The sequence below is a fragment of the Strigops habroptila genome, chromosome 2, assembly GCF_004027225.2.
Source record: "Strigops habroptila isolate Jane chromosome 2, bStrHab1.2.pri, whole genome shotgun sequence".
NCBI classification, from domain to species: domain Eukaryota; kingdom Metazoa; phylum Chordata; class Aves; order Psittaciformes; family Psittacidae; genus Strigops; species Strigops habroptila.
The window spans coordinates 3165849-3308110 of record NC_044278.2 but is presented as its reverse complement, the minus strand read 5'-3'; the positions used below and the strand labels follow the sequence as shown (position 1 = coordinate 3308110).

The following is a 142262-nucleotide window of genomic DNA, read 5'->3' as shown; positions in this document are numbered from 1 at the left end:
CAGCATCCCTAAAGTGTTATCAACACTGTGTGGCCAGCTCACAAATTCCTCTTCTCCTCCACTGAGACCAAGCAGACACCAGTTCCCTGAGCAGCAATGGCTAGCCGCCCCTTGAGCATGGGTCTGGTTTTGTGTCTCCTTCTCCAGCCATGCTGTTCACCACTCAAGGTAGAAACTTTAACCCAGGACCACCGGAAAGGGGCAGTTCAGGGTCTAAAACAGGCATAGCACAAAATTCCCATGCTTCATGCACACAACTTCCCCCAGGGAATGTTTTCAGTGGCAGGGGGGTTGGAACTAGATGATCTTAAGGTCCTTTCCAACCCTTACGATTCTATGATTCTATGATTCTATGTTTCAAGTAGGGCTTCCATCCTAGCTCACTCTGGGTAACACTTAACTAAAGTGGCAGTAACTACATGTCCAGCTTGCCAAAGCTACCAAGAGACCCATGGCAAAGATCCATGGCCTGGGTTCCTGCCTGGAAACCTAGACTCCAAGATGCAACTGCCCCATGTCACCATCCACTTGTACCTCACACACCTGCACAACACTTGGAGCTAGGAAAAGGTGCAGAGCACTGGTGGGCTAAGCCTCACCAGTCCCATGGACAAGCATCGTCTGTATCACTTCTTCCATCCCACCTTCCTACAGCAGGAGTTTTTTCAAAAGGATGCAGCATCTTCTTTTTCATACCTTGAAGAAGCAGAACTTTTGCTTCCCTTCTGATCAGCCTAGGCCTGTAAACCATTCCTCTGTGCTATTTCTTATTAGGGCTTCAGAATCACGTGTCCTTCAAAATACAGGAGAGGGAGAGGACCAACAGTTCTCACTGTTTAACATATGTGTGCATTTGTTGAGACAGCTGCTTTGGTGCCCGCCGGTAGTGGTGCAGTTTTTCATCTCTAGATAAGACATCACGCTCGCATTTGCCTCAGGTGCTCTGTCACAGATGTTCTTCTCTAGCACAGATGCTTTGAGAGGAAGGAGATTCACAGCTACTTCTACAGTTGCCCTCTTGAAATGCCTCTTCTCACTTGTCGACATCCCACCTAACCCTGGCACCATCTGTGGCTCTTCAGAGCTGCAGTTTGGTGGTTTTCCTAAAGCTGACCCAGTTTTCCTGAGGTGATGTTCCCAGCATTAAGAGGTAACATTTGATATTCAGAGACATATATATCCAACCTCTTTTCCCTAGAACACACCCTAGGCAAGCTGTCCCTGTGGTACAGGGATGCCAAGGAAGAACAGTAAGGATGAGCCTGATAAGGGGGAGTACTTTGGCAGCAATAACCAGGGACATATTTGCTGTTCTCAGCAGCATGAAACGAGGCAGCCCATGTGTGGCCTGAATTCCTAGGCAAGGTGAGAGGTCTGATACATGAATAGGGTGGGGACACCATTTATTTCCACCGTTTTTCCCTTATTAAACAGACCTTCCTTTGGAACACCTTGGATTCCCAGCAACTCCTCCAACACTCAGCATTTAACTTCCCCTACAGGGGCTAAAGGCTCCTACAAGTCACTTGCTGTGCAGACATTTCCTTCCTGTCAGTGCTTTTTAAAAGAAAAAGATGTTACTTGGTTCCTCTTCTGCAGTGGCTAGCTTCTGGCTAAGCTTGTCCCTTTTTTAAATGGCTAAAAGAAAAACAGAGTCTATAGAAATTGTAAGATCAGCACAAGGGTGTTGGAGGTTTTGCTGGTTGAGTTTTGGGCTTGAGATACAGGCACTTCCCTTGCAATAGGAGCCACATCCTCATTCTGCCATTCGTTCGCACTGGTTCTGGCTACTGAAATCACATTGAAACCAACTAAAATCGAAGTTTTGGCTACTGCAGTGACCGGTGTGCCTGCAGCACTCAGGCTTTGCAGTCACCCTAGTGTTGTGCAGCCTGTTGGCTGTACAGCCATTCATACAGTCCGGTGTTGTACAGCCATTCCCAGAGACACAGCTCCCTCAGGTGGTTCGTTTAACAGCTGTAAAATCTCCAGGAAAGCAGAAATGGAATAAAACATCGATGCCAGCACAAACCAATACCTACAAGTACTCCCTTCTCAGACAAAAGGGGAATTCAGGACCCTGTCCCAGCAGGAATATGGACAGAAGCATCACAGCAGCATCCCAAGCCTACAGACTGCCCTCCCAGGTTTCACCATCTGCCTAGTGCTGAGGGCAGGGAGAGCCACCGAGGGATGGGGCACACCATCAGTGTGAGACAAGAGGTCAGAAGAGCAGAGCAAGGCAAGCCCCCAGCCCCCTGGCACAGAGCAGGGAGCTTAGTGAGCTTCTGCCTAGCAGGACCCTCCAGTGAATCTGGCAGTAAACGCAGGCGGCTCTGGGGCACCCAGCCAAATGGAGAAGGGACTGAAGCAGGCTTTGGGAAGAGCCCATCATAGAAGCAAGTGCGGTACACGCATGTTTTGTGGGAGAAAAGCTGGAAAGCCAGGCACCCTTGTGTAGGAACTCTTTGGCAAACAAGCATCCCTTTACTTCATTCCCATTCTTCACAGAAAATGTCACCTTGCCTCTATCAGAGGAAGAGGGGTTGGTCTGACGCCAGCTGCTAACAGCAGCAGTCCCAGACTGTCCCAGCAGGCATCACACTTCAGCATGAGGCTCTTCAAGCACTAGTTGTCCTAATGCACCAGCCTTACAGCCTGTCCCCGTTTCACTGCTGTTCAGCCAGGGAGCTGTAAGCGCAGGAATGCAGTTCTGGGATACCTGCAGACAGTTTTGTTCCGGAGCTGTTCCCTCCAGTTGCCAGCAGTGCCTGTGCCATGCGTATCTCTACTCACACCCCTCTCCCTTTGCCCCCTGCTCACTCACCTGCCCCATGCCACCCCAGAGGGCTGAAAATGAAAGTGAGTATTTGTGTGGGAGGCCAGGCAGCAACCCAAAATGCTTGCCTGCTATTGTTATGTAGGTAGAGAAAGCACACGGGAAATGCAACCGCTGAGAACGACCGCACAGACAGTGCCTCTGTTGTGAGGTTATCTCTTCCCGTTATCTCAAAAACTACATTTCAGGGGCACCAAAGGCAGAAACTGTCTAACAATATCACCCAAAATAAAGGCACACGAGGCACCGGAAGCATGTTGAGATCAGTGCTGCTGATAGCCAGGTGGGCAGAACCAAACGTTGTCTTAGTCATTTCTTTGCCCTCTCCTTCTCTCTGCACGTACTTCGATTGAACCAGCAACTTACAGCAGCGATACACGTGCCGAGGGAGGGAGAGCAGGGCCTGCCAGCACCACAGGCTCTGAGCAGATGGGGCTCAATGCGTGCCCAGCAAGACTTGGAGAAAGGGGACTCACCATCAGTTGTCCACCTCCCATGGCAGGAGACAGCAAAGAGGTGTATCCCTCTTCCACACTTTCGGAGACAGGGATCATTCCAAACTGCTGACAACAGCAAAGCAACCTGGAGCGGGTCTTCCCAGGGCAGGCATGATGAAGAGGAACTATGCTCTGAAGCCACAGGGGCACCTTGGTGGTTATACTGCCCTAAGGCTGACATGTGTATAGGTGGAGTGCTGAGGTGACATTCAAAGAGGGAAAATAAGCCACCCAGAATGGGCGTTTCATAGGAAGGAAAGCCGGAATAGAAGGTAACACTGCAGCAGTGCAGCCTGGAGAAGTGTCACAGGAGGTGAGAACAGGGCAGCTGGTGCTGGGATTAAAAAAGAGCGGGGAGCAGGAGGCCCAGCAAGGCATCCAGCGCATGCCCCCTGCCCAGAGGGTAAATTGCAGCTCAGATAAATGCTTTCCAAGAAAGAGAAGCCCCATCTCAGGACTGTGAGCATAAGATATACAACTCAAATCCTGATTCTTGGTTGTCCAGCTCATTTTAGGCAGCTGTTTCTGTGCCTGCCCATCCTGCTGTAGCTGCCCTGTTGTCCAGTGTGCTACATGCACAGAGCCTGGCCTATCTCCTGGCCAGCTCAGCTAGTCCCTGCTCTCCTCCTCTACCTCAAACCCCAGCTGGGAAGCCCTGGGCAGTAGCTGGCAGATGCCCATACTGATCCTGACGTGAGGTAGCTCCTCATGCTCCTGCTCCTCTCTCCCCACAGCTCCCCTTTGCATCAGAAGCTCAAGGGGAGCAGCAGCCATGTCACGCTGCTCTGCCATGGGCTTTGGGAAGGCTCATTCACCCAGGTCCCTGCTGTTCTTGGGGAGAGAGCAGCTCCCCTTGCCAAGGAAGAAAACTTGAGGTGATGATGCCCTGTCTGTCAGAATGAAAAAGGGAGCTGGGAGGCAACACAGTCCCAGCTGGGGTTTATCTCCTCATCAGAGCCTGAAGATTTTTTGCAGAATAAGGATGAAACTGGTGTTTTCCTCATAGCACCATTTTGTCAAGCATCTCAATAAAGGCATTTGAACTAGCCAATGTTTCCTGCTTGTCCTTTTACAGGCTGAGTGTTTTATTTTAGAAATTAAATGATCTATCTTGCTCCAGCACTGCCTGTGCCAGGAGCAAGAGAGCCTCCCTCTGGACTGCCTAAGATCTGGCTGAGATACAAGCAGGCCTCATCTACTAGAAAGGCCAAGTTTGGACAGCAAATGCTGCTGATGTCACATGGATTAAGACTGAGATGGAAGATTTGTATCTTATATACAACCAACCATTGCTCTTTCGGGTGCACAACTGGCGAGTGCTGCAGGACCACAGCACGACTACAGACCTGCTTGGACCGCTGGACTTCATTTGCCTCCCATTCCCTCAGTGCTGGCTGTGCAGAACATCACAAAGCGAAACTGAGCCCTGCTAGCATTCGGGCAACATCAACTGCATCTCCTCAGTCAGAGAGGACAAGGCAGCATCCTTACAGAGCACAGCTCAGCATGTCAGCCCTGCCATCTCATCCCCTTTAATAAGAATGGGGAAAAACACTTCACCTTATATGACTCACTGGTAGATGCGTCTATGAAAGAAGAAGCAAGAAAGGTTACAATGAGTATCACTAGAGCCCATCGCTTCCTGTTGTTTTGTAGGTCTCACTGTCAGCTCATTTTCCAGAACTAAAACATCCTCTACAGCATAAAAACCTGAGATGTGAATGCTCCATGACACACATTCAGAAGAATTGTTGATTTTTCAAGCAGGCACCAAGTAGAACTCGGGACTGTACAAGTATCGTCCATTGCAGAGCATCGTGAACAAACACGAGACATTGCAAAAATAATGGTGACTATTGTTGATTGGTTTTTTGATAAAAACAGGTGTCAATCAAAAATAAGCATTGCTCTGATAAGACTCCCATTCTGCAGGGTACTCTGTGCTTTTAGTATTTGCTTGTTTGCCTGATGGAGGACTCTGTTTTGGTGTAAATCCACACAACAGGGCTAAATTAATCTCTCTTTACTTAGCTTTGAGCCTCTTAGCACATAAGAGAGAAACATCTAGCTGAAAAGAGACTAATACCCCAGAGGAGAACTCACTGAGTTGGCTGCGGCTGAGAGTGTTTCTCTCAGCCCATGGTTACAGCAGCCAGTTGGAGGGCAGTTAAAACACATACCTCCACACTTCACTCATGCCCACTGTTGTGGCCTCTGGCCTGCCCTGAAATCAGGGTGCCTGCTGGCAGTCCCACTCCGCAGGAAGGGGATCTGAGAGCAGCTCTTGGGTGTGTTCAGCCCTCACGTACCTTAAGCTGAGACAACAGAGGTTTCCTCAGTTCACATGGTGGTCTCAAGCCCAGTCTTGAGCACAGGTTTGGACCCACTTTGTGACCAACAGTATAAAAGCTTCTTGCCTCCCGTTGCTATCCTGGGCTCATCCTTAGCTTCGGGCTGCAGTTCCTTGCCAGAAGAGCAACACCTCTGTGCTGGGCTGGAGTCACCGTGACACCACCTCATGCAGGCACTGGTGCTCCGCTGCAAGGAGCTGCGGCAAGAGTCACTCACCAGCGCCAGCCCCAGGCTGGTGGGAAGCCCAGAAAGGTGTCTCAGAGGCTTGACAGAAGCTCACCAATCCTCAGCCATGGGGAAGGAGCATCTCCAAAGCATTCCTGCAGCTCTGCTAAGCCCAGGGCACAGAGAGCACTAAACAGTGTCAGGACATCACAGAAGGAGCCCACCCTCCTCTTCAGGTCCCAGTAACACCCCCTCTCTCCCAGGAAGGACCAGTTTTCCTGTACCCATGTAACCACAGAGAAGTCCCAGCTCATCTGCTTGCTCAGGAGAGGGCAGTGATAAAGCTCCGGCCACACAGGACAGCCAGAGCGTGCTGCCACAGCAGGCAGGTGGGCACAGTAGCTGTGCTCACCCATGTTGGCCTGAGCCCATCAGCTGGGCATCAGTGTGAAACCTCCTGCATCCCTATTTCCATGGCTAAGGGACCAACATGTTCTTCTTGCCTCCTTCGTACCAAAGTGAGACCCAGATACTGAAGCACCAGCACAGGTGTGAACTGAGATCCTCTCCACTCTTATCTTTATTAATTCTCTACAGGAATATAGCATATGTTACAGGATAAACCATGAAGGGTTTACCAGATGCAACTTTCAATAGCAAAAGCCCTAAAACAAGCTGCAGAAAGCCAAGGTGATGCTCCCAGGGCTGTGTCTGCCACGGGAGTTCAAGTGACTGAGTTCTGGCGGCGGCGGAGACCTTATCCCTGACAAGTTACTTCTCTACCCTTGTGCCAGGAGATAAAAACAGTCACATTCCTGGGAAGAAACAAAGGATGGCTGGTTTATCTCCCCTGGCACGTGTAGGATAGTCAGGCCTGAAAGAGGTACTACATGTTCTGCCTAATGCAACATGCTGGATGGATGTCTTGTGCTGTGTGGCTCCTGCAGCTCCCTCCTTCTCCACTTGTGCTTCCTCTTACACCAGATGGGCCAGTGCACCCATTCAGACATTGCTCTCTTGTCTTCTCAGCTGCCCAAAGAGACAGTTATGACCATCTCCAAGGACCAGAAGAGCAAGGAGTGTTTGTCCAGCACATGGAGGGTGATGCAGGTGCAGTTATTGCAGTCCAACCTCTTTTTCTCTTTGGGAGGGAGATCTCTCAGCAGTTCTCTATCATCACCTGGTTATACATGAGGTGCTTACCAGCAAAGGGACCTGGTCCCTCACCATCAGCAGGAGGCCCTACAGTGGAAAGCCATGCCAATTCAGACAATGCCACTAGTGATCAGACTGCTTGGCAGTTTGTAACACTTGTTTCATAAGCCGATGATTACCAGGCTTCTTCTATGACAAAATAAATGTCTGGATAGCCAAACGGACCTATCCTGAGAAAAAGGTTTCATTTTATTTGTTAGCAAGGAGTCCCAGAAAACTGAGCTGAAACATTCCTTGGAGAGGCCATGCAGGATGTTCCCCAGGCCCTCAGCAGGATGAGGATACCTAATCTGCCATTTGAAACCCCCAGTGCTGGAGATCCTCTCCCAGAAATCTATTTCAGTGCTTCATTTGGAACAAAAATACCCCAAACCAAACAAAAAAACACACCTGACTTAACTCTTCCTTGCTGCAATTTAAGACATGGTAGAGAAAGTGAAAAGTTTACTGCTTTCTCACTTGCATTTTTCCCCACACAGATGTCCTTCAAGGCTCTCACATCTCCATTCAGTATTTTCTTCTCTGTGTTTGATGACACCAATTCTATCAACTTCAGACAAGCATTCAATTACATACGATTTTTTTTTAATCCAGGCAGTCGTGCATTTGATACTGAAGCCGTGGGACTGTCCTAATGTGTGGCAGGAGAAACAAAAGATATGTGACAAAACCCAGTAAGATCCTTAGGCCCGTATTGTCTCAGTAGAGCTTTAGCTTCTTCTTGGTATAATCCATCCAAAAGGCACGAAGATAACAAGGTGCGGTAAAAACAAGTGAACAGAAAGACACAGGTTTCAAGGCTCAATGCTCCATACCCTAACATGGAGACACTTGAAGAAAAATGGCCACAGGGATGAATGCCCATCACCTTGAATCTCCTCCGCTGGGTCTCTTCATCTCCATTTGATGCTCTCTCTAATTTTCTGCAACAAAAGCTGCCGTTTCATAGCTGAGCGTTACGCAAGGCTGGGCGGGAGGGATTCCTGACTATTGGAAGCTTTCTTGTCCCAGTGCACCGTGGAGCAGAGAGACCACTGTCCCTCCTGGGGCAGACGGTCAAGGTCTCTCTCTGGGGTGGTTCGGAGTCCGCTGCTGCGTGCGGGGCCGGGGCCGTGGGGGCAGTGCTCGCTGCTGTACCTGGGGCTGTGGCAGCGGCCGCTGCTGCACACGCTGCTGCCTCGGGGTGGGATTGTACGGCGGCTCCCGCACCATCACCTCACTGTCCATGGGGCAAGCCTGCATCACATGCTCCTCATCTGCAACGACACGAGCATCCCGCAGTCAGGCACAGACTGAGCAGAAGTGGAACAGACAGCAAAAAGTGTTGGGCCCAAGCAAGAAAAAGCCGATGCTGATCTTACCTGTAAGACCACTGTCACTCTCAGGTGTTCCTGCTACTCCAGTCAACAACCAAAATCACCTCTGCTTGCACATCCCAGGCAAACCCAAAAGGTTTTTGGCTGCCTGGCTGAGGTCAATGCACCCAGGGGCATTTGGGGCAGCTCTCCCCTCTCTGTGCTGGGGAAACCACCAGTCACCAGCGGACAGCCCCAGCCTAAGCTGTTCTGAACTGTGGTGGAAACAGGACACTGAAAGCAAAGTGAGATGCAACCACAGGAAGCAATATCAAAGCACTCTGCCCTGCCACTATCAGTGCTGAAAGCCAGAGGCCCATTTTGACAGCATTGATTTCCCCAGGTGTAGAAGTAAATATATGCCAGCTGACTCTTGATCACTTCCTCATCACTTCTGTAATGTCAGTCAGCTTAGTTTAGGGGTTGAGTCACTTGGGACACTGAAATGGCCTTAAGAACACACAAAGAAGCTAGTCAGTCTATTATATTAGTTCTCATTTTCCCAGACTTCTCTTTTTCTTCATTCTTCCTGAATTCAGACCTGAGCATTGAGGGTATGCTATCAATGCACAGTTGAGGGAGTAACGTATCCCATTCAAATAAGAAGAGCTATAATGTAGAATAACATTCAGATGGCAATGCTTACACCATCATTGTGCTCATGAGCTATGGCAAGCCTTCTGAGATGACATCCTGTGGTTGCAATGTGGTGAGCTCTCCCAGTGACTGGGGAAAGCTCTTGCCTATTCTTCATCATCATAACTTTGGGGGAAGCAGGAGAGTAATGGCAAGATATCCACACTCAGGTTTAGTGAGGTTGCACTCCCCTCAGCCACAGGACTGGTCATGCTCACCCTCCTTGTCAGCCTGACCATGGGCACCTTTGAGACAGCAGCTGAGTTTTCTTTCAGGCATTGCTCTCTATCTTGACAAAGATAGAGATGCCTGTTGTGGTGTACAAAGGAGCTTTTACTCCCATTTTGTAACTCAAGAACTGACTCACACAGACAGTAGCTGTTGTTTGAGACCACACAGGAAGCCTGACACAGTGTGTGGGGGCAGGACTGGGAAACAAGCCTTTAAACAAGCCCTGCCAGGACCACCTCCCTCCTGCTTTAGCTTCGCCACCTAGAATCGGGCCAGATGACTCTTCTTGAGTGGCAGCTTAGTGTCTGTCCTCTGTCCACCCAAACTAACAGCAATGCCCAGGTTGTAAATTCAAGGCAACCTCTCTGTTAAGACCAAGAGCCCACTGCCAGAGAACACTGGCAGAGTATTTCCCATGGTCTTAAGGAGCCATGAATTTTGGGCCACATTTGAAATATCTGCCCACCCTGAAAACCTCAGCTCTTTAAAGTGCTCTGGGTTGGGCCTCCAGTGTTGACAGGCCTCCAAGGACATTGTTCTGTAGAGAGGACAAGTTGTGTGAGATGCCTAAGGAAACTCGCAGAAAAGCTGAGCTCTTCTTGCCCGTTTTCACTGTCTGCAGTGTTTCCAAAAGTGACTAATGATTTCAAGGATCCTAATTTTACACCATATAAATTTAATGTCATAAATCTGCTGATGGGATACCTAATTGTATATTTTAGCCCCACAGATGCTCATGACTGGTGGCCTTGGCCAAGCTTTAGAGGAGCAATTCTTTCACCACGAATGAAAAAAGGGCTTGACAAGAAGAAGTCTTGTTCAAAGCAATGTATCAGAAACCAAGACTGGCAATGCCAGCTGATCTGCTGAGATTCACCATATGCCAAAACCAGGTTGTTGCTCATGCCAAAGTAGAAAGCATGCTCCTGCCCACAGGGCTCACTGTCAGCAGGAAGCTCTAAGAGTTTAGGTGGATGGTTAGCAACATAAAACATAAGTGTTTAAGTCTTAAACACTTACCATCATCTTCCAGCCTTTCCGCTTTCTTCCTCCTGATACAATAAATAAGCAAAATCATGAAGATGACAAAGAAGACTACACCTCCTGCTATGCTTAAGATGAGATAAAGGTCCAGCTGGCCTAGTTAAGGGAGTGAAAGAAGATGTTAGAGAGAAAGAAATAACTTGCACAACGTCTGCCTAGAATTCTGTATATACTTCCATCAACTGTAAAGGCAGCCCCAGTGAGAGAGCCCATCGTTTTGCCAGAGAAACTCTGTACACAACATAAAGTTGCTGGTCCTCACTGAGGAGAATTTTGATTGCTCCCTGATGGATCTAAGTTCTGTAGAAAATTGAAACCATTCGTGTGTGCCAGCTCATCTGATTTAAATTACCACAAATGCCCTGTTCCTGCTGGCAATGGATACTTCTAAGGACAATGAGCATGCAGGCAGTGCACAGCATCTAACAAAACTAGACTTTCAAAGTACTTCCTACTGAGCTGGAAACACTGAGACTAGCTCGCTTCAGAGTATTTTGGTACTTTCTCTTCAATTTGGCAAATTTTAAAAAATAGTGAAAAGGAAAAGAACGTAACCAAATATCCCAGTCTCAAAACAAGAGTTCAGTTTGCCCAGTGAGCAAGAATTTATATGACAGTTCCTTATTGTTGCTAGTGAGGTTTGCTGGATGCTGGACTTCCTTCACCATTTCCTGCTTGGGCTGTTCTTCTGGCATCCAGTGATCGTGCTCGTGCGCGGGTCCTGTAGAATGAACTCAGCAGAAGCACATCTTCCTTGGGGGACAAAGTTCCAAAGGAGACGACACCACTGGTACCACTCTTAACATTCACTGGGCGTGCACATAGAGGGCAGAGAATGATGGCACAAACAATTTAAGGAAGAAGTTCTTCCCTGTGAGGGTGGTGAGGCACTGGAACAGGTTGCCCAAAGAAGTGGTTAAATGCTCTATCCCTGGCAGTGTTCAAGGCCAGGTTGGACAGAGCCTTGGGTGACATGGTCTAGGATGAGGCATCCCCACCCATGGCAGGGGGGTTGGAACTAGATGATCCTGAAGGTCCTTTCCGACCCAAACCATTCAATGAATCTATGATTCTATGATTCTATGCCTACAATATAAAGGCCACCATCAGGCTGGGCTGCCCCAGTGGAAAAAAAGAGACAAGTACCATCAATAATGTGGTTCTTTTCACCTTTCTTAGCTGCCAGGGTTACACTGAGGTGTATTTTGCCATTTCCATGCCTGTTTCTTCCAGCTGACTCGAAGTTGAGCCCTGGCAGATTCACACATGGTTAATGCTCAACTGAGCCAACTAGTACAGCCAACTGAGCTAAAGTCCATCTGAAATATGTCTTGCCTGCTAAAGGTCAAAATTCAAGGTGATAGGCCTCGAATGTAGATCCAGATGTTCATGGAGGGCAGCAGGGGTGGAAAGAGGTTAAGTTGCAAGCTGAGGGATTTGCAATCTACTATGGAGCTGGCAGAATCCTGCCACCACACAGAACGGTTTGAGGGATTTTTAGTTTGAGTAGGAAGGGCAGTGCCACAAGTCTTCCTGTGGGTTTTTTTGGTGTCTGAGAAACGCTACATTTGTATTTTGAAGATCAGTGTGGCAAACCTTTTATTTCTCTGTTAACGATGTGAGAAAAAACAAGCTGTCCCACCCAACTCACCCTGGGAAGGAAGAGCTTTTCTCAAGGGTGAGAAGAAGTGAAATCAAGTATCTAGCTGATGGCTAATGTCTGGCTATACCAGCAATGCAGGCAGGCCCATGCTTGCCTGTCTTGCACCCTGGGATGGCCAGCTTCAGGCAGCATTTCCTAATCAAGACAACACGTTTGGGCTAGTTTACCCAGTAGACCACCTCCGGTGGAAACAGCGTTGCAGGGCGCTCCGAGGGCCTCTCAGCCACCCACAAGGCTCTTGACTCCAGAAAAACCTCTCTCCCTCTTCCAGTGGCCCCCGAGCCTCTCAGAGGATGAGGAAAAGCACCATTAGCCACAGGAGAAGAGGAGGAGCATGGCCCACCTCACATCCCACTGCCCCTAACTTGGGCTTCCTGCTGTTAAAGCAGGGATGCCATAAGGGTAGCAGTGAGGTAGGCAACAGCAGGGTGGAGAAGGTGGAAATGCAACAGGGCCGGGGAATGCCAAGCAGGAAGCACGACTCACATCCCTGCTGCCACAGCAGCATCAGCTCCCAGTAACTGCAGCAGTGTTCAACTTGCACTACTGGGTACCGGGAACCATTGATGCTCCTGACACCTGGACCAGTCCTATGGATACACATAACTGGGTCACGCTTTGTGAGTCCACTTTAGCAGATTCTGGCAAAAATAGAGTTTTTACCTGAGCAGTTAATTACTTTTTCAACCATTTTTTCGCTGACTTGGTTCTTAACAACACATCTGAACGCCCCAGAATACCGCGTGTGCAATTCCAACCTTGTTGCATTTTTTTGTATCTTTTTGCTTTTATCTTGAGTCACTTCTATTAGGAATGTTTCATTTTTAGTCTTCTGCTTCACTTCACACTTGACAGATACAGTTTTGTTCATGCATTCAGCACTGAGGATTGGTTGAGGGACAGGCTCTGAAAAAGAGAAGGGACAGGAACGTCTGAGATGGTTTCTCCTTTTGAAAACCTCTGTTATTAAGCAGAACAGAGTATTAGCCTCCAATAAGCAGCGAGTAACACCAGCTAATAAGACCAGAGAAGAATATAGAGCAAATTAGACCACTACTAGAGAAGTAACATGGTCATAATAAAGAAAATACAGTATATTAGCCTACATATTTTAGCCTGGCAAAGCAGAGCTGTGCCACCGTGGCTGGACTACTTTCAGGCTGATCATGGCCCACAGCCAGCCAGGCAGGTGGGCAAAGGGAGGAAGCTCTGTTTTCAGGGGAGGCAGTGGATGGGAGGGACTCAGAGCCACAGCCCCCTCCAACTCCAATATCCCAAAGTTTTGATGCAAATGAAGTTGGCTCTAATCTGCCTGTGGCCATCAGGAGAGGCTTCTTTTAAGGCAAGACTAAAAGCTACTTGTGATGCTTTATGTACTACCAACAGCACCCAGCTAGCACAACAGCAATGACATGAAAACCCATCAAAACAGAATAGAAAACACAAAAGAGACACTTCGTAGCTCTCAATGAGGCTATGACAGAGAGAACTGATTTCTGTCTCTTTTTACATCCCGCAAACAGATAGCTACATTTTGGTTCCAGTTTCTCTATCACTGGTGGCACTGAAAGAGCCAGAAAAGCAAACTGGCAGGGACATCAGATGGGAAAAAAATTAATTTCTACCTTTCAGACCAGGTAAACAAATCCGTGCCAAGGCCACCTCTAGTTACAGGCAGTATAAGTTATAGAGATCATAAATTTTTAAAGCAAATAAGGGCTATTAGGTTTGTATTGAAGTATAATCTGGCTGACAAATGGCTCTAGCACCCAACAGTTACTGGAAGATTTTACTTCTAAAGCTGCATGTTGGACGTAATACAACCTCTCTGCTGCACAGCAGATTAAAATGGTGAAATGATGCAGCACATAGCTGGGTTGCAACCTTCACCTGAAATTGAACCCAGGACACCCCAATGACAGCTCAGTGGCTTAAAGCATGAGTAAATAGCATGAGGCCCTGATGACTTCCTGAATCTGTAGGTCATTTGCAATAGTAATTCCCAAAGCAGTGAGACACCCTCTTTGCTCAGCAGTTCGTTAGCCACAGAGCCTCCCACTGTACAGAAACCCTGCTAAAACTATTCCAGATGTCGTTGCTGCCTTATCAAGGCATCACTTCCAGAGTACCAGCTGGTGCCCACAAACTCCAGAGATTGGCAGAGGTGCGCATGCTGGCTGAAGAAGGACAGAGCAAAATAATTCCATTGCTAGGAAAGAAAAACATGCTGCCCCACAGTTTAGAGGTCTGGAAAGGTGGCAGCATCCATAAAGGAGCAGAATAGCCATCCCGCCTTCCCTACTCATCCCAAAAGCTTTGGACTGCTACCATTCTATCACTCAGGACAAGATACAACACAGGATTAGAGGACTGTAGGATGCCTTCATGCTTGGAACCCACATAGCTGAAATCCCCAGGCGGGTGCTTAAATGTTCTTCAAACAGCACAATCTTTGTATCTGTGGTGTGATGTTATGCAAGGATAGGGTGCAGGATTCTTCTGTCTCTGCAAATTCAACTCCTGTTGTGCTGTATCTCAGAAAAAGTGACTGCTGGCTATTTTTTATGTTAAAGCAAAAATGCAGTGGGATTGCATTGCCTAAATACCGGCATTTAGTGCCACCTGGGTTCCTGAGCTCTTCTCAGGAACTGGCAGAGGCAGTGCAAGGTTCTCACCTTTCTGGAGCACTGGCTAGACACCAAAAGCCATAACTCAGTACCCATCAAATAGCACCAGAAGTGGTTGCTGTGCTCCCACAAGAGGTTTCTGGAAGCAGGGTGCTGCTGGGAGCACAGTCCCACTTGCATGGTGCTACCCCAGCTCAGACCCCATCGACACACCACCTGAGATGCTGCAGTGGGGTTGTCCACGCTCACCCTGATGTGCTCATGGTTGCTTGCTTGGGCACATGTGAAAACATGGTGGCCAACAAAAAGGGGAGCCAGAAAGAAGCAGAGGACCAGAGAGCATCAACAGGAGCAAGGGAAGGAGGAAGAGATCCAGGTTGCTGTCAGTGACTGGAGGAAAGAGGTGAATCTCACAGAAGTCCCTGCCCCTAAAAAAGCAGAAAGGGGGGCAATGAGCAGGAAAGGGTGTAGGAGAGAGTGGGAATACCAAGTCTTATTCAGCTATGATGGGATTTGTATGGGAAGAGCAAAAACTCACCCTGAACGATGAACATTGTATGTTCTTCTGCCTTCAGTTTTCCGTCCTGCTCATAGACAGTCACTGTGTACTGTCCACTGTCCTCTTTCACCACCTGCTCTATGTGCAGAGTCCCATTTAGGAAGATCTTACACCTGCACTGCTCCTTGTTCACGTAGTACTTAACTTTCCTGTCCTTTAGCTGAAGCAACCTTTTTCTGTCTTTCACCCATGTTACATCATATACACTCCCAGCAGCAGCGATGCTGAGAAGAGCCGACTCATTCACCGCCACGTAAAACCAGTTGGTGACAGAGCCTGTAAAGGGAAGCACAATCAGCCTGTCAATGTGTCTCCAGCAGCATCCACTCTCATGCTCAGTAGCCATAGTGATGACCCAAAAGGTCTTCATTTGCTACCCAGCCCCCACACACACACCCTGAGTTGCCTAAGCCTCTCTGCATCACTGATGCTGTCTTCTTCCCCTGGTCCAAAGCACCTCTTGATCATTCATTAGATAAATGTCAGTGCCCAATTTAATTCTGAGAGCCAAGGAAGCTAAGAGTCCAGCTTTCAAAAGCTGGCTTTATACTCTGGCTGACTTATTTGAAATGATTTTGGATGCCAAAATTCATGGCTGCCCGTAAACTTAACGCCAAACTTAACCCTTCCTGAAAATAAGGTCATTTTGGTTTTGCAGATGGCACAGGCTAGTACCCAGAGCGTCCATCACTGCAAACATTACTGTGGACAGCAAGAACACAAACTAGTAGTGGCCATGGACAGTAGGATCAGTTCAGCAATGACAGTGATGGTAATAATAATAATAATCATAGCCCACATCAGACAGTGAGTGAGTGTAAGGCACAGAACCGGAGGCAGACCCAGTGCTGCCAGCTTGCAGTGCCCCCTCCTCACCTACCCTGGGCACTCTGCCCCACTGGAATATATCCACTTGATTTTTCTAGCACAGGATCACAATGTGGCAAGTAAGGCAGGTAGAAACAGACAGCTAACCCTATCCTAGAACTGATCAGGGACTGGGGACATTAGGGGAGAAGTAAAGGCCAAAAAAATCTTTTCTCTCTGCAGATGTTCTTTGATGACAAGTCCCTTCTCCAACACAGGTAAGAGTAGGTGCTTCCCAAAAGTGCAACTGGGCAGCACGTGGCGTGTGGCCGCTGAAGGGCATACTCAGGAAAGCCAAGGGTTTCAAAGCCTGCCCTCTCCCCTCCAGGCTCCTTCTCACCCTTTGCAAGGCCCATCTCCGGTGAACCAGCGCTTTTGGAGTGCAAAGTTTGCTGGGAGGGCACCTCAAGGTACTGTCTCCATGCCTCCTTTGCAGGACGATGTAAAGGAGTGCTCACAAGTGCCAGGTGGGATAAACTCACTGACAACCGAATGGGCATTCAGAGCCACGGCTTATTTCATTTGTCATTTTCTTATGTTCATTCCTCTTCAATGTATAGGATAAAGCCAATTGGCAAGAGGGGATTTCCCTTCACATCACCAAATAGAGTTGATTCTGCTTGAATTTTATATATTTATTTCAAGTACTTTTTTCCCCATGTAGAAAAACTATATTTATGCATATTTTCATTACAGTCCTTCATTCCTAGTATCTAGGACAATGCTAAACTATATCACAGAGAGGAAACTAAAACCCAGTTGCCATTTCATGAAATCAACAGTACTAGAGATAATCAAAGAACTAAAATAGTGCACCTCTGCAACAAGAACATTAATACTGAAGTGCTTCCAGCAACTGACCCCTATCTAAGGAGGGGCTGCTATTTCACAATGGCATTTCTCACAAGGTATTTGACATATCTAATGAAAAGTTCTGAAATCAAGCTATCAACCAGCCTTGGAAACAGCTACCCTCCACACAGATGTCACTGCAGATTATACCTAAATGTCTGAATTCCGATACTCGTTTCTGCTCAGCCATGTACTGGTATTTAGAGCTAGTAATAGGACTTCTTTGAATAACAGATACTATCGTTTATTCTTTCTGGAAGCAAAGAAAAAAGTTTTCAAGGATAATTTAATGGCATCTCTATGGATAGACCACCTGGACATATCTCTGCATGTTTATCTGATCTCCATAGTCTTGCTAATAGAAAGCTGATTATTCCACATGTATGATACTAGAAATCTCTTTAGCTAAAGTAACAGCATTACTGCTAATGCCAGCTGAAATGTGCTCCAAGGAGCAGAAAGACTCAACTGGAAGCTCACTTGCAGTCACAAGAAAGAGTTAAAAGGAAAAGCTCCCATAGTAACCTTAGAGAACTAAAGAAGTCTTTGAAAAGAGTTTTCCATTCAAGGGAATAATCATTATTTCTGCTGGGGAAGATGTTTCATATATCACATACAAAACAAACAAACAAAAATCCTTATTTATCTATTAATTTTGTTCTGGAGGAAAAGAGCATTAAACAGCCATACATGCAATCTGTACTGGAAAGAACAGAGAAAACCAACATCCGTGTATGATTGTATTGTCTCCATCTCTTCTAACTTTCTCTAATCTATGAGTTAACACCTTAATTAGGTTTTTAGATTAATACTTTAAAAAATGAGAGCAATAATGTGCAAAATATAAAAGAAGTATGTATTTGCTTGCTGTTTTCACATCTTAGACTTCTTCAACTCCACTGAAGACACTGAGATATATCACGTTCTGTTAATATTTATGGAAGAATATAATTTGCACTTTAAAAAGATTCACTCATCTTTGATAAGAAAAGGAAATTACACGCAATAATGCACAGTGAACTGGATCTCTAATGTAGTACAAGCTACCTCGAGGGCAGAGAGAAAACTACATGATGACATTTCTCATTGTACATGTGTCAAGTTAAGACTCATTAACTCAAAACCAAAACTGTTTACAGCTTATTATAACTGGAATAGGAAACTCAGATCCTGCCCTCCCACAGCTGAAAATTAAATCAAATAATAACCCAGAGGTCTTCACTCACTGGGAAAGTGGAACTGGTTTCCTATCAATCACCAACATCCCACCAAGTTGTAAAAGGTTTAAAATGCAAGTTTAACAATGCCAGCCTGAAAGTGCAAAAAAAGAGTAAGAAAAACTCACATTTTACACTGGGAAACAAAAGCAGCAAGCACTTGACTAGGAAAATCCTCCTAAAGTTCATTTTCAGGGTCAAAAAAAATCCAGTGTCGCCTTGTCAAATGGTAGCTCCTGGCAGGTGGAAGGATTTTCTGCTGTGAGCAGGCAGTGGTGGGACGTACCAGCACAGCCCTCGTGCCCTCCTCCCCTCCTCCCGCTCTCACCCCAGCACTTCTCGTTTCTAGCACAGGCACAAAAACCAGGGGCAGAAGCACCTCTCAACTCGGTGTTTTATCAGGATGGGGACAACGTGCAGTGACAAAGAAAATGCACACTAAAATGCAGGAACACCCCTGAAACCCATCTACCCAGCTGGAGGCCCTCATTCTCTTCAGCGTTTACCCAAATTGCTCAACTCCAGCACCCGCATCCATCCTAGTGAGATGGATGCATTTTTGGGGTAGGGATGAAGGGAATCCTTCTGCTCTCCCACAGCCTCAGCAGCAGCAAGTGGACAGCAAGCCCAGGACCCCCAGTGGGGAGCAGGTAGCCAACGGCTGTTGGACAATGTGTAGAAAGGAGATACACTTCCCTTGGAAACCATTAGGGCTGGCTTCACATCAATGTCTGATCTAGGAGAGGCTGGCTGGTGCCACACAAAGGTGCCCTGCAGGCACAATCTGAGCAAGCTGAGAAAGCAGGGGATGAAAACACTGCCTTGTGTCTGGGCAGAAACCAGCCCTGAAGCTGGCTGGTGTGGGAATGATGGTGATGAAAGAAGCTGGGAGGAGGCATGGGAATTAGCCCTAAAAACACGTGAGAAGCTTATAATATCTTTATTCCTGATTCCAATATCAAACAGATGGGGTGGTGAGGATTTGGAATCGTAGCATCCCAGCACAATCCCTCTGCTACAGTGGCCACTGAAATCTTCCAGCATTTTATTGCTAATGTAGACCAAGAAACACAACAGATATAAAAGCTGTGTCGCAGGAGCTGTACAATGTTAGATGAATCTTTTTCCTTCATTCATGTCATTCTTCTTCCTTGAAGTTATAGGAAGATCTGGTAAGGCACCTCCCCTTCTCTGGCTTTATCATCTTTTAACTGGTACTAACGCTGGTAAAAACTACCCCTTTTGGCACAAAAGGAGAAAAAGTTTCCTGAGGTGAAACATGCTATGGTCACAGTATTGGTTCCTCTGCACAGCACAGGAAAACCTAGCTTTTCTTCCTTCTTTTTGTAATTGTTTCCTTACAAAGAACACGCAAGAGAGGCACACACAAAAGGAGAGAGGAAGCAGCAGCAGCAAGACGACATTTCTGCGTCCGACCTCTCTCTGTGGAGAAGAGTGAGCCGAGGGCAGGGGCTGCTGTGCCCAGGCATCTCCCCAGCCAAGCACACTGTGCCAGCAGTGCTACCCCCAGGGGGCTGTGGTGACCTATTTCCCCAGCCACACTGGCAAGGACATGCAAGGTGTGCACACTTGGACACATCAGCTTCCAGCCCCAGCCTCAGCACCAACAGGGATTTGGGCAAAGGCAGCAACCCCGATTTATCCTGCTGGGCCCATGAAGCAGCATGGAGAGGGAGGCCCCTGACACACTGAAACCACTGCCCACACTGTGCTCATCCTTGTCCTGGTTATTTCTCAAGGCAAAATCCCTCAAAGCCACTGTCTGCTTCAAGCATATCTCTGCTGTTTGTCAGACTGCCAACACGCAGGGGCAGGGACTATAGTCCTGCTCCATACACACACTGAGCCTGCTCGGTGCCATCCTGCTCACCGGATGCTGCAGAGCTGCAGGCAGAAATGGGGATTGGTACAAATGAAGTACAAATGGAAAGACGAGTGTGTGTGGGTAGGTGAGAGAGTGTCAAAGATTGATAGCAGCAGAACAAGGCTTAAAAAGGATGCCCTGTACTCATAAGGCCACTACTTCCAGTTAACCAAGTCTGCCATGCAGAGATGCCCACGCTTTTGTAAAAGCACAGCTGAAATGACTCAGACTGGAAGCCTCTATGCTGCAGCTGGCCAGTTACAGCACATCAACGTGGCATCCATTTTTCGTCTTAGAGCAACAGGTAGACAGGAAAAGAAACCACTCCTAAAGGACATAAGAACTCTGTTCAAAAAGGAGTTTGCTGTGAAACAGTGAGGAGGCCCTCGAGAGAGGTGGTGAGGACACAGCAGTTGACCTCCCCTGTCCACTGTTCATCACAAACGTCATCCCAACACTATGTACTTGGGGGTGTGTGCACAAAATCAACTTGCTTAGAGATTTTGTGTAACAAAAGCACAGCCGAGCCAACAAAGGGGCACACCACCCACCTGCAGCAAGGATTCCCTGTGAGATCCTGGTGTGTACATGGTCCATCCCACTGAGCAGCCCCTTTCCCAACCAGAGTCAGAAACCTCCTGCACCATCACACCCAGGTGGACAAGGAGAAAGCAGCCCGTGCCTCTAACCTCAGCCTTCCTGCCAGATGAGAAGTGGGGAAATAATCTTGCAGCCTTACCCTCCCTCTCTTGACAAGCAAGACAATGTTGCGTTGCAGTCTTGACAGGGCTTCGGCCCCCAGTTTAGAAGGAAGGGTTTTTCTGCATGTTACTAGGAGGAAGCACTGGAAGTCCCTGTACTGATGTCTCCAGTTTCCTACAAGTAAGGCATTAAGGAGTGGGTATCTGAAGGTGCCTCTGGGAAGCACAGCAGCTTTGGGCTACTGCTGCACAGGAACTCTGGAGGCCAGCATGTACCTTCCATGATGTGGCATGGGACACATGTCCTGAAAACAGCTACAGCAGAGAGCACTGGTAAAGCCCCACACTGACCGGCAATGCCCCTCAAAGACATAGCAAGAGCTATTGCTGGTAGCGGTGTCTTGCCACAGCCCAAACACTGACCCCCAGCTGGGCAGGATGAGGTGAGATCTGCCAGGCCTGCAGATAACTATGCCCTCACGCTCTCCTGCTTGCTGCAGACACCCTCTCTCATACCCATTATGCAGGAAGTAACACTGCTGGGCTAAACACAAGCCAGCTAGAAAAACAGGGCACCAATAGAAAAGTAAGTGTCTCCCAGTATGGTGGTGCTGGACCTGTCTTCAGTTAGGCCTGTGATGCTTAAGGCTCTTTGATTTAGTCTAAGGATGCTTGGCCTCTGTTTAGCCCATCACATTGCTAGACATCTCCATCTTACGACAGACAGCAGAGCAGAAGAATGAGTGCAGCTGTGACAATGGGCTGTTTCTTTGCAGTCACTGCTATCTCTGTGGTATTGTTTCCACTGCAAAAGCCACAAAGTGCTGTATTCATATGCATTTGCTTTTGTTGCTTGCTCTCTTTTACTCTTCCGTTCATTGTGATACACTAAGCGGTTTTCTCACAGGGAATGTAAGTATCAAACTTACGTTTACATGTAAAGGTGGCAGACTCCCACACACCTGAAGGCAACATCTCAAGAGACAATATATAGATGTTCCCAGCTCTAAGTCTTCAACTTAATGATGAGCCAATAAACATTCATGCCTGAGGCTGATTAAAATAAATAAATTTTTAAAAATATATATAATTTTATTAGATCTACTAAGGTAGAAGTGTACTTGTACTCTTTCTTGTGAAGGAGGAGTACAAGTACACTTAGCATGTTCTCAGGAACATGCTAAGTCAGTGTGCAATGAGACAGAGTGGATTTGTAGTCCATCTGCTAACTTGCAGCATCTCGTCTGGTATGAAGCTTAGATCATATTAAATGGTATTTGCGTGTAATACTCTTCCCTGAAAGAAGTCAGACACCCTGCACTCACCACCACCCGAGACCCTCACCATGAAAAATGGCAAGAGCATTGCAAATTCATCTCTCTCAACTTCTCACAATGACAGGCCCAGTTTGTGAGGAGAAGAGTGAATGTGATCTTGATTGAAACACCAGATGGGCAACACCATGTGGAGGCGAAACTTTGGCTAAGGCTAACCTTATTCTTGGGAGCTCTCCTCAGTCTGCACCCTAGCCTGGGCTCCATCTGGGTTGCCCTGGATGGTAGCTGAGGGTTTCGTGCTGGCACATTCCCTTCCCCTTTACTGTAGCTTTTTGGAGGACAAGGGGAATTGCGGGCAGTGACTGGAGTGGGGAAGAAGCAAAGTCAGTGCTGGCAGTGGGAGCTGCCCCTGCACTGTGAAATGCCAAGGAACTGCTGGCTTCCACACACAGTTTCAGCCATTTGGCTGATGAAAGCCACATACCACCTCCTCTTCACTTCTGCCTTACGCAAAGCCAAGAAAGGAAGAAACTCAGCTTGAATGAAGCACTACAAATACGAAGACCAAGAACTCAAAAAGAAAGCTTTGGCCCAGGGTTTAGCGGGGATGCTGACTTGGTGGCTTGGAGCCTGTTACATGCAAACTGAAAGCACTGCTTTGCCTGTATGCAATGGAAATATTCCAAAAATAGCGAGACACCCTGTCAGCACTGCCATGGCTTCTGCAGAAACTTTTTTATCCTTCTCTAAAAAAAGGTAAATGGAAGCTTTCAAACTGGGACTCATGCAGAATAGCCCTCAGCTGATAATTCGAAGAGAAATGGTTCCCACTTGATGTCTATAATACCACATCATCAGCCTCGGGTGTTCTCTCTCTCCGACCTGTTTTCTTCTTTTCCACTTGTAAGCATGTGTCACCAGCCAAAACTCACAAAAAAACACCCAGTTTAAGGTTTCAGTCTGGTCTGAAGGAATGTAACCTCCTCTGACAATCTGTGGTTCAAAACAACTGAGGCTACAGCGGCTGTCAGCATCCCATCAGACAGTTATTCTTGTAGATGGTGCATTCCAGTCTTGCTTGTCTGACATTGATTTCCATCATCTATAATGATCCTAGATCTAGGATGTAACTTTCAGCATCTTATTCTAGTAATTTCAGTGACATTGCTACTACTGAATAACATGCTGCAGTCCAAGCGAAAGTTAGCTGGCATGATGCAATTAAGCTGTCTTACACAAGAAGCCAGACGGATGAACAGAACAGCCTCTTCCAGTCCTAGCAATGATAAATACACAGAGACCTGTATTAACTACAATATGACCCTTCATTACCACAGAGGGGCTGGACTATCTACCCCAGGAAGATAACAGCTTCTCTTTGAAATATGTCCAAGAAAGACAACTTGCTACTACCATCTAAGAAATGTTTTGGTCAAGATCTGACACTCTCCAGAAATCACCAGCTTCAGAAATGCACTAATAACTCACATCTTGTACAATGTTTTATCTATTATACTATTATAACACCAGAGAGGAGTGAGGGACAATCCAAAACGGGCAGGTGGGAGGATGAGAACTTATTGAAGAGACTGAGTACAAACAACTGGGTAATACATTTCAGTATTAAAGGCATTTACTCCTAGGAGGGGCCCTGAATGGCCTTTATACTGTTCCCATACCTAAAGGAAGGTCTTAACTTCAACTGCAAGCCATCAACACAACTCTCTTGATACCCTGCAAAGTCACTGTAGTGATTTGTCCTACCAGTGCAGCCCTGGGCTGCATGTAGGCAGCCATAAAATGTCCCTTCTCCTAGAAGAGCTTGGATAAGCATCTCTGAAGTGTCACTGTGGATCCCAAAATTGCAGTCATCTGTGACTGTAATTTATTTATTAGATAGTGGATCTATGATAGCAAACAAAAGCCCATTATGTTGCACTGTCCATACACATAAGGAGGTTTGGCCCTTATCACCAGGAAATTAGGAGATAAACTTCTCAGAAACACCTGAGTGACCTGTAAGCACAGACTTGCTGCTGCACACTGAAGCAAGAAAAACCATTCTGGTGTCTGTCACATAACCTATACAGATGCTCTTTGCACGAGGTACACCTGGGGCCGTGAGGTCCAGTGCAGCATACAAGCCTTTTTGCTGCTCAGTGTGGATCCCAACTTAGCAGCTCAGTTTCCCTTGCTTCTTCTCTGGTCCCACAAGTTTCCTGTTCCCTGTGAACCTGTTTTGGCCTCTCTGATGTCTGTCTGTTCCTACATACGGCTATTTCAATACATCGACTCATCCAGCAAGCCGTGAGGACAGCATGTGGGGCAGAAAACAGGAGCTGAGACCCGTTCCATGGCAAGACAGTGAGGTTTTGGCCAGTTGGTGTGGCAGGACACCCTGCTATGCCTGGCAGGCCTGAGCAAGCACACATGGCACACTGGTACCAGACCCTGGTCTGGCCAGACCTGGCACACACACTTCTCCTCAGTGTGACCCAGCCACACATAAGGGCTGACAAGCAGCAGCAGACCCAGGTGGGCAGCTGGTCGGTATACAGGGACAGCAGGGCAGCAGGACAGGATCACCCCATCCCGACCATGCTGGGATCTGCTGCCAACATGCACAGAAAGCGCCAAGCGGCTGCAGCAAGGAGCTAAGCAATTATTAGCAAAGGGTGCGCCTTAGCACAGCAGGGGAAAGTACAGGCACAAAGCTGCCCGTGTTTCTAAACATTTACAGCCCATGGCTCCTCTTGTCAGCTGGGAAAGGTAATGGCTGATGTGCTGTGTCATTGCATTTCTGAGAATTTCTGGGGTTTAAGAGCTCAGTAAGGCAGGCAAGGCATGTTTTTTGTGATGCACCCGAGCACCGGGGAGTGGAGGCAAGCTGTGGCTTTTCACAGTATTTCCACCAAAGTAATACATCTACTAGCTCCCTCCGTCACACTCCGGAGAGTCAGAAGGAAACCAGCACCTCACAAGCCAGCAAGGTTAACAAGAGAGATGCTGTCCACCATAGCAGCTTAGGTAAACTTCCTCCCTCGCATCCTGGGCAGTCAGACATCCTGTGGCAGCCGGACCATAGCGCTCACATGCAAGACCTCTGCATGCAGCACCCCACGGGGCTTCCCAGCTCTCAGCCACACCAACACGCAGGTATGAGGTGCTGCTGTGTATCAGCAAGGCTTAAACCAGTTTTACAGGAGTCCTACGTGTTCACCGCAGTATTGCAGGTGGGGAAATGAGGCAGAGGAGGGGGAAATGACTTGCTAAGGTCAGCCGGACAGTCCAAAGAAAGACAACAAATGAAACCAGATGCTCCTGTGACCCAAACCCCAGGCTCCCACCTACCTGCCTACAAAGCACCATTTAAAAGCACCTTCCATTCAGACCCTCTATTGCCAAAAGCAAGGTCTCAGTGGTCAGGTACAGGATGGTGTCACCATTCTTTTCAGCCACCCTTTTTGTTTCCGTCATGGAAGAGTGGGCTTTTTGTTCACACTGTTTCTCTCATGTCCCCTACATACACCACTTTCAGTGGCTGCTTTGCAGTGCAGCCTCGATGGAAAGTTACTGTGCCCACACAGGCAAGATGCACTGGGTTGGAACTACAGCTGTAGTGCTTATTTGTGTTATCTTGGAAGTTCTTTTAAGCTCTGCAGCATCTGTAATTCAGTACAAACACGGGCACCTACTTTCCTTTCTCACTGAGGCTGTTTAACCATTGGGGTTTTTTCAAGAATAGATGATATCAAATTCACGGCAGTGTTGACTCCTACAGATCTTCTCTCCAGTGAAGAAGGGCCTCTCCTTCTACAACTGATTCTCCAGAGAAAGCTATCAACAGGCTTTTGCATTTTCCAAGTGACAAAGCTTTAAACTCTCAACAAAAGATAAGGAAACGAAACTCCTATCAGAAACTGAATCACCCGAAGAAAAAGAACCCCAAACCCTCCACAGCTGGGCAGGAATATGTACAAACCGAAGCTTAAGTTGCACAGCTTTTCACCATGGGCTCCTATGGCAGCAACAGAAATCCTGGCCCAGATTGTGCACAGCAAGGAAAGGGAACAGGCATGTTCTTACCTGTATTCGGGGTACCTAAAAAGCTGGCTGGGGTCCTGCCTTCCTACCAGGCTTCTCCCATCTCATTTGGCAAAACCTATATCAGAAAGTGAAGTCAGGAGAAAAATCCTGAAAGCTGGTTAGAGCTAGAGAAGGAGTGGGGGGCAGAATAAAAAAAGAAAAGGTATTTCCCTTTCACTGCTATGGGAATATTTGTGTTTACTCCCTTCTTGGGCTTACCAAAACTAGCACAGCACATTCCCTGCAAATGCCTCATGAGAAAGACAGAGACGATTAAGGAATCCCCAGTTTCCCAGGCTAAGCATCATCAGAGAGGCTTGGGGAGCTGTAATCTACCGCCTGGAGAGAAGCACATTTGTCTGGAGAGCACAATTCATGCCAAACATCAGGGAGATTGGGAGCAAGGAAGCAGCAGTGACTACTGCTTTCTGAAGGGCAACACTTTATATTGCCTAAAGAGTTGGCAGGATGATGGAGGACAGACCTTGCTTGAGACCCCTGCAGCTTCCCCACTCACGTGAGGGAAGAAACAGCATCTGTGACTGCCGTTATTCACCATCGCTTCTGTACCCTCAGTCATTCAGCCCCGTGCCCTTTCTTCCTCTTGGACCTCCCACAGTGGTGCCTCTGCTCTCTGCATCCTCCTCCTGCTCTCAGTCCTGTCACGGTTTGTCCTGTGACAACAGAGGCACCCACCCAGCAGGCAGCTCCTGCTCCAGGCTCCGTGTCGCACCTCGGGAAAGCCTTCACCCACCCCAGCTTCTGTATCCTGCTGGAGGTGAATGGAGATGGACAGGCAGTTGACTGTGCCATGCATACATGTGACATCCCTGCCGTCCCAAATCCCCTAACTATAGGTTTGTCTGTGTTTCAGAGGAGAAATCTCTGAGGCCCATTGCTCTGAAAGCTTTCCCAGGAATGCAACATAAACTCTTAATGCCCTTTGCTTCAAGTTATGCATTCAAAGTCACTATTGCAATCTTCTCACAGAGACAAAAGCATCATCATATCTTTTTCTTTCCTTTTTATTTTTTGTTTGAAGATTTCTTATTATGTGACTTTTAGTATCAAAAAAATCTTTTAAAACTGCTTCGCTGCTTAGCTTTGGGAAAATATGTTTTGCCCTCAAAAAGGAACTTGTATAAACCAAAGCTGAGACAGCAATGCTGGCAAAAGGATAGCCACTGAACAGTATTTCTTTATCCATTTGCATATGATACAGGAGCAGATAATCATTCTCTTTAAGGTACTGCATTTCCAATTCCAAAAGATTTGCAGAAAATTGCCTCCAAGTAATCCTTGCTCTGCAATACATTAGCTTCTATAGCGTTAGTCAATACTAAAGCTATCAGTAGTTGTCATCAATTTAGGTGAGTTTTAAAAACCCTGCATAGAATTCAGGTTCCAAGTTTTGCTTTTTCCCCTCATTTCTCATGTTAACTATAAAATACACAGCTTATCCTATATCCATCCAGTATTTTATCATGTATATTGGCTAAATGTGACATGGAATATGCTAACCAGAAAAATAAGTCAATTAAAAATAAGAGGACATTAGCCACCCATATTACCTCTACAGATGGGAACCTGTCCTTACCGTCAGCGTTCGGCACAGCAACACGATGAGCAGGTTAGCGATGTCTCCCCATGCACCAGGACCAGTCCTTGTCCCCAGATGTCCATAAAATATTGGGGATGGGCCAAGGATTCCCATCTCCCAGGAGGCAGACTCACTCATCCACACAACACCCACCCCTCCAGCCCCCAGGGACCACACAAAGAGCAAAGGAAAAACCACAAATCACTCCACTCACTGCCTGCAGCCCCGCGGCCAGCTCCAGGTGGGGTATCAGGCATCCCTGCTGACAGCCCAGCGAGCCCAAACCCAGCTCCCTCAGCGAAGAATAGACATAGTGCTGGCCAATGGCCCCTTCTCTGAGCAAAGCTTGAAGACAATGGAAGATGCAGGCCGAAGAAGATGGCAACGTTAGCTCCTGGGGCAGGAACCAATGTGCCAGGCACACATCTGTAGGTGTGTTGAGAGGTGAGGGGCACAGTTAGGTACCTAAACTTGCAAGCATAATGAATGATTTGATGAAGTCAGGCTGAGAGAGTTGGGGCTGTTCAGCCTGGAGAAGAGAAGGCTGCGTGGTGACCTCAGAGCAGCCTTCCAGTATCTGAAGGGGGTCTACAAGGATGCTGGGGAGGGACTCTTCCTTAGGGACTGTAGTGGTAGGACAAGGGGTAATGGGTTCAAACTTAAACAGGGGAAGTTTAGATTAGATATAAGGAAGAAGTTCTTTACAGTGAGGGTGGTGAAGCACTGGAATGGGTTGCCCAGGGAGGTTGTGGATGCTCCATCCCTGATGGTGTTCCAGGCCAGGTTGGACAGAGCCTTGAACCACATGGTTTAAGGCAAGGTGTCCCTGCCCATGGCAGGGGGGTTGGAACTAGATGACCTTAAGGTCCTTTCCAACCCTTACGATTCTATGATTCTATGATTCTAAGTCAGGCCCTTCACGCCCTCATGGCTGACGGGAGGGTGGGGGAACCCCAGGGACAAGGAGCTGTTGGGGCTGAAATCCCACTTCCTGGCTGAAGTGAGAAATTCCTTCATGAAGATGCCCATGATGCTATCAGCATGCATGGGCAGAACTGCTCCGGGCTCTTCACGTGATACCTGAATGCAATTGCTGTCCAGCTTCTGAGGGGTTTACCCATATTTGAACACTTTAGGAGAGATGTCTCTGCGTCCCGCCTCCCCCACACCCCATCTGCCTTATCATTCAACATCCTTTGCTCTCTGGTCAGTCTGCTTTGATACAGGCAGTTTCTTTAGTCCCTATCAACAGTGGATGGCTGTGTGATTCAGCCACATCTCTTGCTGGTGATCAAGATGGCTCGAAGTGAGAGTCTCTCAGTCCCAGAGCTGGCCGAGAGCTCCACTTCAGCCCATCAGCCAGCCTGGAGCCACAAAACTGGTGTCCAAGGGAGGCCAGCCAGAAAGACCCCACATTTCCCAGCGGTCCTGCATAGCCCAAAGCACTCTCTTAACTGATCATACCAAAGTTAAATTAATCTTAATATAACTAACACAATGCCTGCCTCCGTTCGCTTGCTGGAAAAAAACAAATATTTAGAAGGGCTTCACCTAAGGACCTTCTAGGTTCTCGGTAAAGCCTCTGCTGCTGTCTCCAGCCACATCCCCTGCCTAAGAGATGAGTCACATCATACATACTTTTGCAGAAAGGAAACACAGTGCTCATTGTGAACAAAACTGATGCAGGATGCAGTCACTGATTGTCAAAGGTCACAGGGTCTCCACTGGGCAATGATGGTGTTTCCCAGCCTGTTTTACACCAGAGGAGAAGAGAGGAGCATTGCATATGCTCAGGAGGGACGTCACCATCACCAGCCTTGTACAGGCAGGGTTTGATTGCACCCCAGCCCTATGCAGCCTGGACAAAGGCACAAACAGTACCCAAATGCTAATCCAAGCCTCTGCGATGACACATCACCAGATTCTGCTTCCATCTCAGACAGACATGGGTGATGCTGCTCTTCTTGCCCACTTCTGTTACTGGTTCTGCGTGTTTACCTATGGAAGTCTATAGGGCACTTCACTCCTCCCTGCCTGGAGGTAGGACTCCAAGGGCTACATACACAGCACCAGGACACCAGGCACAGCAGCCTGGTGTCAAGGTTGGAAAGCAGAGCACAAACTGCTTCATTACTAGGATGCGGAGCTTTACTGACATGAGAATTTTGTGGGGATAAGTTCGTCCTCAATGCTAAAAAAATCTAAAGGGGTCATTTCCCTTTCCCTGCTTGCTGTTATACACCGCGTCTTTTTTCTGCTTTTGCTTTCACCTATATCTTATGTCAAATAAGATCATCCTCTGTCTCTTTTTATATTCACAAACTTCATGAATTTCATGATGAAAACACTATGAATTACATTTTGTGTCATTTGTTGCTTAGCATGTGCCACATGCAGAGGGAAATATTTCTCTTCCCACCACAAAACACTGACATGGATACAAATCTAAACATCCATTCCGCACAGTACTATAAACCACTGGTGGTTTTTTTCAGCTGGTAAGAAACCATATCCCAAAACATCCTCATTTCCCACAGAGCGGAGCTCCCCTTGTCCTGCCAGCACTCTGATCAGAGGGATGCTCTCTGCCCTCCTCCCAGCCTTCCCAGCCAGGACCAGTGGCCAGAGAGGACAGCATGCCTGTCAGCTCTCTGTGCAACCAGCACCCCACAGGAGGCCACAGGCCCCTGGAGGCATCCTGGCACCAAGGTCTTCCTCGGCAACCCAGCAAAGGTAGGGCTGGCATGGCACAGCATCACCAGGGCCACCAGCAGTCCCGAAAAGGCAGTACAGACATCTGTTTCTGGTCAAACTCCTGACAGCACTGCGTATGTCCATACCCATTATTCTGCCAGATACTTTCAGCTGGAAGTATCCTCACTATTGCCTTGGGCAATGCAGCACCATCGTCAGGCTGGAAAACAACTGCAAATTCAGGCAGGGGGTTCCTTGGGGTGCTGGGTTCACGGACACAATCACCCATGTACAGTCCCACCACTGTTCCAGGGCTAACCCTGTACTGGTAAAGTCAAGGGATTGATATGATCACAAACCTCCAGGACACTGTTTTTATGCACCATCTGGGCCCACTTTTCCAAGGGTGAGCATGAGAAAGCTACCCCTCCTTTCAAAAGGAGCTTCAAAAGGAGCTATGCAGTCAAGCATCCTCTCTCACAGCTAAGGTGTCTTAGGTGTCACAAATACAGGTGGATAAAGATGGGTAAAACAAGACCATCTCCCTGCATCCCTTCCCCGCACCTCATAGTTTGGGCAAGGCACCAGAGCAGGGTTTGGTGAGCTGCTGGTGCACACGGATGTGCAGGCACATTAGCACACACAGTCCATCAGGGACTAGTTGCATGCTGCTGTCCTACGGCCTCTCCTTGTGATCTCCTTGTGACAAATGTCCTTGTGATCTCTGTTCCCCACACTACCCAAGTCAGCAGTAACTTGTTACCACCTTTCCTTCAGCTGGCTGGGTGAAAATTTGGAAACCAGCCTGTACTTTCAGCGAAACCCAGAAAGAAACAATTATTAAATAACAGAACTTAAACATTTCCAAAAGAAGTTAGAAAACAGATGTTTTTATTAGGAACAAAACCATAATGGGGAAAAGAAAACCACCACGAAAGAACAATAGCTGGACATGAACACATACAGTTAAATGAAGAGCCCAGGCTGCGCTTCTCGCCTCACAGTAAGAGAAACCTTTGCCCTGCTGCTGAACAGCATCTTCAGCAGGGAAGGACAGAAAACCAGCCATGTCCTCATAGACATATGCCTCATAAAGCCATCTTGAGCCTCAGATTCCTGTCTCAATAGTAAAAATCCTTCCTGGACTGGGGTTACACCAATGGTGGTGTAGTGGTGGTGCTAACAGGGCACCCCAGCCCTCCCAGGGATGACAGAAGCAAGGCAGCCCTAGGACAAGCTGAAGCCAGGGTGCACCAGCCCAGCAGGACAAGGGTGGCCCAACTCTGCCACCCTCAGCACCCAAAACGCTGCTGGCATCTACTCCAGTGCAGCCCAGAGAACCGTTCACCTTTCAAAGCATGTACTGGAGTCGACTGTCCCCTGCCTGCCTCGGGCAGAAAGTGCAGAAGAGAAGCAAAGCTGACTGTGTCCTCCCATTTTGGTGGCAGCAGCCCCTGTTCACCCCACATCACTCACTGCCACTGCGCTGCCTACGGGCAGTTGCCACCCCAAGCACTTGGCGTCACATTTTTGACATTTTGTCACAGCCTTTGAGAAATGGTTGTACTGAAAGGAGATAGCACAGCACCACGAGGAAAAGAGTTATTATCTCCCTCTTACCATGGAAAATCTGATTCCTATGGCAGCCTTTAAAAGCAGAGAGGCTGAATCACCACCAACACAGCACACGAGATCCAAACATCTTCTAAACAGAGTCACAAGACAAGGAAACAACAAGAAAAACCACCTATGGCTGGGCGTCATGGGTGCAGAGCTTTGCCATGTACACAGACATGCAGACTTCAGGTGAGCATGCAGCAGTCCCACCAGCTCCCCAGCCTGGGAGGGAAGCGGCTTCAGCTTGGTTTTGACTTTGCTGGGGTACTCGCAGACCTCGTTGGGTGGCATTTACAAGGCATACCTCAAATCTGTTTCCAAGGGATTCATGGCACAATGTAAAAGAACAACAAAATGACAAGGGAAGAGAGGATTGCAAGACACACCTCCCCACCCCTTTCGGCCTCAACCTGTGCCATCTCTGCTTCTACTCTACCATGCCTTTCTAGCCCACATGGCTAGGGTAACACTAACATGTCCCACTTCCAGCTACCAAAATGCACTCATACAGTAAATACCTTGCTCTGGCAGCACATCTGCAGCACCCCCTGTGTCCCGAGAGCCCTGCAGCCCTGGGCAGCTTTGCCAGGGACTCAGCTATCTGCTGCCTGGGACCAAGTCTTTGCCCTCTCCTCACCTCATCCTTCTTTCCTGAAGGTCTACCCCAGCTGCTCTATTTGCGAACCTCCCCTGAGCAGAACAGGACATGCGTAGCAGCAAGACTTACCTAAGAGAGTCTATAAATTGCTGCTGTCTGTCCAAGTAACACAGCACTGAAAAAGCCTAAATGTACAGGCAGATGGCCAGCTTCATCAGCTTGCAGTAGCTAAACCACTACACTAAAGGCACTAATGCTTGCACTGATGAACGATCTCAGCGTTATAATCAATGTTTCTGCCAAAATTACGCACCCCAGGCACCCTCCTGCTGCAAGCAAGCAAGCTAGTGATGGAGCTGTTTTAACTCACTCACAACCCGAGCAGTGAGGTTCTGCCAAAAGCCATTACAGGGCACCAAAAGGCAAGCAAGCCAACATCACCGCCTAGGGTCTGCACACAGCAGCCGCTGCCACCACCACCACTCCTGGTCCCACACAGCAAGTGGTGAGGACCAAATCACAAAGGGGCTGGAGCTCGGAGGAGTGATTCAGATAGACACCCAGCACAGCAGATACCTAGCTGAGACCTCCATTGAGCTTTTTTCTGCAGGGCCTGTCAAAAATGCCTTGAAATCTCTGGAGAAGAGGCTTTCTCAGGAAACCTCTGGCAAGTTCTTGTTTCTGTCTGGGACTGGCAGGCCACCCCAATCTGCCTGCCATGCCTGCCCCTTGCAGGAACTGCTGGCTGTAAGAGACATGGCAAGGCATGGGGTGGCAGGGAGCAGAGGAGCTGCCTGTCTCATTTCAGGCTCCACAGTTTAGCTGCAGGTCTATTAACAGGCAAAGCATCAACAAGCTGCCCCGTTCTGTTTGTTAGAGAACCTGTCAGCCCACAGCAATGCGGCCTTGAAGCCAAGCATCTGCTTTTCCTTGTGTATATATTTATTTTTTTAAATGAGGTTAGCAGGCCTGAGACCTCATGTCTTTCCCCTGCTGAAATTTCCTGGACCAATTCTTACACACAGTGGGACTATGGGATGCAAAGGATGCGTGTTGTAGGCTTCAAGGCCGGGTATAACAGCAAGCATGCCAGATCAGTCATCAGCTGGACCCGGGAAACAGTCTGAGGGATTTTCCTGGCTTTCCACATCAACTATGACCTTCGGGTCTGGCATTTTCTCAGCCTCTATCTCCACTGCCAAGTTTTCTTCCGCCGGTGGCTGCGGCTCAACGTCTTGACCAGTCTGGGCAGCATCTGGAAAAGCAGGGAGAGGAGGTTTAAATGCCTGCGTTATGCTCACCCTTGTGGAAACCCTTCCCCTTGCCCCTGGTGCTGCTGGCTGCCTAACCCGCTCAGTCCCCTCTACCCAGGTGTCTGCAAGCCAAATTTCAGTCTTCTTTGTAACTACTCATTTAGTGAGCTGTCCATTATAGCTTTAGACACTTTGGTGTCCCAAATATATCAAAATCCTAAAGGCAAATCTACTCAGTTACATCTGAGTAATTAAAGGTGGGTAACAGCATACATTTAATATATTCTCACCTGAACACTTTAAATACACACCTCTGCTTTTTACTTATTGGTAGAAAATTTAAATGTGAGATACTTTGTCAGTCAAACTGACGATGTGTAAATTTTTCCTTAAAAAAAAAGTTCTACACTTTAAGCATATTAATATTAAACAATGACCTGAATGATTCACTTCTTTTTTTCTTTCTTGCACTATATTCATCAGTAGCATTTAATATTTTGAAAGCAGAGCAAAGCAGCATCCAAAGTTAGACAAAAAGCATAGCTGAGCTGCTGAGAGGCTGCGCTTGGTACAGTGAAGGACACCAGAACTGGAGACAGCAGTACTGAGACCATGCTATGACCTCCAGTTCACAATGTCTCTGCTAGGCCTACTTCAGGTGGTGATAGTGCATTTCTGGGTAAGGTGTTGCCAGCGTGCACATTTGTGAAACAAAATTGAGGGAAACATAATGCAAAAAGTGGAGTATTAACATCAGTCACTCACAGAACAGGAGATTTCTGAAAGGTTTTTACCACTGCACTCTCTTGACCATACATGTGCTAAAGCCATGGGATTTTAACTTTGATTTCTTTGGAGGATATAAAATATGATTGCGTTCCCACTTTAGTCCCAAAGTAAGGAACCTCATGAGGTTCAACAAGGCCAAGTGCAAGGTCCTGCACCTGGGTCAGAGCAATCCCAAGCACAAATACAGGCTAGGAGGAGAATGGTTGAGAGCAGCCTGAGCAGAAGGGCTTGGGGGTGTTCGTTGATTAAAAGCTCAACATGAGCTGCTTCAGTGTGCACTTGCAGCCCAGAAACCAACCATGTCCTGGGCTGCTTCAAGAGGAGCACGACCAGCAGGTCAAGGTGATTTTCCCCCTCTATGCCGATCTTGTGAAATCCCACCTGAAGTCCTGCATTCAGCTCTGGGGCCCTCAAGACAAGAACATGGACCTGTTGGTGTGAGTCCACGGGAGGGCCATGAAGATGATATGAGGGCTGAAGCACCTCCCTTTTGGAGACAAGCTGAGAGAGCTGAGGTTGTTCAGCCTGGAGAAAAGACTCAGGAGAGACTTTACAACAGCCTTCCAGTACCTAAAGGGGGCCTACAAGACAGCTGGAGAGGGGCTTTTTGCAAGGGCATGTAGTGACAGAACAACGGGGAATGGCTTTAACTGAAAGAGGGGAGATTTAGATTAGATATTAGGAAGAAATTCTTCCCTGTGAGGGTGCTGAGGCGCTGGCACAGGGTGCCCAGAGAAGCTGTGGCTGCCGCATCCCTGGCAGTGTTCAAGGCCAGGTTGGACACAGGGGCTTGGAGCAACCTGCTCTAGTGGAAGGTGTCCCTGCCTGTGGCAGGGAGTTGGAACTGGATGTGCTTTAAGGTCCCTTCCAATCCAGTCCATTCTGTGATTCTATGAAATACACAAGCCTCCAACTTTGATGGGATTTAGCTGTGTTTACAGCTCAGCATATTGGTGGATACTTTCCTGAAGATGACTGCTTACAAAAACAGTGCTGAGTCTTATAAAATATTACTGATGAGAAGGAAAGGGGTGGGGGGGAGGGTGTGATAAAATTGCAGGAAACGTGCTAAGTTTTAGGGGGGGTGCTGTTTTTGAGATGTGTGTTTTAGCACATGAGATCCTGGAACAGACAGTCTGCAGGCTGCCAGCAAACCCTGTGTGCGATGCTTATGAGATGGCTGCCATTACATCTCATGGATGGGTGAGGGCAAGAGTCACTCCCGTGCAGAAGCCAAGCACGAGTAACGTGCTGATAAATGGCCTGCTGCAACTCCTGTTGTCTGGACAAAACATAGCACCTTCCAAGCACGTACTCACCAAGTGAGTCCCAGGCCCTTCACTACAGTCAGCTCCTCCCCTATCAGCCACACACATGCCTTTTGCCCTTCGCCCTTCACAAGCTATCTGTCCAACTTAACTCAAGTCACTGGACCCACCAGGCTTTGGAGGACAGTCGATTTGGGCAGCTTGAGCCTCGACATGGTCTCCACTGGGGGGACTCTTCAAACTTTCACTGGAGACCATAGACATTGTTAGTCCATCATCCTTCTCCTCATCTGTAAAACCAAACCCAGAGACTTGAAACAAAGAGGTCCCCCATATCCCAGCAGCCTCAGCATACCCATTGCGAGGCCAGACCACCAACACATGCTTGCATCTCCTCCTCATGCAGCACTGGCTCCATTCCCAGAGCAGACAGGTGCCGTGTACAGTGGGCCAATGGCAACCTGTGAGAGACCAGCTTGGGCATGCTGGCAGGATCACAGCTTGAGGTGACCCCACTGGGCACAGGCAGATTGCAGTCAAGGACTGGTGCTGACAAAGGACCACCATCAGAAGCCTTCAGGTCATTTCAGGATTAGATCTGAATGAGGCTCAGTTTTCTTGCCCATAGAAGAGGTTTTGTTGTTTCTTTCTTTCCAGGAGCACATGATGGCAAGCATGAGGTGAAAAAAAGGAAAAGCAAGGCTTAATTCCAGACCCTGCTGGTCACAACAGTTGCCCATCAGCAAGCAGCTTTCTGCTCCACCAGGACAAGGGAGGACTGGCTAGAAGACAAGTAGTAACCCAGCTGAGACCAGTTTATGCTGAAGCTATTTTAACCTCAGTCTACACAGACACAGTCCCCTGTGAGACTTATCCCAGGGGGAAGCAGCATTCTCCACTCACCTGAAGGCACTGGGATGAACTTGTGTTTCCTCTTCATGCAGCAACATATGACTGAGGACACGAGCACCACCAGGATAACTGCGCCCCCTGCACACCCTGCAAGGATGTAGATGAACCACGGGTACTGCAGCAGGTCTCCTGCAAGAAGAACATGGCATTGTTAGTAACCAGGGTGGACAAGCCACTTCCTCCAAACGGGAGAAACCCTGCAGCCAGATTAGAGCATGTGGACATTACTGTTGCTTTGGTTTGGATGCGGGGAGCTGATCCTGTGAACTGTGGGACACCGTGACTCATGTCACATTATTTAATGATAATATGGGATTGTTTGTTAAGAGAAGAAACTTGCTTGACTAAGCTACGTGCATTTGTTTCTGCCTACTCTGACCAGTAACATCTAAGATAATTCATAAGTTTTAAACAAATTTAACAAGAAAGGTGGTGGTTTGAAAGATACTACATTTCAACAAGGCTTATGAAAACTGGCAGCTGAGAAAAGGAGGGATACCTAAGCTAGCATCTCCTGCTGAAAGAAAAGCTGCAGAGTCTACCCTCAGAGCTTGTGCTAGGGCCCAGAGAATCCACTTATGACAACCATGTAAGGACTACACCAACCTCAAAGCAAGTCTGATCAGAAATCACTTCCTCAGGTACCAGAGACTTCAGCCACCCAAGCCAGAGCTGCAGCAAACCAGCTTCACTGCTGTCTGGGGAAGGATTTCTCTTTATTCCCCTTCCCAACCGAGATCATTCGAAACGCCTAGCAGGAGGTGAAGGCTACAGATGGCTGAGCAGAAGGCCACACACAAGTCAGTGGTAATTACTGCCCAGCTCAGAGTCCCTTGCTCAGGGTTGCTTTGACAGGTCAGGCTTGCATATACGTTGCTGCTGAGCAAGGAAGCTGGTAGATGGCATCACAGACTTGCAGAAGAGAGACTCATCCAGACTGCCTCCTTCCCTGAGACAATTTATTCCAACCTGGGGCAGTCAGAAGGAAAACTCTTCTTCCCACATGAAAAAAATAAAAACCACCCCAACTCAACAACAGCTCAACTATCACCATAATGCAGATTCCTTAAAACTTCTTAGGTGAGCCTACACAATTCATTTTTGAATCATTTGGCTTCTTTTTGGCTGCACACACGCCTGCACAGCACCGCGCTGCAGAAACAAACAGGCTCACATGGAGCTTGTTTTTGAGACCCCATATGCACAAATTGCTGCATATCCCCAGAGGCTGGGAAGTGTTTCAAATGTTCCTGGACATACTACACACTTATAGTCCACACAATCACCAGAACAGTAAAAACAAGGGTACACAGCTCCTCCTGTGTGTGAAATCACACATACTCAGTATTTTCGGAGTGCTTGTTCCAGTCTCTTTAGGAACAGTTACCAAGTTCAAAAAAATATATACTCAAAATTATTTCTCATTCAGCAAATGAGAAATAATTTCCCTAATAATTCCATTTCCTTTTTGATAAAAGTTTAGAGAATATTGTCAGAAGTATAAATATATGTTGGGTGTTTTTTTTCTGAATATTTTTTCCTAAAAATCTACCATTTGTTAAAAAGGTCTTTTTGAGATAAAATATTGTGTTAAAAATCTATAATAAACAAGTAATAAAGAAGTAATGAATAAAGTATAAATAAAGTAGATATAAATATAGATAAATAAAGAAGTAATGAATCAATAAAAGCCTTTTATGTATGTTGACTTGTTAACTTCTGAAACCTCTGCTTTAGATCCTGTATGATCAGAGTCCTTTGGTGCCTGGTCAGTTTTTACAGTATTTCTGCCAAATTGTTTTATGCTAACTATTATTCAAAATAAATTTCAGCAGCCAAGAGGTTGCCTAAATAACTGGTTTTACATACATTTTATACCTACAGTGGAAAACTATATTCAGCCCTTTGCCTGGAGCAAATAATATCCAACAAAAATAATGAGTTAATCTTTAACTGAACTTGTTTCTCTTTTCAAGTCACTTTACTAGTATTCAGAATTGCTTTAGTTCACTTTTTACAAATGCGGTTGCATCTACTGACTGAAAACTAGAATCTCTGCTACATTCTTGCTCTCAGACCCTTCCAAATCTGTGTTCATGCACATGTCCATCCCAACAGACCTATCACTGATTTCCCCTGTGGGCTTTTCAAAAGCAAATGGGGAACTGATATCACACTCAGGGGACTGGGCAGCCACCCAGAATAAACAGTGGTAACTACCAGCGCTCGCATGTTTTATCACAGGGCTTGACTGAACAGCTCGTGGATGTTCACATCCTCATTCCCCAGTGCCGCAGACCACTTGGGTCTGCCCACACTGAACAACCTCTGACTGATTTAACCAGACAAAACGAAGATCATTTTCCACAATCACAAGTGCCAAAGCTGCACAGACTGGCCAGCGGTGCCAACGTGATCAGGCTTGAGGAGTCCGCGGCATTTCCACTGAATGCCAGTACACATGAAACGGGGTTTATGTCAGTAATTTTGCTTTCACACCAACTGTATGCCAACCATAGGCAAAAAAAAAAAGACAGTATCTGCTATGGAGCTGGAATGCCTCCATTTCTAAAATGCTAAGTGCTATTGCACAGTACAATTTCTTTAGTGGCAAAGGTGAATAAATTAATTACATCTGAATCAGTCAAAACCTTATAGATAAATAATTATGCCATTTTGATGTAGTTTTGTTGATCATCTTCACTGCCAGAGAGGAGAAAAACCTTCACTACTGGAGTGCACACCCAAGGTTATCTAATAATTTTGTTTGTTCGTTTGTTTGTTTGAATAAATGTGAGCTTACAACACATGTATCATGCAGTTCTGGCAGTTTTGATCAGTCCTAGGATCTTGATTTTCTGTCCCATTAAATCATGGCCTCATTCCAGCAGAGTACTCAGCATATACGGATAGCTTGCCAATGGATGAAGTCATAGCCTTATCACAGAACTACATATCTGAGCAGGGACATGGAGAGAAAATCCCCTACATTTCATAGCTAAGTGAATTGTGCCTTTACCACACCTCTGATGGTGTAGGGCTGATGGAGAGACATTTGTATAGACTGGTAAATCTTTGTGCAGCTGGCCTAAATAAGGAGAAAAGAGACAAGGCAAAAAACCTCCACTGAGTCCAGCAGCAACAGTGCTGAACTAGTGGAGTTGTTTTTACAGGGATGTTGCAGAAACTGGAAAGCTGTCTGGGTAATGGATGAATGTCAAGTAGAAAGCAGCTCATGTTTCTAAACTGGCACAGAGGAATGGTGCATAGGAGGGTGCAAGGTTTCCATCACTGGGAAGCAGGAAAACAGATGGCGATCCGTCCTTGCTGTAGGGTTGGGTAAAAGGACCTCCTGTACAAACTCATCCTTTCTGTGGTTGTAGGCTGTGTCAGTCCAAGACACAGGAGGGAGGAGGAAGTCAAGGGGGCATTTCCTAAAAGGGAGGATGTGGCAAGTCTGGAAGGCAGCTGCCAGATGACAGAAGAGTTCGGTATTATTCTGACAGCAACAACTCCTTAGTTTTCTGCTGCAAGAGACCGAAAGGGGGGGGTTCTGGAGACACCATTACTCACCATAGCTGCAAGAGAGAAAAACAGGCCTGGTCCTGGTGACGCTGTTCCCGTGGTAAACCTCACATACAAACTCCCCGGGCACGGTTTTGTCCAGGCGAACCTTCTTCCCGCCATCCTTAATGCAAGCCTCAGGGGCACTCAGCGCGGTGCCATTCAGCAGCCACTGAAAGCTGGTGCTCTCGTTGCTGTTCACGTCACAGGACAACTCTCCAGTCCCATTAGGAAAGCACCGGATACCAATGGCTGGCTCTGGTCACACACAGCACAGGGCAATGGGAACAGGAAGGAAAAAAGGAGGTGAGGAGCCAACTCAGCAGTGAACATGAGCTGGACAGGAGCTTCCCTTACTGGCAGTCTTACTACCACTGCATTTACTGGTAGCCAGGGAGCACAGAAGTAAGTAACCAGACTCCTAAGTGCCTGCCCCCAGCCCTGAAATGCTTAGCAGTGCCCACCCAACCCTGCTGGTGACTCCTGGTACCTATTTTGGGGATGCCACGAAAATCTGGCATCTCTTCATTTTCCTTACTGAAACTGAAAACATGATATATAAAAGCCCCTGATCTGAGAGGACGGTGGAAACACCCAAAGCATCTGCCAGCCAGAGGCTTCCTCTGTAACCAGCAGGTATCTAGCTTCAGAGGAGACTCAGCCCTCTCGTCCTCCAGAGGTTTGTACTTTTGCTGTCACAGTGCTGCTGCTTCCATTTTAGAGAGCAACTGGTACAAATCATGTCCAACATAGGCACCAGACACCTGCAGTTAGATAGGATGACCCGCACTAGAACAATCTGAAATGAAGTTATGAATCATCGATCTTATTACATTTTCCTGAATTTCTCTCTTTCACTCTACTACAAAGAGCCAACCTATTTCCTAAATTTGCCACTTTGCAAATACAGACTAGACAGAGAAATAGTACGGTTTTATGACAGTAACAGTAACATTGAGAATGTCGATGTAAACATCCATGTAAACAAGCTCAGAAATCACTTTGTTGAACTAGGACATTATGTTCAGCTAAAATTCACTGTCCTCAGAACTACCTTTGCTGTGCAATCGTTTCCTTGACTTAGGTGTGGCAACAGATCAGAAGGAGGAGACAAAAGTTCCCAAAGCAAATTCACTGAAATGGAGGTTAAATCCAGGACGCTTCTGCAGTCTTTGCCTACTTCCAGCCTAAGCCCCTGCTCTTCATGCCAAGGAGTCACATCTTTGACCTACTCTCCACAGCAGTTCCGCCTGTTTGCGCCCAAAAGGTTTAAAGATTCATTTATCTTCACAGAGATCACTTTGCTCAGACATTTTCATTACAATTTCATACACTTCAATTTCCCTTAGAAGCTTTTTTAAGTGAAAGCCCTGCAAAAGGAATGGTGGAGATGAGGACCAGAGCAACGGTCGCTGGCTTTCTGGAGCGCTATTCAGCAGGGGGCAAACCCATTTAAGCCTTCTCCATATTAACACAAGCAATGAGCTGGATCTGGTACAGAAGTGATTCTGTCTTCTCACCCCACAGATGGATGAGCAAGCACACAAAGGGGAGCAGCAATTCCGAGGCCGTGGGGAGGACAGCAGGGAGACTGGCATGGCAAGGTACCTATAGCTGGTCTCTGAACAGATCCAGAAGATACTGACCTCCAAGCTGCTCAGGGGTGCCTAAAAATCAGAAAGTCATACCCGGATTTGTTTAGTGCCTGTCCTCAGCTGCATGAAGCATGGGAATAACCCAATACGCCTCAACCAGACCCACACAAGAGCAGTTCAGTTTACAGAGCCAAGCCAGGTAGAGTTACCTCCTTAGGGAAGTGTGTGCACAGGCAGTAAAAATGCTGTTGGGTCAGTGAGAACTTTTGTGAGAGCCATCAGGAAGAGTACTCTGGAAATGGACTGACATCTCCAGCTACAGGTCTACATACTGTAGGCTCAACTTTGCAAATAATTCATGCTACTGGAAAACCAGCACATCGCCCAACTGACCGGCTACTTCAAGCCTCAAAAGACAGGAGAGACTGACAACGCAGATGCAACAAGCATCCCCTAGTTTACGCTCACCATTACTGCTCCCTGAGGTGTCAGAAGCTTACAAAGCTGTTCTAGAGGCACCTATAGCTCCTGCAAGCTGAAGCGGTCTCTTAGGAGGAATTTCAAGGCACCAGCTTCCAACCAGGCTCACAAGTTCAAAAGCTATTTGTTGCTAAGTAGGCTACTTACCAAATACTTGCAGCGTAAAAACTCTGGTAGTGTTGTGAAAAACAAACTCATATTTTCCTTCGTCCTCTTTCTCCACAGTCTTCAGCACTAGGGAGCCATTCTGCAAGTTCAGGCACCTGCGGGCAGAAGTGCCGCACTCGGCCAACAAAGTATCGCTCGAGACAGTTGTCAAGCATTTCATGTCCCTCTTGCTCATACTGGAGAGGTTCTGCAGGCTCTGAATTCCCACAGAGAAGACCGCTGAGCCGCCGCTGAGCACACCGGTCCAGGTGACAGAGCCTAAAGGAGAGACGCAGAGTGCGAGCAGCAAACTTGCTGTGTCCATCCATTCCCTCTCAGCCGCCTTCCAGGCAGCCAAATGCACAGGTGAGACGTAAGAAGCACAGACCCACCCCTAGTGACAGGCTGTAATTGAAGATGAGAGGAGTGGGAAGCCTTCCATAAAGGCCAACTTTCCCCCCTGTGGCACGGGAGTGGTGTGCACACCATGCACACAGGGTGACAAAAGGCTGAGCACTTCATCTTTTCTCTCCTCAAATTTGACACGACCCTCTCGCACCCCACCCTCAGAGCTGAGAGACTGTGCAGACAGACACTCCGGGCATCGATGCCATGGATCTTGTACAGAGGATAGCAAAACCAACTGCTGCCTGCACAGCTACTTTTACACAAAGAGTAAGGTGGCAGCTTTAACTTTAACAAGTCTCACAGTACTCCTGCATGCTCTGAAGTTGCTGTACACAAATCAGAGGTGGGTAAATTGGCAGGGCAGCAGCAGCTCAGGGACTAACCCAAGGTCACACCAAGCGTTAGGAGCGGGACCACATCGTCCCGAGCCCCTCCAGCCAGCGTTCTGCTTACAAGGACCTTACATTCTCCTCTGAAATGCTTTGACAGACGCAGTACACTGAGAAAGTACTCTACTGTTAATTATCATTCGTTTACTAAAAAACCCAATCTATCTTACTTTGGTCTGACTGCCCCTTTCATGCATTAGCAGTTACGCTATTTGACGTCTCCCCAAACCTGGTAGAGTCGTTAAAAGATCTTGGAGCAAAATTAAGGTATCTGCCAGTCTAGGCAATCTGTGCCAACTTCATAAAGAAAAATCCCACTTACCATGAGTAACAGTTATTATCACCAGCAAGCACTGCAGAGTAAAAGGAGAGCTGAAATCCATTTTAAAGAGCTCCTTGCACCATATGCTGAGAAGACGATCTGGCTACAGAGCTCAGTGAATATAGCATTCAGGAAATGATGTCAGAAGCAAGAGAAGGGAAAAAAAAAAAGAAAAAAGAAACTCCATAGTGGACAGATTGAATAATGTTTCAAAATAGAGCTGCAAGGTTTTGGGTGACTGAACTCAGGCTGAACCAACGTGAGCCACAATGTGCTCTGCAAAGTCCTGTACCTTGGTGCTAGCTGCAAGTGTGAGAATAGGACTGAGAGGCAAGGAGAGGCAAAAATATCTCCTGGTCAGCTCACCCCGTTTAGGAAGATGCCAACACCCAGAGGAGGCAAAGGCGAAACACTTACTTCTTTAATCCTTTTGCAGCATCCCCACCCAGGGAGAAAAATCAGTCCAGTCAGATACAGCATTGCACGTGCAGACCAGCTGAAATACCAATGATCACTCACAGAGTCTTACCAGCAGCACAGGTGGGAGAAGGCTTTCCCTCTGTACGCAAATGTACATTTGCCAGCCTGAAATTTGCTGGGCTCTTCTAGTGACTGAGTAGTACCTGCCATGCAGGAAAGGGCTCCATACAGCCACCCCAGGCAAAGAATAAAAGTTATGGGAAGTTGCATTGCAAAACTGGACAGAATGCACCCAAAAGCCACCCTGGCTCTGTTTGGAGTACAGATCCTAGAGATGAGACCAAAACGCCAGTCTTTAAGAACCACAGTGAACCAGTTATCTGCAGGGCCATACAGGGCCAGATACTTCGTTCGCATTCGTTGAGAAGGCTTAAAGCACGCTGGCATTTTGCACTGAGTGCCAAGGTGGATTACACAAGCAACACACTAGAAACCATCTCACTCGCTGGAGGAAGTAAACTGCCATAGCATTAGAGCCAACATCTGGATTTTTTTAGATGCACTTAGCAGATGTGCTAGGGAACAACTGTTCAGGATGCAGCTGGCAATCTTACACTTTTGTGCTGTTTGTCTGGACAGAGACATAAAAACAGCCCATTAAGGAAGCTCCATACTGTGGAATTACAAGTATAAACATTTCTGAGAAATGGTTAAACCCCTTGTGTTGTGGTCCACACTATTTTTCAAACAACTTGGCTCTGCTTGATAATTCCACATTTCAGCCACTCGTTTGGCCCCTCTGACTTCTAAGCAATGACAATTACACCTCATCTCCCACACCCAGTGTCCAAAACTTACAGGTTTGTTCAAGGCTACCACAGTATCAGCCTGTCTTTACCATACGTGCATAGGAGAGGTCTAAATTGATCTAAGATGTGCCAGAAATAGCCTCTCTGAGAAAAGCAGTGAAGCGAGTCTTCAGACGCAGCAGCGTAGAGGAAGGGGTAGAGAGAAAAGTATTTAGAGTAAGAAACACTTTCATTTCCTTCTGTGCTGCTGAAATGACATGAAGAAAACCTCTCTCAAATACCACTGCAAGACTGGGGGCTAACCACCTGCCTTGGATGTGCCCATCCAACTTCATTTCACCTTCATGCGTGAAGGGCAAGCTGGTAGAGCTTAGGGTTGCAGCGCTGTGGTGGAGGCACAAGACAGAACAGACAGCATGTGCAGGGTCGCTTCAAAATAGCACCCCAACATGCTCAGAATCACAGAAAAACAACAAAATGCAAAAGGGGTCTGCATACAGCCACATCCAGCAAAAGTTCGCTTCTCCTCCAGCCAATGACAGCAGCATCACAGAGCTCATTTACAGATTTGCAGTAAAACCTAAGGAAAATACGGCCTTCCCACTGTAGCTCTGTTGTTCCAGAAGTGACTGCATGACTGTGACATTGCGGTGTCCTGTATTTAGTCTCCCTCCCAGTGACTCCAGGGCAAATGAGAACATTTATGAGTTCAATATTTCTTGACTGCAAGTGCCCCATACATCACACGGTATGTGAAGTCCCATTAGGTTCTTTCTGTCCCTCACATCCTCACTAGCTAAGAAAAAAAAATCACAGCCAGGATGAAGATGACAGCACATGCGCAGCCTGTCTTGTCATCCATCAGCAGCCTCCCCTTAAGAGCAACCCTCCCAGATTACATGTATAATGAATTTCTTTGATGGGATTAGACACTAATTTCTAACACTGGTTAATGAATACTCACAACACCCTTTGCTAGCTAGAAAATTCACTTCCCCCTTTTATATAAAGACACAAAGTTTTGTGTGATTGTTGCAGATAGATAGAAAACACCTTGTGAGGCTTAACAGAAACTACAAGTAGAAGGCGGGAGAAATAAGAAAGGCTTGGTTGAGGGAGGTGATCCTGCCCCTCTACTCTGCTCTCATGAGACCCCACCTGCAGTACTGCATTCAGCTCTGGAGCCCCCAAGACAAGAGGGATGTGTTGCTGCTCGAGTGGGTCCAGAGGAGGGCCACAAAGCTAGAGCACTTCTCTATGGATACATGCTGAGAGAGTTGGGGTTGTTCAGCCTGAAGAAGAGACTTCATAGCAGCCTTCTAGTACCTAAAGGGGGGCTACAAGAAATCTGGAAAGGGACTTTTTACAAGGGCATAGAGCGACAGGACAAGGGGAATGGCTTTAAACTGACAGAGGGGAGATTTAGATTAGATATTAGGAAGAAATTCTTCCCTGTGTGGGTGGTCAGACACTGGAACAAGTTGCCCAGAGAAGCTGTGGCTGCCCCTGGCAGTGTTCAAGACCAGGTTGGACACAGGGGCTTTGAGTGACCTGGTCTAGTGGAAGGTGTCCCTGCCCACGGCAGGGGGTTGGAACTGGATGAGCTTTAAGGTCCCTTCCAATCTAATCCATTCTATGATTCTATAAGAACTTGCAGTTGGAAGTGAACTAAAATCTTTTTACTTGGTGAGTTGTAAGCTCACGGGACTATTTTGTTCATTTAGCCTCCAACGGCATCACAAAAGGAGATTCCTTACATGAGGCATTGACAGAACACAGGAGATTGGAAAACCTGAGCTAGCAAGTAAAGCAGGAAGTAAGCGGTGAAGTATTACAGAGAAATCTGTACACACTAACTCCGCACGTCTTCCTTTAAATAGGCTGGTGTTAGCAGCGCACCTATTTTTACTGTCGTTAATGCATGTTGGTGTTAACTGGGGAAATACACAGGCCCGGCTTCCCATGGAGGGAGGCGGCAGAGCCAGATGCTAGAAACTCAGTGTGTGGAAACAGAAAATGAGCCCACAGCTCCAGCGATGCACAGAGCCGGCTCTGCAGGCTGCTGAGGGCTCCCTGCCCCAGCGCCGGCTCCCGGCCACAGCACGGCCATGGCTACACACAGGCTGCCAGGGCAGGTACAACCTGGGTTCTGCACCACTGGGAGGAGGGAGAAGCTTGCAGCCACGTTAACTTACCTGTCCAATCCACGCCTGCAGATATTCATGCATGAGACTGTTTTTAATTGATCATGCTTTGAAGGGCTCTTAGGAGGATTTAGCTGTGCAGCCACCAAGCAGGAATGGGGGTCAAGCCTTAAAGATGCTTCTGTGTGGGGGCAGCAAGACCCCAGAGGCTGATGAATATGCAGAGACTGATAGAGATATATGTTCATAAGAATTCTTTGCTAAATGAAACTAGCCAGAGAGCTATTCTTAAACTCTGAACACTTTCTTGATCAAAGAAACAGCAGTAACAAGCAAAAAATACAAAAGTTAAACATAAAAATGTGTACACTTACATGGTGATAAAGAGACTGTCATGCACTTTTTTTCTCTAACAGCAAAGCTGGGAAATTACAGTTACTTTACAGCTCACTTAGGAATCAGACACACATAATCAGAGTACTCCTGTAAATCATCTTCAAAGCAAGTGACTTTTGGACAAAATAGGCTGTACTGGCATAGTAAGAAGAGTGACCAGGACTTCTGGTCATAGATAAAGGCCCTCTTGTGCCAGGGACTCTACAGCCCCACAGAGATCTGTAAAATGGCAATAAACATGCAGACTCCCAGCTACAGACAACCAGGACGTGGACATAAATAGATTTCCCAGGCAGCCCCGAAGTACAGGTCTGCCAAATACTGTATGCTCTGCACGAGACCTGCTCCACTGGCCCTTGTCCCACACGCTGTCCTGCAGCACTTGCAGTCCATACGTTTGTGATACAGCACCTCAGCACTGTTGCTTGGGACCCCACACACCAGGAAGAGCCTGTCAGCCTGGATGTCCAGCCAGCTGCAGGTAGCTTACATGGCCCTAGAGGGGCAGAAAAAAGAAGAAGCTGCATTGCAGCTGTGGATAGACATAATTTTACCAACAGCAATCCATTCTCCAAGCTAACCCACACTCTAAGTACACGTGCCACTCACCTCAATGGATGCACATGGCACTGTCTACCAGCCTGTCTGACAAAGGGGAGGCTCTTCCTCACCACAAGGACTAGAGTAGAGAGATCTCATGTCAAGTCTTAGGTAAGCAGAAAGGCCAGACACAGGTCATGGATGTTTCGCTCTACCTCCTGAAATCTCCCATTTGCCACCATTTCCACAGAAAGCTGCACATGGGGCATTTCTCCTGACCAGCTCTCACATGGATGCTGAATAAGGCAAATCAGGAAGAGAGAAGGAAACTAGATTTTCGTTCTCATTCCCCCTATCTCTGCCTTAAGAGATAACCTGCAGGTGATCCCCCTTTCAGCTCAACCCATCCAACTTCCATGGGGCTGGTTTTCTTCCCCGAGACACCTCATAGCCACTAACCAACCGCACAACGTGAGATTTAATCAGGCCACTGTGAGGGAAGAAGAGAGTGAAGGAGACACATTGCCACACTGTTTTTCCAGATTCCAGTACAAAGAGACCACACAAAAGACTGTTCTAACTCGGATTAAAAGTTCACCTCAGCCATTAGCCTTTCTCCAAACACAGCTGATGTCAGAGCCTCAACGAGAGATGCTATCTCTGTGACAAGGACATTTAAAGTAACCCACAAATTATAAAAAGCATGTTGCAGAAACACGCTGAGATCAGGAAGTGCTGCAGAAAGGCTCTGGGCCCAATTACAGACAAGGTACCCACGGTTTCTCCAGCCTGTAGCACCTCCGGGGACGGAACAATCCAACACTTGCAGGAGTCAGGGCCAGGATTTCTGGAGCTCCTGGGATGCCTCTGTGGGATCTCCTGTGACAGGGCCCATGGGCATGCTCTCTCTTCTTCAGACCATCCATGGATATTTAAAGCTTTCTCTTGCCAAGAGGTGGAAGGAACATCTGAGATCTTTCAAACATGGATGAGGACACGGATGAGTTGTGTTGGGGGCTTAGCAACGGGGCTGATACAAGGAAAACCTGTGCGGATACCCGCTCTGATGCAGACAAGCAGAACCCGGGAGACCTGCCAGATCAGGTATGCTGTGCCTCAGACACCTCTCTGTTGAGACACACACCTCTGGTCCTTGCCTCATGCTTCCTGCCCCAGCCCTTGCTTTTGCTGTGTGATGCTGAAGTTATCTAGGACCAGATGCTGCTGTTCCCAGTACCAGCTGCTGTTCACAGTACTACAGCTCCGGGGCTCCCAACACAACACTGTTGAAGCAAGTCCAGAGGACAAGAACGTAGGGATCCCAGCCGCCCAGGGCAAGCATACCAAACACACACATTTCTGTGACACAGCTCTCCTAGTTTGGCCCATGATGACAAGAGAAAAAGAAGAGTCCATATAAGGAATAACTGCTAGAAACCACGCAACTTATATTTAGCACCACTGCATGCAGGGTGAAATGCTTTGCATTTGCTTTGGGGAAAAAAACCCCAAACTGCCTTATTACTACAGAGCTATTCAGATGTATGGGTCCAATCACGCTGCTACGTGAACAGGGCTTAACTGAAGGACCACATCGAGGACGGCAAGCACAATGCCTACAGCCTATAGGCTTTGGCCAGGAAAATCTGTTTGTGTGAGTGGACAACACAAGGAGAAGCCAAGTTAAGATCCAACCAGCCACAGGTTGGTGCAGGTCAACCATGCTTTTTTGCTTTCATCTCTAATGAATGTCTCAAACAAATTTGAGCCCCAATCAGTTTCACCTCAGAGGCTGCTACCATGTACCTGGGCCACCAGTGCCCCCAGCTCAATGTCCTTGGCCTAGCCTGCCAAAAATGAGACACAGACAGCCAAAAATTGTCTCTGTCAGAGATTTTCAGCTCCTTCCAACCAGGATTTTTCTGCAGCCACCCACCCACCCACTCCTCAAGCACCAAACCATCTTGTTCATCTTGTCATCTCTCCTTGCTTTGCCTTTGGTGAGGGAAAATCAGCTTGGCAAAATCCCAGCTTGAAAGATGAACTTGAGAAAACTCACTAATGTTGCCAGCTTCAAAACTAATCATATAAGCATTATTTAAAAAGGCAAAGACATTTCATAGGTTGAAGTTTCCTGAAGGATTCGCTTAATGTCTTAGCCTTACACCTTCTGTGGTCTGCTGTGACTACGAGAAGGTTAATGCTAGGCTGATTTAGGAAAATCTTTCGACACAGTACAGCATGGAGACAAAAGCCACCAAAACAGCTTTACAACCACAAGATCGCAGGTGGTTATGACAGGGATTCCCCCCTCCTTGTCACACTTTAGCAGCAGGGACAACCTAATGTGGCAATCAAAAGACTTCACAAAGCAGCAAAAAACACGTTTCTTTTTGCTGAAGCTTTGCTACCAGAAACAAGAAACTGCAACTGCTGGTTCCTGCAGCAAATTAGAGCATTCAAGAGCTTTAAGAAGCTTCTTTTAAGGAGCACAGACATACTCTTTGATCAGGAAGAAAAAAAACCCAGCTCATCTAACTTTGTATTGCTTACTAGAAGTGCTTAGCAAACACAGATGAAGGTATTCAGAAAAACAGTTGTCTTGTCAGCAGACTGAAATTCATTGTACAGGGACCATAACTCCACTGAAAAAAAAAATGAGAGGTCCACAAATTGAAAGAGGCTGAAAAGCAGTGTTTTATGGCATCAAAAATGGAACCACGGCTTCGACATGCCAGCTAGAACTTAAAAGGCAGGTTGAAAAGTCCTTGGTCACAACACTTTAACGAGTAGCCCTGGCTGAGGCCAAGGCAGCAAATCAATATGGCTTTTTCAGACTAAACGCCTGCATAGCCTGAAAATCTGAAATAAGCTTTTCTTCTATGCGTTTGGCAATGCCAGAATGCTGATAAGTGTTTCTCCCACACTCAGAGCGAGCAGATGTGGTCTCCTGGTCTGAAGGGTCTGTTCATGGCAGGAAGGATGGGGTCAGGTCTGCATGGGGGCAGAGTACAACAGCATAATGCCCGGCCCGCTGCTGATGGAGCAGTCCCTGTGCAGGTCCAAACCACGCTGTGGCAAAGCAATTCAGCTCCATGGAAATAAACCCAAAGTACTGTCAGACCTAAGCCTTCTGAAACTGAGGAAGGACAGGGTGAGACCAACTGGAAATTTAAGAATATATAGGGATTTCTACATTACATTTTCCAGTCCTCTGCAGCAGCACTTCTGGTCACTTGCAAGCATGGTCTGTTATTGCAGTGGAGGCACATACCCCATAAAGCAAATTTCTAACAATGCCGACAATAACCTTAAAGTACTCCCCTGGTCACCGAGAGGTGTACAGAACAAGTTGATACTTACCCCTGGTTCTTTCCTCTAGAGCCCTTCTTCATAAACATTTCTTTTTGTTTCCTTGGAGACTGAAACTGGTGTATTCACCAGAGGTTTGGAGCTAGAGGTCCCTCTGGGAGGAGGTCATGAAAAAAAGGCAACAGGCTGGAATGACTAGGTTTTGCAGCCATATATGTGTTCAGAACTTGAGTATTCCTGCCCAAAAACACTTTTTCTGGGTCAATCTTAATCTCTTCGGCCTTCACCTTATGTGTATTAAAGCAATAGGTATAGCATCTGGCTATTTTAGTCTCTGCACAGATCTTTGGTATACCTTTAAGGCTTTGATTCATTTTTTCTGCTTTTCCTAGTGTTTGAGAGTGGTATGGAGCATGCGACTGTTGCTCTATTCCTGTTTCTTAGTTGTAGGCCCAACCGTATCTTGGATAGTTTTTGTTCAGTGATCTGGTATCTTCCTGCCCTCTCCTGACAAAAAATATCCTAAACACCCTACCTTTTCTTTACAGAATTCTAATTTGGTTGGGGAGATTCAATGGCTGTTTATCAAGCCAAAGCAACCAGCACTACTTGTGTCTTCAGTACAATTTCCTCCATTGCTATTAGCACATCATCCACACACTGCATTAATGCAGAGTTATTGGTGAACTCTAGCCCTCTAAATCTGCCACTAGGATTTTTAAAAGGGAAGTGGAAGATCCTGCAAATGCTTGAGGAAATCTAGTTCATATTTACTGTTTCCCTTCCCAAGTAAAGGCAAAAATATACTGAGATTCTGGATGTACCATTATACTGAAGCAGGCTTAGCACAAATTAATTACTGTAAAACATTTTGTGTTATCCAGTATAATGATTATAATTATAATAATGTTAAAGGACCAGAAACTAGTGGATGCAGTACAGTTACCCATTCATTGCTCCTAAGTGTTGGACAAACCTATAAACTGGTTTTCCACTTGAGCATAGTTTAGGTTTTTAGCCAGCAAGACAGGAGTACCTTTCACTACACCTTGTCCCATTTCCAAATTAAAGGAGTTATGCACAACTATAGAAATTCAACTCACCACCACCTCACCTCTTTCTGGTTGGTCCCAGGGCACTCCCCATGACAGATAGAAATAGATGAAGTCAGCTAGTCCATGGATCAGAAGATCCCAAAGAGGTACCAGAATCGACCAGTAGATGAGAGGGTCTCATCTGGGCTACAAGTTCTGTTGTAAAAGTGATTTGGGATGTTTGTCAACCAAGGAAGAAAGGGGCGGGGATAGAACTACAAAGGTTTATTTCATGATCATAAGACCCCTCCTCCATGGAGAAGGAAGGTATCCAAAGGAATTTTCAAGGAGTTTATATACAACTTGAAATGAAAGGCTAAGCATAATCATCTAGTAACACACAGACACACATTTGCCCTCTCCCATCATGTTCAGGACCTTTGAAGTACTCTCGGACATCTGGTATTGTGCTGCCTCTGCCACCTGGCCATTAATACAGGATATTCTGATGTTCCCCTTTGATTGCCAAACAAGTTATTGTGCATTACTCTTCTCCTTTAGGCAACCTCTAAAGTTTCTTCTCACAACTGTTATCTGGCACACTAAGCTCAGCACCTACTCCTTTAATCACAGAAACCAGCAAAAGCATCTACCCCCAGACAGACAGAGCAAGCATATCTACACAGGCCAGCGTGCAAGACCACCTGGACATCAAGCAAGAAAGAGCAATGCTCCCTGCCAAACCAAGACATAGCTTTGCTGTCCCACACCACATACCCTTGTGGGCAGCTCCAGTTGCAGGGCTGGTGTTCAGCTGCAAGAGAAAGGACACAACTGAAACCCTGAGGAGACCTGCATGCTTCTTGTTAATTGCTCTTAAAAGCATGAAGAAGTCAGTTGCAAACCCAGAACATAGAACATTTTAGTGATAAACATGTAAGATTAGCATTTTAGAGTAATGACACACATGGAAAGTTGAGGACTTTCAACCACTAAAATTAACAACCCCTCTTTCCTTCGGAGATGTGGTTTCCATTTACTTACACCAGTTGTATCCTCTTACCTGAATGACAGACACCTGTAAGCTCTCCTTTCCTAATCCAAGCCACCTGGTTAGTGGCAGCACACATCTACTGTTCCCACAGCTCAGCATTTTGTGAATTGAAACAAATCTGAAGTAGTAGTCAAGGATTTTGCAATATTTACTTACTTTTCGCCTTGTAAGCAGGAAGAAACTCACAACCCCTTCTGGATACTCCTTTTCCATGACACCCTCCAGTTTGCAACTTTGAATAGCCATTCTCAAATCCATGCAAACTTTCTCAGTTGTCAGACACTTGTACTCATCAGCTCTTAATTTTTCATCGCAGTACAAGATTACTTATCTCCAGAAGTGTCATTCATCATAATCATATTATGATGTTTCTCAGTCAAAGCCTACGCTCACTGAATTCTCATAGATCAACAGCAAAAATAGCTTTTTTTCCCCCCCTATAAATACCCAATAACAATTTAAAGAGCTCTCTCACCTTGAAGACTCATAAGCTTACACCATAGACTGGAAGGTAAACCTGGATTTTGCCTTCAGACAGACAATTTCTGTGATAAGCCTCAGTGTGAGCTAGCAGGTGATCCCCTTCAATAAAACACATTTCCTTTTTGAGCAAAGTAGGAGGAGCAAGAGCTATGAAGACAGGGAGTTATTACCCCAACTACTTTGAAATTCAACAAGAATATTGTGGTCAGTTTTGAAAACCAAAAGAAGGATGGGACAGATTGTAGACTCCACAGCAAAACAAGAATGACCCTGCGAGAACAAGATGAGGAAGGGGCTGGGTTTGGGTTTTTTCCCAGATGAAGAAGGACCATCAGGAAGTGGGACTGTAATCACAGCCATCTGTTTGCTCTAAAGAGACACCAACAATGTGTCTTGCCCACAGCAGGGTTAGAATACAAAGCCATAGATTTCAGCAACAGAAAGAACATGTATTAAGATATAGTCAAACAGCCAAACAGGCTACATCAACAACCCCAGTTCATAATGACATCGAGGAACACCTTTTTAGTAATAACACTGCCCTTTTATTCAACATTCTGTAAGAAAAGATGCTCCATGAAACATACAAGCATCATCTTATAACCAAGATAAAGCCATCTTAAAATTACTAACACACCATTTAAGATAAAATTTAGCACAGGCATTGCAGAAAATATGTCTAATTACCAAGGCTGTTCATTAATGGCAATTATATATATGGCTATACCCATATGCTAGCAATGTTCTGTTTTCTTTCCTTTTCTTTTTTCCTTCTAAAACAACAGTTCTGAAATTAAACTGCTGCATGTTCCCATCCCCTAATATAGTTTGAACTAACTTCCACCTAAGCAGTACACTCCTTTCAACAAACAACAGAAGTAAAATCATGCTTAAATCTACCAAGTTAAACTGGGTTTATTCACATCGTATGTGTTAGATGAAGGGTGAAGCAAATTACCCATGTCCACTGAGCTGTTAAGGTGATTGCCCCATTCCCCTGTCTATTCAGTCACATGTATGGACCACCCAAGGGGAGGTGGGGACTAAGGCCAGAGCCCTCATCCGGCCTCCAGAAATCCATGAGGTCCTTCTCTTTACACAGTGACACCTCTTAGTGGAAGCAAAGAGAAGTGGGGGGTGAACTCTCTTCAAGGTTAACTACAATGTCTGCTTTCCAAGGGGTTCCTCATGGGTTCTCCTAGAAGACCTTCAGCAGAGAGAAGAGAAGGGCATCAGCTCTGGAAAACAAACTGATCCACAGAGAGGATTCTCTTCAGGATTCCAGCCAATCCTTCAAAGTGAACAAAGAATCAGATTTATGTGAGGAACAGTAGAATTGCAATATTATCTCAAAGCCAACCAAGAGAGAAGTGCGGAGTTCAAATTTCAAGTCAAGTACTGTGGACATCTTACCTGGCAAATCTAATGGGAAGAATTGCATATTGTATCTCCAGACTTGTCTTCTGGGAGTCCCCTTGTGTTCTTTATCAAAGCATACTGAGAGGACATGTCTCCTTCACTGCATTTCCAGGACTCTGGGGATCCTGAAGGCACATCATCTGAAGAAGTATGACTGCATAATATTGTGTACTGTCTTGGAAGACTGCAGCAATTGAATTCTTCAGGGGCACAGCCATCAGACATTGGGAGAATGGGGTGATCAAAACCTGGTGGAAGGCAGTTCTCGTCCTGGAGGACGGCAGTGCTCAAACTCTGAACGGGTGATGTTCTCAACGTTTGTGGCAACACTCATTTCATTAACTAAAGCGGGAGGCTTTACAGCTTGCATACCTTTGAGCCTGGCAGCTTGGGACCTTCTCCATCTGGAAGGAAAAGAGGCAGTTGAATAGAAATCTCATCAATGCCATTGACTAGACAAAATTATGGTACAGACACAGGAAAAACATGCAGCCAGAAGTTGACAAATGCTGTGCAAAGCAGTCAAAGCATATAGAATCACAGAATGTGCAAAAGGACCTCCTCTACTTCCCATCGCCTGGGATGGAGGGAGAGAGGCCCGGTCAGCCCCTCACCAAAGCAGCTGGTGAAATAGAGGCAGCTGATCAGCTGCTTGCAGACACTGGGGCACCCTTAGCCCCAGTCACCCTCTGTCCTTGCATACACACACAGCTGGTTTACCCACGGCCAGGTCTTCAAGAGGTATATGGAAACGGGGGAGATGACAGACCCCTGGGTGAGTGCTGGCCTGCAGAACAGCACCAATGGACGTGAGTGCTCCCAGCAACACCTCTGTATCAGCCACCCCTTCCTGCCTCCCGGCTGCACAAAGCAGGATGCCTGTGGTCGCAGCAGGGCTCAAGTGCAGCACAAACTGCCCACAGACCTGCAGGACCCCCTTCAGCCCCCACCACCCTCCTGGGCAGAGGGGCACAGCCCCAGCAGATGCTGGCTCTGCTCACAGCTCCAGAGCTCAGGCCTTTCACACAGCCCCCAGGGAAAGATGTGGGTCTAAGTGTGAAGGACATGGTGGCACCCACAAGGGCAGCCTGGGCGGCCTCTTGTAGGAAGTGGCACAAGAGGGAATGCTTCTACCTGGACAGCCAAGCGCTTTGGGGCACCAGGGCATCACTGCCCACTCTTTCTCCTCTATGTTCAGCTGGTGGGAGCAGGGCTTCAGGCCAACAGCTCACTCCTGCCTGTGCTGGCATCTGCCAGGAACACTGGGCAGAGCCACCCAAGCATTTTGGGTAGAGCTGACTGCAGCTCTGCATGCCCGGAGGTACGAAAGGGCCTGAGCTTTAGCTCCACTGGCAGTGCCCTCCCTGTGTACAGTACAGGCGAGCACAGACCAAACCCACTGCCCTAAGCCTGAGCACAGCAGCCCTGTGTGGGCAGTAGCACTTCCCCTGCCCCAGCCTGAACCTTGCTTCCCATTCACTGAACAACTCAATGGGAAACTCTGTTAAAGCTCTTCTTTATTGCAGGAATTTCTTCCTAATGTCTAATCTAAATCTACTCTCTTTCAGTTAATTAATGCTTTTATAGAAACTGAAATTATAAGCAAACTTCCCTTTATGTTACACAAAAATGCTGTATTGTTCCTAACATCGCAGCCATCTCTAAAGTGGAAAAGACTAAATTATTATTCTCCCTCCATCCAATTCCAGCTATTAAGAAAGAGCTCCCTCTTGTGAAGCACTTCATGCTTGCATTTGCAAACACGGTACCGGGGAACCTTGGAAAAATTGCTTAATTCACTCATCACTTTAAGAGGCCCTTTGACCTGTAGCATGAAAGCAAATACATTTTGAATTGGTGGAATATAGATATAAGGTCATGGCAAGGGGGTGGAACTAGATGATCTTTAAGATCCTTTCCAACCCAAACCATTCTGTGATTCTACAATATTTTACTCTCTCTCAGGTTTTGCTTTGTTTACTTGCTTTTGCTTCTGATTATCTTGGAATTTGGAGACAGAAAAATAGGTCAGCTTGTCAGCTGTTGCTGGGTTAGCCTCTGTTGCTTCTCAGCAAATCTTTCTTCCTTTGCTTAGCGGGGTTTGCACCAGCTAGTCCCTGCACAAGACTTTAATAATTTTCTCAAAGGAAAACCCCCCCACATTTAACTGAAAACAAACTCAGAGTGTGGGAAACAACAAAGAGGGAGTTCAGATGGCAGTTCCTGCGCTGACTTACGCCTGCCTTCCTTTAGACCCTTCTTAAGCTATGTCCCACCTCCAGATGACAGGACCTCTCAGTAGACGACACAAACAAGGAAAAGGGCTGCTGGGACCTCCTAAGGCCTTGCCACAAGTCCAGCCTGCAGACAGACAGGACCAGCTCTGACACACACAGCCTTGGCAGCAGGCAGGGCTGAAAGTCCTCACATCAATGTCAAAAAGCCTCAAGCAGCCAGTCCCTGCTGAGCCACGTGCTGCCACCGGCACCGACCACAGCGTAAAGCTGCAGCCTGCTCATCTTAACCAAACGCACAGGAGAAGCTGCACTGCCAAATACTCCCTGAAATGCAGAGAGCTGGATCTACATGTGACTAGCTATTTAAATAGGGTTTCTGTATTTTGAAAGTGTTGAATAGGATATCTTATCTGACCTTTCTTTGTGCTTCTGAAAATGCCATATCAGCGCAATCAAGACAGCAGTAATTACAACTCCTAGTGATACTATGAGAATATAGAACAGTACATGAACAGCATCTCTTCTGAACGTCTCCTTTTCTTCTACAAGGAAAATTCAGTTATAAGAAAACACTTACTGTGCCTTTATGCTGCTATACTATGTTAGCTTCATTGATCTTTATTTTTATAACATCCTCTAAGTACACTATTGTCAGAAGCTGACTTCTAAAGTTAAAGGTTGCCTCCTTCATTTTCTCTAAGGATTTTACAACCAAAGGGCCTCTTTTCACTACGCATATACGGATCCTGCAACACATGACACTTGGACAGACCTCAGCCAACAGCCTGGCTCCCTGGCTGCTCTTTCTGCCTCACACCACCAACTGAGACACGTGTAAGGTGTGACAAGAATAGGTAGTGAGATATGCTCACACATTTTAGTATCACTGTGTGATACTCAGGTACTCTTGTAAGCCTCTCCGTATCACAGAAAAATCCAAAGGGTACATCAGCCTGGCGTTCCAGGGTAGCAGTGCTCACACCACTTCATTGGGAAGCTATGATTTCACCACCTAGAGCTGTGCTGGCCATGAACAAAAGAGCTGTTGGAATTAAAAGAAGAGGCAAGCAGGAAATGTGAATTATTTAACAAAATTGTTTTTCTCTCTCAAATGTGGCCCTTGGACAGCAAAAAGGCTAACTTTAGCCCAACACAAAAAGACACCATTTGCAAGGCCACCTACTGAACATACATCATCACACATGTATTGCACACTCAGACTTACTGTTCGGTTTCAGGTTAAAAGTTTCCTGATGCAAATTCATGCCATTCTGATCAAACACTTCTGCCACATACTCTCCCTCATCCTCCCATTGTGTGGGGCAATGGCTCAAGCTGCCGTTGGGGAACACACGGGCTCTGTCGCAGTAGATGACAGAGACATTTGCTTCCTGTCTTATCTTGGCCACTCGCAGGTTGTCTTTCCTCCACGTGACATCGATGTACCTGGCTGACTGCAGGCAGTTCAGATCAGAAGTAACACAGTCACCTACAAGCCCTCTGACAACAGGCCCTGTTGAAAGACAGCATGTGTATTTACTTAAGGGATGTACAGGATATAACATATATTTGCTCTTCGAAATCTCTTACTACCTTGGAAGCATTTCCATACAGGCTTACAAGTTATCTACTGGGAACCTGCACACAGCCAGAGTTTACTTTTAAGAAGGCAGATTCCTAATTAAGTCCCTGAACAGTTCCCTGAGAACCATGAGAAGGTCCATTTCTTTGTCATGCTGAGGAAGCATTTTACTTGGATTTGATTTAGGAAGGGAGAATCCTCCTGGGAGGCCACACAACATAGCAAGAATGTATTATGAATCAGCATCTATCATATATATTAATGCCTAGGGACACATGTAGAATATTGTCTTTGACGCTATCCAAAACCCAAACAGAATGTTTTAACAGTTTCCCTACAAAACTGGATCCTGGTATTTGCAACAGCTGCTGTGCAAGAAGCAGAAACAAATCCTATGTCTTTTGTCATAAGTTGAATTTGGCATGTCCAAGTTAGAAAATTACTGTAGTCTGAATGAAAATAACTCCCATACAAACGATAATTGCTTGCTTCTAAAAAGCTAACTGCTTCTGGGCAAAGACTGTTTTGTCATGACAAGCAAAGATTCTACCAACATTGAAACCACCTGCCATAACACAGTTCAGTCTCCTAGTTATTTCAAAGTAAGATAGCATGCATCTCAAACAGCCTAAAACCTCCCGTTTGTCCATTCTAATGGACAAGAAGGAAAAAAATTCTTCATTTCCTACCTGACAGACGTGCACTAACTAAAAGGTGCAAAAAATGAGTGCCTCAAATAGCAGTGTCATCAGAGCCTGGTTTCCATTCCATTCCATTCTTGTATTGCTCTGGCTCAAGTCAGAGATGGCATGTTCAAGTCACTGAAGCACAACAGATGAAATTGCCTTCAGCATTCAGAGCTATGGGAAAGGCAAGGCAGCCAGGCAGCCAGAGTGCTTTGTTGGGTACTGACAATATCAAGGGAGCACTGCAAGGAGAAAACTCATTCTCATCCTCTACTCCAGGCTACGAAATAAAGGAACTAGAGTGACAGGCAACAGGGGGTTCTTCAGAAGAGAGAGCAAATACTTATTTCTGTGGGTGCTCTGGCAGCCCTGAAACCAAAAGCAGAGGGTGGTGTTGAGAGTGAAGAAAGCAGGAAAGCAGAACAATGCATAAATCTGACTAATCTTCTGTGCCATGGTACTCCTGGAGAACTGTAACATCTCTAGGGCCACAATGCTCAGAACAGGGAGGAGAGTCCTCATCAGCACTGTGCGTCAGACTTCCTGAAGGCTAAGTCCAGCTTTCAGTAAACCTTGCTGGACTGGTTTGACTTCAGTGGCTATGTTAACACAGATTCCAAAATAAAGATCTAATTTTCCTAGCTGGTAAATTCAAGCACTGGATGAAGAGACAGAAAAAACAAGATTTGAAACTGAGTCTAAAATTAGCACCCAATAACTCAAAAAGGAAGCTCAATAAGACCTCAGCACATTTAGGAGCTTAAATGGTTGGGTATAAAAGTCGAACTGTACCATCTTGTTTTTAGACTTGTAGCACAACTGTAGATGCTAATTGCATGTGTAACAAACCTTTAATCAAAAGTATAACATGCAAGTGTTCTCATCTAGATTATCACATGACCTCAAAGAGAAAGGCAGAAGCTGCCAACTGTGAATACATAATCTATACATCATAATATAATCAAGTAAGTGTCTGATCCAGGCAGCCCAACAGAAAAAGACAAAGACTTTAAAGTAAGAATTTACACCCACCATGCAGACGTAGCTGAAATTTCCTTTGGTAGAGACAATGCTGACAGCTGTTGCACACCATGGCTGTGTACTGCCCTGCATCCTCTTTCTCAATCACGTGGAGCCCCAATGTCCCATTAGCAAAGACACAAATGTGCTGGCCATGCCCAGTGTTGCCATGCATCCAGTGCTGCAAGGATGCATTTCCCTTGTGCCAGCTGATCCGAAAAGGCTGCTCCAATTGGGGATAGTCGAGGTCAAATATAACACAGTCACACACTCTCCCATGTATCGTAACACCACTGTGATCTGAAAGCACAGTGAACACAGAAAAAAGTTGTTACCAAACAGTTCAACTTAATTACAGCCACCAGGCTGAAACTCCGGCCACGACACCAGTTTGAGAACATCACCTGGGAGCTGCGATTTAAGAGTGAAAATCGGGATTCACTTCCGAATCCAGCTACTGAAATGTATGGTCTCAAACTAATCACTAAGCCCGGGCTTGTCCAAGTGCCATAGATTACACGGAGGCGGTTTTGTACTAGTCTTCCTCCTGAGCAGTTTCATAAAGCTTAAGTGAGAAATCTCTTTAAACTCCTGTATGAGATTTTTGATGAGATAAAGGCACAAATGTCACAACCTGTCAAAAAGTATTCCTGGCAGCTAATGAATGAGCCATTTGTATTCTTTGTAAATACACAGCCACAACTCACAACTCATACTCAATTAATAACATCTAATAAGCCAACTCTGTCAAATTATATTTGTTTTATTAGTATTACCTTGCTAGAGTTTATTACAGCACTCACTCAAACACTAAGAGGAAGCTGTAAGCTTAATTAATATTCCATTTTTAATAGCTTGGCTTTTTCATATTCCAGATATACTGCTGTAATTCCATTAGCTGAGGTCTTTTATTTCCCAGTGGAATTAATTTCAAGCAGAAGCTACTCAACAGCAGCAAGTGCAGCAAGCTGAAACACTTTAGGAACATGATTTGGTTTCAGCCCAAAACTCAAATGTAGTGCTGGCCCTGCAGCTAATAAACCTCTAAGAACACAACCCCACCAAACCAAATTTTCCATCCCAGTTTAGCATATGAGTATGCTACTACTAGAGAATTACTAAGCATTCATAGTATGCTACTACTAGGGAATTATTAAGCATTAAACAAATTTTCTTACCTTCAAGAATAACAAGGACATACAATATGCAGCCTGGAAGGTGAAAATAGGTAACATTTCAGAAGTGCCCTTTTTTTGCTTTTATGCACACACTTCTTTATGGGCTTGTTCAGCAGGAAACCTTTAAAATCCACTTAGGTCCCTAGTGAATGATATGGCTTAAAGTAAGAAGGTGAGGAGAAATATTACAGCTTGGACCCAAACTCAGCAAGTACAGGGTCATAGGAGAGCATGCATCCAAGAGCCTGAAAATGAAACTAACATCAGCTGACTCACACTGACTATCCAAAATAACTGCTTGCTGTGGTTTGTACTTATATAGAAACGAGAGAGATACCTCAAAGGTGACCATCTGAAAGACCTCAGCCTCACTAAAAACATGTGCTGCCATACAGTCAACAAGTCAAGCACTCATGTGCAGACTTCACCAGAGAGCCTCTATAACCTTCATTGGTACCTTCACTGGGTATGTGTTTGACCACAAAATACAGCTTTGTGGGTCATTTTTACTGCCTTGTTTCAGCAAATACGGAGACTATGAAAACAACAGCACTCTGAAACTAACCAACCTATGATTACACATTCTAAAGAAAAGAGAGGAAAAACTGCAAACTAGCTTCCTTCACCACAAAAGCGTTCAAATTAATAGCAAGAAACAAGCACAAAATCCAGGAAACAAGCCTAAAGCACGCACAGTCCTGCAGCAACTCAAAGATCTAAATGAATAGGGTGATTTAATGAAGCTAGATTCATAGCCAGATGTCTGTCAGTGCAGAACATCAAACAGCATTCCGCATCAAAAGATCTCTGAAGGAGAGCAGCCACACCATGAGTTACCACCTTCTGCTGTAACAAAGGTGGACAGAGCACTGCCTCAGATGCGCCCTCTCCAGTATCAATCCTTGCACGGTGGTCTGCAGCTAGGCTGATTAAATGAGCTCCACAAGCAGTGCAGACCCCAAAGACATCATCCATTCGATCTACTGCATATCCACCAGTGATGGCACAGGCCCTCTTCCTGCCTGCCATGCTAAACCGGTGATGGTCCTTGCCATGCAGAAAAAGGGCAGCATGTTTAGTAGGTAGTCAGGAAGTGGCTGAGTCTTTACAAAGCCCAAAACAGCAGCAAGGCTTGCTGAATAGTGGTACTTCATGTTTTAGCTATAGCTTTATCCTGGGTTCAAAGTGGAAAGATGTTGACTTGCACCACATCAATATAGCTCAGTTTCTGGATAACCATTACCTCTGGGCAGATAAAGCATGTGCATGCAACTTCAGGAACAGTTTCACTTAGAACTCATCAGCCAATCGGTTCCAGTTGAAATGAAGCTACAATGGGACTAGAGGCTACTCACTGTTACTTTGCATAACACGATTAACCTGATAAAGCTGATAAAATACATATTTAATCAAATAACCACATCGATATAGCTCAATTTCCAGATCAACCATCACCTAAAATGAAGTAATTCAACACCATCAACTGCCTGAGGGAAAACATGGGGAAAGACTGACCCCTTCAGTACACAAACATCTTACTCCGCAAGTATCTGAGAGCAGAATCTAGCTTTCTTAGCACACCCTAGGACATTTAACTGCAAAAAATGAACAAAGCAGAGTTAAAGCTGTACAAACAACAAGCTGCAAGTTCCCTCTGGCGAAAAACAAGCTTTCAAATATAGATACTAAGCACCTCATTTGTGGTTCTCCTACCACTTCACCTCACCCATGTACACATTTCGCATTCTGCTATGATTCCCAAAGCTGGCAAGTGTAGTAGGTAGTACTGTTTACAGATACAGAAAACTCAAGAGAAAGATGTTTACTAGAATATTACGTTCAGACATTTGCAAGTAAGTAACTATTAAAAAACATCTTTAAAACTGCGATATAAATAACGTGAGTTACACTCTGAAGGTAAGTATATGGAAGTACCACAGCTACAACCACGTGAATGCATGTTGCACGTACCACCTTTGGGCAAAGTAGTCAGGCCACAGGTAAGCTTGACTTGGAAGGGTCTCACAGAGGAAGCATGATTCCGTGCTTGCCTTTCTTACAGGCAGTCCCAACTAGGATTCACATACCTGTGTGAAGCTCTGCGTGAATTCATCAGCTCCTAAGGCTCCCGAGGCAGCTGGCCAACTGACTGGTGCATGCTCGCTAACACAGGCTATGTTTTATGTACTTATGTACACACCCAATAAAATCTGTCAGTTTAAGGGGTGACTGGCTTTATCTGAGTTGTCGATTACTTAACTACCCATTACCTAGATTTATTGCTTTGGCTACACTCTTAAAAACCAAGGGCTGAAAACTGGAGAAAGACTGAAAAGCGGCTGGAAAACTGCAGTGAGGAGTCTTTCAAGAGGTGCTGAATTTTATCACATCTTCAGAAGACACATATGATATAAACAGTTTGCTAGTTAAACAGTCTAAATCTTTTAACTTCCCTGTGCAGCCTGTTTACTCATACCACAGGAAAGGGAGAATGCCTTTCGCAAGATGGTGGCAGGCAGATGCTTCTCTGTGCTGACAGGGTGGTGCCAAGGACTCGTCAACCCTTTAAGCTCAAAGAGTCAACCCTTTGAGCCACTGTTTCATGGCTGTGGCCAGTTCTGTGCTTCTAGAATTGAAGGACAAGGAGTAACTGATGACCCCTCTGACCCCTGCATCTGGGAATAACAGAGAATTTTCAAGTTGCTGTTACAAAGGACTCCTCAAGAGCCGTTAGCCACACAACCTGGTTGTGTGTTTGCAATAGCTCTGATGGCCATTTTAGTCCCAGTTAGGTGTTCTTGAGTTTCCTGGCAGAAAGCTCTTCTTTCTGCATCCATCTTTAAAGGCTGCTCACAAACTTGATTCAATGCAAGAAGCTCAAAGCAGCAGTTACTAATGAGACACAACATGAATACCATGAGCTGGAATCCTCCCTGAGTACTGGCACATATTGTAGTCTGCAGAATCCTTGAAGCACAATGAAGTTGCCCTGAACTACTAGAAAATGGAAGATGATAGAGTGATGCTGCTAAACTGCTTGGCAGTTTGCTTGTTTTTCCCATAAGCACATGCCTAGATTGGGGCAGTTGCATTTTAGCATTGATAACAGCAACTGCTTGCTTCCCAGGTTTTCAATCAATCTGGTGTTAGTTTGCCTTCTTTCATTTTTTTTCCCCCCTGAAATGTAATGGAGACATGGAGACAACCAGAACCTGACTAGACATGGTCCTGGTCAGCCTGCTCTGGCTGACCCTGCTTGAGCAGGGGGTTGGACTAGACAATCTCCAGAAGTGCCTTCCAACTTCAACCACTTTATGATTCTGTAATTCCCATATCAGAAACTATTTTGTGGAGGGGAGGAAGTGTTTTAATACCTCACATCCAAACCAAGGGCTGTCAGTACCCTCCTGGAAAGCACTGCACTTAACTGTGCAGTGTAAACAAGCAATCTTATCTAGGCTACAGAGAACTGTGTTGATGGAGCTGAAATACTTGGAACAGAGTCTCCTGTCAAATGGGCTTGAAGAACAGTAAGACAGCAAACTGCTCTTGCCGTTTATTTCTCTTTTAGCAGCTGTGCAGCATGTCAGTGCTCTACATACGAGTGATTCATCTATCACTCTGCACCAAAAGCTCTTTCAGTGCAAGTGAAAATGGTTGATCAATACAGAAGTTTAAGAAACAATCTTCAGTGGGCAGCCACAATCCTTCAACTGCCTGGAGTAAACTTTCTTCCACTGAGGTGGCACTTCTGCTGAATGTAAATGGATTACCGTAAAGGCTGTTGGGTAGGCACCGCATTCCTTTTGGCACAACAGTACCAAAAAACCTGTAAAGCTGAAAGTTAAGCATTGTGGGCTTTTCTAAAGACAAAATAATTCTAACACTAAAAGCATAGAACCTTCTAAAACTGATACATTGGCTTTGTCAAAACAAAAACTTCAGCTAGCTGAAGTTCAGACTCATCAAACATCAAGATTGCTCTGAAGTAGTAAAAAACGGAGCTAAGGCTTGACATGGTGGTGTTTCTGAACTAATGCAGCTATTTTGAAATGCAAGAACTTTGTTGATAGCATCTGTCTACATTCAGGCAGTTGTATTTGAATAGTGATCCAGTAATCACTGACTTACCATTGATATTAACCCAGAGACACTTTGTTTCTTTCCCTTTTCCCTGATATAGGGTCACATTACTCATTTTGTGCACTTTTGTTGCTTTGTGCATTTTTAAGACAGCCAAACCCTTTTCTGAAGATTTCTCCCAGATTACCACCTTTTAACTACTGAATTGTCTGCAGGAGGCTACATGCAGGGTAACCGCAATTGCCCACATCTTGGTCACACAACCACAGAGATGCTGATTGGAAGAGGCCTCTGGAGTCCAACCTCCTGCTCAGAGAATGACTATTGAAGCAGCAGATCAGATCAGCCATGGCTTTGCCTCACCACCCTTCAAAAACCTGCAAGGACGGAGATCCAGCAACCAGGGGTACTTTCCTCTTTCATTCTTTTGCACACATTTGTACTTTGGTTGTGAACATACTGATCTTCAATCACCACACTCCTAAGAAAGTGCTGTCTGCTACAGGCATGACAAGGACACAGCAACGTGCCCCTCAGTTGTGCTGTTCCATGAACTGGTGGAGCTGTGTCTACCTTTTCATGCCCATCTTACTTTGTGGATGGCCATTTCTCCATCTGTCCACAGCCAGTGAAATTACAGACTGCCAATGTAATGAGCCTGTAGCAGTCATCACTTCTCCAACAGAGTAAGTCTTTAATGCAAAATGATGCTTAAACCTTAACAAACAAAGCCTCAGCATGGCACACCGAACCCCCTTCAATTCTCTCTTACTGCAATTCCCATTCCCTTTAGGACACACAGCCACTAAGGTTTCTGACTAATGCTAATCGCTTGTGCCTTGCTAACAACGGCTTTAAGTGGAAAGGGAATCAGGTGGATCTGAGGGTATTTTTCCATTTCATTAATAGGAAGGACTTCCAGGTTCCTGGAAACCTGCTCCTTTCTGTGCCCTCACTGGGTCCTAATCTCACAGCCAGCCTGTTTTGTACCCCTGCTAAGCACATACTATGTTTGGGTGGTTTAGCTCCCAGAAAGGCTGTGTAACTTATACTATCACCTTGGAGCAAGTGGTGGCTTGAAAAAACACTGCCCAAAAAGGCAGTGCATCTATCAGTTGGGATACAGGGGCCAAGATGAAAAGTTGCTTGGGTTTTATGGCCTCGTGCAGCATTATCTGCTGTCTCCTGCCTCTGTCTGTGGCCTTAGGGTGGCTTCTCCATGTTCAACCCACTCCTGTCTGTTCCCTGGTAAGGTGGCAGGGAAACACAAATGTCACCATGACAAGAAAATGGCAAACATCCATGTCACCACGGCAGGAAAAGCTGTGGTCTCACGGATGGATGGTCCCTGACAGGTTTGATGTGCAGCCCCTGGAAATCAGACTTGTGACTGTGTGAGACCAAGGGAACAAACAATCCTCACAAGAAAGCAGCCAGCTGGGGCAGGTGCATAAAGGCAGAATAGCCTGGTTTATACTGGTGAGCAGTAATGCAGTGGGGACTGCTCTAGCCACAGGGCCATGTGGGAATCATAGGGGGAGAGGGCTGGCTGGTGCACCCCAAAGCACCAGCCCTCCAGCACCAGCAGTTTTGTTCCAGTGCCCTTAAGCCTTAATGGGCTTAAGTACATAACTGCAGGGGCCAAAGTTAATCCTTTCATATGTCCCCTACTGCATAGGGAGAACTTCTCTAACATTGGTGAGGGAAGAACTCATTTATGCACCTGAGCTCTCAGGTTTCCTACCATGTTTCATGAAAACATGCGCAATCATCTACCTCCTTCCCTCCAGGTTATGAATGACATGTAGAAATTAGGAACAGGCACCTGTTGTAAAGCACTATGTATGTATCTTTCTCCTGGAGAAACTCCAAATGAGACAGTAATTCCAGAACAAAGTGACTTCCTATCTGCTCTCCCATCTTGCACAGACAGCACGGTGTCCTCACAAGGAGCTGCTCAGTGCCCTGTTTCCTACCAAAGACAAGCCCTACACATCCCACTTCATCTGCTTCCCTTCTGCCCTGAAGTTAACCTTGACAATTCGATGTCAAAGAACCTTACCGCAAATACAATAACCACAGAATCACAGAATGGTTTGGTCAGGAGGAACCTTAAAGATCAGCGAGTTCCAACCCCCTGCCACAGGCAGGAATACCTTCCACTAGAGCAGGTTGCTTAAAGCCCCATCCAACCTGGCAGCCTGGTCTAGGTTAATCTAAGTAGGGACCACAGAACAACAGCGCCGCTTCAAAACCCTGCGGTGGGCGACGACCCGCCTCTGGACAACAGCCCGCTGCGAGCCACTGGACCTGAGGCTGCGGAGCGGCTGTCCCGCGAACAAGCGACGCCTCCTCCCGCCAGGCCTCTCTTCCCCGCGCAAGCAGGCGCAGGGCATCCCGCCCAGCGGCCCATGGGGTGCAGCTCCCCGCGGTGGAGCGCGGAGCGGAACACGGCCCCAGTGGCGCTGCGCCAGCCTCCCCGGTCCCAGCGCCGCCCGCCCCGCCCAGGAAGCGCCCTTTGCCCGCGGAGCAGGAAGCCGCTGCCGGCGCACGGCGGGGTGGGAGCGGGCGCGGGCGGCTGCAGGTAGGCTCGGCGCTGCACGGCGGGGCCGGGCCTCCCGCACCCACTGCGCTGCGGGATGGGGCGGCACCGGGGGGCCGGGCCGGGGGCCCCCAGCCCGCGCGGGGCTGTGCCGCGCCGCTCCGCTCCCGGGGGAGGCCAACCGCGCCGGGAGCCGGGCGTGAGACCCGCGTCAGAGCCTTTGTCGTTCGCCCTGTGCAGGAGGGAGATACCCAGAGGAGAAGCAAAAATGCAGCTCGGAGAAGGGGAGGGCCGGCTCGCCCCTGGCACAGTGGGGCTCTGCTGTAGCTGCCACCCTTGTCTGCTCGCTTCCCTTACCTGTAATGCCGCTCCCCCCTCCATCCTCCTGCCCACGGGCAAACGCCGGTCTCTCCCCATTTTCCACCCAGTGCCTCTGATGGCTGTTGGAGACAGGAAGCTTTGCACCCCTGCCACTGCCTTGTTCCCCAAAAACTACACCACACTTGCTCCCCACACACCGTTGGGGGTGCCCCGGCAGTGCACCCCACAGAAGCCCTCCCCTGTCTGTGCCCCAGCACCCCTGGCTAGGCTCAGGGCTGAGCAGGCGCAGGCAAGCACTGCAGGTTATGAGTACATCTGATGGTACAGGGAAGGGGGCTCTCATCAAGCCCAAAAGAAATGCATGCAGCTGCATAAGTAACTGTTGTCTGTGATGAAAATATCTTCACCTTTTGCTTTTTACTGCAAGCATTATTTATCCCAGATAATAGCTGGGAAGACGAAGATCTGAACACCTTGTTCTGAATTGCAGGTTTGTGCTGTCATGCCTGGCGTGACCATGCAGAGAGCGCGTAGCCACCGACAGCATTGCAGGAGCCTGAGAAGCTGAAAGTATGGAGAGCTGCACTAGGATGAGTCCTGTAACCTCCACAGCTTGGTACAGCCATGGCAGGAATACAGAGCTGAGTGGTCAGAAGAGAAAATAAGTAGCCAAGGTAAAGAACATAAATTGTAGGAGCCAGCTGCAAAATCTAGGTAATACTATTGCAATGCTGAAGCCAAGGCCCCAGGAACAGCACGGGGGATTTGCAGATCCCTTGCTGGAGGCCCGAATTAGATACCCTTCTGATCCTGTTCTAGTAAAGCTGTGGATGGTGCCTGCAGGAGCCCCACACACCCACATACACAGACGTTCTTCCCATCTTGGTTCCCACATTCAAGCAGTAACACAATATGCCCAGGGATCCTGCTAGCAAGGGATGAAATCCCTGAAAGAACGTTCTCTCTGTTGATGAGGTTTGTCCCTTCCTTTCACAGGGACATGACTGTGATCATGGGAAAGGATAAAACTCTTCCTTGCTCCAGACCAGCCTGTTAATTGTCTTTTGGGTTGTCTGCTTTCTGCTGAGCTGCTGTAGCAAACCTGAGCATAGCAGCAGTGTGGCAGTGGCAACCCGAGCCAGGAAATCTTTCCAGGGTCAGAAGGGAATTCTTTCTACCTTGCCCGCTTGCTTAATGTTTCCCTGGGTGGCAACTGTTGGACATTTGTTAGAAGTTGAAGTGCTGAGGGCTTTGCTCTCCCAAAGTTCGGGTTTCTTAACAGCTTTTGGAGGGAAGCCCTGCTCTTTGAGGGCAGCTGCCTGGAGGGGAGGTCTTTGTGTGGACACAGTTTTGAATCCACGCACAAGCAACTCCACTGCTTTGGAGTGGGGCTGTCTGGTATGTATCACACTGTGTAAATAGCTTGTAGTGCCGGGCTGTTGCAGCAAAGAGTCTCGATAGTGGCAAAGTCCCGAGAGCTGTAGGGCTGCAGAAAGCAACCACCCTTCATGTATTGGCTTGGAGCTGCTGGAAGTGATCCATCTGCAGGGGCGGTCCACTTCAGCATTCAGCAGATACTTACAGCAGGGACTCAGATTATTAACTTTTAAGGCCTCTCTTCTTTTGCTAAGGCTTCATTTTTGTGTATCTGATTTTTTTTTTGCTGCATGGTTCTGCAGTTCAAGATTGCAGTCTTTCTCTTTTGCTTGCTCCCTTAGTTTCTGGCCAGCTTTGCTACACAGGATAAAAGACTTCAGGACTGGTGGTTTTGTAATTGCAGGCATCCAAGGTCTCAAACTGTTCCCTTCATCTGAGTTGTCTCCTTGATTCTGGCACTTATCACCCACTACCTGTTGTAAAGTAGCTGTTGGTGAAGGATGGAATGGTCCAGGAGCAGGTACCCATCAGTGTTGGTTTGCACCAATGGACATCTGTCCAGTTAGTCCATCCCCTCTGGAGCTCAAGTAGCTGTCCAGAGATATCAGTTGTCCAGAGAGATTGGTAGCTTGAAGCAGAGTTCAGGGGGTGTATTTTTGAAGTGATGCAAACTAGTAAAAACCTATAAAGATTAAAAGGAGGGAAAAAAGCAATGTCTTTAATGCTTTGAAAATACTCCCATAAGTGACCTCAGCTTTAGCTGTGAGGCCATCAGCCTCTGGTCCTAGATTCACCCACGTGGTATCCCTTCCCTGCCATCTTTGATTCCTACTTCTTAACGTAAAGTGACTATTTTCTCTGTTCTGCATTTTTTTTCCTGCAACAACTGCTAATGCCTGCCCTTTTGATACTAACTGCTGTTGCTTACTGTTTGGCTGAGTTTGGCCTTAAAATAGTAAATCCTGAAGGAAAAGTTCTCATCCTTGGTGCTGATGGTGTTTGTAAGAGCAGCCTGCCCAACAGTTGCATTCATGGCGGTTGTTGGAGCTCAGGAGGGATGCCAGGCTGGGAACTAATAGAATCCAGCTAGAGTAGACAAGACATCATATTGCCATCATGTTTTGTTGGTTTTGCTGCCTCAGCCTGAGAGTCTTGAAAGAGAAGGAAGAGATGAGGTATCAAGTAAGAAAATCAGGTTCTGGTGACTAAAGAAACATCTTCCCTTTAAAATAATCTTAGGAGAGTAATGAGTCTTTTGGCTGCCATTAAAGAACTGTAAGTACGGCTTGGCTGGGTTTTGCTCGTTGCTTACGCTGGTATCTAGCATTGCTGTCAACCGGTTCTGAGGAGTCCAGCACGTCTGGTCTGTGTCCTAACACTTATCGTAAGAGGGGCAACCTTGAATCTCCTCTAAGGCAAGTCTCTGACACCGGGTACCTCAGTAGGGTACAGAATGTCCATAAATGTTTGTTGCTCAGTTGACTTCATTCTTTCAGGCAACCACTCTGCTTGCTCCCCATATTCAGCAGGGGCAGTAGATTTTCAGACACGTGAAAAGCTCTTGCTGAATATTCAACTGAGATGATTGCTTTTGTTTGCTTTTGTAAGGATTCCTGATTGCTGAACCTGACGTAACTGCACTGATGGACCAAGGAGACGAACAAGATCATGAGGCCTCAGAGGAGACACACATGGGTGAGGAATAAGTTAGATAAGATTATAAACACAGAGCAAGCAAAATGCTCTTTGAGCTGCTTTAGCAGCCATTTTATTTCATGCAGCTCATATGGAGACCTGCTCTTTCCCCCTCAGGGCAGGCAGACAGCCTTTGGCAGCCTGCTGTGAAGAGTATATATAGGAAGACAGAGTATTAGGAAGACAAAATGTGAAGATTTCTTGGAGGCAAGAGGCACCTGTAGCATAGCCTTTGGCTCTGCTGTTTGTGGCATGTCACTTTTCTCTTTACTGCTCCTCCTACACAGTGCAGACCAGGCTCCCTAGGATAACAGCTTGCCCGTTCTCTGCTGTGCCACTTCCCACCAAGAATCACAGTTAGAGTTATACTTTTTTTCCAGATGATGAGCTAAGTCCCCTTCCAGATCACCGTGCAAGCACAGATCTGCAGGATGTGTTGGCAGCGGGATCCAGAGGAGGAGAGGAACAGTTGGGGAACAGCCATGGAAGTCGGTGCGATTCCTCAGGGGCTCAGCAAGGTTGCTGTGAGGAAGAAGGGGTGACTAAGCTGCCTTGTTCTGATATCAGCCTGGTAAAAAGGCGGGACAGAAGGACATCAGCAGCCTCACAGCGCGCTCCGTGTGCAGGGCGGCCCACCATCTGCTCTGAGTGTGGCAAGGGCTTCAGTCGGAGCATCCACCTCATCCAGCACCAGCGAATGCACACTGGGGAGCGCCCGTTCCTGTGCGGGGAGTGTGGCAAGGGCTTCAGCCAGAGCTCCCATCTCATCCAGCACCAGCGGGTCCACACGGGCCAGAAACCCTACACTTGTGCTGAGTGCGGGAAGAGCTTCAGCCAGAGCTCCAACCTCCTCAAGCACCAGCGCATCCACACCGGGCTCAAGCCCTACATGTGCAGTGAGTGTGGCAAGATCTTCAGCGACAGCTCCACCTGCATCAAGCACCAGCGCATGCACACAGGCGAGCGGCCCTACAAGTGCCCAGCCTGCGGGAAAAGCTTCAGCCAACACTCCCACCTCCTTCAGCACCAGCGAACCCATGACGGCATCCGGCCTTATGCCTGTGGGCAGTGTGGCAAACGTTTTGGGCAGAGCTCTGACCTCATTAACCACACTCGTACCCATACTGGTGAGAAGCCTTACAAATGCAGCCAGTGTGGCCGGGGTTTCAGTGGCAACTCCAACCTCATCAAGCATACCCGCATCCACACTGGGGAGCAGCCGTACCGCTGCAGCCGGTGTGGGGAGAGCTTTCGTTTCCAGCCCCAGCTGGTGCGCCACCAGAAGCACCATACAGACTAGCTGGGGGAGTGGAGAAGGCTGTGTGGACCACAGGCAGCTACCTGGTGTTGGGAAGATGCACAGCTGCTCCCTGGACACCTCAGATGGGACATGAGTTTTGCGGGAGGGAGCCCTCAGAGCCTTGTCCTCTTGTGTTCTGGGTAACTCTGGGGGCTCTGCCAGAATTACTTGAGCAGAGGGAGGCTGCTGTGAAACAAACTATGTTCCCTGTGGTGCGCTGGTTGTTCTGAGCCCCTCTTTTGGGGATAGGGAAAGGAAAGGTGCTTATATGGTACGGTACATTCAAGGCCAGAGAGGAGAGCATAGAATCAGTGCCTTTCTCTGTTATTTCTAGCAGGGAATGATTTTTATCCCAGTAAAAACCAGCTAAAATCTGTACCTGTTTGCTGTACAAGCTGCCTGGGTTTTACCACATGGTAAGGCCACAGCCTGGGATGATCACTCCCTTCAGAATCTGCATTTCCTACTTGCCAGTAGTCTTGGTTTTGGGTGATGTTAGTACCTATTTATTTTAAAGCCCCACAAGACTGTGCTGGGTGCCTCTGCATACATGTGCTTTATTGGGGTGTCTGTGGAGCGGTATTTTTGCTGGGTTGTATGGTGGTTAAATTGACAGTTCCACAAATGACAGCTTACTCCTCAGCAGCAATTAAGTAAATTAACATCCTAATGGGTATTTCTCTCAGATTCTTGTTTAGGTGCTTTTGTGGGTGGCACTTTATGAATGTTTTTATAAGGCTCTTTAAAGTATTTAGGATGACTTTTTTAACTGTGGTGTTCTAATTGTCAGTTGATGAGCAGAAGGGTGACATTTGAAAAATAAGCTATGTCAAACTTGATTTTTTATTAAATGTTAAACGTTTTTTCCTGCATAAAACTTTTTAACTCAAACGCTATGCTTTTGTGTTGTTACTGATTATGAAGAGGTAATTATGACACCGATTTCTAGAATTCATGTGATATTTTTGCTAGTGGTTTCGACATCTTCAAATAATGACTTTCTAAGAAATCTGGGGGTGGCAGGATTCTGAGAAAGCAGAAGGAACTGACCTCTGAAGAGATCTTCTTCACTTGGAGAAGGAGAAAACTACTACTGGGAGTCTGTCCTTAAAAGAAATCCTCGCTCAGGCGGCCGCTTGGTATGGGGGAGGAGAGAGCTGGCAGTAATAACAAAGATGTTAATATATCTAGCGCGGAAGAACTCTGTGTAATGAACGTGGCAGTGTATGCTGAAATGCCTGTTCCACCCACAGAGCCAAACAGAAGAAATTACAGTGTGCTTTAGGCAAGAAAATGAAGTGATCAAATCTGTTGTGCTGTGGAGTTCTTCTTTTTGGCATCGCATAGAGTCCTAATGCTAACAATGAGCTTTCGCGTGGAGGTGAGCTCCCAGATGGGAGATATCACTAAGGGCAAAGAGAACGTCAGCTCAAAGAGCACAGATTCCTTCAAGCAAGCTGTGAACAGAAGGAATGTGACTGGAATGACTGGCTGAGTAATGTGGATATACACCCATACCTCCCTTAGCCACCAGCTGCTGTCACAGAGGGCACAGCTTCATGCTTCATTGGCAGTAGATCTGGTTTAAGTCATTTGCTCTCACTCTACTCCCACCTTCTCCCCTAGAGCCTGAATTAATACAGCTGTGCTGAGTAACTGTTGACACAGCTGTGCCCTAAGTCAGATCTATGAGGTGATCCACTTTTTTTAAATGGCAGGCTTTGGACAGTTCATTTTAAACTGCATTCATCCAGTCTAGACCACAGCCTGACAAGCAGCCCAGTAGACACGTAGCTCTTGCAGGCCCTGGTGGCCAGCATCATTCAACTGGTGGTCCTTCAGGAGCAATCAGAGTTACTGAATATGGACTGTTGCAAATGGTTTTACTACAGAATATGGTACACTAATATGTTTTGCAGAGCAGATGATGAGGGACTGAGCACCCAGGTTAACTCCCTGGGGCTTGTATTATGCACTGGTGTAGGCATAACCTAAGGGTACCAATCAGCTGAGTGAGATGAGCAATATTCATACACCGTTTGTGTCTTGGCACTTCATGTGCTGAAGCACACCAGTGTGTTCCCCTTCACTTTGCTCCTGTGCTTGACTTCTTTAGTTCTTATCTGCAGGCAGCTGTTTCCCTTTTCTCCTCCAGGCTCTCACTACCAGCTGCTTCCCAAAAACCAGTGTCCTCCCTCATTAGCTTAAACAGTTTGCCCAATATTTTGACCATGGCTTCTTTCTGGTTTTCCCATTAATCATGAATCAGTGTCATTGAGGTGCTCGAATAGGAAATCAGTTAAGATCAGCTGCAAGGGCTGCTTCTGAATTGATTTGCCTGCAAGTACAGTTGTGCCAAATCCAGATGAGCATGGATCTATGGTCTTTCCAGAAATACTGGGATACTACCCATTCTCTTCCTTTCAAAGGTCTTTGCAGTAGTATGAAACTCGGCTACTGCTCTTCAAACACATTTTGAAATGCATGCTGCACATGCTTGAGCATCGAACTTTTAGACTTGGAACTAATTTGAAATCCTTCAAAACCCCTTGTTGTTGGGAGCTCTGTAACTCCAGACTCAGTGATCTGATGAGGAAAGTTGGGACACTTAGCAATTGCTTCAGCTACAATGCAGCCTATTTGCTTAATTAAGAAGCGTGTCTCATCAGGATGACAGGCTGTCCATGGAGACCTCTTTGTTACTGAGCCCTGTGGCAGTAACTTGCCTTTTACAACTATTCATGAGAACCAGACTAATTTGCACCTCACTGAAACTGGGCAGTGAAATTTTCCACTCAGGCACCAGGCTGGTCTGAACAGAAGGAAGCCTCAGATCTCTCCTGATGAGTGAAGATGAAAATTACTATATATAAATATATATTTCTGTTATTAAAAAAAAATCAACAAAACACCACCAACAAACAAACATCTCACTCCCCTGATGCTACCTGAAACATACCTTAGGCTCCAAGTCTGCTACCCAGAAAAGTTCTGACACTGATTGTCAAGTGAAGGCCTGTTTGTGTGTGGGACCAGGTGCTCTCCTCCTGGTCTCGGCAACTCAGTTCAGCAGAGATGCAGGTTCCAAAGTGCATCAGTGCATTCTGGCTGCAGGGCTGCACAGTGTGGTCTCTGTAAATGGGCTGCACCGGGATGCGGGCGGGCTGTGACTCTTTGATTTCAATAGTTTTACTTTCTCAGAAGTCCTGGCCACTTGTCTGTGCTGATAGTTTCAGCTCAAGGTGCTGGAGCTCCGAGTTCCGAAGAAAAACGTTCCAGGTACCAGGCCTGCACATCCTCTCTGCACGCAATTTGTGATAGCAGCCAAGTCCACGCATAAAGATTTGTAGGAGCTGCATTTTAGGCAGGTATACCTCAAACTTTTACTGTGCAGGCTTACCCTTTGAAGTCTAAGATTTCCAAAAACTTGAAAGAGAAATGCAAGAAGATCTTATATAGCTAAGGTAGTCTCCTTTTTAGTAACCTCACCCTTCTGGCAGAATCTTACTGACCTGAAGGTGAGAGAGGGGTTCCAGTTCTCCTTGTTGGTGACACTGACAAGAATGCTGCTCCTCACAGCCAGCAGCTCCAGGCTGTGCTGGGCTATGCCCTCCCCAACAGGGTGCAATCCCACAGTGTCTTCAGCCTTGGGGCAGTTCTCCTTTGGCTGGCTTGCTTTAAATTCACATTTACTACTACATCATCCAGTTGGAGGTCCACCTGTATGGACAAGTGTCTTTTCTGTGATTGTAAATAAATTTAATGATGACAGATGCAGTGGTCCTTACGTAGAACATGGCAGTGTATCTATAAGAGATGAAACTTAGCTTATTATGCTACAGTTTTACCTGATCTCCACCTTACTGGATGTTAAAGTCCCCGCCAAAACTTGCAGTTCCAAGGTGAGCAGGACTGAGGCCTGTAGAAATACACATTCTGGCTTTGTCAGGAAGCAGAGAACTTCAAATAAATTCATAATTTAGCAGGCTATTGAGTGTAAAATGCATCCAGTTTGAGCTGAAACTCTCACCACCCTGAAGTACCTATTCAGAGACAAGTGTGCTGACTAATCTGCTGCTCAAAGAGAAAACGTGATAGCTGGGACACGAAAATCACCAACACGTGCTTTAAAGGGGCTGATGCAAACATACTTGAGGTATAACCAGAAAGGATTTCTATCCACAGCGAGGACTAACTGAAAGCACTATACCTCCTGCAATAAGTGGTCCTGTGCCACTTCAGGCAATTTTATTCAGGCTCCTTTCTCTAATTCAGAAGTGGCCCTGAATCACAGACCTGTATCTACAGCCAAGAGGTCTGGGCCAACTGGGTCTGGACACAGAATAGCCTTACCTATAACGAGACGTAACGAGACGTAACGAGAAGTTACTGTGCGAGCTGAGGGGCACCCCTGGCTTCTACCTTGCTAGTATGAACATTTCCCCAGCCAGAAGTGACTTCCCACTGAACGGAGTGACCACCCAGTACTGCTGTTGTCATGTCTTCCCACTCCCATTTGTCATCAAGGTATGGGCACCCCTCCTTCTTCTTGTAGGTTTGGAGATTTCTTCACTGAGGAGGGAGTTGAGGGAAGGAGAAGGAATGAAGAGGCTCAAAGAAACACTGAGCACCATCACACATGGGAAGAAAAGGATTAACCATAAAATCACAGAATCATAGAATGATTTGTGCTGGAAGGGACCTTAAATATCATCTGGTTCCAACCCCTGCCACGGGCAGGGACACCTTCCACTAGAGCAGGTTGCTCCAAGCCCCTGTGTCCAACCTGGCCTTGAACACTGCCAGGGATGGGGCAGCCACAGCTTCTCTGGGCACCCTGTGCCAGCGCCTCAGCACCCTCACAGGGAAGAGCTTCTGCCTCAGAGCTCATCTCAATCTCCCCTCTGGCAGGTTAAACCCATTCCCCTTGTCCTGTCCCTACCTGCCGTTGTAAAAAGCCCCTCTCCAGATTTCATGCAGGCCCCCTTTAGGTACTGGAAAGGCTGCAGTTAGGTGTCCTCAGAGCCTTCTTTTCTCCAGGCTCTCTCAGCCTGTCTACATAGCAGAGGTGTTCCAGCCCTCTGACCATCTCCGTGGCCTCCTCTGGACTCACTCGAGCAGGTCCACATCCCTCTTGTGCTGGGGGCCCCAGAGCTGGATGCAGCACTGCAGGGGTGGTCTCACAAGAGCAGAGTAGAGGGGCAGGATCACCTCCTTCGACCTGTTGGTCACGCTCCTTTTGATGCAGCCCAGGATATGGTTGGTTTCTGGGCTCAAGCGCACACTGCCGGCTCATGTTCCGTTTCTCATCAACCAACACCCCCAAGTCCTTCTCCTCAGGCTGCTCTGAATCTCTTCTCTGCCCAGCCTGTAGCAGTGCCTGGGATTGCCCCGACCCAGGTGCAGGACCTTGCACTTGGCTTGGTTAAACTTCATAAGGTTGGCATTGGCCACCTCACAAGCGTGTCAAGGTCCCTCTGGATGGCATCCCTTCCCTCCAGCGTATCAACCGAACCGCACAGCTTGGTGTCATCGGCAAACTTGCCGAGGGTGCCTCAATCCCACTGTCCATGTCGCTGACAAAGACGTTGAACAGGACCGGTCCCAGCACCGGTCCCTGAGGGACACCGCTCGTTAACAGTTCGCTCTGGGACGTTCACAATTAACCATTTTCGGGTGTTTAAGACCTTTCCCACCACACGCTCCATCCGGCCACTCCGCACCGCGCGGCCCGGGGGCGGGCCGCCAGGGGGCGCACCCCCACAGCCTGTGGGGGGCGGTGGAGCCCCCTCAGCGGTGCGGGCGCGGCCGGGCCCGGGCGCTCCTGTGGGGGAGCGGGACCCGGGCAGGGGCGCCCCGCTCCTCTCCTCAGCGCCCCTCAGCGCGGGGGAGTCGTTTGGTGTTACGGGGGGGGGTTCCCCTCGGTAACCTTCGTGTCTGGATCCGTATTTACCAAGAGTGTAAAGCTGGGGCAATCGCTCAGTGCATAGACAGAACGTTCAAGTGGAGTTCGGATCCGTCCCACTTGAGGCGTTCGGAGCAGGGCTGGGCTCGCTGGGGCTTGAGCAGCATTCCTGTAGGAAACAGGTGTCCCTGAATTGCTTCCCTTTGCACAGGGAGGAAGCTGAGGAGCCAAGGCATGACGCGCCCTGCACAGGGAAACACAGAGTGGGAGCTGCCGGTGGCTTTCCTGCGCCTCAGTGGGTAATGCCTAGCGAATATGGGTTTAAACTTGCAAATGCTGTTCAGATTACATCTGCAAACAGTGTGAGAGCCCGCATCCATTATTTATAACGTGGAGACAGGATCTAAATGAAGTTGCTTGTTTATGAGAGACAAAAAACATCGGTCCAGAGCTCAGCAGGCATAAGGACAAAGGGGTCAGACTGCCAAAAGGAAAGAACGTGTCTGCAGGAAAAGATGAAGTTTCCCAATAAAATCCACAAGGAAAAAGTTTTTAGGTCTTCAAAATCCATTTGTCCTTTCTGTGAAGTAGTGTGGCTCCATGGAGTACTTACAGAGGTTTCTTGTATGAAGGGAGGCTGGGCAGACCATGCTTGTGTATGTTACCCTGTGAGCTAGGTATGAAATTCATGCAGGAGTCTGCTGCTCCACTGGAAAATGTTTGGTTTATCATCCATTAATCAAAAAAGGGTTGAAAACCACTCATTTCTTAGCAAAAAGTGGACAAATTGTTTGCCCGCAGGGTAATAAAAAGGCAGATTGGCGGTAGCTTTTCCTGCTTTTATTCTCCATGGTGACATCTCAAAAACAACAACTTTGAAACTGCAAGCATGGCAAATGTATAATGCTTGGTAATTGGGTTTGAGGATGTGTCCCAGAAAGGTATAAAAGTGTTGGATTTTCATTATACAGGGTATTGTTATGTCCTCCCCCCTCCCCTTGAAAATAATTCATTACAGGAGAGAAGGACAATCTAAGCAAAATAACAACAGCCAAGTACAGAAAAAGAAAACCACTCACTCACTGCATAATGGGTGGGAAACGGCTGTTGCAGGCAAGCAACAGCAGCAGGAAAAAGAACCCCAGAGCTCATTGATGAACAGCAAGAGGACTGTACCCTGGGCCAGGGCTTTCAAACAGGGTCTGTGAAAAGGCAGCAGCAGTGGGCACCAAGCTCCCAGCTCGAGTCTCCGGGCTGCGTGGCTTGTACAAACAGAACTAAAGGTGACCCTGTTGGGATGCACCATCAGGACAGCATTGGTGCTCTGCAGACAGCCTGGGACAGGGGTGCATGATAGGCTCCTTTCGCCTCCAAGTTCATTTTGGTGTTGTTCTCAAAAGCAGTAGAGGCTTTGCAGAAAACAAGATGTATTTTTCTACGTGAGGTGAGCAGGTGTGGTAGAGAGTCACCACCAGGCATTAGAGATTAAAACCTTGCCGTTTCATTGAACTGAACGTTGCTTCTCAAATGAGCTCATCAACTTTTGGTTCCTACTTTCAAACTCAAATGTAACTAAGCATCCTGGCATTCCATGTGCTTTCTATGACTCATGAAATGCTGCTTCTCTCTGCTGCTGCTCTCACCAAGGACAATGAAAACTGAATGCCTTTGCTCCTGTTGTTTGCACTTCAGAGCTATGACTGCAGCTGCCCTGGGCTCGAAAACAATACTTAATCATTTTGAAATTATGTTCAGCTTTAATTTTGAAAACATTTCCAGTAACACCCCTGTTGGGCTTCAGAGAATATCCGGAGGGCCCTCAGGGTTGTTTTGTGTATTCTCTAATTTCTGCTTTTATAGGGGGTAAAAATGTCTTTTTACAAACCACCACTCACTCCACATCTGAATTGCCCAGAACCCCTGGGTGCAGCGCTGAAGGTTAACTGGCAACAGCCAAGGAGAGCAGGGGGATGGAGAGGGATTACAAGCATGACAAAAAATGACAGGCAGAAAGGGAGGAGAAAGTCTTTCCTGGCAAAGGCCCCTACGCAGGCAGGGGTGGATGTCAAAAAGCAACTACAAAGGTCACAAGAGAATTCACATGGGAATCATGGCAGATGCATTCTTTTAGTATTAGCTAACTTTATTCTTAAGATTTTTATGTTTCTAATGCTGGTAATCCGGCTGGCACTTTTAAGATCATATCAAAATGATAGCTTTGTCACATTATGTAATGGATCTCTCTTCTGCAGGCAATGGGAAAGGGACTTTAGGAGCCCCAAGTGACGATGAAGGTGGTTTCAACGTCACAGCTGCTGTAGAAAGCAGGTATGGCCAGTACAGCGCAATGGAGATGCTGTATTACAGAGCTTTCCCGAGTGTCACGGGGTCACATCTGCAGCACCCAGCTTATGCCAAAGGTCCCTCTGCTCCTGGACCCATTCAAGAAGTGAGCTAAAGCGCCTTTAGCTTCTCCATGTGTCCCAAACCCTGTACCTAGCGACACAGAACAAATCCTCACCCACATCTTTGTGTGAAAGCTCCCTGAAGAAAAAGGAACATAGCACCAAGCGGTTTCTCAGCAAAACAATCTCCATGACATTAAAGCTATTTTCAGAATAGCCCGAGCATAATAAACGCTGTGGTGTTGTGTTTATCTACCTGTAACAGTCTGTGACAAGGTTTGGCTTCCAAAGTGTTATTTGATGGCTCCATCTCAGGGATCTGTATTTGTACACGTACAGGGGCTGTCCTGCCTCCCTTCAGTCAGGGAAGCAGCTTTGGGAGGGACCTTGGTGCAAAAGAGACAGAGTCCTCTTCAAGCATGCAGAGAGTCGTTACTTTGCTCAAGACAACCTGGAACTGGAGGAGCAAGCTCGCAGCTTGACCAAGCACAGCTCTTCTGTGCAGTATCAGATCACTGTTGGTGGAGGAAGCTGGTCACAGCCCAGTCGTGGCATCAATGTGTGGTTACCCATCCTGAAATCCCCTGAAAAAAACTGCTCCAAGAGTGGCCATTCTCTCCTCCCTGCAAAAGGCCAATTACAATGCCTGGTACTTTCTTTGCTACTCCCTCCCACAGATTTCTCTGGCCAGTTTTAGGTAGCTCTGGAGAGGATCACTGTATGAAAGCCTCTTTGCTGACTGCAAACCCATTTATCTTATGTTGCAGGTGAACTGGTATTGCCCGTCTAGAGGGGCCTTGTTGTAAAAGGTCAGGAAATGGGTGCGCAACTCCTGATCCATGGGCAACAGGCACCCAGACTCACAATCCGGAATGAAAACCCCAATTCAGTGAGCTCCAGGGGGGACCCAGACATCAGCGCAGGAGCCCAGGGAAGTTTGGCACCCACTGCTGCCAGTGCTGGCTGTGGGGAAGGCGAGGTGGCCCTCACTGACCTAACTGTACTAATGAAGGCTGGGATGCTTACAGTTTCAGTCCTCTACATTGTATGCCAGCACGAGGGCCTGAATAATTCTGGCTGGCTGTCTCAGATGACAGATGTTGCAGTTTCTCAACTTTTTGAAGTATTCATAGTTTTGTTAATTTTCCATTTCAGTGGAAATGGAGTGGTCCGAAGACACTCCCACTGAAGCCACACACTGGAATTCTTACAATGTACTTCAAAGGAATAATGGGATTGCTGGGGAGTCATTACTATCAGTATTTATCTTCCCATTCTATTATGTCAAAACTTTTTCAGTAGGTCAGATCCCATTTTTGACAGCACAGCCACATTTAGGGCTGATGCTTCATCCTGCTGTTGCTCTAAGTGCTCTTTTTTTTTCTTTACAGGATTCACTCATCATCTCAGTTGTCTTTTTAGCAAGTCACTGTTGTGATGCTTCATTTTAAGGGCACAAAACCACTGATGTCCTTGATGTGATCCAGACATCCATATCCTGTATGAAAAGGGTTTTAATTTATGCCAGCAATAAAAATCGATCACTGGAAAATTTATCATTTGAGCCCCCATAACCAGGCTCATTATCTTGCAGTGCCAGCGCTCTTGCAGGTGTTCTGAACCATGGCACAGGCACAAACCATCACTTCTTGTCTGAAGCAAGAGGCTCCTCTCAGGCTCTCTGTCAGCCTCTGCCCCTTGGTTCTCCTGTGCTGCAAGTCACACAGCTCAATGAGGGTTGCATAGCTATAGAGGTGGAAGACCCGCTCTACCTCACCCTTTGCTTTATTTGGTCCATTCGGTGCTGCTGCAGATGCATTTCTAATGACAAAAATAAAGATGGCCTGAGGAGACACCATCAGTAACTGAAAATGTCTTCAGATTTACAGAGGGAGGTAAGAAATCTGTGATGGTAGAGCAAGGTGCAGCCAACTGATGGGTGCTGCCCACATCTGACTTCAGGGAATTAAGGCCTGCTCTTCTATTTTTTTTGAGGCTGAGATTTTTGTCACCTGCTAAAACTCATCACAAAATCTTCAATACTTTTCCATGTACTTGGATTCAAAAGAAAGGTCAGAGAGTTCTTACGAACACTTGGTTCTACAATTAAAATAGTTTTCTGAAGAGAATTAGCTTGCAACTACTTATTTATAAGCTAGATACATAAATGGCAACTTCTTAGGCATAATGTACACAATGCCCTGAAGTACCAGCATTGAGCAAACAAAACTGATTCAAAAAACTGAGAAGGCTTGTATTTTTAATACACACAACTCATTCCTAAGGGCTTGATCAAACAAACTACAGTGACTGAGATAAGGGACAGACATAACTGAAATGAGGAGATTGTGACGCTCTGGCTTTCAGTATGATTTAAAAGATACAGGTGTTTGGAGACTGTTAAATCACCATTCTGCCCCCTTTCCGACACAGCCATTGTTGCAGATGCGCTTTCAAATTTCTGTGTGAAACGTTTCCTGGGTCTGCTGGATGTCTGATGGAAAAGATAGCGGGCTCAGCTCCTTTGAAATTCATGGCATAGGGTTCCCCAAGGTTTTCAGACTAACAAAACACCAACATTTCTAGCTGCTAGTATCATCATGTGTCACGGATGAAGGGTTTAATTTAAAATAGCGTGCAGTGTAGCTCTGTAAGCTTCTCAAGACCACGGAGACCTCAGATGCCAACCACCTCTTTCTAACTGTGCTGGGATTCTCCTAGGAACATGTATCAAAGATGAGAAAAAATGAAAATACTTTAGTCTCTCCAGACATAATACAAGTAGATATATCTGGCATGTACTGGCAAATGTGGTTGCTAAGCCATTCCCAGGCAGTCAGGCCCCCAGTGCCTGGAAAAAGGAAAACTTCACATCCATTTTTATATAGGACAGAAAGGAGGACCCTGGAATCTACAGACCAGTCAGCTTCACCTCCATGTCCAGTACCATCACAGAACAACTCCTCCTGGAAGCTCTATCAAGGCATATGGGTGGCAGGGAGGCAATCGGAGACAGCCCTTCCCAAAGGACAAATAGTGCCTGGCTATCTGGAGGATGCAATGGAGTGGCTGCACTGGTGGATAAGGAAAGAGCAACTGATGTCATCTAGCTTGACTTCTGTAAGGCCTTTGGCACAGTCCCACACAACATCCTTGTCTGTAAACTGGAGAAAGATGGGTTTGATGAATGGATTATTTGAGGGATTAGGAATTGGCTGGATGGCCGCATCCAGAGAGTTGCAGTCAATGGCTTGATGTCTAAATGGACATCAGTAACAAGCAGTGTCCCTCAAGGGGTCCTGTATTAAGACTGGTGCTGTTCAGTCTCTATTAATGACAGACAGTGGAGCCAAGTGCACCCTCAGCAAGTTTGTGAGTGACACCACACGGAGCAGCGCAGCTGATTCAGTGGAGGGAAGGGATGCCACTCAGAGGGACCCTGACAGCCTTGAGGAGTGAGCCCATGTGAACCCCATGAGGTTCAACAAAGCCAAGCACAATATCCTGCACGTCGGCCGGGGCAACTCCCTATATCAGTGCAGTCTGGGGGATGAAAGGATTGAGAGGAGCCCTGCAGAGAAGGACCTGGGGTACCAGTGGATGAAAATTGGATATGAGCTGGCAATGTGCACTTGCAGCCCAAAAAGCCGACTGCGTCCTGGGCTGCACCAAAAGGAGCATGACCAGCAGGTCGAGGGAGGTGATTCTCCCCTTCTACTCCGCTCTTGTGAGACCCCACCTGGAGTACTGTGTGCAGTTCTGGTGTCCTCAACACAAGGCAGACATGGACCTGCTTGAGCGGGTATAGAGGACACCACAAAATTGATCAGAGGGCTGGAGCACCTCTCCTTTGGAGACAGGCTGAGACAGTTGGGCTTGTTCAGCCTGGAGAAAAGGCGGCTCCAGGGAGACCATAGAGCAGCTATATATATTTAGAGGGGGCTTCTAGTCCTCTGGCCTGTAAGTCCCAGGATTGGGATTTCCAAAATTACAGTCATCACTAGAGGAGCACAGGACAAGCAAGCAATTTTTTCATCACTTCATTTTCTAGCATGACAACTGCACTGTCATCAAATCTATGAAGATAATTCTTCCTTTCCCCTGACTGTTCCTGGTGAACTGATCTGGTAACAGAGTAATACAGAAATTAATGGAGAATTGCAGTGATGTTAATAAATCTTGCATTCAAACCAGTGTTGCCAGAATGAGCACCTGAGGCCAGACAGCTCCCCAGATTTCCAGAGTAAGAACAGAAATGGCATTTCAGAGGCTGACAATGTCCATAACACAACAGGGCACTAACTTGTTCCTAGACATAATAGGGATCAAGATACTGGACCTTAAAATATTCCCATCATCTTCCTTCATGTTATGACATTAGCAGCTAAAAATTAATGAAATGGCTGCAGTATACCCAATGTAAACCAGAATGCCAGGCTTCCAGTTTGAAGTACTTCACTTCGAAATTGAGCTGTTCCTGAGACAAACAGCCACTAAAACCATGTCACAACTGAAGTGAATGAAATGGCTGTAAGTGAAAAAGGTGACTTTTAAAGCTCGTGTTCATCCACAGTGTTAGCTCTTTTTCCATTGCTGTTACTGCTCTCTTCGATGTCTGGGGACAATGACCAGAAAGGAGTAATACTGGTGGGACAGAATGGAGACAGCTGCCCTCTGACAACTTTCCCCTTTTAGCTTCTTTAAAACACAAAGGCCCTTTAAAACAAAAACTTGCTATGCAGAGATGTCTGGTGGTGCTGGAAGCAGAGTGCCAGCAAGGCTAGAGCACTGCTTATGGTATGGTGGAGTAGATAGCCTAGCTTGAAGCTCTATAGGGTCACAGCTGGACTGCAAAGAAATGTAACAGTATCAAAACAAAACACAGTTGGGGATGGGGGGAAAAACACATCATGCTCTCTTCACAATAAAAACTACTTTGATCCACTTTCAAAATAATACATCAATCTCACCTGCAACTTTCATCACACAATGAACAGAACTAAATATATTGAACTAACCAGCCCGTAATTGTCTCTCTCTCTCTCTGTTCAGCCCTTGCCAAAGTAACACCTCACCAGTCCTTTTCTATAGTGCCTGGAAGGATGTAGATTTTCTTTCATGATTTAGGGCCTGACAAGCTGGAGGCAGTCTGCAGCTGTAAGAACAAGGCTTCCTCCCAGCATGGGGATGATACAGAAAAGGCTCGAAGTGCAAGTGTGGAGACAACTTTGATCCAAACAGAGAACTGAGGAGACAGAGAGAGCAAGAGGTATGCGCAAAGGCTTCTCTCTGCACATGGGACAGGGCAAGAGGCACGCAGGCAGCCTCGCTTGTAGTTCAGGGCTGCAGGACAGGGGGGATGTGGCTGCCTTCCAGCGTGAAATAGAGGGCACTGGAAAACAGGGTGCCAAAGAGAGCCCTGGCCTCATTTTCCTGGCAGACTCCCAGAGCCTCTGAGACCGAGTACTGTTCATGGGAGTCTGTCTCTTGTGAAAGCCCCTACTCCCCCGATGAGACAAACAATAGAAACGGAGTCCATGGCCGATGGCTGCAAAGGTTCATGGAGGCTTGTCTTGCTTGTTGCTCTCTATCTTTTCCATTGCAGTCACCTCATGGCATCCAGCCCATCAACATGACATGTCCACAACAACTTCAAACCACAAGGGACATCCTCGTTGGGAAATCGTTCTGAGAGGAAAGACAGAAGATTAATGTCAGCAGGAAAGCACCCATGGAATGGACAAAGAGACAGACATAGCTTTGACAGAGACACAACCAAAGAGCAACAGCTTTGTCCACTCACACCCCTGGCCTCTCTCACATCACTTAAGCTGAGGACTAACAGCCAAGCTGCTCTAGCGACAAGGTGTCACTCGTGCAGCAGCCTTCGGGCAGCTCCCCTTCCCCAACAACCACGCACTCCTCAGTCCTCACTAGCATGGGCTATGGCAGGATGTTCTGCTGGTATCCTGAGCGAGGAACGCCTCTGGCAAGCATGGCCCCTACGTATGCCCAGGGGTATGCACCCACAGGAGTCTGCCATCTCACCCCTTTCAGAAAGACAAGGTCTCTTACACCATGCCTTGCTATGAGCCCTGTCCCAGTCCAGACCAACAGAGCCTCTCAATCCTCCCTTAACAAAGATCAAGGCCAAAGCAATGCCCTGTGATTTCTGTAAGCCACAGGTAAATCCCCTTCCCTACCATGATTCTCTTAAACCCTAGATGAACTCCTACTTCCTTGGATCACCAGGCCTTAGATGCCAAAAACATCCCTTACCTCCCCAGTCCCAGGCACATCTGGCTCTCCCCTCCATCAAGAAGCCCTGTGTAGGACTCCTACACCCATAGTGACAGCCCCCTTCCCACAGCGACTCCACTTAACTGGGATTCCCCAAACTCAAGACTACAGAACCCCCTTGCCCATAAACTCTGGTTAGTGACTCCTGCCTGGTGGCTCCCCGCTCAGCCTATTTGGATCAGGAGCACCAGACATGGCCTCACTGTTTTCTTGGGGTCCTTTTTCCTCTTCTTGTCAGAGGCGTTGAGGTAGGCCTGCTCCCTGGCCCTGTATGAAGGGCCTCGGCTCAGCTCCCTCTCGCTGTACGGGGGCAGGGAGTCCTCCTCTTCCTCCTGCTCAGGGGACGATGGCGACTGCTGTGACTGCTGCTGCGATTTCTCGGCTTTGTAGGTGGAGGGTGGTGACCACGCATAGTACGTTCCCCCTCCCCTCTGGCTGGGCTGCGAGCTCAGCTTTGAGGGAGTTTCGCTATGGTCACCGCTCTCATCGTAGCTCCGGGATTTCCTCTCCAACACGCTGCTGAGGTAGGAGTGATCGTATTTCTGGCTCCCTCCAGGCGTCCGGCTCACCAGCCTGGGCAGGTGCTTCTCCTCGTGGGCCCGTCTCCGCGGTGGGCTGTACGACCAGCCCCGGTCCGAGTCTGTCAGTGGCTCCCGGTTCCCTCTGCTGCGCTTGGGGTAGTACTCTTCAATGGAGCCCTCCTGGTGGGGCAGCCCTCCGCTGCGGCCTCCGTGCGACTCCGAGCGCTCGAAGCGCCGCGTTTCCTGACTGTCTGCCCGCCGCGGCCGCTGGCTGTAGGACTCTGCAAAGGCTGCCAGCTCGTCCATGGAGACAGCCGGCACTCCCACAGAGAAACTCTTACGGGACAACATCTCGGACTTGGATCTCTGCTGGCTGCAGGAGGGAAGAGGTAGTGTTAGAGGGCAGGATTCAGCTGCGCTCATCTCATCAGCTGCCTTCACAGACAATGGAGAGAAACAGGCATTCCTGGAGCATGAATCATCTGACCTGTTTTCATCATCTTCTGTAGGGAGAGATGCATCACATCCTCAAAATCCCTGCTTCTCTCTGCTGACTGCAAAGGCAGCTTGGTGCGATAGCTCGGACTATACATGTCTAATGCTACCCAAGATTAACCCCAGAGTGCACCTCCCCTGCCCAATATGTAGGGCTGGCCTTGTTTCTCCTTGGCCCCAAAGCTTGTAGGTGTATGTCCTGCTGGGAAAACCCAAGAGCCCAGCTACAGAAGCTCACAGGAGGGCGATTCTGAAGCAGGTTTAAAGGGAGTGAACTAGCAAAACAGTCCAGTACTGAGGGAAGGAAATCCCTGACATTTTGCTTGGGAGACCGGGCTGCTGGTATATGAGGGAAGGATGTGGTATCTCTTCTAGGCATCCGAATGCCAGTCTTTCAGGCCTGGTATACAGGTTCTGCTGCACCAAAGCACCAGGGTGTGACTCCCCATCAGCACATCAGCACTAGGAAGTGCTGGAATGATCAGGTACAAATCTCAAGAAAGCACTTTTGGGAAGGGTGGTTTGGTTTCCTATTGATCTCACTTTTACATCCCACTGGAATGGGGCTGGTGCTTAGCTTTGCCCAGCTGGGTAGGCTCCAGCCGGCTTGTGGGAATCAGATTCATTCCGACCTCATCTAGTGACATCTCCAGATTTCATGCTTCTCTCTAAGCCTCTGTCCCGCTAAGCAGAACCAGAGCAGCAGGAAACTGAGAAGAGCTACCACTCCATCTGTCCCTTCTCCTTTCTACTTCGCCAGATCTAGCTGCTTCCCAACCTGGTGCTCCTCACCTGTGCCAGAAAGTGTCCCGCTCATCTCTGTAATCGGAGACAGCCTGTGACCTGGACGTGCTGCCCCCCCCCATCACTCCAGCCCAGTATTCAGCGTCGCCATCCAGGTCCCCAGCAGGAGGCAGAGGTTTCCTTCGTGACTGACGGTAGGGCTGACAGAAGTTCAGGTCCTCTTCGTGCAAAGAGCTGAGCTCAGAGATGGTGTTGTTATCTGCAGGGGATGATACAGAAAACAAATGAGAAAGGTATCACCTGGGAACACGTGTGAGAAGGGAGGGGAGGACAGGAACGCTGTGGTGAGCCCAGATGCAGCTTTTTCAGAAAGAAGCTGAGCTGCCCTCTGTTAGAAAGAAATCAAAATGGAATCCCAGCCCCTCCTCCAAACCCTTGACCGATCCTGCCCAAGACTCCTGCGGCTCAGTTCGGACATAGAGCTGCTGTTAGACCTATGAGTCTTCTAAACTGGTAGCTGGCAGCCAGGTGGGATATTCTAAGGTTATCACACATGGCATCAGATGCCTGTGTTCCAGATAACAGCCCAACCTTCATGTAGAAATCCTTCCTTAGCCCTGCTTCTCTAATACATGTAAGCTGTACCACCTCGCGAGGTGGGCACCGAGCTGGGTGGAACATCATCACAGCAGTTGTGCCACCTCTTCCTTTCCCGGTATGAAACAGGCTGGCTCTGGATTTGGCCTGACTTGCCCAGCTAAAACAAAACCAACCCCCTCAAAAAAAAGATGAAGAAAAAAGTAAGAGACTGTCTGAATCACTGTCAGTCTGTACCCTGTCAAGCACATTGACATCTGGAGGCCTGACATACCAATCTGGAGAGGTCTTTTTATAGTAAATCTTGTGGGTGTAGAATACAGTGTGCTCAGCAGTGACTGTTTTAGAAGTATATATAATTTGTTAGTTACGCCTAATCTGTACAGAGCTTTGATGTAGTGTCATTCCCTAACGCACTGTCATTGATTTGCAGGATCTCACACGTGTTTTAAATGAGCTGCCACCAGCGCCTAATGTGGGTTAGCTCTGCACGAGTCGGATGCTGCTGGGGGAACTGAGCCCCCAGCCTGTTCCTCCAACAGAACAGCTAGAGGACAACAAGCAGCACTGCAAGCCCTCCTCATGCACACACCTTGTCCCACCACTGCACCTCTGCCTCCTAATGCGGAAAGATCCTCACTTGCGTTTGTATTCTGACACCCATCCAGTGCAGCCTCAGCCATTCTTTAGGGAAATAAAGCTTGCAAAAGGCTATCGGAAGACAGTGAGGAGTTCCACAGAGAAGTTCTGAGTTTGTATCATGTCCCTATTCACCACCCTCCTGCCCTTCACCAGCAGTTGTCTGACTGCCAAGCCATCAGTACTGATGTGTGTGCCACCTCTGATCTTATGTTGACCAGTGTCACAAAATCTGATGATCCCCTGCTTTCTCGGATCTTTCTTGTAGTGCCTGCTCCTTCTGCAGGGCAACAGCCACTCCAAACTACCTTTCTGGATCCTTCAAACCACACCGTGGTTATTGCAGCCCACAAAAGATGCTCTTAACAAAATCATCCCTCTCCTATTTTGTCATATTGGGATTTACAGTCATCACACGCTAAGGGATATAGAAATTGTGAAGACAATATCCCAGCTATTATCACACCACAGGATGTAGAAGGCATAAGTACAGACTTGGCTTTGCAGATGTTGATGATCCAAAAGCTTAATTATCCGAGTAGACAATTTTCATGAGCATCTTGGTATCTCTCACCTTATTTGTTCTAGTTAATGATGATTAGGTAAACAGCATATCTTTAAAACCAGAACATACCTGTAGATGCCTGAAATCTACACTTCAACTGTCCCAAGTACCATATCCTGGACATCATATCCTAGAGGCTGGCTCTAAGGCAAAGCCAGTGAACTCTTAACTATGAGTATGCAGGCTTTTTCAGGTCAGTGAGAAAAACAAATAATCAAACCATGCTTGTTCCTCACATCGTTCTCGCATCGTTCTCCTAGCTGGGTCAAACTGAGCCAGTTCCTTCTCCACATAGTACAGCACCTTCATGGAGTCCCTTTCCTTGTCAGCCTGGATCCTGTACCCTTTGCGCACTGCTGGAGAACAAAGAAAAGCATTAGTGGAAAACACGCTGAAGTCCAAGGAGACTTTCTGACAATATTGCTTCTATAGTTGAGCTCATGCCTGCAGGCAGGTAGGCTGCGTCTTCCAAAACAAACTGAGTCAGTCTTTGCTTCAGAAGAAATCTGTCTGTAACGTGGGATGTGTAGTTGTGAGCAGCTGCATCATTTATAAAGTTTGCAGTGACAGCAAAAATGATTTGGAAATGCCCAATCTGTACAACCAAATGCATCAAGTGGTGTCACTGCCACAGAGTGATTCCACCTCCCACAGAGGATGGCAGAAAGAGAAGCACTCATTTCCCCTTCCTCAGCACTCCAGAAAGGATTCGTCATGCTATGGGAGAAGCAGTCCCAAAAGACGAGGCTTCCTCTATGCAGCAGGGCCTGTAAGCTCTCAGCCTGCAGGGGAAGCAGGTGGCTGAGCATTTGGGAGCTGCCACTCTGCAGACCACTCCTCCCATCCCTATGAATTCTGCTCACACAGGTTGAAGAGTATGTGGTAGGAGAAGCTCCAAAGAATACAGAAGGAAACACAGAAAGCCCCACAAAGCACATCACGCTGCTTTGAGATGTACACCAAACCCAATGATGGGGCCAACCAGACCACTGGGTAACTGAAGCTGCCTGCTCTGGCGTTCTTTACGTGCTTGGTTTTACAGAAAAGGTGTGTTTTACACATATATTAAGTACTTGACTCCTGAGATTACTCCATTTGCAGGGAAGTCTGGGCAGCTTTTTTGGTTTTCCCACATTCCTGTGTGTAGAAAAGAAGCTCCTACACACCTGAAGCCACACACCTGAAGCCACAGCAGCTCTTACTCCAGCAGGATGCCTCCATGCACGCTTTACCTGCTGACCCTATGAACAGCCTGACTATCTCAAGGCAGGTCTATGTGACTGTAGAGAGAACCCCACCTAGCAGGACTTTGAAGAAAATAAGGCTTTTATAGCAGATCATTTAAGAAAAGTCTCAGCCTGAGGCTATTTCAAGATTGACAGAAACACAGGTCTAAGTACAAAAAAGGACTACAAGCCTCAAATTCAGCCTCGTTAGAGACTTGTCTGAGGACAATTCACTTAGTACTACAAAGTGGAGCCCGTCTGCCTTGCACAGGATTAGAATGTTCCCTTCTGTGAATACCGCAGCGTTGCACGAGTGCTTCTCTTGTGGCACTATTTAAATACTTGGACGGTGGTTTTGAACCAACCTGTTTTTTCTGTTTTATCCCACACCCCAATACTTCAAGCTACTAACATATGGGTTTGGTAGTACGTTGCATAGTATGCACTGTGTGGGCTGAACAAGGACTTGGCAGAGGTATTTTTAGGCACCTTCTGTCCAAAACTGCTGTGCATGTGTCTGTGCACTATTAAATAACCATGCCCTGCTTCAGAAATGGCTGTGCCATGGAATGGATGGAATGATTCCTGTAATAATCCCACAAATTGCTTCAGGAGGAAATTGCTTTACTGTGGGTTTTGACTGTGCACATGTAAGGTAAGTAACTACATCCTGAAATATTACCTCGTGTATCTGTATTTGGGAAAGGTATTAGATATCAAAACATAGTATGGGTCTATCGGGGTCCTGCTTTCAATGTGTCTCCAGACAGCTTAGCTGACAGCAGTCTGAGTTTCGCTATGTTTTATTATCCCCACGAATGTGTGCACAATGACTGCAAATGCACACAGTGATTTACAGAACACAAGGAACCTTGACTCTGCCTTCCAAAGTGGAAGACCATCACATCTCCTGGGAGTGAGGTTGCTGCTGTGAAGAGGGGCTGGACTGACTGGCCTCAGAAGTGATGACTCTGGCTGCACTGTGCAAGCAATAGCACCTCACCGTCACTGCTGACCTCTGTCTGGTACCTTGCCAGGAAAGGAGCCTCTCAATATCCTTTCTTCTAATGTGTCTACTAGGAGCTCACCTAAGCTGCCACCTCATTTATACCCAGGCCAGCAAACAAGCATCAGCTGGAAATTACTCTGACCTACTAACAATCTTTTGGGAACTTGAACAGGCAGCTTCCAGACTCTGTCTCCCTAGAGCCACTACCCATGCTGAGGCTGTGCCAGGTATCTACTGGGGCAGCATCTATAGCTCCTGGAACTGATGGAGAATTAGCTAAGTTTCATGCCAGCTTCATGCTCGACTTGCTATTGCAGCTGTGTATCAAGGGCAAGGAAATTTATTGCTAATTCTGTAAGCATCTAGAAATTAACTTTGAATTTAAATCTGCAAAGATGACCATGAACAGCTCATAAAGTGCTGCCCATGATAGATGAAGTATATTTTGTCTCCACATTTATTTATTAAGTACTTCTCATAACTGAATGTTCGACTTACTATATCTCTTTATTACTCCTTTGTGTGAGAACCAAAGATATTATTGCTTCCTCCTCACACCCTTCTTCATCTGTAAATTGTCACAACCTTTTAATAAGGTCTGAATATTTTTAGGCCCATCTTAATTATAAGGGAATAAAGATGCAGAGACATTAACTGCTTGTCCAGAACCATTCACTGAAGTCCAATGGAACGGAACATTCTTCCCTGTTAGACCATATTTTCTTCTCCTGAACACTTCATAAATTTCTAATGTTTAATTTGTGTTTAACTAGACCCTTTCTTTATTCTTCTGTGGGTGGAACCAAGTCAGCCAAAACTGTAAGCTGCTTCCCTCCCCAGAAAGGACAGCACTGCTATTTTTTTCAGACAAGTGTGGTTAGGAAGTAAATGATGTCTCATCCTTATACGCTTTCCCTATTAAAGGTCTGGAGCCCACCTCTCAGATCAAAAGCTTCCCTGTGTGCATGTTCTAAGGAATCTATGCAAGAGTCTTCAGGTAACCGCTGCATTTAAAATAGACAGAGCATACATCCCAGCTTATGTGTTGCCAACACTCTTCTAAAGAAAGATGAAAGTTTTGGGTTCTTTTTTCCCTGTTCAGCCCTAAATTTAGGATAGAGCTCCAGGCTTCATTGGAGCTTTGTCACATGGGGTTTATGTAACCCTAGACAAATCTTCTAAATATCCTCATGCCTGTGTTTGCTCACTAGATCACCTCAAAGGGGTCATTTGTAAGCACAGAAACTATCTAGGGCAAAGGCAGTCCTTTGTAGCCTGGCAGCCAGCGTTACAGAATCACCCAGCCTCTGCCCCCCAGCAGTTCTGACCCCACTTTTTTAAGTAAACTTGACAGAAAGGTTGAAGTCTCAAAGATGCCAAGTTTCAGATCAGACCTGCACCGGCTGCGCGGGGGACGCAGAAACCATAATTAGTGCTCCTCCTGAGAAAAGGCCTTCATTATAAACCCAACCATTACCTGCTTTGTTTAGCTTCCTGCCTGGCCAACCAGCAAATAAACAGCTTGGAAAAGCCACGTAATGCTTTCTCTCCTACAGCCTGTAATTAGGGGATATTCTGGCATTGTAAAGGACCTTAAGCAGGGTGTCACTCTTCCTTAGCTCCACAGCTCAAGGAATACCTTGAATAGCTGCATGATCCAGAAGGGTTTGTCCGTAATATTGCAAAAACTATTAATTAAAAATAAAAAGCTGAACAACATCTGATGTCTTGCGACAACAGATAAAGCTCCATAATAATGGTTTTCTTTGCAATACATAGTATTTCCTGTCTAGTCCTGAGCTGAGCAATTAAGCCCAGCCAGCTGATGTGGACTATATAATACACGCACATCTTTCTGTGTAATGGAAACGGGATGCTGAGAGCCATTCCATTTGGTTACCAAACACGTCCAGTTTCTCATTCTGCATTTGTGCTTTGCTAGTAATGTACAGCACAGACAAGACTGGGGCTGTGATCTGACTCTTAAAAAATCCCTGAAGTTCCATGGCCAACCCCACGCTCCACATGCAGTGACATTTTTCACAGGAGAAAAAAAAATAAGCACCGGGCTGTTGTTCATCATCTTCTGACAAAGGTTTCTGAGTTGGGTATGTTGTGCTTTGGATCAGTGATTGATTTATTTCCTATTTCAAAATGCTTCATTCCACAAATCAAAAATCCGTTTTGATTTCAGTAGGGGGGAAAAAGTATGACTGTTAAAGGAAAATACTTTCTGCAACTCCAGAAAGGTTCATTTACTGTATATATAATACATAGGGTTGTTCCAAAAGCTTAATTATTTGATTATGCTACTTGATTTTGTCTTTTCAGAAGTGTCTTATCACACTGTCATGAGCAAATTTAACACATTATAATTATTGTAGTGCTTTGAAATCAGCCACTCTGATCCTGAAATGCTAGCATGTGGCTAAACAGCTACCCTGGTTTTCCTTGATGGCAGCTTCCTTTGCAGCGGGAGAAGTGACTTTCACCGAGAGAGTCATCATACTGATACTCTACGTCTGACATTGATCCACAACTCCTGTCTAGTTAGAAGCCCTTTAATCACTCACATTTCCTAAATACAAAGGCTGAACAAAAAGTGACCTACTGACTTCTGTAAGAGAGGGGAGGGGGTCCAGTCCAAATGCTCTTGGGCAGAAACACCGACAGAGCACATCCCTGTGCCCAAAATGCCATGGGGAGAGTAAAACACACTGCAGCAAAATCTGCTGCCAGAGGGCAAGCAGAGTAGGAAGAACAGTTTACCAAAAGAGAGCAGCCTGCAAAGCATCATCTCTAAGGAGAGAACGGCCACTGCCTCTGCTCCCCTGAAATTGCTTTTGTCCTCCACAAGCAAACGTCTGCAGCAGTAATGAGGGGGGTTCCAGTCACGAGCCTGAGCCTCCCATTCCCTGCTGACCTAATTAGGCACCCACAAACTGCCACTGTGCTGATGGCACTTAGAAAAGTTGGACCATGTGGCCCTAAGGGATGCAAATGTCATTGTGAGAGCCAGGATTAAAATGCAGTTTCTCTGTGTTTCTCCTGTTCATAGCACTCTATCAATGACAATCATTCCTCCCTTTCCAGCCCCACTCCCGGTAAGAGGACTGAACGTTGTGCCCTGCACTGCAAATTACCATTTTGGCTTCCTCCGCTGGCGTCACTTGGGGCTAAGGGAGGAGGGTGCGACTTATCCATGAGCACAGCAGGAGACGGGACACCAGTGACAGGAACGCTGGGGATGTAGTATGCACCTGGCATGGAAGAGACTGGAGGAGGGTACCCAGCTTTTGCTGCTTTGCCTGCTACATACACTGAAAAAGAAAAAGAAGAGCAGTCAGCACCACACTGGCCTACCATAGACCCACACAGCACGTGGCCGAAACCTGCACATCACCAACACTGCTGACAGTCCAGCAGGAGACTCCTGGACACGTGAAATGACAAGGACCAATCTGAACCTCTCTAAGCCTCAAAAGGCACTGAGGGGAGTTTAAAAAATGCACATAGCGGGTCAGATGAGCCCTGCAAGATGCCCAGCAACTGAATGAAATTCAGGGTGTTAGAGCTGGCATCACCACTGCCATGATTTAGTGGCAGTTCAGCTTTAAAAACAACTGATGACTCAAGCAGCAGGGATGAGGCTCATGAAACTTGACAGATCTGCCTGAGCCTGACCAGAAACCTTGCTGGGTCATCTGGATTTTGCACTGTTGTAGAGGGCAGCTGCTTTGCATTGCTGTGAAGAAACCTCCCAGGATGCTCTTAGCTCTGATCCGCGACATTTACTGACGTGACAACAACTCTGGAAGGGGAGCACGACACTTTGGAGAAACAGGCACAGCTGCCAAGGCAGGGAGGGCTCAGGGAATTACATTTGTAATTAACTTTGAGCGCTCAACCATTAAGCAATAGGTCAGATGCTTCACTCCTTAAGAACTAGTTCTTTAGTCAAGCAAAGTGCTCAGGGCAAAGGAAGCAATATTAAGCAGATTCTCCTCCTGTTCTGCCAGGGAGCAGAAGCAGCACAGGAGAAGATTTGCACCAGGCTTGGACAGGGTCACTCACGGGCCCGGGGACAGCAGCAGGACTCGGGACAGCAGGGGCAGCGGACGTAACAGCAGCAGCTGTGTGGGCAGCACTGGCACCAGCAGATCCCCACCAGGAGGAAGAACAGGAATGCCCCCAGGATCACCAGGCCCACAAAGACCCACTCTGGAAAACAAGGGAAGAAAGGGAGATACTTACAGGATTGCACATTGCTGTGGAAGGGAACGTCAGCAACATCCTGGCAGGGGAGAGCATAGGGGCAAAACAGATAGGTGAATAACAGAAATGGACTCCCTGTGGGTCTAGGACTACATCCTCCTCTGTGTCCAAGCAGAAATGGCACACTACAGTGAGAAATGGAGCTACAGAATGGTCCCTTGTTGCAATGTCTCTGGCTGGCTGGGAGGCAGGAGCTCTGCTTCCCCAGCACAGAAACCTTCACCCCACAGCAGACCTGTACAAATGCTGCCCCATTAGTGTTTGGATCTCATCAAAGCCTCATTCTTCCTTGCCATGTTCATGCCCTGCTTGTGTTTGCTCCCTACCCACATCCTAGTTTTAATGGGACAAACGCTGGTGCAAAGCACGCTATAAATAGGCCAGTAAATGAGCCAGGCCTGCCCCTTCGCAACTGGGCCCACGCAGGCAATTATTCTTTTCAATGTGCCGAACGAACATCCTTTCAGGCGCTGCAGCCAGCCAGCAAACCTAACAACCACGTTTTCTATCCCCTGCTGAAGCCTCAGATCATGTCTGCCAGGCCCCAAAAGAGAGCAGCCAAAAAACACCCGACGAGTGAAACCACAGAAGAGCCGGTCTGTGGAGAACAGGATGGGGTTGAATGGGAAGGGGCGGCAGCTGTAGTGGGAGCAGATGAGCCTGCTGGGGCAGCTCCCAGCGCTGCACAAGGCCACCCGCTGCACTTGGCAGGAGATGGCATGCACAGGGCTGTGCCTACTGCCATGTGGGAATTCCCTGGATTAGGGAAATGGTTGGTGAACACATCCGGGCGAAGGAACTTCAAGACTCAGAACAAACAGGAGGCCTGGAGTTGGTTTTAACTCATTAGAGAGATGCACCAACCTACCTAGAAGTCGGAGGGCTGGTAGGGAAAACTCCAGGTGTACCCAGGTTGGAAACCAACCATGGAAAGATGGTAAGAAAGCAAAGAAAGAAGTGGTGGGGTTGCCTTGAGCTGGGGTAGGGTTCATCCCCACCCCAGAGGGAAGAAACCTCTCACCTGCATCGCTAAGCTGAAAAGCCAAGAAATAATGTTCCACTTGGAACAATCAAACCACATTCCTTTTCTAGTTATTAGTAAAATGCAAATACAGTGTCAATTTTGATTAAACCACAGCATTCTGTTTGAACAAAAGTAAATTTCTTTGCTTCGTTGGAGTTTTCCTTAACTCTTTTACAAGCAATTCCCCTTTTTTAATGCCATTTTTAATCTAGAACGTAAAATTGCTTTAAAAAATGTCAGTGAAAGATTTGGCATTCACAAATCAAAACACTTCAGAAGTGTCAAGTGAAATGTTTTATATTTTTTGAATATTTTATTTCTTTTTTGGCTGAAACAGACGAATTTCATTTAAACCTACAGATAATTTTGGTCCTTGTGGAGTAATTTTTTGGGGTGAAATTACTATATATTGAGAAAAGTTCAGCTAATGAATAAGGAAATGGCTGGAGGGAAGCATTTATGAATGGAAAAGTAAAAGCTGAGAAGAGATTACTGATACAGTTCCTCAAGTAATGGTTCTAGGAGCTATCTTATTTAATATCTTCATGAATGACCTTGACACAGAAAAGAAGAATGTATTAACGTATCTCGAGGGTAAGAGGCAGCGAAGCATTGCCATTAAAGATGAAGACTGGGACATGTTACAGAAAGAGAGAGCTGTCCTTAGACTTACAATAAGAAACAGGAAATGCAGCAATATATTGAATCTGAAGTTATACAGCAATAAATTCAAGGTCACACGTTCAAAGATTAAGAACAACTTCTGTCCCGAACAGGGTTTTGTTAGCTGAAAACAATTAAAAACCAAGAGAAATTACCCAATTTCTATCATAGGACAACTGTAACCTCTTAGGCAATACAGCCACAGATATGGCAAATGCACTCCTACGCCCAAGAAAGGAGGATTTCCAGGAACATTAAGGAAATACTATTGCCCTCATACAAGGCCTCCATGTAACTTCACCTGAAGTTACCGGTGTTATACAGCTCTTTCTACAAGAAAAGATGAATTCAGGTTGGGGCTGATGCAAAGCAGAGATTTGAGGGGATGAAGTGGCTCGATAGCCTGCCTTGCAGCAGGAGAGCTGAAGCTTGCTGTGTTAGTCTATTAGAAAGAAGGCTGAGAGCAGATGTAGCTGATGCCTGTTAATATGCTTGGAGGATGAACACTAGGAGGAAAAGCAGGTATTAAAGATCTTACCTAAATGGGCATAAACAGGCTATGAGTAAGGTAGGTGGAAGCTCCAAGAAGCACATCAAAGCAAGCGATCCAATGCAACAGAGAAAGGCCAAACCCAAACTACCCTTAAGCTTGCTAAGCTCATGGAAAGGATACATTAAACGACACTCGGGATAGTAATCAAGATAGCGAGCCAGACTATTCTGTACTGCACTTCCTAATGTATGCCAATCTGAGCAGGGAAACAGCTCAGTGGCTTTTTCTTTTGTCATGTTCTCATCTTGTTCTCTACAACCATCACTGATACAGGGAAGGTGCTGAAATAGTATCGCATGACAGAAGTGACCAGCCGCAGCTATGCGATGAAGCTCAGATGTCAGATCTCCAGAGCTGTTAGTGAACAGTTCACAACCATTCCATAAAGGATAAAAGCCTGGCAGAGGAGAAAACACAAACAGCAAGTCCATTGTAAGCATAACTGTGATCTGTCTGAAAACGCTCTAGGAGTACAAAAGGTCAGGATAGTATGTACATTGCGCACTGCAAGATACTCGCTCAGCACCAGCAGTGGATGTTTGAAATCAAGTGTCCCACTCATAGGGACCTATGAATCAGGAAGGATTTCACTTCACAGGAAATCAGACCATTGGCTTCTCTGGCGAGGTTAAGAAAACAGCAAAAGAGCCTGCTGGCTCCTTCTTCATGCACAAAACTGAGATCCAACCAGCTCCAGGTACGACTGTGTAACCCTGAGATTCAGCTGATGACCAAGCTGAAATGCTAAGTGTCCTCGCTGCTTTGCTGCTGCCTCTTCCACTTTCTTGTGGTCTATACCCATGCAGTGAGAGTACCAGAAACTACCTGGCCAACAGACAGGAATTTTATACCTGTTCAGTAAAATTGTAACTAGTGGAGAAAAACAAGTGTTAGGCAACAGATAATCAACTTCTGCCTATGCTGAAAAGACTGATCCCTCTCCTGCCGTGTTGAAATTCCAGGGAGCTCTGGGTTACACTGGTGGGGAAGTGTCTGCCTTCTCTCCATTTGGATCTCGGGACAGACTTGAAAATAGCTTCACACATTTACGTGGAGTTGCATTTTTGCACAAACCTCTGAAAGAAACACTCTCTGGGCACTGTCAGGGGATGATCTGATGACTCAAGGGCTAAATGTTCTCATAGCTTTTCCCTTTCAAGGACAACATTTCCCTTTTAAGCACAATTGCTGTTTTCTCTGCAAGGAGTGCCAGAACTGCTGGCTCTCATTAGTTTGGCTAGCAAGGGATGTCTCATGGGCACAGAGCTTTCATGGCTGGTCCAACCACCTAGTGTTACCTAGATGATGCTCTGGCCATGCAGCACAAGAGGGGCTGTGCCCCTGATGGGTTACTCTATTTCTACACCTCCTGTGCCACCATCTGTGGTGATGGCTGTAACAGTGCCCGCAGGATAGGGTCTGGGGAGCAGAAGGTACCACTGCCCAGGAGCAGCTGAAGTACAAAGCCGTACGGGCACACGAGGCTGCTGAGACCTTGCAGGCTGCAGCAGCATTACCCTTGTGCTAGCAGGGGAGAGCAGAGAGCTTGGTATAAAACCTCTCCTCAACTGCCCTGGCATTTCTGCTCTCACACTGATCCTGGCATGACATCAGCCATCTCTGTATGTTGGATCCCAGCATGGCCATTCCTCCCCCACGTGCCAGCATCAGCTCCCTTAGATCTCAACCCAACACACTTTCCCAGTAAGCAATAGGCTTTTCTCTTTTTCTCTTCAGATAAAACACACGTCAGAGTGAAATGTACACCACATAAAGATGCTGCAGAGGGATAAACAGACAAGATGACAGAGGACTGGGTGATTGAAGGGTGAAATGACTGAATACCTGGCATAATCTCCACAGCAAAACTGGGCAAGAGATCAGCAAGCAGCCCTGTCCTGCCTAGAAAAGACAGAAGGAGGAGAACAAGGAGATAGGTTACTGCAAGAATAACACACTCCCCAGCCCCTGTCTTAGCCTCCAGTCCCCTTCCTCATCAGCCCACTTGCATCCTATCAACCATAGATGTCATCCTGCTTGATGCCTGGTGTCTGCCTCTGCACTTCTGCCATTTCTGTGTCCTTGCATTTTATCAGCAGAGCTGGGGGAAAAGAATCTTGAACAGAGCTTCTCCGATCTAGGCACAAAACGACAAGAAGAGGGAGGCCCCCTTAGCGCGATTACACGGTAACATCTTTCTGGAGTTACGTTCTACACATGCAAAAAGCTCCTGGAAATGCACAAGAGCCCTCAAACCGAAGGATTTAGTTTACTTTTAAAATGGACTGATGCAGTTTGGACGGATCTCTAGCCCAAGGCTCCTCACAAGTCAGCCACATGCACACACCACCTGTGGCGGTGCTCTCCACGTGGGGCTCTGTGACTGCAGAGACACCTCCAGGAAAGGAGTCTTGAAGCATGACTGTGAGTATGTGCTACTGATCTCAAGATGCACAAGCAACCTGGTGAGACTGTGTGATATAAGGCCAACTCTCAAGCTGTCCTGGGTTCAGCTGTAACAGTTATATTTTTCTCCTTCCTAGTAGCTGGTGCAGTGCTGTGTCTTGGCTTTAGTGCTGCATGGTGCTGAGTTACAGGCTGGGCTTAAACCACACCACAAGCGAAGCAAACCAACCAGGGAAGGATCCATGTAGAAATCTGTGGAATTGCTTTGCAAAAGGAAAACAAAGAAATCTAATTTATAACTGAACACAAACAAAATCCAAGCCCAAAGGCAGCTTGGTGCCTGTTTCTTTTGGCACTGTATGTCTGGGATGTTTCTAATCTATGTCCTGCACAGTGTTCAGGTGTGTATCAGCAGAACAGCCCTATGTGCAGCTGTGTATAGCATCAGGATCATGCCAGGTTTTTATAAAGACATGCACAAGGCAGGAGAACTGCACTCTTTAAGAGACATACATTACATAACCGAAGCAGCTAAGGGTAAGCCAGTGCAAAAGTGGTCAAGAGCTACCTTTTAACCTCCCCACATGCCCTCCAGCTCCTGCACTACGCAGAACTCAGACACAACGATGAACTGGATCTCAAGCTCCTTTGCATCTACTCTGTCCTTGAAGGACCTACTGTCCTTTTTTTTCCTCGGTGCTTCAGCAGAGGTTCTGTAGAGATCAAAAATCCACAAGGATGCCCGCTGGAGCCATAATAAACATGCTCTGAATGCAGGGAGTGCTCTGCAACTGGTTGCAACTCATCAAAGCTGTCCAGTACTCACAGTAACGCCATCATGATGAGGTGCTCCCGAAGCCTTAGCAAAAGATACAATGGTGATCTTTGAGATAATTGTTCCTCATTTACTACTTTGAAGGAGGACTCTTGCCATCAGTCTGCTGCAACATTTTTATCTACATATACAAAGAGTTTCATAATGTTCTTTGCAGTCCATTTTCTGGAAAGATCCCGTGTCCAAACTGCTCAAAACCAGCTTGTTATGGGAAAATGCTTACGTATGCTTTCTGCCCACAAGATATAGGCAGATATAACACACAGATGTGGCTTAAGTCTCAGGTGCCACAAGTGGGCTCCAAACACATGCACCAAATGTATGCCTTGTGTCACAGAATCCTAAATTTAAACCATATTCCATGCATACATTAAATATATTCCTTACTTTCCAAGCATGCACAAAAAACCATGCAATTCTTTCATAGGCCTCTGTGTACATGTGAACAATGTACACACGAACCACTCTCATGCAGACACAAGGCACACAGCTTGACTCCCATGTGTTGTTATCTCCTCACAAACTCACATGCAGGTCTCTCCTGAAGGCAGATGCCGGTGGATAAATAGCTGGAGATATACAGTTAATTTAGGGCTGGGATTTGCGGTATGAGAGGTAAGGGAGTGACACCTATAAAAAGCAGAAGCTCTATCATCTCACGAGTCCAATTATGTGCCTGCTTTATTTTGAGCCTACCCAAAGAGTCTCAATCCCTGCTAGTGCTGGATCTTAGGAACACCACGTTCAAGGGGGAAGAAGCATCCCTCAAAAATAACAGTGCTTTAGAACTTGGTAACTCATTACGAAGACAACCAAAGTAGCTCTTCTGTAGCACCTAAGACCAGTCAAGTATTTCCCGGCTTGTGCAGCCTCACTCGGCTCTGCTGAGTATCTGCTTGGAGAATTTGCTCCCCCTGCCCTACCAGCAGGGCTCACACAGCACTGGGGGGCCCAGACCCACTCGCAGCGGCTGCAAGAAGCCCAGGAGGGCCCGTGGCAGGAATAAACCCCACCACGGCTCAGCCTGAACTCCGCCGCCTCGACTAGCCCAGCCAACAGCCAGCGAGCACAAGGCCCGCCCCAGCGCTGCCGTGCCCCCAGCAGCTTTCAACACACCCCAGCTCCTCCCCTTCCCGTCCTGGCCCGAATTAATTCGCTAACCCTTCCCCACACCCTGCAACAGGCTGCACACACACTGCCACGGCTGCCCTGCGGTTGTCACAGCAACAGGAGGCTCCCCAACAGTGACACTCATTGAAGGCGACTTTCCTGCTGCTGCTGCCGCCAGCAACAAGTGGAGCAAAAGCACCCCGTCTGCCAGCAGCAGGCGCAGGGACAGGCAGGCCCGGGGGGGGACAAGCGTTGCTGCTGCCCTGGGCAAGCCTGGCCTGGGCATGGCACACCCCAAAGCCAGGTTGTAGCCAGCGGAGCGGGGCACAGCATGGCACCATAGTGGGTCGCACAGCGCCCGAAGCTGTGGCAGAGGGCAAGGGTTCAGTGAGCAAGGCCTCCTCTCAGAGCCATGGCTGAAACGCCTGCAGTGCCCATGGCCAGCATCCTCCCAGTGGCTCTCTAAAGTCAGGCTGCTCCCTGCCTGGGCATTAAGCTCACCACACTTTTCTTTTGGTGGTTTTACTTTTTTTAAGGAAACTTTAAGGGGGAGGGCTGAGGCTAGACAGCATTTGGTGGGAGAAAGCAAGTTAGTAAAACATCCTGCCAAGAGACCACCTCACCACACCACCCCTGCACAGCGAATCTGCCCACCCGAGAAAGAGGACCGCAGGCACCGCAAGCCACGGCTGGGCACAGGCTGCAGCTCTGTGCCCCCACCTGCAAGGGCTACATTTCCTCTGTGAGAGCTATCACACCCCCGGCAGAAAGAGGGAATAGACGATGGCCCCATTTACCAGAGTTGTCCTGGGCAGCTCTGTCAGCGCTAGGGGCTTGTCCTCATTCCAGTATGGATCTGGGACATGCTCCCATCTCTGCTCCTACTATGCCGCTGTGGGGCTTTACCCACCTACAGTGACCTCTCACTGGGCACCCAAGAACACCCCAGGCCCTGGCCAGCCTTGAAGTTCAAAGCAGCCTGTGAGCCCCCAGTCTGCCCTGGCAGAGCACAGCAGTAGAGGGCTTGAGGAGGAATGGGAAAGGAAAAGCTATGGGGGTGCAGAGCGGGGTCAGGAGGTGCAGGGATAAAGAAGAGGCAAGTGAGGACAGGAATTAATACACAGGAGGCGGGTGGGTGACAGAGTGAGAAGCAAATAGCAGCAGATCAAGGGAGGACCTGCAGTCAAGCAGACAATTAGCAGAAAGTCTGCAGAGAAGAGACACAAAAATAATTAGAGTAAGTGGTGCAGCTGAAAAGAAACCATGGCATGAATAAAGGCGGCGCAGGTGCAGGCAGGAACATGGCAACTGGGTAGATACGGGAACATGGTGAACACTGGCAATTGCACAAATGTGATAAATGTTGGGTTAATACGCGAGTAACTGTTGAATCGTGTTCTCTGCCCAGGGCTGCCTCTGCAGCCCTACCAGCAGCACTGGGACCTCAGGAGGCAGCAGCTACAGAGGGAATTATTTCTTCTTCGGTGGCAGAAAAATTTGGCAGCTGTGCCACAGCAAGAGGCCCCTGGCACCAGGCACTGCCCTGAGGGGAGGCTGGAAAGCACAGCAGAGGAAGTGTGGCCCTTGTAAATCAGGTACTTCTCCAAGGAAGCTGCTGTGAGATTTATTGGGAGAGCACGGCTCTGCGATGAGTTCCTCTGTGCTCCCCCTTGCTTGGAGTAAACTTTATCCTTTCTTCCCATCCTTCTCTTCAACCGGAGGGAGAAACAGCAGCAGCCTTTCTCGGAGATCAAAGTTTTAGCAGGCAACAAAGACCTCCGAGGAGGCTGTTGCCATGACTACCTTGGTAATGGAGGTCTTTTAATCACGCCAGTCTCCTTTGTGAGCAGCATGTGGCTGTCGCTCGCAAATAAGGAGGAAAAGAGGGGTAAAAAACCTTGGCAACAAGTAGCACTCCTAAATGGTGTGAAATTAATAACTAGGAGCAGGCCAGGCCAGGACGAGGGGGACTGGGCCCGGATTGCAAAGCTGGCAGCACAATGGCCCCGGGCAGGGCAGCAGCACCCAGTGAGGACAGGACTGCAGTTTGGGGCTGGGAGGACACAAAAGCCCTTCCTGGATTTTTAAGTGGAGGGCTCTCATGCCACTTCTGTCACTTGCTGGCGCTACCTGTCCCTGGTGACAAAGGCACATCTCAAGGGCTGGAGAGCCCTCGGCGTGAGGTTGCTTACAGACACCTTCCTGGCTGAGATCTGCCCCTCTCATCCCCAACACATGGCCAACAGCACTGACATCCCCGCCAACTGCTGTGACCAACTCCTGGCTCCGATGCTACTGGCAGCTTTTCAGCAAAACAGAGCAAAACCCTAAAACCAACCTCTTGTGAGGCAAAATTCTGCCAAGGACTTTTCCGTCTCCGAAACCACATCAACTTTTATAATACAGACTCTCCTGGCACACACGAGACTCCAAACCTGGCTATTTTTATGCCAGCTATTGAGTCACTTTGCTGAGTAAGAACTGCCTTATTAGCATTGCACACCATACACACACGTCCCAGTAGAGATTTATCCTCTCTGAAAGCCAACGCATGTCTCTATTAGTACATTAATTACTGTACAATATGCTGTGTGTGTATGTATCTACGTTCTTTCCTACCTATGAGTGTTAGACTTAATAGGTTTTGGGTTTAGCCTCCATGGATATTGGCTGGTAACACAAACTACCAAAGATGTGAGTTTACCAAGGTTAAGTGCTAGCTGACTTCAGAAATTAACAAAAGCCTCAAGTGCTAATTACTGTTATTTAAAGCCTAACAAAGGAGAAGCTGAAGCTTCTAAAAGATTAATTATCAAATAATATTTCACTACTATATAATTTATGTAGTATTAGCTGTCAAATTGGATGGAAAAAAACAAGCAGGCAATAGCCATCTAGCAAAGCACGTGGATCCCAAACCAAAGGATCAAACTAACAACTGGGATTAGCAGATCACTTTCCTGCCTCTTCCAGGAATTTGACACGTCCTTGGGAATGAAGCCTCTGTTTTATGAAGCATGTCTAAGCTGTGTAAAACCTCATAATGCCAACCCTGCACAGACCTATGCATTTCAGGGTAGCCCGCTGTGCCTACCTATACCTAACAGCCATTGCCTTGCAGCTGTACCAGCTTGGGAAGGAGCAGTATAGCTGCTTTCACAGCACCCTGCACCTGATCAGTACATTCTGGCTCTCAGAAAGGCTCACTGGGTTATGTACAACCCCATGCAATTAAGCTAGCCTGCTTCCTGATGTGAGCTGGGTCACATGAAGCTAGGATGAGGTATCCACAGACCTGCACTTCTGATTCTGAGGTTACTCCAGGCACCCTGCATCCACTGCACTGGTACCCTTGCAGTTCCCCTCAACAAAGGCTGCAATGAACGACTTTACTGAAGCCTTCTGACATTCTCATGCAAAAAGCAGTACACAGGGGCTGTGAAAACAATTTGATTAATAGCACTGTCTATGTTACAAGAAGCTGGACATGCAGCTGCTAGCTACTAAGACGGAAATGTAGACTTCCTTGAACGTAGGATTCAGCCTTTTTGGTTCAATTGATTTAGTTCTAAAAAATAAAAATGTATAAAGTTGCAAACGGATTCACTGGCCCAGCTGTAATGTCAGCAAAGGGTTCTGCATTTCTAGCAGAACACATGAGTGCAGAGAGCATCACTTGACTCTTGCTGTGGAACTGCTGAGTTCTGTACTAGTCTAGTCCTGCTGCAGCAGAAGCAGAGCTCGCATTAGTCATGCTAGACCCTGTTTGGAGATTCCAAATACCACCAAAATACAAATATTTTATAAAAGTGTGGTAATACTTTTTCGTTTAAATTCTTTCCTTACTCTACAGGAGGCTCACTACCAGCCAACCTCCTCGCGTGCTTCTGAGGCACAGAGCTTACCACCCCTCTTCCCTTGCCTTCACCAATTCCATCAGAGAGGGTTAAAATCCCTGACTAAGCAAAACCTACTGAATGGTCTTTTCAGCAAAACACATAAGCACATGCTTAACATCAGGTATGCTTTATAAATCCTACCAGCTTTGCTGAGCACAAGCGGATATAAATAAATGCTTATATGCTTTTCTGAAATAGGCCTGAAACGAAGACAGCACATGGGATGCTCTGATGCTACCTGGTATTGTCCAACTGCTTTGTGTGTCAACACGACACATCCAGGTGACAAAACTCACCAAGCAGACCCAGGCCGACTTAAGTGAAGGCTCCTTAAGACTGCACTGGAAATCTCTGTGATTGCTTCCCTCAGGAAAAAAGAATAGTGTAATTTGCTTGTGTTTTAGATTTTGCCTCAAGTTGCGAAAAAAGCAGCTTTTGATCAATTTTAACAGTGCACTTCACTGTATGAAAGCAGGATCCTCCACTTCCAGGTAAGCAAATTTCCATTAATTTGTTGATGCTAGTAGGTACCTACCATTTTTGCTTCTCAGACTTTCCAAGGTTTCTAATACGTGATACTAAACTGCCCTGTCCAGCAGGATCGTTTCTAACCTAAACACACCTTTCAACTTGGCATTAATATGAAACCACCAGAAGGGACACTTTCCTATTTCCTTTTCTCTTCTGATTTTCCTGTTTTCCCCTCTGACAGCATGAACCTCTGCTCTATTCGATATTCTAATCTATGCTTTAGTCATGTAGCAGCCCCAAAACAAGCAATGTCAATTATATTTGAAAGACCACTGTTAGCAGAGAACAAACAGCAATGTGCTGTGGGAATCTTAGTGTATCTTGCAGACACCATCCTTCCACTGCTCCAACTGCTCTAACAAGGAGCCCAGGTTCACCCAAAGAGCAGCAAACAGCAAAACATCAAACAAAACCCTTTTACCACGTGTCCCTTAGGACTGTGGAATTGCTCCAATCTTCATCTGTACTCACTGTCTCCCTCCAAGCAGTTGGATGGAATAAAAAATGTCCCAGAAAATGCCAGAATGTTAAGAAATGGTATTTTCACTACTGGCTGCTTCCTCCATTAGCCATCAACAGGGAGAGGTAAAGGAAAAGAAAAAAAAACACGAGCAAAGGGAAAAGGGAAACGGGAAAGATTAAGGTGGGAAGGGGCAGGGAGGGAGGAAGGAAGGGATGAAAGTGGGTAGGTAACCTGGAATCGCTCTGAAAGCTGGAATGTTGCCTCCATACACACTACCCAGGAAAAGAAATACACACAAGCTGCGCCAAGCAGCATGAGGCAGAACAAAGTATGCCCACGACAAGTATGCTTTCATGCTGCTGCCAAACTTGGCAGAGTGCTGCACAAAGCACAGGGTCAGACCCATGGGCTGAACAGAAAAGCAGATGCGGTCAAGGTAACACAGCCTAAGCTACGTGTTTCCTCCCGGTGTAACTACAGCAAACTGGGGCCAGGGACATCATCAAGGAGAGGAGAGGATGTCTTTGTTTTCCCCCCACATAGTCTTCTGTACACACTGAAAAACAGATTCTTCCTGTTACCATGGCACTGTTTCATCACTGGTATCTGAGCACAGTTGTAGACACACAGAAGAGGAAGACGCCAAATCCTGTACAGGAAGGTGAAGAAGGGACAAAATTCAACAGCCATCACCATGCAGTCACAGACAGCTCCTCTGGAGATGCTACGGAACAGCTACAACTGCCACCTGGCAGAGGGAACCTCACCTGAACTAACACAGGTCAGTCTCGGGCCTGTTATTAGCTAGCATATGATATACAGTCACACTGTGGATTTAGACAGGCTTATGACACTTATCTGGAGGGATCCATTCTCCAGTTGTCCACGGCTTGACTGACATCTGAAGGAGTGAGGGTTGGCGATGGCACTATCACAGTCACTCACCCATTCAATCTGGTTTACTTTGTGATGACAACTACAGGGGCAAAGTACCACAGCTGGCTCACGGCAGTGTCAACCCATGTCCCTGAAAGGCCCATTCCACTCTGCTTTTCTGCCCTAGCGGGGATGGGTGCTTTTCTGACCTTTGCAGCGAGCTGAACTATGGAAGCTATCACTGAAAGCTAACCCTGCAAACAGGAAAGAAACTGATCCTGCTCACACACTGCTCAAGGGAGCTTAACACAAACAGAGCTAAGCACGCATGTTGCAGAGGACAGGTCCTTTTAGTGGCAGCACCAGCTTAGACCTGATTAGGGTGGCTGTGAAACTGCACCTCTAATTGAACAAGTATAATTAGGGAGAGACAAAAATCTCCCAAACTGACACACTCCAGCAGATAAATGGTGCTTCTTGACAACCTCACAGGTCAGCAGAGTGGGCAGAGGAAATGTTAAAAGACTGCAAAAAGCACACAATTTGGTGTCTTCTGGGTGTCTGTTTTTAAAAGACTGACTCAAGTGTTCACTTCACTGCAAGTTTATTGTTATATGCCTTAAGAACAAGGGTTCTGACTTTCCACAGCCCTGCACTTTCTGTAGTCATTTATGCCAGTGTAACGTGTGAGCGATGTGGGTGTAAACATTACTATTCTGGTTTTGTAGCACTTGCCACCCTCTTTGCCTAGGTGTGAATGACTGCACAGGGTGCAAGGCAACGGTGAAGGTACTGTTTTACTTAACTCTTACACCCATAATAATATGGTGCACAGATATGTAAAGAGAGCAAGAGTGCAGAAGGAAAGATGTATCAGCTATGTGCTGAAAAAGCAACCTGGCAAGAAGGCTTACCAAGCACAAGCAGCTCCACCGATTCTTCATTCTTGCCCTCCACATCATCCGGTGTGATAATAAGGCAGTAATAGAGCCCACTGTCTCCCCACATCAACTTCCCAATCTGGAGGTCTGCATCTGAAAGGCAAAAAAAGAAAAGTCAGGCTTTCCTTCCAACACCTATGGGAAGAGTGAAGCGTTGAAAGAACCGGGCCCATCTCTGTGTCCCAAATCATTCCACTTCCTTACTAAGAAGGGGGGTTAACCTTACCCAGAATATCACAGTAGTCAGGAAAAAACCCAACAGGCTCTGGACTCTGTGGCTGCAAGTGGGAAGACGGGTAATGCCACAAGAGACAGCCCACTCTGCAAGTCCCAAGAGCATAAGGGGTAACTAATGTCACTCTCTGTCCTTCCTGTCCCTTGAGCTTGGGGTCCAACAGTATTCCTGCCATGCAAGAAGAGCTTAGGCAGTGTCTCCTCTACAGCACTTCACTCATCTGCTGAAGAGGCTACACAAAGGAAAACACTCCCACTTGCTGAGGCCAATCACATGCTCTGCACATGGAGCCTCTACTTTTGGCTTGGTGGTCTCCCGAGCCAAGCAGAAGCCTTGTCCTTTTGAGGGACAAGGTTTCCCACACAGCCTTCCACACCCAATGTTTAAAGGACCCTGCCACCCCCCATGTCCACCCAACCTGACTTCACCCCATGAAAAACTCTTCCTTTCACACTGCCCAAGGCTGTGTGGGTTTAGGCTCATGATGGGGTAAGCTAGTGAAGTCCAGAGCTGAGCAAACATGAGCTGTAGAATAATTTTGGTATTTTGGAACGGGTTAAAATCAGTGGAGTTTGCAAGGAAAAGAAACCTAGTCCATAGAGACTGAGTCTATACCTTTCTTGCTGGTGTTCCTTTGTTAAGTAAAGTCTATATAGAGAGCAATATGCAGAAGCCAGAAATAAAAACCTTCTATTCATCAAAGGGAAAAGAATATTGTGTGAGGTCTGGAGACCTACATGAAGTCAGATGAAGGGAAGCACCAAAAGGAATGAACTTTGGGTCTAAGCTTGGTTGGCTGAATCCTAGATGTCTGACATCCAGCAGCCTTTTCTAAGGGAGTTAACTGAACAATTTTACTGCCAGCCTCCAGCATCCCAAATTGCCAAGGGTTCATTCTAACCCCCACCAAGCATCACTGGGGTAGAAGAGTTACCGTGGACAATGCTGACGTCTCTTTCCTTATAGAAGTCCCCTATAGTGACGGCAGATCCTTGTTTGGAGGCCACAACTCGGACTGTCCTCCTGCTGTCCACACAGTCCAAGTAGGGATCCCAGTCCAGGTTCCTCTTGCTCATCGTTTGTAAACCAGAAGTCGCCATCCCCAAAGCTTCTCCCACTCGGTCCTGGCAGTAAGATTTAAACCTCCACTGCACCACAGCTGGTTGGGTAGAGGAAGTGGAGAAATGGCAGCGAAGCAGAGCAGGCTGAAACAACATGGCCACCTTCTTCTTCTCAGGCACGGTAACCTGCAAGCCTTCCGCCTCAGCTAGAAGACAAAAGCATGAGTGTCACATGCCTTGGCATCACTTGAAGAGGAAGCTACTGCATTTTATCACAGCATCATTTTCCCCACGTACATAAAATTAAACTATCCATCTGTTCCAGGTGCTAGGGTGCAATACTCCTCAACGCACGTAAGCATGGGTGTTGGCAGCAGAAGTTTGCTTTTTGCACAGCCTACAGCCACAGGGAAAAAAACAGCACGATGGGGCTAAAGTCTCAAATGTAGTGTCCTTATGCTCTGTAGACACCCTAGCACAGGGGTGTGATGACGCATGGCTTCTGTGGCAGGTTCACAGATAAGGAAGAGATATTTTAGGGATGGCCACACTCTGCTTCTACAGCAGGTCTGCCAAGGGGTCAGATCCTGAGTTCATAGCAATCCCAACACAGAATAAGTCCCCCCCCTCACAATCCTGGTGGCATCACACCTCCTGTCTGAAAGCCAGGCAGCACGCAGTGCCTGGCCCAGCCCGTGGCGCACTGGTGCCCAGTTGGTGGTGCTTGCTCTGCCAAACTCTAGAGGTGCATGAAGGAGTGGATCCAAAATCGCACAGCTCCTGCCAGGGCTGGCGTGCAGCACTGAGAGAAACTGCTCCATGTGGGAGGTGTGGAGAAAAATGGCCCAAACGCTGAAGTTTTTCCACATTCCCAGGGAGGAGATGGATCTCAACACCCAGTCTTTATCTACCAGCTGACAGGAGAGCTGAAGCCCAGAGCTGATGTATTAAGGCCCTGAAGAAGGCACATGGGACTGCTGCTACATCCCTGGGTAGCTTAGGGAAAAGCCAAGAGCAATGCCAGCATACAGCCCTTGGGAGAGCAAGGTACTCCATCTACCCACAGGGCAACGGCTGAAACCTCCCATGCATGCCCTGCATCGCTTCCCTCCTCTCTGTGCTGCACGGCAATGACTGAGAGCACTTACACGTGCTGGAACACATCCTGACACTTCCCCAAGCAGGGATGTGCGGGCCTGTGGAACAGCCCAGCCCAGGGGAAGGAGAAAGCACCCAACAAAGAGGAAGTTTATAACCAGAGGCACTTTCTGCAGCTGAGGGGCAGCAGTGCCTGATGGTGGAGGTTCATATGAGAAATGGGAAGCAGTTTCAGTACTGGAAATGATGATGGCACCTCCCTACATGCAATTACCACACACCTCAAGGCCCAGAGCAGCGCACAGTGAAAAAGGGGACAAGACACATGGAAACATTCAAGAGAATAAAGCAGAAGAAGGTGTTTATGCAACATGAAGAGACACTGATGGACTTAGGGGAAGCCTAGGGAGGAATCAAAGACTGAGGACAAAGAAAGGCTTTCTGATGTTGGGAAGCAGTAGCAGAGAAGGGCAAAAGCCAAGAAAGAAGAGTAAGTATAAAGTATCAGGTTAAGTATAGGAAGCAGAAGGATAGGCAGGGTGACAATCATGGAATGTCATGTTTAACCAAGAAGCTTATGTTCAGCTGTAAGAAGCTGAAGAAGGTGTCTCTGAAGGGCTGGAGCCAGGGTGCAGATTGAGAAATGATGTAGAGAGGAGAGGAAATAGAGTCAGCAAAAATAAACCACCCGCTCCAGAAAGCAGGGATGAAAAGGAGATGGAAGCTGGCAAAAGAAAGAGAAATGACAGGTGATATCTTTGGGATGCGAAATAAAGAAAAAGGTGAAGGTGTAGACTCAAGCACTGGAGCTTAAAGCAGAGAGAGCAATAAATGCATCGATGGTATAACAACAGCCAGCATGCAGGGACAAGGTCAAGCTGGAGACAGCCGCAGACCTGAAAAGCAAAAGCAAGCAAGAGATTCATGATCAGGAGTCAGAACCAAAGGGAAGTGAAGAGGCTGGACCAAGAATGAATATTCATTTCAACAAATTATCAATGTCCAAACCATAAATCACAATGAAGTCAGGGGATAAAAACACAGGATGGAGAGAACCTAGGGGAAAGAACATTTCAGAGAGGCAAGATAGTCACTGATACTAACAAAGACTTAGTGATCCAGGCAGGATTTGACCCTGGGGACTGCTATGTAAAGGCTTACAGTGCAGAAGGGTGCTATGGCATTTGCACAGGGATGCTATATTATGCATACAATGAATGCGTTACATTACACACATCGTGCTTATGCCTATGTGAAAGTTGCACAGGAGATGTCATTACTTTTGCCAGAAGTGCCTGGACCCAAATCCAAACACTGAAGTGTGGGTGTTCTCCAGAGTTCCACAAAACACAGCTGAGATCCCAACAAGATGCTCCCACAGGACAGGCAGCAGCATGAGGCACCTCCTCCACTTTCCACAGGCACAGGCAGATAAATAACTCCTTTTCCCAGGAACTGGAGAGGCAGAAACATGGGAGCTATGTGGCACCAAGAAAACGTCACCACCTGCTTCCCGAGGTGAACCAAGTGGTGATATTGTCTTATTCTCTCCTCTACAGAGACCTGCGCTTCCCAGGTCATATCCGAATGCAAGAGACATGACGAGCACCTTGAAAAACAAACAGGTCCAGGTCTGGCAATTCTCTGCCTGACCCCATGCAGTCTGTGGCCAAAGCCAGCTTGTGACGTGAGCTGATCAAGTGACTCATCACGCTACTTCAGCTTCAGGGACAAAAGAGTGACACAGTGAATATTTAGATCTTTCCCTTGTGAACGAAGTACGCTGCTTCCTAAACACAGTGCTTTCAGCTACCCATGCACCACAGCCCTCCTTCCCTCTTAATGAGATTTATGAGTTTGGCAAGCCAGGGACTGCTTTAATAAATGATTAGCTGAGCTTTAGCAAATTCTCATGTAACTTTCGCCACCCTACCCTCATGTGAATGTCTATTTCAAGAAAAGAAAAGCACTTGGGAAAACACAGAAATTCTTTTTCTACCCAGAAGCATTTGGGAAATGTGCAGTGAATTATCTGGCATCTTCTATATTCTATCCCAAGCTCTTTATTAATCTTTGAAGTATTATTTGCAGATTCTTTCCAGAAACAGTATTCAGGAGCAACACAGTGCCTCAGATTGAGAGACCGGAGCAGTGGAAACTCTATTTAAGTCAAATTATATATAATTATGGCTGAGCTGGGAAATTATACACCTGTTACTTCCTCTGCCAAAAAAATGTGTCAGAATCGATTCATGTAGTACGTCACTGATGTAACAGCATCCATCAAAAGGGCCACCAGGATATTCAGCTGCTTGAAGACAAGATGGTGGATTTACACCTATCAGTTATGCCCATGTGAATGACACAGGTCTGCTTAGGACTTCAAGAAGAAATTGCTGATCTCAAAAGTCTTCAAGAGAACAGCCAAGCCAAGAAAAGCCTCAGATGTATTACAGGGCAGAGCCTTGGGCTGGTTATACAGCAGAGCAAAAGAGTGAAAGATGTGAAAAAGGATGACAAGCTTAATGACAGCACCATGGTACCTCTTTGTCTAGTTTAATACAAGTAGGACTAAAAAGAAACTGAATTGTGCTGTGCTGTTTTGACTAACGCAGACAGAGTAAGATTAGCCCTTATTTCAAAAGCATCATGGAAATTTCCTGCCTGCACTCCAGAGAAGCAACCTGTTCATTGTGAATTTTGTGATGTTTGAACTTTCACAAGAAAAATCTAACTCTAATCATGAGAGAAGTCTCATGACTACATGACAATTTTGCTTTCCTTCTTTCTGTTCTCCTAAATCCCCAGAGAAAGGCCTGCAAATATTAATCAAGTGCATCTTAAAAACAACAGATATACTTCCTCTCAAAGAATAAAAGGAATCCATGGGTTTGTGTGTCTGTGCATGTGTATACACTCCCAGAGAAAGAGCTTAAAAATAATCACGCTTCAGAAGCATAATTGCACAGGGTTTGTCTGTTTCTCATTGGCAATGTATATTTGTCTCCTTTCTCTGATTCTTTTCCTGAACTGTCCTCAGATTATGCATTCAAACTATGCAATCAACATTACACACAAGCTATCACTAATACATTTTAGTGGTGATTAAAGAGAATTCCAGGAAGTGATTACAGAGGGAATATTGGTACGGGCACATTTGAACCTCTGAGCCTGATCTTCATAAGCACCTTCCATGAGCAAAAGAGAAGGAAATTGAGAGGTGATAACTTAGGCTCTTGCTTTTCAGTTGCCCTCTGGAGGAGCCTCCCTGAGGCTAGATGAATCCCAGGAAGATTTAGCACACATTTAGCCTTCAGTTAGCCTTTTTGAACAGAATCATAGAATCATAGAATAGTAAGGGTTGGAAAGGACCTTAAGATCATCTAGTTCCAACCCCCCTGCCATGGGCAGGGACACCTTGCCCTAAACCATGTGGTTCAAGGCTCTGTCCAACCTGGCCTTGAACACCGTCAGGGATGGAGCATCCACAACCTCCCTGGGTAACCCATTCCAGTGCTTCACCACCCTCACTGTAAAGAACTTCTTCCTTATATCTAATCTAAACTTCCCCTGTTTAAGTTTGAACCCATTACCCCTTGTCCTACCACTCCAGTCCCTAAGGAAGAGTCCTTCCCCAGCATCCTTGTAGACCCCCTTCAGATACTGGAAGGCTGCTCTGAGGTCTCCACGCAGCCTTCTCTTCTCCAGGCTGAACAGCCCCAACTCTCTGAGAATCATGGAATGGTTTGAGTTGGAAGGAACCTTAAAGACGATCTAGTTAGAATAGGGTTGATCAGAAGCACTAATCCCTGTAAATAATGGCAAGGCCAAACACTGTAGTTTGGTGTAATAGGTCTCAGACTGCACCTTTCTAGCATGTAAGATTTGAGTCCAAAAGAAGGCACCACACATTAATCTTCAGGTCAGTACGGGTCTTCCTATCTGCGCATACATCCTATCTCTTTCTTTGCAACTATTTGGCTCATTCTACCACTTGCCTAAGGCACTAAAGCTGATGCTGTGAAACCACAAAAATTACACCCCCCAATTTTATGCACCTTTCTCGATAGGAGTGGCAGTTGTGCACAAAGAATGGAAGCCCCTGTGCCCTCAGCCAGGCACCTCAGGAAAACTACTTCTAGACTATACCTACGGGCTTTGGCAGAAAAGCATACATTCATTGGTAAGAGGCAGTGCTCCTGGGGTCATTTACACCACTTCTCCAAACAAAAACTGTTGAGCTAGAAGATGCTGTATCGGGTTTTTTTTTTTGCACCTTGGCTAGTATGCATCAATTAAAACTGTCCTTTCCCCACTGCTGAATACAGGCATACCATCCACATTTTCAAATGTGGATCAAGCCTGGATCAGGAAGCGGAAGATCTGGACTTTGAAAAGTCAGAGATGATAAACAGATGTGCAAACAGGTGACTGGAGAGCCAGTGGGATCACTGAGATCGTGTTGTACAGATTCTTGCCTACTCATGCTGGACTAAATCCAATCTATGCGACTTATCAACAAAAGCCATCACCATCAAATTATATTGAGTGGCTTATGGGAAATGAATTGGATGCCTTGGTTTGGTTCCTGTCAGACTTGTGTTCTTAGCTCCTTGGCATCGAAATGACAACTTTTTTAGCTACCAAGAAACCAACGCCTAACTAGGTCAGCAGCAGCTGAGGTGAAAGCATGGCACTGCTTTTTACAGCTCATAGTAAAACTGAGAATTTCAGCTCCCTACCTGCTTACCCTGGAAAGGGGCAAAACCAAAGCACTCAGAGAAAAGCATGACCTTGCACACCCAGCACTCACAGCACAGAACACTCCCTGCAGGACACAGCCCAGACTCTTCAAACGGCCTGCAGCAGACTCTTTCTTGCTCTCCCCACTCTCTGTGATGCTGTCCTCCATGCTCCTGACTTCTCAAAGGAAGTACATAGCCCTGAAACGTCAGGAACTGCGTAAGGACTTCCCCAAGAGCTCAGGACATTCCATGGGCTTTTCTAGGTATTCCCTGCACTCATTACACTCTTTAAGCACCTGCCCCTTTCACACATTCACGAAAGTCACCCTGGATGCTTTCAGGTGAATTATCTCAGCTTTGGCCACCAGATCAAATCTACCTTGTCTGATTGTCTGAAAGCTGTTAGAATTGTCAGGTGACTCCTAGTTTACAGACTTGGTTCAGCATCCCCGAAATCACTCCCAGAACTATCACTCAGCAACTGGTCACCACCAACTTCTGAGAAAGAAATGGGAAGAGTCTCTCCAAGCCTTGTAGCACCAAGCCATACCCCTGTCCTTGGGATGGCATTGGGACTTCCACTGCTGGCAGTCCTGCTCCAGGTGATCTCAAAGGAATAAAAAGTAAGAAAAGGATGAGATTTCTTCCCAGTTACATGCTGTGTGCAGCCAGCCAAGGAAGTCAAATGAACACTTTAACTCAAGGCAGGTGAAACAGTCCATTTCCCTGTCTTCCCAAGAAGTTTGTTCTGCTGGCCAGGAAACAGCAAAGCACAACTGTGCTCCAGCATGCCCCCTCTGCCTGCTCTCCTAAACCGTGGCTGGGAAAGCAAATGTAAATCTACCCACCTTTGTAGCATACCACTGCATGATGAAAAATTGCTTAACAGGGACAGAAGATGACACTTTAATGTGGACAGTCTTCTAAGGGTCGTCTTTCCAAGCTTAGCCTGAGTCGTGAAGCAGAAAAAAAATGTGCTCTGCTTGTTCTGTAGGTAAAACTGGAGTTCAGACTCCACTTCTCTCTAGTTTTAAATTCATTAGGAATTACAGCATTCATAAGAATAATGGTAAATACAATGGGAGGATTCATTCCAGAATCAAGATGCAGTTGGTGACTTACAAGAATCAGCTCTATACAGGAGCTCGAGGATACTTGGCAAATTGTACCTTCTTTTTCTAGAACGAGAACATAGTCCCACACATACTCGAACCTGTGTCACCCCACAGGTAGGAATAAAGGGTGACCATCTCTTTGCTGTTGTTACTAAAACACCAGCACGTGGGAGAGCAGGGCAGGAGGATGAGAAGCCAAACCAAAACCACTGTACCTCACACAGAATTTTTTGGAATTCCAGTAAGAAGTCACAATGCACAAAACCACCCAAAAGATAAATGAGAGAGCCAAAAATTAAAGACAAACAAAGGACCGCGAGGAATTAATGCTGGGAGGAAAGGAACTGCGAGTGCTGATTAGAAATTTCTCAGCCCACCTCGAGGAGGGAGGAGGGGAGAGAAGGGGGAGAAAGCCTCTTTCTTGCTGCCTTTTGTCTCCCTGCTTCCTCCCCATTTTCTACTCTGTCTCTTACCCTGGCCCCTCCACTTCCCAACCCCCACTTCTCCTCTCCAGAGTGGAGTGTACCACTCGGGCTGGGTGAGGGCTCCTTACCTTGCTGCAGACCTTTCATTCCTTCGCACAGCCACTGGGGAGAGGAAAACCTTGAATCCATGTCTGCTAGCCTCTCTCCCTTTTCTGTGCGCACACACAGACGCTCACACACACACACACCTTTACTTGTTTGCTTTCTCTCAGCCATAGAAGAGGACGACAGCGCGGGCTCCATCGCTGGGCGGCAGCGGCGAGAGGCTGGAGGGCAGCAGGCGGACACTGGCTGCCTCCGTCTCTGAGCACACGGCTGCAGCTAACCTGTTGCCTGCCGGAAGCCTTTGCCTGCCAGCGGCTGACAGCTCCGGCAGCACGCAGATCTGTCTCCAAGCCCAGGACTAGAGGAAACTGGAAGGTCTTCCTACTGCAGCGGTACCTCTCTCTCTCTGCATGCTCCGAACAGCGGCAGCTGCCAGTAACCATGAACTACTTTTAATGGAGGGAGAAAGGTGTCAACAGCCCGGCCTTCCAGCTTCATGGAAAAGTCCTGATCTACTCAGACATGTCCAGATAATGAAGCTCTTTAAAAATAGGGAGGAATGTAATGTCATGTTTATCTTCACCCTGTACTCCTCCTACCAGTCCCTGGATGCTATTTATCAGCATGCTACTATGGCTAGTAGGAAAAGAGTGGTAGTTGTGGGTGCGCTGGACTCCAGACCAACTCGGTGAAGTGGGATACGTTTGGAAGCAGCCAAATGGCAGGGAGAGAGGCAGGGAGAGAGGCAAGGAAGGAGAATGAGCTGGAAGCTGCCAAAGCCCCAGATGAGGCCGTGAAACCCTGGAAGGGAGCAGTAGGCAGGCGCTGGTGTTGAAGATGACTCAGAGTGAAAAAGCAAGGAAAGTGGTGGGTGGGTGGTGGGAGAGAGGTGTTATGACTAAAAGCCGAATTTACTGCTTGTGAATCCTAAATCTGAATAGGAAGAGGGAAAAGGCTGAGGTCTTTTTTTTTTTCTTCTTTTTTGTGGGATACACTGATGGTGGTGGGAAATAAATGCCACTTAATCCAAGTGTGTCTGCTGCTTCTTTCAGCCTGTAACCTGCCTGCCTAAGCTAGCCTGCTGCAGCTTTTCCTAAAGCCTCCTGCTCCTGCCTGTGCCTGGCTGCTGCACCAGCTCATAGGAGTGAGCAGATCCTAGTTCTCTCCCCCGTTCTCCCCGATTCCCGCCTGCCCTGCCGCTCTCGCTCTGCCGTAATCCCTACCCCCTCCTTTCCTCGTTGTCCAGTTTTCAGATCCAGCCCCTTTTCAGCTTGTTCCCCCTGCCCTCCCTGCTCTCCTCTCCCGTTCCCCTCCCCCTTGCTTAGGGAGGGCTTGCCCGACCTCCTATGGAGCCGGCCGGGCAGGAGGTGGCCGGCGAGCCGCGCTATGGGGCGGCAGTCCCGTCCTGCGCTCAAAGGCCTGTTCACAGCTACACCATCCCCGGCACAGCCGGTTTCTGCCCCCCGGCAGCCCCCTCCTCTCACACCTGCGTTAGACGGAGTGCGCGTCCAGGACACTGGGAAAGGAGAAGTTCCTGCAATTGTTCCCGGCCCGGCGTGGGAGCCGAGGGCTGCCGCCATCCCCCTGCACCGCAGCCAAGGACACTCCGGCCTCCCCCTGCTCTCCTGCTGCCTCCCCGGGCTGGCTCCCACCTTCCCCGCCACAGAGCGCTCCTCTCGCGGTAAACACTGGCCCAACCGTCCCCCGCGGGCAGCAGCGCCGGTGCCCCCGGACCTGTCCTCCTCGGCCCGGGCAGAAGGCGCCGGCTGCCTCCCGCCGTCCCCAGCGGATCCAGCGCTCTCCGCGAAGTGCCCGCAAACTGCATGGCGGGACGCCCCCAAAAAGCCCCCACACACACACGCCAGCTCCCTCCGCAACCTGCCGCGGCACCTCCCCAAACCTCCCGGTTTCGTCCTAAAGACAGACGTAGAGCCCGCCGGGCACGGCACGGCACAAGGCACGTCGGGGCCGCCGGGACACCCGCGGCCGGCAGCCCACGGCCCTACCTGCGAGCCACAGAAGCACGATCCAGCCCAGGACGTGCCCATCCATCTTCCCGCTGGCCCGGGCGGCGCGGGCGGGCGGCAGGCGCGGGGCGGGGGCGCCGCGGGGCGGGCGCGACCATGCCGCGGGGCGGCGGGAGAGGCCCGAGGGGCGGCCCCGCCCGGCGCGCCCGCAGCCGCCTCCCCTCAGAGCCGGCCGGGCTGGCGGCGAGCGGCCGCGCCGGGTGCCTGCGCTCCGCTCCTCCCCTGCTGCCGGCCCCTGCGGCGGCTGGGGGGGGGGCCGCCTGGAAAGGCCGGCACCGGCGCTGTCCGGGCGCCGCGGCAGGCGGGGACAGCGCGGCGGCGGGGCTCGGCCGGGCGGGGGGCGGCTTCCCGAACCTGCTTCCCTCGCTCGCTCCCCCGCGGCAAAGGCGCGTTCCGGTTGCCAAGTGCCGCCGCGGTGACCGGAGCTCGCCCCGGCCTGCCGGCACAGCGGCACGTTTGTCTGCAAGTACTTCAAGCCCCCCGCTCCCGCCCCGTCCCGGTTTACAACTTCACTAGTGAGCGCTGGGAAATGTCCACTGCGATCATCTGTCCTCCCCGGGTTTATCAAATGTATGCCTTGGGAAACGAATGTAGACTGTTCCAATTCGGAATTTCCCTGGGGTTTGCGTTTCAGCATGGGCACTGATGCAACTAATTACTGTAATTTCAGATAAAGATAGGGCTTTGAGCAACCTGCTCTAGTGGAAGGTGTCCTTGCCTGTGGCAGGAGGGTTGGAACTAGATGATCTTAAGGTCCTTTCCAAACCAACCCATTCTATAATGCTATGATTCTAACCCAAGCCATTCTATGATGATATAATTTTAGATGAGAAGGAGATATTCTGGCTGTTAACGATAGGCAGCCAAGTTGTGGGGTGTTAGATTTTCATGCCACCATGACACTGGAAGGGGGTGGAAGTACTTTTGGAGGAAGGGGACAGCCAATCAGAAATACAACTGAAGAAGATCGCTTTTAAAAAGATGGATGTGGATCTGAAATTAAATGGTCCTGGGCACAGTGGACACACGTAAACACACATACTGTACCTAAAACCTCTAAACTTTCTATGAAAGCAAAATAAGTCAGTGGAATTGTCCATAGGCCTAGAGCTGGCTAAATAGCAGCATGCTCTTCGGTGGCTCAGCACTAGAGAAGCACCTTCTAGCTTGGCACTCACCACTTAGGGCATCCAGCACAGCTTCCCTTTGCATGTCGCTCATCTTCTGGCATTTTCCTTTGAGGCACTTGGCTGGTGTTTGGATTCTGCAGGCGTCAGCCCCATGAGAGGTGGGAGTAGTCTTCGACTTCTCATCTGGAATCTGCCAAAGAACATAAACTATCTTAAGGTCCTTTCCAACCCTAACTATTCTGTGATTCTGGTCTTCTGATGCAAAGCCGGGCCCCAGAGGCGTCCCCCACTGCTGAAGGCAGGGTGCACAGGGGTGCTGGCAGTAAAACTGAACAAACCCTTGGCATTTGAGCCAGTATTTTCCGCCTGCCTGTAGATCCCTCAGAATTTTGCCTTTCAGACTGAACCTCTCTACAGGCAAGATAAGCTTATTTCCAAAGCATGAACAAAAATAGATCAATAATTTGAGTGAAAAAGCAAAACAGCATGTTTGCTATGGTAAAAAGATGTGTTGAAACATTTTGCTTGTTTTTGAACAGTTTGTAGTCCCTCTATTAATAGAGTTAAAGTGGAATTAAGCAAGGAGATAATCCCTAGGCAGCCAGTCTGCTTTTAAGTGTTTTATTCAGTGCTATTCAGTGGTATTTAAAAATACTTTTCACATAGAAGTTTGTTTTTATTCAACATTGCTTTGGAGAAAAAAAAAAACAACCCCACACCCCAATCAGTGTCCTGGTGTTCCTCTGACCTAATACAAGATGAATTCAACTGTTTTGCAGCACTGGCAAAAAGCCATTATTAAGAACCAAGACCCTGTTATGCTAACGAACGTACATACACAACAGCAGAGAGAGCTGATCTCCTTCAGCACGTAGTGATCTGACACCCCACTGCCTCTGTACGTACTTGCAGGTGGAAGACAAAGCAGAAACTCTTGTTAGGGCCACAGCTTCAACCTCCAGAAACACAACTCGGATGGAGCTGTGATCCTTTGTGTCAGCTGGGGATCTGCCTCACCACTGTTATGGATCTACAGGATATAATCCACCAAGGTTTGTATGGGCTGAATTAAGACTCCTGAAAGGTGAACACAAAGCTGTTTTTCTGTCTTTCCTGTAACTACTTTTTCCTGATAACCCTTAAAACTTCAAGTGAAATCCCGGTGCCTTGACCTCCTGTAGCTTAATCGGCCAGGACCTGATCCAGAGTTTCCTGAGACAGTGCTGATGTTGATATGATCTCATGTGTTTAACGCTGGGAGCAGTACAATCCCTTATGCGTCACTATTGTTAGCTACTCCTAGCGTGTTTTGGTTGGGTTTTTTTAATCTACTCCAGCTTTTGCAAATAAATTTGGCATACATCAGTTTTGCTAAACTTTTGACTCACAACAAAGGAAGGAAAGATTTTCAATAGAAGGAAGCACCATTGTTTTGCCTGTAACGTTGGCTTTATAGCCACTCTGAAATTTTCATATACTCAAACTGACTGTACGGTTCTTTTTCACTTAATGTGATCTGTCATTTGTATATATGCACATATGATGGGTGCCTGAGCCCGGAATAGATGTTCCAGATCTCTGTAGACCTTTGATCTGAGTATTGCAACATCTTAGCTGGCTTAATAGTTAATGCTGGGATGTTGTCTTTCCTTTTCACTAGTTAGGAGGGCTGCAGTTAGCCCAGTTTCACCTTCAAAGGGTGGGTAAATTCCTATGCAATTAGCCAGATTGCTTCGAGCCACAGCCCAGCAGGGATTCACTGTCCCTTGAAAAAAAGCACACTGGTAGACTTCAACCTTTGTCTCCCGCAGTCACTTGACAACCTGAATGGCCAAATTCCCTGTGCCTGTCCTGCCTAATTTAGCCCCAGACTGAATTGGAAACATACGACGCTACAACACTGTTTGATATAAGTTATACTGGGACTCTGTCTGGACCAGTTCCCCTCTAAGCAATAGGTTCATGAACAAATTCAGCTGAACACTAGGGAAACAAACTCACTTTTTCTTCATGCTGTAGCAGCTGCCGGCTCTTTTCTTGCCAACTACCTCATTCCTTCTTCCTTTCATCTACTAGTATGGGTCTTTTGTGGTCATTTCCTTATCAACAGAGGAAATGACCTTATCATGATAAGCAGAATCAGCTTTTTAAGTTACCAGCTGGAATGATTTACACCAGCACCTCACTCTGAATGACCCATCTCAGCAACACCCCTGAAAACCTGCTACGCTGCATTAAGATACTTCGTGCCTACTTTTGCACATCCATTCAGCCCCCTGGATTTCCCTTGTAGAAATTTCCATAGAAACAGTGATTTCAACAGCTTTCTGGGATGTCATACTAGATTCAGCCATTAGACACTGCTCTCTTGATTTAGTACTGAGACCAGCACATTACAGTAGCTATTAAGTGACAGATCATCAAATCATAGCATTCAGTGAGTCTCTTCAGAATAGCTACTAACTAAAACTTTTCCTTGTTTGCTTTGTTACACTGGAATCTCTTATTAATCGTTGATAGCTTCACAGCAAGACATTGCTGAAATATATGCAGTCTCTGGGCATGTTATTTTTTCTCAGCTGCCTGGCTACGTTTGATAGCACAATAATACAGAGCTTTTACTTCCCATTAATGTCAGGAGTGAGTGATACGGATACATAAACTGCTTTTGTTCTTAACCATGATGTTTGTACCAAATGTTTAGAATACTTAATGGAGAAATTTTACTTTCTCATTCCAATGAACCTTGAGTTCTGTAATATAAATTCAGCATCAGAAAACAAAACAAACCAACCAATCAAACAAAAAACCCCCCAGCATCTTTCTACAGTGTTCACTTCTCTGTATAAATTCCCTGTGCTGCTCCTTATTCTTTTTCAGACACCAAAAATCAGAGAGTCCCTTTGCTACACTTTTAGAGAGAACCTGAAATTTTCATATAAGTGAAACACTAAGTGCACATCGGCAATAATGTTTTGTGAAGTTATCATATAAACACAAGATCATCAATAAATTATCCCAGCTCACCTCTTTCGTGTGTCACTTTATGCAAAAATACACAGAACAGGAATCAGGCAAACTGCATATCTACAGATAACCAAGGAGATAATGAGTTGTTAAATCCTCTATGGGTTTGGCTGTAGAGTACCTGTGGGCAGCACAAATACCTTCAGGGAGCTGGAATTCACAAACTGGGTATTTGTTACTGTCATAATCCAGCTTTCGTAATAAAATAGACCACATCACTTTGCCACTCTACGTCCTATTTGAACTACATCATATCTGTTAGAACTAGAATCACAGAATACTTCAGGTTGGAAGGGACCTCACCCTGCCCCTGATTTCAACTAACTTCACCTTCTAGTACTGTCAAGTTAGATGGAAGGGCCTTCTTAAGGCATTTCTGAACAGAGATAATAACAGGTTATGACCAAAGCACCCTCAACAGTCTCTCTGGAAGTTCAACAGAGTGTTGTTATTTTGCTATATTCTTGAGCAAATGCCAGATCTGGAAAGAGCATCCCAGGCACTGTTGCTAAAAGCTTAAAAGCAGAAGTACTACAGCATCATCACTCCTGCTTAATATTTCTTTTTTTATCCTTCCAGGGATCATTCTGTTAGTCATTTTGACATAGCATCACACAGGAGGTTCCTCTTTGGTGGATACCGAAATCTATAACCTATGTTATTAACTATTCTCTCAATCTTTGTATCATTTACAAGTATCTGTGAAGACCATATGTTTCCTTCAAAGGTACCAACAAGTATTTAGTAGTATGCAGCCAAGAAACGATCTGAGAAAGATCTTACTGAAAATATGCAATTACAGTTCCTCATTTAAAATTACATTTTAAGACATCCTAATCTAATGTTTTAACTGGGGACTGGATGGTCTCTGTATAGTTGCATTTCCTTGATTCAGTATCGTGTGTTCAAGTCACATGCCTCACGTGTCTGAATGCATTACCTTTAGTAACCACACTTGGTATCTTTTTGATGCAATTACAAACAAATGTGACAGAATCTATTTTCTGCAAGCCCATGTTGTTTGGCATTAATTACATTACTTTAATTCATTATTGAAGCAACTCCTGTATCAGTGATTCTATTCTTTTGCCTGGGATTCCTGTCAGTCTGAGAAGGCTGTAATTACCCAGGTCATCCTACCTAGGGCCAGATCCAAAACAAGACTTTAGAAAATGGAACCTAACATTTAGAACTGCAATTTAAAAAACCTTAATTCAGCAGCAGCTTGAGACTGAAAGCACACATGTACTGTCAGAGTTGACTACATATTTACAATTTTGCTTCTTTGCATGGTCAGATAGTCCTGAGAACATAGATGTCTAACAAGCACCCAAGCTAAGGCTCGCATGTATCTGGGTTGTCACAGCCATGTCCCTGTTTCCCACCAAGGCCAGGTACCTAGGAGTTAAGTGTTGGCATATCAAATAATTTAATTGCCCTTTAATAAATAAAAAAAGAAAGTAATATATAAATACTGGCACAGCACTCGCTTTTATCTGCTGGAATGGCCCCACTGTTGCAAAAGTTATATACAGATCAGTATAAATCGTACAGAGAACTCCTTCGCCAGCTAAGTTGAGCAGCAGAGAATCGAAGAGTTAATACTCGAGTTCCCTCAGGGGCCCTGGGCTCTCCTCAGGGCCCTGGGGAAGAATGCTGATGACGTGGTGCTCTGAAGATGATCTGTTCCCTGTTTTTTCTCTGCCCTCCATCCCACTAGAAACATCCCTTCTCTCTCCGCTGCTTATGAATTTTATTTTCCAACCACACCTCTAGCCCTAGGAGAGCTATTACTAGAGCCTTATGTTTTTCAAACACTTGATGCACACATTATCTGAATTTCTTTAAAAGGAAGGGCTGCCGAAGGGTGGGTCCCAAAGCTGCAAAGGAGAGAAGAGAACATGGTGTGAAGGAAAGTAAAACAAATGTGCACAGATGCACTCCTAGCAACAACTTTCAGAGTAATATAAGAGTAAATACTGGCCTTTCTGCCTGAAAAACTAGACTGAGAAGTTCGTATTGACAAGGTGAAAGTTATTTCTTGCAGTCTCTCCTCAAGAGATTTAGCATTAATGTATCAGGAACTGGACCAGAATATGAGTGATTTTCCACAAGTGACTTTAAAAATCCTTCTTTGTTCTCATTGAGTTTACATTACTATTTTATACATTTTCAATGTCATTGACTTCTCCTGTATGTTTAATGGCAAATTCAGTCAGTGGTTCACAAACATAAAACAAACAGTTTCACTGGATTTGAGTAAGACAGAACAGCCTCCATAAGAGTGTGCCAGTGTTTTTAACCCTCAGAGAAACCAGCCACAAGTGAGATGCAAGAGGAATCTGATCTTACCTTACCAGCAGTGACAAACATAATCAGTTAAACCAAAGATGTAAGCCTAAACAACAGCTGCCTCCTTTGGGCTGAAACTGGATGAGCTTTAAGGTCCCTTCCAACCCAGACCAGTCTGTGGTTCTATGAATGTATCTATCTGCATGAATTAATTTAGTCACTCTTTGTAAGGATTTCACTAAATTTAATACATAACATTATTCAGATTGAGAGGATATCGAGGAGCGTGACCCTTTTACTTTGAAAAATGAGTATACAGCCACTTTGTGAGGTTGGGAACCCTGCGTTGTGAATGTCTGTGAGAACTTAGTGCAAGCTCTTGCTCCCATTGGGAATTTCTCACCCTTCAGCACCCAAAGAGCTTTTAAAACAGAAAAATAAAACCCCAAACACAAACCCCAAACCCAACAACAAAAATCACCACCAAAGCCCAAACGAGCCCCACCACGCCCGCCTCCTCATCACCCTCAGGTGATGGCGAAGCCCCATGGCCGGGCGGGACGAGTGCGTGTAACAGTTTCTCTCCCCTTGCCGCCAAAAGCTGAGGGCGGGCACAGCCGTGCTCCGCCCCGGCGCTGCCCGCTCAAGAGGCCCGCTGTGGGGAGGCGGGCTGCGAGCCAGCCGTGCTGAGGAGAGCTGCGGGGCAGGCGGTGCTCGACTGCCGTCATGCCGCACCGCAAGGGCGCCGTCAGCGCCTACTGCTTCTTCGTGAGCGAGCAGCTGCCCGAGCTGCAGCGGCGCGGGCTGCCCGTGACCTGTGTCATCGACGCCATCCCCTACTGCTCGCAGCCTTGGGCGGTGAGGGGAACGGCCTCGAGTTAATGCGGCTTGATGGCGGCCAGCGCAGGGGGGAGGCCCGCCGGGCGGTTCTGCCCGGCTATGGTGTGCGGGGACTGTGGGTTAAGTACAGAACTCGTACAGAACCAGCACCCATCACGTCAGGTGGGGCTGGGTGGTGGTGTCACTGTGCAGGTTGTCTGGAGGACAAAATGGCCTTGCTTGGAGGGTAAACTTGGCTGTTCTCCCCTCGCTTGCAGGGGTGCGGGGGGAAGCACAGGTTTGTGTTGTGTGCGATGGGTACCAGTATCCCTGGCTGGAAGGAGGAGTTTCAGAGGACCTTGTGTTTGTAGTGGAGCAGTGCTAGTTTGCCCTCACCTGAAAATGCTTCAAAAGCATGTGCTTGCTGGGTGTTTCAAACCAAAACTTATGGCTTTGTTAGGGAGAAAGCTGCTACTCAGCACTGGTTGGGTCAGTGTTGGTAGTTCTTGCCAAGTATAGATAATATGCTTTGGAAATGCACGATTGATTTCTTACATGGAATTTTTTGGTTTGTGGGACTGCTAAAAGGAAGCAGTGGAACCTTTTTTGCCGATTTGTTTTCCTTAAAGATGCTGACTAAGGAAGAAAAGATGGTATATGCAGAGAAGGCTCGTAAGTGGAATGGAAAGAAATGCTCCCAGAAGACAGTGAAAGAGGTAAATGCTGAGAAAGGAACACCCTGCAACGTAGCTAAGTAAGAGGGGGGGTAAGTGGTGTTGGGGTTTGGTCAGCTATGATGCTATGGGAGATCACCTGCTCTCCGTAGCCTTCAGTCTCTGAAGGTTATGGCTGCTGTTGGTAGTCCATACCGTTATGAAGGCTGTGCAGAAAAATGCTCTGGTTTGGCTGAGATGGTCATCTGGAATTAGCGTACCTAGATGTGGATGTTATTCCCAGTTGGGGTCTTGGAGGATTGAATTCTGTGAGCCTGCCAGGTTTCTCTTCCTGTCTTCTTAAAAGCTGATTGTTCATACGTGGATTTGCAATGCTTAATGGGTATGTGTGCTCCTCATACTTGCTCTGTGCTGGAGCAATCTGATGACTTCCTCCAGGTTTTATCAGCTTTCCATTGATTTGATTCCTAGGCAAAGACAACTTGGGTGTGCCAAAGGTTTTCATAAACTTCATGGGAAAAATTTTGAAATTCTAATTTGAAGAGTCCCTTGCCTGTGACAAGTGGTTGAACCAACAAAATCTCCCTTTTCTTTCCACACTCCCCTGCCCTCCCCCCCAATTACTTTTTTCTTCCCAGTTGTAGTGAGTTGACCAAGGTACTAAGACACCTATCTCAGTTTTTGTGAGATAAGAAATCTTACTTTCCTGGTCTGCAGCTTATATATAAACTGCAGACCATTCCACTTAATCATACCTGTTAGTGGATGTTATATTTTCCTGTCATATAAGGAGGTGAAGGACTTTATGGGGTGTTAATAGTCTTGTTTATTTATTTATTAACTTTCCCATCTTTTCCAGACATGTAATCAGGCTCCTCCAGCTCCTGCTTGTCCCACCACGAAGATACCCTGTGTTACTTTTCCAGTTGCCTCTGTTATGTCTTGGAAGAATGATCAGGGTATAGTAATCTTAAAGCAGTTAATCCTGTTAGATTGAAGCTTGCCCTTTGTAGATATTCTCAATGGTACCTATCCAAAGGCTGTTTACGTTTTGCCAGTAACTGTGTCAGCTGTTTGTTTTAAACTAATGGTCTAGTGTTGTAAAAATGTCTTTCGTAGTATCGAGGGAAGTCAGTGCAAATAAATATGTGTCTGTCCCTGCTCCACCTCCCACTCCTGAAATAATTCTAGCCTCTGTTTTTTAGCCTGATGGGAATATAGCCACTAATAGTTTCTTTACAATTATTTAAAGGCTTTTAAGAAAAAAGTAATTCTTCAACTCCTATGTTTGTTACTTACAAAGCCTAATCCCAGTTGTACCTATTGTACAACCTGTACCTATATTTGTAGCTGCATTAAAGGGTGAAGAGTTGTTAGATATCAAAGTTCAAAATTTGTATGGTAGAGGTATTAAATAAAATCATGGCCTGGCCTCTTTGGGAGATTAGAAGAGGGGATGTGTGGTTTGTCAGTGCTTATAGAGCATCCTGGCTTGCTTCCTTATTGAAAGAGCTCTTGAAAACTAAACCTTTCTTGTCTGTTACCCTCTTTTCAAATGGATGTTTTAATTAGAATTGAGTAATGAACATATCTGTAGTCTTTTCTCCAGTTAATATTACATTAGTCTGAAAAATGATAAATGGTAATGCTTACAGGGTAAATCAGCCGGTTCATATAAGCCGTATCTGCTGTGTGGTTGAGGCTCAGCTCAAGCCTTTTACCCAAGAAGCCTATGAACTGTTTTCCTTTTGTCATGGTTATGGAGGGGCATGAAAGAGTAGTTCCATAAAAAGCGTAGTACCTGTTAGCAGCCTCCCTACCAGAGGTCATGCTCCCTTATCACTGTGATGCAGATTAGATCAGGTCATGGCTTGAGCTGGCACAATTGGTCTTTAAAACTGAATGAGAGGTATAATGATAAAGGGTAACAGAGATGCATTTTATGATGCTGCACCTTAATATTTTTCAGTAGAAGTCCTGTATGGTTCCCTATAGCTATATCAGGTTTTTTCACAAGGAAAGCAGTTCACGCTCAGGTAGGAGAGCCATGTTTCCTATGACCCCACAGCTTGTGGAGTTTAAGACCCATGCAAGAGAGCACTGGCATTTAAACTTAGGACAACTGGTGTTCAGTGGCATAAAGTCAGGCGTACAGCATTGTTTCTGTGTAAAATCAGTTGCAGATCTCTATTAGTCAGTAGGAGATTGTCGTGGTTTGAGCCCAGCCGGTGACTCAGAACCACACAGCCACTCGCTCACTCCCCCTCCTTTACCCCCTGCTTGTGCAGGGATGGGGAGGAGAATCAGAAGAATGTAACTCCCCTGGGTTGAGCTAAGAGCAGCCCAGTAACTAAGGTATAATACAAAACCACTACTGCTACCACCAATAACAGTAATGATAAGGGAAATAACAAGGGGAGAGAATACAATTGCTCACCACCCGCCGACCGATACTCAGCCCAACCCGAGCAGCAATCTGGGCATTCTGGGTGGCTCCCCCCAGTTTCTATACTGGGCATGACAAGCTGTGGTATGGAATACCCCTTTGGCTGGTTTGGGTCAGGTGTCCTGTCTCTGCTTCCTCCGGGCTTCCCTTCCTCCCTGGCAGAGCATGAGAGACTGAGAAAGTCCTTGATCGGAGTAAACATTACTGAGCAACAACTATAAACCTCGTGTGTTATCAGCGTTGTTCTCAGGCTAAAGTCAAAACCACAGCACTGCACCAGCTACTAAGAAGGAGAAAAATGACTGCTACAGCTGAACCCAGGACAGAAATGTAGGATTTTTTGATGAGAGGCAGAGCTTAAGCATAAGGATTAAACAGCTACCTTAAATTTCAGTGAGAATGTTAGGTGATGTTCATAAAGAGAAGGATTAAGGTGTATTGTGAAATATTTTTTGTAGTTGGATGCTCTTTAAATTAGTAAACAATAAATTTCTTAACGTTTGCCTTGGGTGTTCTTGCTGCCTTCTTTGGGAGCTTGTTTGGCAGAGGAGAGGCAGTCCTTTTAATTAGCAGACTTCTCATTTCCTCCTACCCCAGAATATTATTATCAGCTCATTTAACTTGTGTAAGTTACTGAATCAGGCTTGTGAGGATGCTTTATAGTTACTGGTTGGGGTTTTTTTCCTAACCTTATTTTCCTAGAGGGTGAAGGCATCTATCATAAAACGGAAGTTCCTGTTGGATTCCAGGCCTCTCAGTGTTCTTGTGGGTTTGGGGTCTGATTTTAAGTGCTTTTATTTTAATTTTTATTCTCCCCCTATCTGTACACACATGAGCATCTATGGAAGGTATACCAGGGCTACCAAGATGCCTGACTCTTGTGTAAGTATTAGTTACCTTGCCTGAGATACAGAGGAAGAGCTGTGTGTTTTACTTGGTTGTTACTCTCCACCATACACTCCTGTAAGAAAGCCCGCTGAAACTGTTGCTGGATGAGGTGTGGCCAGGATGGCTTGCTATAACTTTTGGTGGCTCTTCTGAATTTATTTTTTCCCTTTCAGCTGTGCTTGCAGACATTTTCTACTTCCTGAACATTTACAGCCATGGCAAGCTGCCGTCCCACTGCGAGCAGCGCTTCCTGCCGTGCGAGATTGGGTGCGTCAAGTACTCCCTGCAGAATGGCATAATGGCTGATTTCCATCACTTCATAGAGCCAGGTAAATTCCAAGGAAGGGAGACAAGTTCATGTTGCTTTGGAGTGAGAGGGAGGTTTTCTAGCGTCAGTTACTGCTGCCCAGATCAGGTTTCTGATATTAAGATAGGTTTATTTCTTTCCAACCAAGAAGTGGTTGGACTTCTTAAAATATCAGAGCTGTGCTGATTGTTCCTGAAGAGATGGACTTAAGAGTCAGAAATGCACGAAGCTTCAAAGAGTGTGGAATAAATCCAGGAGGACATTCAGATGTTTGTGCTTTATACTTCATGGCAACGAATGTTTGTCTTGACTTGAATGCACTATACAATATACTTGTTTTTTAAAATGCATATAATTGAAAAGAACTCTTCAGAAATAATTGCGGCACTTGCACAAGGCCACAAGGGAAGATAAAGTTGTTCCTTTCTGTACATGAAACTATGGTCCCTAGCACAGAGTTAAGCATCTGTCATATTGGATGTTGGATGATGATTGTTCATTTTCTCCATCTCCCCTTCTCTTCTGCAGAAGTGCCACCACGTGGGTTCCGGTACCACTGCCAGGCTGCTAGTGAGTATCACTGGAGAAAAAGAATGGTATGCAAAGGTGTACAGGTTTAGACTCAGCTTACCTCATCTGTATCCAGATGTCTTCTAAGTCTGCAGTTTCTCCTGCTGGGAACTTGGCAAGTTTCAAAGAGAACGGAGTGACAGAGCAGCTTGTCACACTCACCTTTTATATGTTTCTTGTACCCACAAATGGCAGAGCACACACCCAGAATGGTTTTGTCAAGGGCAGTTATTTGTGTTCTTTCTATTTTAGTTCAATAGTAACTGCAGTATGTTCTTAAATGGGACAAGTTTGTGTGGCTTTAAAAGCTTTCAAGCCCATCTGAGCAGAGCATCTTTCCCTTGATAGTTCTTGTGTGAATCTTCAGCATGAAGTGCTAATTCATAACTGGTTAACTCAAAGATGCTTGTTTGTATTTAAAAGTTGTGTTTTGCAGCTCTACATACATCAGCGAAGTTAAAGTATTTATAACTTCGTTCTGTCTTGCTTGGTCTGCCTTGTTTCCCTTGTGACTCTTCAGTGTTTATAGATTCCAGTTCTATTAAGACACTTCCTCCCCTTGTGTATAAAGGGAACAAACTTGGCCCGTGTTGTCCTATATCAAGCACTTAGATAATGGACTTTTAAAAGGGGTAAGTGTGTGCGTGTTTGCTCACAGCCCACACCCCCCAGTCTTCTGCTGAAAGAAGCAGATTTTAATAGCTTAATCTCAGACCCTGCCTGTAGGGTACAGGAGGTGTGTGTGCTTTTGTGTATACATGCATATAAAAAGATACAAAGTGGGGGGGAAAGCTCTTTATCATTTAAGGAACAGGACTTCTTGTAACTTTTTTCTTGCCCTACCCAGGTGATGCCACTCATAAGATCCCTATATCTGGATTTCATCGGCCACGTACTTGTTACGAAGTTGTCTTATGGGAACTTCTTGAGTTTGTCCAGCCAGCCAGAGATGTTTGGCCTCGCTTTTACTGCAGGGTATGGTCAAGGTCAAAGCAAGAAGCTCTAAATCAAAACCTTTAATTTCACTTTTGTTGGATGATTAAGAAGATATCACTCTAAAACCTAAGTCAATGTGCACATGAATGGGAAAGGATATTCTTTTTCCAAAGCTTCCCAATTCCATGCAGGAATAAATTACCTCTACAGGCTAACCTTCTTATAAAGCAGAGACCTAATTTTCTGCCTTCTTACTTTCAGCCTGCACTTCTGGCTCTAGTCTACTGATGAATGTTTCACTTGGTCTATAACATTGTTTTGACTTAGGTTAAGGGCTTTTAAGATTGGCTTAAATTGATTGTGCTGAATAATAGTCAGACAATCCTGCTTTTTTTTAAGGGATGTTTTTATGTCATTCCCCACAAGAAATACTGTACGTGTTAATTTGTGCTCAAGTTTCATTTGCCAGTGAGCAAAATTAAATGTTAGGATTCAGAGGTGTTTTAAGCTTCATAGTAGCTATATTATCTTTTGATTCCATTTGAGCCTAATACCCTTAAAAAGGCAGGGAGGGTCAACATCTTGGGCTCCATCCATAAATATAGGGAGCTTTGAAGAAATACACATAGAAAAAAAGAGTGCTTAAGGGATGTATTATGGGTTAACCTTTAATTTCCAGAATTTCTCCTGGGGTTTGGTTGGAAAGCCTCTGTGGCATTTGGTTCCTTTTCAGGAAGAGTGTACATTCAGCCCCACAGACATTGAGTTTTGTTTTGGAGGTGACGTTCTCAGACATGGTCAGAAGCCTTTCAGATGTCAGGATTATATACTGTACTTCTTCAACGTGGCTGAAATTTTCTTTCTTCTAGTCTAACGACAGGTTCCGAATTAGCTGGTGTCTCAATCGAATGGCTAGCATCACAGGTGGGAAATTGATAATTTTTGGCCTCCCCCTTCTATCCTTTTCCCCAAAGAAAGATGATGTACTCATGGACAGCTGTATTTGTCTGGAAATCTTGGGGTCTCAAAGGTTTCATAGAAGCTGGTACTGATAGAACTATTTTGCGTGCTGCTTCCTCTTCTTTTCCTCCCCATCAGTGACAGTGAAATAGCAGCATGAGCAGCTTACTGGTTAAATGAATGCATCTAGAGAATATATATACACGCTTTTCTTGCTCAGCCACTTAAAGGAGCACTAGAGGCAGTGAGAGTTTTGTGAAGGTGAGCAGACAGCAACACATGGCAAAGCTAACCGCTTCTGAGGAGAGATGGCCTGCAAGCTGGATAACATTATTATTGAGGTGGAGGGAAATCATGGGAATATAAGATGACTCACTTTGCTAAGAAGCTGGGTTTTAGTAAAACCAGTGGTAGAATAACTTTTTAAGCTTTAGCAGAGCTTTGATGCTCTGGTAAGAGGCTGGACAATGAACAGGGGCAGACTGAGAAGTGAGCTAAGGAGAATATTCACAGAATCACAGAATGGTTTGGGTTGGAAGGGACCTTAAAGATGATCTAGTTCCAACCTCATGCTGTGGGCAGGGACACCTTCCACTATACCTTCACTGACTTCTGTTCTCCTGACCTGGATTTTCTCTGAGCTATAGGCATTGAGAGCCACCTGGAACTCCTTGATGTAGAAGACCTGGTAGTAGAGCTGTACCAGAAGAAATACCAAAAGGAGCCATCCAGGACTTGGGTGTGTAGAGAAATGGATGCCTTCCTGTGGGATTTCTCCAGTAACACCAGGTATGTTGGGTTTTTCTTTGTGGAAGCAGGTATCAGCCTGATGTGTCCTGGTGCCCTGTGTTACAGCTTCTAAGCTGCAAGGCTGGAATGTTCTGCAAGCCTTCGAATCAGAAATCCTTCTTGTCACATCATGAGTACAACTGGAAATGAAGTGTACTTGCCCAAAAGAAGTATAAAGTTCTTTTTAATGCTGAGCCTGAGTCCTAATTTAAAGAAGGGGGTAAAAAAGAGAATAAAATATATTGTGGTGTTTAACTGGAAATCATTAAAGTGAGAAGATTGAGGCTCTTAGAGGTGTAATTTGGATGGGACCTGGCTCTTACTATACATCAAATGCCTCATGCTGCTGCAGTGATGAGGGACAAGGCATGTTTGCTAGTGGTACAAATCAATTTCTCAAGCCTAAGTGTTGAGTTCAATCCTATCTTCTTTCAGAATGGATGCTCTTTATTACATACCTGGAATTGTATTTACGTTGTAGGATTTCTTTTCTGTGTGTGTGTCTTGTGTGGTTTTTTGTTTTCTTTTGGTTGCGTGGGGTTTTGGGGGGGTTTTTTTGGTGGTTGTTTTTTTGTTTTTAATTTTTTTAACTTTTATTTTCAATGCGTCTTGGACAGTAAAGCTCTTCCTGCTCTCAGATTCTGCCATGTTGTACAGCTAAGTGGTATGTAGCTTGTGTTTCAGGGCAATGTTTAGTCATGACACAGTTAAATTGGAAATAGGCTTTAACTTTTTCTCTGCTACTGTAAGAACCAGTAATTTGATCCTAAAATTTAATAGACCATTAAAATAAAATAATACTATTATTGGAAGTCTCGTTACAGTGCGGATTTTTAAGATCCGTTGGGATAATCGTTGTCACACTGTCTTTTTATAGACAGGTAGTTTTCCATTTCCATGAGTATCTTTGCGTTGGAGGGAAACCTTAAGAGAATGGGAAAATGTATTTTAAAACACACATTTGGAAAGTGCTTATACTAAGAGGAATGGTCTCACATTAATGTGAAACTTCAAATTGTTACCTTTAAATCCCTTTTGTCTTTCAGAATTTTCTTTCCTCCCTTTCCTCCCATCTCAGCATGAAGCAGGTTGCATTTATGCATGCCTTTTAACTCTGCATACACCACTTAGAGCTTGTGTATGCTCTACAATACACAAGCTTGTATTGTATTGATTGCTGGTCCTCTGAAATTGTAAAGGTACTATATGGTCACTGAGACAGAAAGATCTTTAATATTTGTTCCTGTTCCTTCTGACCAGACCCAACTATTCATGTTGATTAACAATGTTGATGCTTCTGAGATAAGCCTGAACTTCATTTCATGTAGGTGCAAGTGGCATGAAGAGAATGACATACTCTGCTGTGCTTTGGCATCCTGCAAGAAGATCGTGTGAGTGTTGCTAAGGAGTTATCTCCAGTTATTTTGCTATAGAGGCACTTTTTTGGCTCTGGCTTCTCTGACTGCCAGCAGCACTGTAGTTCTAGATCTTGAGTTTTATTCCCTTCGCTCTCAAGATTTTGTTCTATTTCTAACTTTACCTATATGTTTATATGGCTTAGCAGTATGTTGTTAGTCTTAGCACTTAGACATAACGTAACTTCTGTGATAGTAATCCATCACTCTAGTCATCTTCTCACTGCCTCCACTTACTACTGGAGAGTTGAGAGAAGTGTCAATTACATTAGAATTCATTGGTTTTCTTCAGAGGTTTAGTATACCTGTATTTGGTGAGACATTCTCAGTATTTTCTAGCGTATCTCTACTTTGGAAGCTTTTATATTGCCTTACGTATAATATGAATACATAAGGTTCTGAACTTTTTCAGGTATAGAGAAAGGAGAAGTAAATAGTTGGGACGCAAGGAAATGCAATTTAAGATCACCCTCAGCAACAGTTTGAGGGAAATGATAATGAATGGTCTTTCATTCAAAAGCCTCTTCTTATGTACTGCTATGCCTTGCAAAAAGAACGTTGCTTTTCACACTTCTAATGGGCTGCATTTGATAGTGTGGGGAGGCAATTGTTCTAATTTCATGTGTAGCTGCAGAATAGGCTAGTGGCCTTGGAAGGATGCAGGGTAACTGTTTAGCTCCTGCTCTGTGCATTTCTGGTTGTTTTGTTTGCCAGCTGAAGAACTAAAAATGCTGTACATGAGCATTACAGCCTCTTAGCTAAATGCTTCTTGGTTTCTTTTTTTCTCCATGAAGTTACTGCATCAGTAAATCTTTAGCTAGTGCATATGGAGTCTCACTGACAGCAGCTCACCTACCTCTTCAAGACCTTGATAATGGTGAAAGCACAAATACCAAGATGGTGATACTGGATGCTGGTCGTTTTCAGGTAAGATTCTTTAAACTGATACCCTGTTTTATTCCTAGTTAACTCAAGTGTTCAAACGTGCCAATTTTAGGTTAGCTGTTTTCTCTTTGGCTGCTTTCTTTTGTGACATATATTGGGAAGACTGGTGAAATAAAAATAATCACTAGCTGGGTCATTGCTTGTGAGTTTTGACTGTAATTGGTAGGTTTTGTGGATAGTTGCATATGCTATTTTAAAAGGCACATAGATTATTTTGCATGTTTATTTCTTCATACAGAATATGAAGGCTGAGGGTCCTGGATGTGACAGACGTTTTGCTTCTCCAAGACAGGATCAAGAATTTGTCCTTTCTAATTGTGAGTTTGATACTTTCACATTTGTAAGGGGAAAGAGGTATTTAAACTTAATCCTGTTGATGCTTTTTCAAGTTTCTGGGCTTAGATGTTACCTGTAAGTGGCATAAAGCTTTAACGCTTCTTCATAGGCTGCATTTATTCCTGAATGTGGCTTTCACTGAATTTTTGAAGACATAAAGAGTTATCCTTTTCTTATCGGATACAATCTTAAGGTCAAAAAGGTCTCTCAAAATGTAGTTTTCTTATAAATGTTGCGCTCTCATTTATACCCCCTTATTTTACTGCCACATGACATCCATTCTCGTATGCTTAGGTGCTTTGAGGCAGGGCCATCTCTAAAATGCTCTTTTTGCTCTTAAATCATATGTGCAAACTCAGCTGGTATTTGTTGCAAGTATTCCACTATAACTTAGTGGAATACTTATCAAGACTGTTCATTTAAAGTCTTCTTTTTAGAGATGAAGTTTCCTTAATGGAAGTCATGTGAGCTCAGTTCATCTGGGTAGTTCATGGTTAATCTTCAGAGGGACAGAATCAAGTTTGCAAGACAAATAACTGTAGGAATTCTAAGCTTGTAGCTTATTTTCTTGCATATGAAATAGACACTATAGTGTGAGTTTAATACAAACTCCAAAACTGTTGCAGCTGTAAATCATGATGTCTTATGGTCTTGGTGTGTACTGAGGACACAACCCCTGTCTCTGGTTTTTCATATTAGAGCTGTTGAATAGGCTCGGCTCCACAGCATATGAAGTACTAGTCCATTACGTTGTGCAAGCTTGGAAGGCTGATTTGATTTGCAAACTGTATTGTATTTAATTTAATAGGTGCTTCTCCATGTGGTGTGAAGACCTGTTCCCTTTATGGAACAAGCACCATGCGAGGAAGAGGAATTACTCGACTGCTGAAAAGTCCATCTGATCTAGCCAAGTCTTTCAGTAACTGAAGGTCTTTTTTACATCCAGGACAGCTGTAAATTCTACTTTGCCTTGTTTTCCTAAGATAACCAGCAGTTTTTTCCAGTTTGCAGTGTTTCATCTTATGTGCAAACTTTGACAATTCAAGTTCTTGTTAGAATGATAAAACTATTGACTGGATTTAAAGGCAACAAAAATCTCATTATCTACAGGAAGACTTATTTTGAAGGGACCTGATAGCTGCATCTTCTCTTTAAAAATATATGCCATACTAGTTCTGTTTCTTACTGGATGGAGTGCAAATTCAAGATTGATTAGTCAATATCACTGGATTAGAGGAATACTTTAGTGGTCAGTGTGACTTTAAACAAGTGCTTTATTTTTTTCATAACCTCTTTGCCCTCTCCTGCATGTGGAAGACAGAATTTCAGTGTATAACAGTCTCTCCCCCAGATATGATGGGGGGGGGGGGCAGCAGCACTGAAGGTGTGAAGGGCTGCACTAGGGGAATTAAAAGGTATAACAGTCTTGAAGGTTTGCTATAATCTGTCAGTTCTAGCCACGAAGAATTTGAGTGGCCATTCAAGGCAGAAAGACTTGCTATGAAATGCCTTGGAAGAAATGTGGTGGCGAATGTATCTATTTATCAGTGTTCTTTTGGAGGCACAGGTTATGCACATCAGGAACAAGTACAACATAGATGTATTTTTTTTTTTCTCCTTTGCATCAGTTTTCTGTTTTAAAAAAATATGTCCCTCAAACTTAGAGACTGAAGACAAGTTTAGGTGTTACGGGTGTTTCTGAAAGGAATATCAAATTCAGGCAGATATAATTTCACAAGTTTAGTCATGCTGGGTAGATACCAGTCATAAATTATTTGAGGGCACATAAAAAATGGGAGACTTCAGTATCCCTAAGAAGTTAGTTGTTTTGTTTTATGGAGGTGTAAGTCTTGGACTAGTTCCCAAAAAGTTGTCTGTTGTCTGAGCCTTGTCCTTAGCCCTTGTGTCTTTAAGCAACTGATTGTCAGAAACAAGAGCTTATTTTTTTTCAGTTGTTTCTACATTTTGTTCCAACAGAGGTCCAGTTGTGAAATACTATTTCCATAGCAACTAACTGTGAGAAGATAGCTATTGCATTCCTTGTAGGAACTGAAACTGAAGATTAGGTAGCTCATTCTTCTGCATAATAGGGGGAAAAAAGAGCCAAACCCAAACACAACACACTTTGAAATAAGAGGTCAGCACGTTTATGAATAAGTTTGAGCACGTTGAAAAGTATGTTTAAAAAAGGCCAATTGCTGTTTTGTTGGAAACCTGTTACAGTTGCTGTGAGGCCAGTTAATGCTCTTCTTCCAGTATTGCAGGATCACTGAATTATTTTCATGCCTCTTCCCTGACAGTTTGCCTGTATCACTGAATTTTCTTGAATTCTTCTGTTCTACCTGCTGGTTTTCACCAGGTAAGGGCCATAAAGCATCTCAGTCTGAGATCTATCAGTTAAGCATCTGGGGATGTAACAAGTGAGAATATCTGTTTAGTAGAGGTAAGGGCTTCTCTGCATTGAAATAGAGTTCAAGTTTTAAGCTTCTTAATTGACAGTTCTTGCTGCATTGATACTTCAGAACATACAGAACTGTATATTTGAATTATTTTCAGAGGTTGGTGTTGCAGTAAAAGTTTCATGTTTCAGTTCTTGTGA

At 46.5% G+C, this 142262-nt stretch overlaps 5 protein-coding genes across 14 annotated transcripts; 2 read left to right on the top strand and 3 right to left on the bottom strand.

Moving 5' to 3' along the window:
* Positions 1-10228: 10228 nt before the first annotated feature.
* Positions 10229-18357, bottom strand: CD2 (CD2 molecule). Its single transcript, XM_030471731.1, has 4 exons — positions 18248-18357; positions 15163-15459; positions 12661-12903; positions 10229-10430 (listed from the first exon to the last, which is right to left on the bottom strand). Exons 1-4 carry the CDS (start codon positions 18306-18308, stop codon positions 10249-10251), a joined length of 783 nt encoding a protein of 260 aa, XP_030327591.1. The 5' UTR covers positions 18309-18357; the 3' UTR covers positions 10229-10248.
* A 14764-nt stretch (positions 18358-33121) lies between these two features.
* LOC115601557 lies at positions 33122-43765 on the bottom strand. The gene is made up of 6 exons (XM_030471733.1): positions 43705-43765; positions 42586-42864; positions 40373-40621; positions 36791-36928; positions 36058-36177; positions 33122-33832 (listed from the first exon to the last, which is right to left on the bottom strand). The coding sequence occupies exons 1-6, from the start codon at positions 43763-43765 to the stop codon at positions 33672-33674; spliced, it is 1008 nt and encodes a 335-aa protein (XP_030327593.1). The 3' UTR covers positions 33122-33671.
* A 24860-nt stretch (positions 43766-68625) lies between these two features.
* LOC115601630 (zinc finger protein 70-like) lies at positions 68626-75062 on the top strand. 2 transcript variants are annotated; one of them, XM_030471918.1, is made up of 4 exons: positions 68626-68685; positions 69455-69638; positions 71950-72036; positions 72417-75062. In XM_030471918.1, exons 3-4 carry the CDS (start codon positions 71985-71987, stop codon positions 73334-73336), a joined length of 972 nt encoding a protein of 323 aa, XP_030327778.1. In that variant the 5' UTR covers positions 68626-68685; positions 69455-69638; positions 71950-71984; the 3' UTR covers positions 73337-75062. The 2 variants fall into 2 exon arrangements, with proteins under 2 accessions (XP_030327778.1, XP_030327779.1); XM_030471919.1 differs by lacking the exon at positions 68626-68685 and having other exon boundaries at positions 68807-69638.
* Positions 75063-80065: 5003 nt separating this feature from the next.
* On the bottom strand, positions 80066-123356 carry ILDR2 (immunoglobulin like domain containing receptor 2). 9 transcript variants are annotated; one of them, XM_030471803.1, is made up of 10 exons: positions 123308-123356; positions 112488-112820; positions 111292-111411; positions 102103-102159; positions 97817-97963; positions 96886-97062; positions 91744-91863; positions 89755-89965; positions 88150-88840; positions 80066-87334 (listed from the first exon to the last, which is right to left on the bottom strand). In XM_030471803.1, exons 1-10 carry the CDS (start codon positions 123348-123350, stop codon positions 87299-87301), a joined length of 1935 nt encoding a protein of 644 aa, XP_030327663.1. In that variant the 5' UTR covers positions 123351-123356; the 3' UTR covers positions 80066-87298. The 9 variants fall into 9 exon arrangements, with proteins under 9 accessions (XP_030327663.1, XP_030327662.1, XP_030327664.1 ...); XM_030471802.1 differs by lacking the exon at positions 123308-123356 and adding an exon at positions 122109-122576; XM_030471804.1 differs by lacking the exon at positions 123308-123356 and adding an exon at positions 122109-122306 and having other exon boundaries at positions 91744-91860.
* Positions 123357-129304: 5948 nt separating this feature from the next.
* MAEL (maelstrom spermatogenic transposon silencer) lies at positions 129305-140664 on the top strand. Its single transcript, XM_030471815.1, has 12 exons — positions 129305-129436; positions 130027-130113; positions 130931-131030; positions 133579-133734; positions 134241-134282; positions 135130-135257; positions 136088-136142; positions 136826-136967; positions 138296-138358; positions 139177-139309; positions 139566-139644; positions 140472-140664. Exons 1-12 carry the CDS (start codon positions 129305-129307, stop codon positions 140588-140590), a joined length of 1236 nt encoding a protein of 411 aa, XP_030327675.1. The 3' UTR covers positions 140591-140664.
* The last annotated feature ends 1598 nt before the right edge of the window (positions 140665-142262 follow it).

Bases quoted from the DNA above. Each gene is read 5' to 3' on its own strand.
- LOC115601630 (XM_030471918.1), top strand. From the start codon at position 71,985: ATGGACCAAGGAGACGAACAAGATCATGAGGCCTCAGAGGAGACACAC. The intron at 72,037-72,416 runs GTGAGGAATAAG...CTTTTTTTCCAG, and splicing joins CTCAGAGGAGACACACATGG to ATGATGAGCTAAGTCCCCTT.
- CD2 (XM_030471731.1), bottom strand. From the start codon at position 18,308: ATGAACTTTAGGAGGATTTTCCTAGTCAAGTGCTTGCTGCTTTTGTTT. The intron at 12,904-15,162 runs GTGAGTTTTTGC...TCTCTTTTTCAG, and splicing joins TACAATGTTCATCGTTCAGG to AGCCTGTCCCTCAACCAATC. The intron at 10,431-12,660 runs GTAAAAACTCTA...TCCCTTAACTAG, and splicing joins AAAAGTAATTAACTGCTCAG to GCCAGCTGGACCTTTATCTC.
- MAEL (XM_030471815.1), top strand. From the start codon at position 129,305: ATGCCGCACCGCAAGGGCGCCGTCAGCGCCTACTGCTTCTTCGTGAGC. The intron at 130,114-130,930 runs GTAAATGCTGAG...CATCTTTTCCAG, and splicing joins CCCAGAAGACAGTGAAAGAG to ACATGTAATCAGGCTCCTCC. The intron at 139,645-140,471 runs GTGAGTTTGATA...TTAATTTAATAG, and splicing joins AGAATTTGTCCTTTCTAATT to GTGCTTCTCCATGTGGTGTG.
- ILDR2 (XM_030471796.1), bottom strand. From the start codon at position 120,300: ATGGAGCCCGCGCTGTCGTCCTCTTCTATGGCTGAGAGAAAGCAAACA. The intron at 91,864-96,885 runs GTAATTTGCAGT...TTTGTTCTCCAG, and splicing joins CAGCGGAGGAAGCCAAAATG to CAGTGCGCAAAGGGTACAGG. The intron at 89,966-91,743 runs GTGAGGAACAAG...CATCCCCTGCAG, and splicing joins GAGAACGATGCGAGAACGAT to ATAACAACACCATCTCTGAG.
- LOC115601557 (XM_030471733.1), bottom strand. From the start codon at position 43,765: ATGGATTTCAGCTCTCCTTTTACTCTGCAGTGCTTGCTGGTGATAATA. The intron at 42,865-43,704 runs GTAAGTGGGATT...TCTCTCCTTTAG, and splicing joins GATAATAACTGTTACTCATG to GCTCTGTCACCTGGACCGGT. The intron at 36,929-40,372 runs GTGAGTAATGGT...TTCTTCTTGCAG, and splicing joins TTTTCTCTCTTGCAGCTATG to GAGACCTGCTGCAGTACCCG.